The sequence below is a fragment of the Grus americana genome, chromosome 9, assembly GCF_028858705.1.
Source record: "Grus americana isolate bGruAme1 chromosome 9, bGruAme1.mat, whole genome shotgun sequence".
NCBI lineage: Eukaryota > Metazoa > Chordata > Aves > Gruiformes > Gruidae > Grus > Grus americana.
The window spans coordinates 21236846-21381024 of NC_072860.1; the positions used below are offsets into that span (position 1 = coordinate 21236846).

The 144179-nt window shown below is 40.5% G+C and overlaps 1 protein-coding gene across 9 annotated transcripts; it reads left to right on the plus strand.

Annotated features, from left to right (window-relative positions):
* The first annotated feature begins 1152 nt into the window (after positions 1-1152).
* On the plus strand, positions 1153-118845 carry TBL1XR1 (TBL1X/Y related 1). 9 transcript variants are annotated; one of them, XM_054834960.1, is made up of 17 exons: positions 1168-1770; positions 53124-53188; positions 79350-79417; positions 97874-97976; positions 99705-99850; positions 101302-101521; positions 103584-103716; positions 103917-104058; positions 104366-104429; positions 104534-104631; positions 106419-106479; positions 107697-107818; positions 108312-108386; positions 110859-110986; positions 111166-111331; positions 112190-112291; positions 113433-118844. In XM_054834960.1, the coding sequence occupies exons 4-17, from the start codon at positions 97919-97921 to the stop codon at positions 113457-113459; spliced, it is 1542 nt and encodes a 513-aa protein (XP_054690935.1). In that variant the 5' UTR covers positions 1168-1770; positions 53124-53188; positions 79350-79417; positions 97874-97918; the 3' UTR covers positions 113460-118844. The 9 variants fall into 9 exon arrangements, with proteins under 9 accessions (XP_054690936.1, XP_054690935.1, XP_054690941.1 ...); XM_054834961.1 differs by lacking the exon at positions 79350-79417 and having other exon boundaries at positions 1153-1770; XM_054834966.1 differs by lacking the exon at positions 99705-99850.
* The last annotated feature ends 25334 nt before the right edge of the window (positions 118846-144179 follow it).

Sequence of the window (144179 nt, forward strand, 5' to 3'; positions counted from 1 at the left end):
TTAGGACTAGCATAATTCTCCAGCAATGCCAAGCTCTGGTCACAAAAAAACCCCACAAAACAAACAAACCAACCAACCCCGCTACATTTGTGGCCCCTCTATTTTCCCATCTTGCCAGCCATGGTAAAAGCATGTTCTGCAAAAGCACAGCGACGTGGAGGCCCCATTCAGGCAGCATCAGGCCTGGGCTTACGCGCGTGGAGAGCCTTTGGCAGAAGCAGGAATGACATCTGATGTTGCCGTCAGATCTGTGCATGGTCTGTGGTCATCGGGACTCTGCATGAGTGCCAACGTACGGACACGAGGGTGCTGGATGAACGCCCAAGAGTGCAAATTGTGATTGCAAAAACATTTTAAGATGGAAAGGGCTGCCTAGTGATGAATGTGGTTTCAATTAACAAAGCTTGCTTTAAAAAATAAACAAACCTGCGATATAAACGATAAACAACACTTCAATTCTAAAAACGAACTGCAGCCACGTAGGAAGCAACATTGTTACTGCAGAGGATTATTTTCATTAAATAAAATTACAGGGTGGACGCAGTAACGGACGGAGGCATTAAGCATCAGACCGAACCCCGGCACCGGCCTGGATCCCCAATGCCAGGTACCCCTGCCAGCCGCGACGCGCTACCAAAAAGAAGTAAAACCACCACGTTAAATCCTGCATTTACATAAGCGCTTTTGGCAGCGGAGCGCAATTAATAGCTTTCCTAGAAAAACTTCCAGGGCCGCGCCACGCTGCCCGGGTGGCTGCAGGGCCCGCCGTGCCTTCCCCAGCCCCCCGCTCCCTCAGGAGCCGACCACCGGCGCCCCGAGGCGTGGGCGCAGGCCCCGGGCGGCTGCCCGGGCTCCGCACCCGCGGGCAGGCCCGGGCGGCCTCCTCTTCCTGTCAGGGCCCCGGGCGGCCTCCCCGCAGCCCGCCTCCCCTCACGCACGCCCGGCCGCCGCTGCGCCTGCCCGGAGAGCGCGGGGGGGGGTGAGGGGAGAGAGGGGGAGGAGGGGAGGGAGGGAAGGAAAGAGGGGGTCCCCCCGCCCCGGCCGCCGACCCCCGCGCTGCCAGGGCGGCGGGTTTGTTTAGCCGGGCGGCCGCAGCAGGCCGGCCCCGCTCCTCCTCGCCTGGCCTCGCCTCTCGGCTCCTTCCCTTCCCTTCCCTCCCTTCCCTTCCCTTCCCTCAGCGGCGGCGGCGCTTTCTCTGGCGCCCATTTCTGTGCGGCTGGCCACCCTCTCCCCGCGCGGAGTGTCTGAGGGCCGCTGGCTGCTCCGAGCCGCTTGGCTCCTTCCCTTAGTAACAGCTTTTACATTCTGCCTCAATTCCTCCTCAATCTAAATCACACACACACACACACACAGAGATATTACTTTTTTTTTTTTCCTCCTTCCTCGGGACTTAATCTCTAACCCCCCCCCTCTCTCCCCACCCTCCCCCTCCCCCCGGCCCCTGGCTCGGGATATAATTGAATATCACAGCACTACTCGCTGGTTATTTTTTTTCTTCCTCCTCCCGTGTGTGTGTGGTGGTGTGTGTTTTTTTTTTTTCTGTTTTTTTTTTTTTTCTCCTCCTCTTGGTGTGGACACCTCAGCTAAAAAAAAATAATAATATTACCGATACATATACGTGTGTACACACACACACACACACAGAGAGACACACAGATGTGTATATATATCTAAATGGCTGTATAAAAAAAAGAGGAGAGACAAGGGTGAATTTCTTGTGCTTCCATTCCCAAGGAAGGGGGGAGCAGCCGCTCCGCCGCCACTCGCAAGGTAAGGACCGGGGCGCTCCGCCACCGAGCCCCCGCGGGCCGAGTGCGGGGCGGGAAGGGGCCGCGGCCGGGCCGGGCCGGGGGGGGGGAGGGCGCCCTGTTTGTCTCTGTGGCGGTTGGAGGCGGGCGGGGGATGGGCGCCCGCCTAACGCCAGCCGCGGCCCCCCCCTCACCCCCTTTTTTTTAATTAATGCTTGTGGGGTGCGGGGGGGTGGGTGGGTGTGTGCTCCCGTGGGTGTGTGGGGTGTATGTTTTTGGTTTTTTTTTTTTTTGTTTTTATAAGCAAACGGTATCCCCCCCTTCCCCTCCCCCCTCTGCGCCGCTGGCCTCCCCTCCCCCCACCCGATTTCATTTTTTTAACAAGGATTTAAGGGTTTGGGGGGGGTGGGGGGGGCACCGGCTTCGGCAGCGAATGGCACACGGGAGCCATGGCGAGCAGCCTATTTTTAGCCCGATTTGTGTGGAGAAGCGCCCTCCCCTCCCCCTCCCCGCATATTTACTTATGGGGGGGAGGGGAAGGGGGGGAAAAGCGGGGTGGGGGTGGGGGGGGACCCGGCCGGGTGCGAACTCCGCCGGGCGGGGGAGGGGCGGACGCCCCTCCCCCGCCCGGCGGAGTTCGCCCCCGGCCCTTGTATTTTTGGGGGGACATGCCCAACGTGTGACCCCCCTCCCCCACCCCAGGACGAAGCCTCCAAGTTATTGATCAGTTTTCCTGGGAAAGTTTAGAGCGGAACGTGAAATACCCCGGGGTGGCAGGGAGCTGGGCCCGGTTTGAGGCGGGGGGCGGGGGAAGAAGCTTTTTTTTTTTTTTTTTTTTTTTTTTTTTTTTTAGGGTTCTCTCTTTCTGGGCTTGTCCCTGCCCGAAATCCTGGTGCAAATTGTGCATTGCATCTTTTAGATGGGCTTGCACGGTTGATGCAATGTTATCTGTTTTCTTGGTAGAGGATATAGGTCCTGCAATAGCAGGACATGTGGCTTGTTATTATTGTTGTACCCTCTCCCCCGAAAGGGTTAAATTTATCGTGTTGTTCCAGGTGAATTTAATCTTTCATCACCAAATTTCCTTTTAAGGCAGCTTGAGAGAATAAAAGTCTCCCCTCGGTAGTCTTTTGCTTTATCCCCCCGAACAGCAAACTTTATATGTGCTTTATGGCAGAGGCTTGTTGCTGCAGATGACACGTGAGTCTGGAGGAAAGTTTGGTTTGTAGGTCGCTGTGTAGGAAAGTGAAGTTTGCTGGTGAAGTTTTTACTACTCTCCAGTGTGCTCAACTTCCTCGTTTTCCTGTCTGTGTAAATCGAATTCCTAACTGATTTATGAAGGGGGGGATCACAAAACATATTCCTTCTTTATTATAAAAGCATGAGAGGCATGATAGGAGAACCAAGTCTTTGTCGTGTAAAAAAAAAATATATATATTTTGGGCTTGTCTGTTTCTCTTTCCTGTCCTGTGGTATTAAAATAAATGTCTGAGCATGGTAAATGCATGAACAAGGTCCTTTGGTGTTGGCGGTCTCTACCCTTTGGGGGTTCTCGGGGCTGTGGTTTGTGCCCTTTTGAGAGAGAGGGCACCATTTGCAAAACTGATGTTGGGTTTTGAGTTGTACCCCAGCTGTCAGGGGCACCGGGCAGTTTTGGTCGCTCGTCTTGCTCTGAGTGACCTCCAGGCTGGTCTGCATGAGGCTCATGCTGGATTTGGGGCCTCCCTTTGGACTCTCATATGTTCACTGTCTTTTCAGAATACATTTCAAATGAGGACTGATCCTGTAAACTCTCATGTATGTCTCTGAATTTAAGTAATTGGGTACATGTTTGTGGATGAGTGTCTGAAAGGGTTTTTTCCTCTTAGCCATAGCAAAAAAGGGCTGTGGTGTTGTGGTGATGGTGCTTTGGGCGCAGGTGGTGCCCTGTAAATGATCATAGCAAACTTTCGGAGGTTTCTTGTGATTTTTTTTTTTCATTGCTTTTGATTAAGATCTAATGGAATAGCAAGGTATTGTATTATTTACCTAAGATCACCTGAGCCTGTATGCTGTCCCTGTCTTAAGCTTTCTTAGGGGAAAGTGGATTTGTCTCTATGAGAACAGGGTTCATGTGGTACTGTGTCTTGGGAACTTGGTGGCGTGCCTCCCAAACTGTTATTGAGAACACCTGGAAAATACTTAGTTCTCACTCCATGAGGAAAGGGGAAGGAAATGTAATTTAAATGTATGAAAAGAGTTGGGGTTTGGCTTTCGAGCTTTTTAATTTTTTTTTAAGACTGTGCAAGAGTTTATGATTTTTGTTCATTTAAATGTGTAGAACCATAATGCATGTGCATAGCATAAAGAATGCAATAATTACATGAGATTTTGTTGCTTAAGCTTTTTTTCCTCTTCAAACAGGTAGTTAAGATTTTTTTCCTGTTGGGGTTTTTTTATATGAATACTTCTTTCAGTTTTACTCTATATATGGTAATTATTGATGTTTGTGTAATGCTTTGAAGTTGTAAGGCATGGTATAAGTGCTAAGTACCCAACAGCAGTACTTCATAGTCATTTTCCCATCATGAGAGAGTTTGATGCTAAAAAGTGGTACAGCCCTAAGCATAAAGAGGCTCTGGATGGATTAGGGGAAATGGTCAAAATTGCTTATAATGTTGTTTTCAGGTAATATTTTTTAGTTAGGAAGAACAGATCTGAATAATGTAAAGCAAACTGAGTTATTTTACCTAACTTGATTTTGGTTCTGGAATTTAATTTAACATGGACTTCACATTTGAGTCAGAATGTGTTTGCTCTTATAAATTTTGTAGAGGCAGTAAAGACCCGCATCCTACAAGGATGTAATCATGCAGAAGTCAGGAAGTCCCGTAAAGAAACACACACGACTTTGAACATCAGCAGTCTAGTTCGGTTGAATAAGCTCTGCAGATGTCTGAAGTTGTTCACAGAATTCGTGTGTTTTGTATTAGCGGTGGCCAATAGGATGTGAATCTTTCATGACACTGATACTTTTTTTGGTATCCCAGCACTATTAAGCATTTTGGGGAAAGCTGAGGCAGCGGCAGGCGTGACACTTTTCTTTCACTAATGCTGTTCCTCTGCTTATCTGGAGTCCCAAGAGTTAGCCACCCCCTGGTTTTTGCTTGCTTTGCCTGTCTCTTCCGTTCCCCCCCGGACCCGTAGCCGCTCAGGATGCGGTGCCCACGTGAATTCTGACACCTTGCTGGAGAGGATGCTACTGGCAAGCAGAGAGGAGACACACACAAACCTGCCACCAGCTCTTCCCCTTCTGAACCGAGATAGAGAGGTCGTAAAGTCGTCTGGCCTCTGCTTTTGGAGAGGGTGTACTGCAGGACTGGGTTGTGTCAATACTGCAATAGTGTGATACTGAAATGTATTGTACCAAAGTACAACTCATTTGAAATCTAATTCAGCTTTATACTGAGAATTGCGATACTGTTATGTGTGCTGACCATCCTTAGTGTGTGTGTGTTGGTTCACACATGCGCACACACGCAGAGCACAGGGTGTAATAATGACTATATTTAAAGCTCTAAACATCAGCTCATGCAAGTAGCTGCAGGTCAGGAGAGAAGTGAGAGTGTGTATGCACACTCTGTAATTATGCGTGTTTGGCTCCTACAAGTGACTACTGTGAAAATATACTCATTGCGTGCTCATTTTTAAATATAAATTTAAGTGTTTGTGTTAGGTGAAGAAGTGTCAGAAGTTTTCCATTAGGAACTATGACTGACAGCTCTTTTCAGTGTTTTTGAGCTGCATTGCAGCATTAATGTAAGACGTTTGAATTAACAGGTGATAATGAAACAGTTCCTGTGTTCCTGCTTTTGATTTAGCTGCCCTGTCCCAAATACATGCAGCTTTCTAGGCACTGCAGTATGAAGTTAGATGGTCTTAATTTCTGTGAAGTAGCTTAATGAAAAAAAGTGACTTCACTAGAAAAAGGCTCATCTGGTGATCCCAAGCAGAGTAGATGGAGACCGCTTTATTCAACTCATAATTGGTTTCCTCTGAGATAAAGTATGACAATGAACTGAGGCATAAGAAATATCTTTTCAGTTGAAATTGTAGGGGAATATATTGGCTTTCTTTTAATTTCACAAAATTGAATTAGCTAACTTGAGGTAAGAAGTAGTGAAGGCAAGGCAGCATAGCTGAGAGTTGATAGTTTGAGTGAAAAAGTACAGAAGTCTGGTCTAGAAATGGTTCTGCCACGTTGTGTGAAAACTGTGAACTTCTTGTTAGGGTTCTACCTTGTGGTATCTAATTCAAGCCAAGAAGGCCCTTTTTTTCCTTCTCGTAATGAAAACAAGGCTGAAATTGTTTATACAAAATGCCCTAGAGTCTTAATGGCCGCATTTGAGCTCAAGTTAGAGTTTTTCCTTGGTTCTGAAGGATCTGTAGAACTGTAACTCAGCTTACTCTCTGAAACATTGATTTTTAATACTTTACCACAAAGTTTTCTGTGCCATCCTTTAGACTCTCCTTTTTGTATCAGTAAGGAGCCTTAAAAAAATTCTTCCTTGATAAGACGTGGTCATTCCAAGCCGGAGAATGTGTAACCGGAGGGGAAAATGCATGCACCGGTCAGGTGCGTAGGATCTAGTTAGCTTGGCTAGCCAAGGAGTGAAATTGCTGGTGTTGCAGCTCACCCCTGCTCGCTTGCTTTCTTGGATGGACTGATTGCTAGAAAGACTTGGAAAATATTTTCTTACCTGTAGAAATAATAATAAAAAGGCTTGGTGAGTCAGTGTAGCTTTCTGAAAAACTTACTGAAAGAACCTCCAAAGTGATGAGGAGGAGTTTTACAGAATTGTCTCGGCCAGCGTATGCAGCATCTTTTGGAGTCCCCTCTCGGTCTTTGTAAGTGTATGCGGTGTAGTTCAGTCCTACGTAGAGATACTAAGGTCCTTCTAAACAAGTTAGTGACATACCTGGGTATGCTATCAGACTGCTACGTCTTTTTTGCGGATGAGTGGTGCAAGCAGGCTGGATGTCAACCTGGTGGTGCTTGGGCTGGTTCCGTGCCCGCACGTGGCCCTTTGTGGGGCTGCGTACACCCTGCACAGCAAGGGGTGGTGGGAGTGGATTTGTGCTGTAGTTCTGCTTGGTGCAAGCATGACTCTTAAGAGTATGAACTGGCATCTGTATCTGCAAAGTAAGATATTAATACAGTCATATTTTCAAAGATGCTGAGTCCCCACAGTTGCATGTGAAGTTGGCAGTCTCTGTGTGTGCTTAGCATTTCTAAAAATCAAGTCTTGTGTGTGGTTTTTCTGGCTTTTGCAAACTCCCGTTAGGGTGTAGTTTCTGTTTCTTTCTGGGAGCAGTATTAGTAAAATGCTATGTTGTGTACTCTGACTTCTGTTTATTGTTGTAATTCTTAAGTCTCCATGTTGCAAAGGAGCAATCTTGTTTATTAGTAATGTCTAGCAGTAAAAAATCAGAATCATCCAGAGAAAAAACAGTTGGGTTTTTTTTTTTATGATCTGTGATTCAGTTCAATCTCTCTTCAATGTAAGCGTGTATTAGAGAGACACTCTCGGCAACCATGTGCCACACGCAAACATACTGAGTGTTATTTCAAATTGCTGGAGGTGCGTTACTAGAAATTTTAGCTGGTGTGGTGTGAGTAGTAGGCCTTTCCTTCCCCCCCAGTGGGGCAATAGCTTTGCCAACCTGGCAAGGCAGGCAAGCAGCTGTCTCTGCAGAACTAATGCTCCTTTTAACCCGTTGGTGGGTTTGAGGAATGATGCGGTCACTTCCTCAGCTGCATGCAGAGCTCCCACTGAACCCCACTGACATCAGGTCAGCAGTAGACTTTTATGAATTAGGACTGTGAAAGTGACTCTGGAAACTTTCCTGTTCTGTACGCAGCTACGTGCCTGCTGGCAGTGACTATGGAGCATACAGAAAAGATCTCTACACAGCCTAATCGTGAAGCATTTTTCCAAGGTTATGAGTTAAGGGTCAAATATTTACTATTCATGAAAATGTAGTGCTAAATACTGTGCCCAGTGCCAAAACCACAGAAATTGTCAAGGTTTAGAGCCCTAAATATAACCTATCCTAAAAGTTGCACCCATTTGACATTAACAGTGTTAAAAGTTCAGGAGCTTCACATGGGTGACCTGTCGCCGGCAAACCCTGAGCTGGGAATTCGCCTGATTGCGAGCACACGCGAGGTGAATTTCAATCCCCCGATGGTTCCCTAAAAGTACCGGGCAAAGAAGAGACATTTTGATTTCCTGGAAGAAGTTGTCCAGGCTGGCCAAGGAGGGGAATAACAAGTTTTATAGCTCTTTTGTGTTTTTTGGACAGGCTGATTATTGCTTGAGTGTCAGCATGACTTCTGAAAATACATTTTTGCCTTGTAAAAATAGTAATTAAAAGATTTCATTATTTTTCACTTCTCATTGATATTGGACTAACTTAGTCCTGTTGGAACAAATGAGAATTTTTGCTGTTATTTTCAGGAGTTGGGAGAGTGTTAAGTGTGGCTGAAAAATTTACCTTAAAATACCAGTTGATCTTAACAAACATGAGTCTCTCTGACCCTCCCCCTCGCTTCCAGGTCTGTTTAGCTCCCAGAAACGATGAGAACTTTTCCTCTTTTAGGTTAATTCTAAATTTGTGGGGAAAAAATAGTTTTGATATTGCATACACCTATGGGGGAAATAACAAGAGATCTGGGTCAAAAAAGTAGGACGTGCAAGATTTAGAAGCTGTTGAAGTGTATTTATTTGTCCTATATTAGGTTAAAGGAAGTATTGGTGCTTTCAGTTTGGCAATATGTCCTTCAGTCTGCGGTGTTCTGTAAAGGGAAGACAACTGTTAAACAATGAATCATAGCTAATTTTTGTATGGATGTCAACATTCTTCTCTAGTGCAGAAATTTTTGCTTGGATATTAGCACAAATATGCATTCCTAAATACACACTCTCAGTGATAAATTTTAATTAGGAAGTGCTTTGTAAAAATATGGATTTTTGCCATGATGATATTTGTGAATCTGTAACATATTTACCTTGGGGTTACGTTTGTTCAGATTTAATACTTTTTAATGTACTTTTCAAGCAAAGTTAGCACGGATGTGGATGGAGGAAAATGAGGAACCATCTATTAATGTTGACATCAAATAACTTGTGCTAGAAACATAACTGGTGTAGCAGTGGATTAGCCATTTCCCATAACTAATGTGACAGATCTGGGGTTTTGAGAAGCAGGGTCCGTACTCTCTGTGTAACGTGAATGTTTTGCTGATGGTACCTGATTTTTCATTTTGAGAAATTTAATTGTGCATTTGAAATAATCTGACGTGTCTTGTTTAGAGTATAAATTTCTAGCACTGCCTAAGATGAAAGAAGTCAGGAATATGAAGCCTCAATATGTTGAATTGCGATAAAACTTAAACAAAAATACAGTGAAACAGCCTACTAAGCAGTTTTGGTGAGCTTAATCTGATAGCAACAACGGATATCTAAATGTAGCTGATTAATAGAAACCAACTTTTTTCAACAGCTTTTACCATTATAGTAAATATTTGTTAGAATTGTCTGACTTGTAAGAAAAATGCTTTATATTTCTGTGACTGTCTTCCAGGGCAGATTCTGAATGGCTGTTGATTGCATTAGAAATATCAGTGTGTTTATCTTACTGTTGGCAAAGTCCATGTTAGTTGGTTCCTCTACTGTCTACACTTGCAAGGTTATTTTGATATGGAGTATTTATTTCTAGTTCATCAAGGCCCTTTGTAAGATTCTTTCTTACAGTACATATAGTACACACTAAATACATGAGAAATGAAGTTCCAAGAGTCTGTTCCAGCAAAAACAAAGAAAAAACCTCCTTCACTGTTAAGGTGCCTGGGCACCAGAGCCCTCCCAGATACATTACTTTCTGGTAAAACTGATGGGTATTGCTTATGTCTTAAAAAATAACCCTCTGGTCTCTGTGTGGTTCTGAGGGCTGGTGGTGGAAGCACCAAACAGAGTATTCCTGTCAGTCTCCTGTTGCTGTCACCATACCTGGGCTCAGCACAGCCATGGCCCCCTGGTAGAGAGATACGGGTTGCTTGTTTGTACTAGGGAGCAAGACTGGACTTTTAAAGATCCTGTGTGTATTGATAGAAACTCTAAGAAGAATTTAAAAAAAATTATATGAAGGTTAAAGGGATGGAAATTTTCAGAGATAGCCGGGGAAAACACTTTTGATGCGTTGTGACTCGCTCTTTGACGCTGTGGATGACGTCATATGAGAGACTCGGAGGGTATGTGAAATGCAGTGTCAGACGCCAGCTAAGAGCACGTCCATTATGTAGACTGAGACTCTCTGTTGTTTTAAATTGCTGAGAGTGCCAGCAGCAAGGCTTGTGTATGTTGGACATTGCTGAAGAGCTCCAGAAAGCTGCATTGATGGTGTTAGAATATGTAAAATCTCATTTGCGTGCTTTATGTGCCTCCCACTTTACCAGCTGTGGTTTGTAACTACCCGCTTGTGGAACAGAGTTTTTTCAATATGAGAAGAAAGCAATGCACTGTTTTTAAAAACACATGTTCAGAGATCAGACTAGTCAGATTTCGTTTGCATTTAATGTTACTGTAAATGGTGAAAGTTTGGAACTGCGAGATACTTTCATGTGCCTACTTTTATTTGTTAGTCTGGTGCTGTTGGGCCGACTACTGTTCTGTGTGATTAAAGTAACCCCCCAAGCCCTCCCCTGTGTAATTGAAAAAGTGGTGGAAGATTCCGCTGCTTTTTTCTTTCCCAAATTAGCCCCTTCCAATGGTCAGTATGGTCATGCTCTCTCCTCTGCTTGGCTCTGCTTCCTTGTCCGTGCTGTAGCATGAATGTGGCATATTGGTGTAATATACTGGGGTGTTTTGTCTCAGTTCTGACAGTTGACTCATTTAATTATTATCCCTTCCTAAGGCTTTATTTGATTTTTCTAATCTCCCCCCTACCCGTTTTTTGCCTGGACTTTCTCTCTTCTTTCTGGACTTTCTTTCGCTTTCTCCCTATCTGTTCTTTTGTCAGTTCTTTAAACCGAATTGGTGCTTTTTTGTTTCTGTTCTCCAGGTTTGCTCTACATTCTTCCTGTTTCTCCTAACTTTAGTTGAGTTTACATACAGGACTTGATCCTATGTAGTAGCCCTCTTGAACCAGAGGGGTTAGATGTGTTTGGATGGTGCAGCCCTGGTCTGTGGTGGAGCAAAACCTGCCAGGTTGCTGAGGAAATCTCATTTTGCAGGCAGCGAGCAGGGCACCGAGCAGAGGTGAGCGAGGGGCCTGCCTGTGGGCAGAGGGGTAGCTGGGACAAGTATGCAGGGCAGGAGACAGACAGGAGAAATTTTGGCATTTGATAAAAATAATCTTGGCTTTAGGCATAAAACATTGATTGAACTCTTGATGAAGTCAGAGGGAGGCTTTGGGGGAAGTTGGTGTGTTCAGTGCAAATGCAAAAAGCCGAGGAAGTTTGAGTGAAAACCTCAGCGTGCTGTGAGGTTAACTTTGGGCTTTTTAAAATAAGGGATTTTATGCAATACGTTTTTATTGACATTGTGACTTAAAATTAGCAAAAACAACATCAGTCATCATGAAATCAGTGGCAGCCTTATCTTATTGTTTTTATTGTGGGTAGTGTTGACAAGTCACATGCCCCATTGTTCTGGGTGAACAAACACCGCTTTGAGACCGCAAGCTGGTACGTGCGCACAGGCGCCTTTGTCCTGTGCTGCACAGATGAGTGTGCGGAATTGCAACTACGGAGTTGAAAGATCGTCTTTAAAGAGTTCACATCTAGAAAATACTCTGTTGCTTGATAATTAAGCACCGTTTTTATTTGATGTCTCGTTGTCCAGAATCTAAGAGAATAAACAGAAGAGAATAATGCATCATAAACTCTCGTACCTTGTTGCCCAGTGAGACCTATGGATAGCAGGCTTGTATTTGGTCTCTGAAGTAGATGTGCTTGGGACAGAGAACGCAAGATGTGCTTTTTGAGAAAGTCAGCAAAAGATTTTTGCTTGAAAGTCTTTCAAATATAAGCCCTTTACCGCAAAACCGTTGACACCGAGATGATAATAGTGAACTTCATTTCCACTGAAGTCACAGTTTTGTGGAGCACCTCTAAATTACTCTTGCTGTTTATAAATTCCTGTAATCAGGATATGTTTAGTGTAACTAAGATGGGTGCAATACAGATTGGCTGCAGGAGCAAACTTGGCACCTGGTGGCTGTGGATGTGTCTATATCTGGGGGAGAATCCCACTGAAATTGCTGTGAATTTTGCCTAAGGAAGAAGGGAAGATTAGTCTTCCATGCCTACAGTGATTTTTATTAGGTTGTTGTGTTTAGCACATCTTAATAATGCCAATGTAGCTTGTTGTCTGGTTCAGTGTTTTTAATTCGTAGAATAAGTTTTTATCTTTTTGTCAGCTTGTAGTCTTGCTTTTTCCTCTTCAGAAACTGGTGCTTGCAGTGTATTTTATACCAATACAAGAGCATTAACCAAAATGGTCTTGAATTGTCAGAGCTCCGTAGTGGCTATTACCAGGATGCTTTAATATGAAATGGCACTAAAGCTGGTAGAAATTGTCAGAGCTCTCTTGACTGTGTGTTGACAATGTCAACTCTCTGTGTGTGTGTGTGTGTGTGTGTGTGTGTGTGTCTGCCCTCTAATATTAGAAGACTTCCCCAGTTTTGGTGGCTTAAAGGCAATCTGTAAAATACTGCTTTAACTTCAATGCAGAATGAATGGCAAACTTTTGGTATCCTAATGTGGGTACTATACAGTAATGGAATATATCCTGTGGGTTACGGTTCAAGGTTTTCAGACTTTTTTTTTTGTTTTTGAGCATGGCTGCAGTTTATCTACACAGTCCCTTCATAGGGACTGCTTGGATAGAGGGAATTACGGAATTACTTTCTGGTTACAAAGTCTCTCTAAATTTTCAGGGGCTTGTCTAGATCTGTGGTGGATCCCCAGAGACACACCTCCACTCCCCACACCCGCAATTTTGCTTTTCTGGGCTGACCTAATATACCTGTATGTAACAGATAACTGTATTTATTTTCAGTTTACATCACTGAAGATTTTCTGCCTGCATAATGATTAGGACAGAAAGCTGGTGTCAGGATTATCTGCTATTTCTGCCACTGTGTGACCTTAGCAAATGGATTAACAAATTTACCCATGCACCAGTGATTTAATACTTGCTAGGAGTTTTTTAGACCAGTTCAGTGCCCTGAGATCTGGTGAAAGGCTGCATAGCAGTGTAAAGTGGCTGTTATTTTTTTAGCCTCTGCTCACTTGGAGTTTTTAGTTGAGGCAAGAGCTCCTTTTGTGTTCATAGGTTTTGTGGTTGTCTTCTAGTTTTATGTTGGACAAAACGTGGTCTTTCACATTGGAAATATTTGCTGATCGTGCCCATACATGATAAAGAATCATGCTTAAATCAGGGTACTTGGTTCATAAAGTTAGGCATGTTTGTGCCCTTGGTAACGTGGAAATACAACCTTATATGAAGTTTTGAGATTCCTGCGCTTTTTCCAGACCCTGGCAGCTCTTTGAGGGGAGGGGAAAAAGCTGAATTGTTTCGGTGGAGCCACTTCAGGGATGGGTTTCAGACCACAGCTACGCAAGCAGCCACTTGTCCCTGTGGGGGTGGTGGGACTCCTGAGCTGACCCTGATCTCGGTGGAACGGGGACACAGAACAAAAGCTACAGGTGGAGCTCTGAACTTGTCTGGAGAGAAAGTCTCTGTCCTCAGCCACGGTTTATTGACTGTCCACCATGCTGATACAGTGGTTTATTGGCCCTACAAACATCATCTCTGGAAGGATTGTGTTAAAAATTACTGCTGTTTTGGGGGGGTATTAAAGTCTAAGTGGTTTTGCTGAACCAGTTTACAGCATGACTCCACCATGAAGGTGGCAGTAAACTATAGCTTATGCATAGGAATGAACCTATAATTGCTGAGGGTGGGCCATGAACTTATATCAGCTTTGCTATCAAACAAAATCTTCACAAACTGCAGTGGGCCAGCTAAGCCAATCTTACACCAACCTTTCTGTATGTGGTGATAGCATTCCTCATACTGTCTTGACTGCTTGGATTTGTCCATATATAAAATGGACATAAGTGATTACATGATCTTTGTCGTGTGCTTACAGTTCTACTTGGACAGGTCCTCCTTAATAACTTCCCAAATGATTCTTGTTTATAAATTTATAATTAAGCAGATTTACAAGCTTGTACAAAAATGGGTTTTTTTTCCCTTTCCTAAGAACCAGTGGTATTTTCCTTGCTTGTCAGAGCTGTGTGGCCCGGGCAGATTGAGCATTGCAAGGTCTTGTCAGGAGAAATGCTTGTGCAAGATGTGCAGTCCTAAGGTAGGACGTTGCTTTTTGGTGAGAGCTTTCCCTGGCAGCATAGGTGTCTCCTAAAGTACATTGCAGTCCTGGCCAGCACAGTTGTGCTAGTGATGCTGATAAGCACAAGCTTTCTGTTACGTTGTCTTGTTTTCATATGTTGTTTGGAAATTTTTCATCAGCCAGAAAATGAAACTTTAGGGGGTGTTTTAATTTTAGGAAATCTCTTCAGTTTGGGAATAGTACTTAAAATTGTATACATTTGGGTTTTGCTATTGTAAATCGTGCTGTTATATTGTGCCTTTTCTTCTTGTCACCATACTCTACAGTGAGAAGTATCGTCTGGTTAATTGAAAAAGAAAATCCTGCTAGCACTTTAATAAATCCCTTAAACTTTACAAGAATGTATTTACACTTGCTAGGTAGCATGGCTTGAAGTTAAAAGCGTGAATTTACAGTGCATTCACATTTTTTGGAATGACTCCAGAAAGCAAGTGTCTCATTCCTGTTTAGTGTAATACATATCTATATATCAGCAGTTATAGCTGTTGGTGTAGTCAAGCCCTAATTGTTTTAAAAAAACCCCCACTTTCAAGTGTGATCCTTGGGTATTTTTAAAAGAGCCGAGTTGAACCATTTTCTTGTATTCTGAGGCAATCTACATGTTCTTCGTAAGAAAATATATTATTGCTCCATTGAAGTCAATTCAGGTTCTCTGGAAATGATCCAACCTTCAGGAAAGAAAAATATTAGTGTGCATGTTGAGGGAAAGGGTTTCCCTTTATTTCGGAATTTGCTCGTCATGTTTAGCAAGTAAGCCATTTTCAGATGCATTAAGGCTCTGCAAAACTAATTTTCGGGGCTTACAGTTTTTTAGTCTTGGGTTAAGCAAAAAGATTTAAATGTAATGTTTCCGTTTTTTTTTTTTTTGTTAAATAGCTAGGGATATGTACATTTGTTCAGTTATGATTTGAGTGCCATGCTTGTTTCAGGAGAACAGGAAAATGAACCATTTAAAATGATGACGATGGGGTAGCATTCTTTAGCCACTCATTTGTTTCAGTGTCAGAAATGCTTTGTTGCCAGTTTAAATGTTGAAATTTATGGAAGTAGCCTTTGCTTGGAAGACTTAAATATTTGCAATATGTTGTTTATTTGGTTTATGAAGTTTTGTGCTGTTTGAACGCTGATTTTTATTTTAGTTATGAGTTTTGGCAAAACACATTCAGTATATGTAGTCAGTCATAAACAAGCTAGAGAGTACTAGTGTTTTAGGCCTGTGGCTATATCAAAGCATATAAGGTTAAAATTAAAATTGTCTGAATGTCTGTCTGTGTGTGTGCATCTTGGACCTGTGCTCCACTGAGATCTTCAGGACGTTCATGTAAAAATTCTGTGCCTTCTATCATTAAAGCAGTGACAATCTAAACTTGTCATGGGCAGTTTGCAGGTTTCTAGGCTTGGTTTATGGCTGAAGACCAGCACTGCACATACACACCTGGCTGAGTTGACTGCCTGTGCTCCAGAGCGAGTGGGGCTTTGGTGATTTTTTTCACTATTTAATGTGTTTCACTCAAGATGGCAGGGATTTGGCAGAAGGCTGCCCTTCAGTAGTTGTATGCTCTTCGAAGTTATGCAAGCCGGATCATTTAGCAATCAGCTTCTGAAGTCTGCAGACAAGCTACAGAAGAGTGGAGGCAAGGTGCAGTGAAGAAGAGCCCCAAGATCAAGGACTCTTCTTTCAAGGCTGCTGAAGGATGCAGGTGCTGGGTCAGACTGCTGGTGCTGCTGCTGCTTGAGCTGCCCCAAAGGAGTGTCACTGGGAGGACAGTGCAGACAGCCTCCGGCCCAGGTTAACAGGAGAAGAGGTTGGAGCCTTCCCCCAAACAGAGGGGTTAACTAGTATGTACTTGAGCATGGTGCTTCTCCCCGAAACTGTGTCTAGTTGAGACCTGCCCTTCATTTACTCCTCTCTGATTTAGCTACCAAACCAATGGTATTTTTCTTGCACCTGTCCAGAGCACTTTTTTCAGTGTTGGTTCTGAACCAAATGCTGTCTTTGCTCCGTCATTGCAATCATAGAGCTGCAGTTTAGAAATTATTATTGTTTTTTTAATATTGATACATACTTCAGATTATTTTCCTAAATATTTTGTTTAGACTTTTAACGTCTTAACTGAAAAACTGATAACTGGTTTTGTTTGGAACTAATTCTTCCTCAGGCAGCAATCAGACCTGAAATGTATTCCTATAAAGTTTGTTAAGAAAAGCTCTCTGGTAGCAATTCTGAGTTGTTGAGATTAGCTCTGAATTTCCAGATAATGTAATTTTCTTTTTTAAAACGGCTCCCCCCTGACTCCCCAGCAAGCCCTAAAGTATTCTTTGTGTGAATGTACTATATGATCTCTAATTATATGATCACATACCATTCCACAAATAGTGCAATACAATAGCATAGAATTATTTCTAGGATCTTGTAGAGGTCTATTCAGTAGACTACCTTAAACTCTGATCTTGCAAGTTGTTTTGTGTAAATCAACTCCTTTGCCTCCCAGAAGTGGTGTTTACTGTAGCTCTGCGTTAAAGCCCGGGTTCAGAGCTCGTTATAGAATCAGGGCTTGGGATGTCAGTTTTGAAAGTTGCCATTTAACTGCTCTTGTACAGCGTATGCATATTAAGTAGGATAGCAGAATAACAGTGAAATTGCTCACCTAGGTCTGCAGATGAATTACCATAATTAACTGCTTCTTCCCATGAATTGCACCTAACGAGGGCTGTGTTGTTGGCTGAAAATAAATTGCATAATGCATTAGTGTTGACTAAATTATTTACATACCTTAGAGAGGAGATGGTATAAAAGTCTGCAAAATAAGTGCTGGACCATTATGAAAATGAAATGGGGGGGGGAAATATGAATCACAGATAGAACGTGGTGTAGCCTGCCTTTTCCTGGGTCACTAAAGAGTACTGTATCCTCTTTGCAATATAGTGTGTGACTTCATGGTTACATATTTATCGCATTGCATAATGTATATGCGGGGAAAGCAGAGTTAGATCTGTGCGTACAGCCTTGGGCCTGCTCTTAAGAAGAGTGTATCTATGTGGTTATAAATTGCTAAAAATGTTGCTTTTTTTTTTCTCTGCATAACTGTGGTCCCAAAATATGCTAAGTCAAAAGCAAAATGTGGGTTAACAAAATCAATTGTAAACCAAACTGGACAATTTTTGAAATGCTTGCTGTTCTGTGTTTACCTGTGAAGCATCCTTTGTGTGACTGTTGCGTGGTGAGGTGGTTCAGAATTTCTAGGCTATATTCGTGACCTATTTTTCTTAACATCTTACTTAGCCAACAAGTATTTTAAAGCACAGTACTTAGATCTGGTATCATGTGGAATCCTGTAAGGCCCTATTTATTGATAATCATTACAAAAGATGGTCCCACTACATAGAGATTACTTACATACTAATTTACCAGAAGAATCATACGATAAATATGTGAGCCACTCCACGCGCGAGCATCGTCAACACCAAAATAGCTGCAAGTGACTGAAGATGGGCTCAACTGGAGGTGATGATTTGTGTTAGAATTTGCCAAAATAAGACTTGTCACAGCTTGTGTTCTCCATGGGTAAAAGCCAGCCTGGAGTTGTAGATCTTGATTCTTACTCTTTTTGGGTTTGCTTTTGTCTGGGACTCTGGTTTGGGCCTAATCTTGGAAGTGATTGACAAAACTTGAAACTACTCTTCTCTGATATTTTAAATGGCGAACGTCAGGGTCTTGTCTCCTGTGCGTAGGGTTGTCCATCCCTCTGCCCCATCTCAGGGCTTTCCTAAGGAGAGATGGGACTTGGCATGGGGCAGAGGAGGCTGCAAGTGGCATCATGGTCCTCACAGAAATTCACCTGTCTATGTGATTTCTTAGGGTTATGATCCCGATGGAAATGTGGTTGCAATGGGGAAAAGCCTTGTAAAAACAATTAAGCTTGGGAAATTGGATCACATTTATGTTTTTCTAAGTAGGCTGAAATATTTCATGATAAGGTTTGTATCAAAGACTCCCTTTCCTATCAGTTTAGCTGGAATAGGTCAGATGGTGTGATAACAACAACAGCAAGGAAAACTAGTAAGTTGGGTTTTTTACCTATTAAAAAGTTTTCTTGAAAAGCTTTATTTCCTGTTTGAGAATATGTGCTTGAAGTTTGGCAAAGATGTGACCTTTGTGTCAGGGATGGGAGTTTTTTGTTTTTCTTTTGTTTTGGGTTTGGGGTTTGTTTTTGTGTTGGGTGGGGCTATTCTGTAAAACATAAGGCTGACATAGGCAACCTTAATTTTTGCATTTTCAATACAGTAGACTGTTCAGGCTAGTGAGTCACTTACTGTAGAGGGGTTGTGTGTAATATTATTAAAAAGCTATAAATGACAAAATACCACTAATTGGTACACAAGCAAAAGTGTAAAGATAGCAGAATAAGCTTTGAAATAAAATATGTTAATGTTCATCTAACACTTATGATATACATAGCATAATTATGACATTATTATTTAATAAAGATGAAAGGATTGAGACTCTTAAACATTGGCTGGTATAATGAAAAATTCTAACTTAATATGTTGCTTACCTGGATGGACACTTCCCATTCATTTTTTTCCAAAATTTCAGAATGCTTTCAAACACTTTGTTGCACAATATACCTCATAGTGATGAGTGATTAACACTACTGCAGATACGTCCTGTGCAAAAAATACCACAGAGGAAAAGATTCATTGGTGTTTTTTTTTTTTTTTTAATTTTATTTTATTTTTAGTCTGCGCTGTTTACATTTTTAGGGAATGGTCCAAATGTAATTTACGGAAACAAATTAGAGATTTCCATGGCAAAGTTGTAGGATTGCAGTGAACAGAAAGGGAGTCTGATTATGGTTAGTATAGTCCTTCAGACGTATGGTGAATCCTGAAGGCACTGCTGAAGGACAGAGCCTTTTCTGCTGTCCTTCTGTTGTTGTTGTTTGTCACTGAACTTCTGAGCTGTTATTTAGGAGAGAGGGATGATCAGAAAGGACAGCAAAGACCTTGGAAACACTCTGCCAGAATCTGAAATCTGAACTGGGGTGTTGCGAATGCATATTTCCTTTTTGAGGATCGGGAGAGGAGACTGGGGACGAAAGAATATAGAGGAGGAAGGTGAGAAGTTGCATTAATTCTGTTTGTTTCTCTTCTCTTTCAAAGCCTGTCTCAGAGCTTATTAATCTCTGAATACTCTGAGCACTGATTACACAAATGCATTAAGTTTAGTGCCCTGCTTCAACATGGTAGGAACTTCACCAGCTTCCTATTTCTGTTTGTTAACAATCAACTGTTTTATGATTATGAGTGCGTTACAGAACACTGCCACCTGATGTGGCACTGCTCATTGCCTGTGGGACAGGGATCTGTCAGCGGTCTGGTCACGCGACATGGCTTAGTTGTGCTTGATTGTCTACGGTTTTTAACCTCAGTAAAAAAAAATGAGGCAGTAGGTGAATGGATACAGAGATGAAAGTGTGTATGGGAGTACTGATGTTATATTGTCTGGGAAGAGGAATGGTCATTTCGGTAACCTGTAGCATAACTGACTTCAAATTTATTTGGCTTGCTTGGTTGGAGTTTTTTCTATGTCACAGAAAAGTTTTAAGAGAAATGTTTCAAAGGGAAAAAATGAACAAATTTTGTGAAAAGCCTTGGGACAGTGAGAACCTATTATGAAGCATGAGTAGAAGGGGCAAGGCTTTACGTTTAGGTTATAATTATGGGTATGGAACAACTGTAAATTTGCAGGTGAGAAAATACTCTGCTTGGCATCATAGGTTAAGTCCCAGTTGAGCAAGGATGGAATTTGTCTTGGCTAACATCTGTTCCTTTCAGGAATAAGTGGCTTTAGAGGAAGGCATGAAATTTGAATATGATTTCTGTTTACCTCAATCTATCTCTTTGTATTTTCAAAACATATTTTATTTTATTAGTTTAAAAAATAGAGGCTACCTATGCAAGCTGCTGGCTCCTTGAATAAGTGGTCATATGATAAGTACAGTTAGATTGCACTTCAGCAATACTGGAATCACTTCCATAGGAAGCTGGCTGGCTGCCTGGACATCTGACGTCATCTAGGAACTACGCTCTCAGTCTTGGTCAAATGTCTTTGGCACAGCCCTGTGAAAGTCACTGTGGTTGGGATCTGGGTGGAAATAAGCTCTAAAGTCTGAGCGTTTACACCTAATGCCTTCCCGGGCATCTCCCTCCCCTCAGATACTTTTCTGCATACTTCTGAGTAGCCCTGCTGTCCACAGACGTGGGGAAAGTAACGCCAATCCTCAGCCATTAAGCAGTCCTTCATATGTAATGAGAATTTTCCATTCAGCCTTCCAGACTCTTGTTATGTGGTGTAATAATCTGGGATAAGGACTCAGTTGTGGCCAACGTAATTCTTGGTAAACAGAGACAAGGAATGATGTCTCATTAAAAAATGTAGTGTGGCAATACAAAAATCATGTTTATTACCAGTTCTAGAGTTGTATAAATATAGATGCTAGGCATCTGCTGAGTATTGCTTTAGTAGAAATACTGAAATCACTTTTAGTCGTGTTAATAAATCCTGGAGCTAGGAAGGAAAGTAGTGGAATGATGGGTAGAAGTAATGCAAACAAAATGAGTGGTGGAAGTCAGATGATGGGAGAGGGTTTTTTGCATATATTTTCACAAGGAGGTAGTTGCATAACAATATTCAATCTTTTAGGATTTTATCTACTTATGCTTGTTGAACAGGCATGGCAGAATAAACATGACTACTGAAATCCTTGCAGCAGGCCATTAATTGCGCTTTTCCTTTAGGTGGTGAGAGTATATTGGACTGGTGGTAGTAAGAGCTGCATCTGCAGAGCAAGTGTTGTCTGAACAGTGCGGAGCTCCCTGTACTGTTGGGTCAGTTGTGGGGGGATTCCCAAATTGCAGAAGGTTTTTATGTCTCCTTAAACATCTGCAGGATTTGGTCTTGAAAGACCATTAACGCTTCTCATACAATAAGTGTTGAGTTTGTTGGTTTGGAGTTTTTTTCTTTGTTTAGGTTTTTTGGGGGAGGTTTCTTTTTGTGTGTTTGTTTTTTAAACAGTAAATGCATCTCAATAAAATTTTTCAAAAAACCCCCACCGAACCCACACAAAAACAAACAAAAAACCCCCCGCTTTTTTTGTGTAGTCCAGTTCTAAGCTACTAAAGAACTGAGTTGTTGTCTAGATTTGAATCCAAAAATTAAAAGAGTAATTTATTACCTGATGCAGGGATTTCAAGCTGTCAAGCTGTTAAAACAAACATAACCAGGTAAAATCCCAATACATTGAAGAATGTTATGCGTCTGCTTTCATAGGAAAATATTCTCTCCTGTCAAAATCGGTCACTGGTGACATAAATGATGTATAGTGTCCCCTGTGTGACCAAGTATGTGTTCTTGCAGGATCAATGGTTTTACCAATTGCAGCAAGAGAAAAATAGAAGGTGCAAGTGTCGCATAGCATAGTTCCACAAATAGATGCCAGGATTTTTCTTTTTAATATAAAAATTGATTGAAATTAAGAGAAACTTAGAATTTACATCAGGTATACTTCAGACTGGTTTGATAGAGTTCTTATTCTTATCACCACTCTGTTTTATTTGAGTTTTTTTTTACCCTAACATTAAATCTAATGCTTTTTCTTTCATGCTTTCACATGTCTTGTCCTCAGTTTATACCGCTGGATCTGCTATATTTGTCGCTTGAAATTTGCAGGTTACTCTGTTGACCACCAACTATCTCTCGTCTCCTGAGTTTGTATTCAGGATTTTTTTTGCTTGTTTAGGAAAAAAACCTCATAAAATAATTTGTGCTATTTTCCATTCAAACTCCTCCTTACTGCCTGAGCAAAATTGGTTTCGATGGTAGTAATGTTAACTCAACACCCATCCCTTCCCCTTCTCGTGTTGGCTTTCCTCAATAAAACCACATTTCCAGTTTAACAACCAGCTCCCCCAACCCATTCAGCTTTAATACCAAACCAGATTCTCTGTGGGGCATCCATTAATTTCTGCGTTCTGATCCTACTGTTGGTAAGATTTTTTTTTTTTTAAGGTTATTTTTAGAAATTTTATAATAAAAATCGATTGTGACCAACTCAAGCAGGAGGAGCAGGGCAAGAATTTTTTTTGATCCCCCGAAACATTCTAGCTTGAACTTTTTTTTTTTTTTAAAGAAAGATACATTTTTACAGCATGTATTTTGAGGTGGAAAAATTGTAGCATTTTGAATGTTGTCCAAACATGCCACAAAACTCAGTGACTTTCTGACTGCAGGCTGGATGTCTGCTTTGATGTTCTGTGAACACAGATGCTGATTCATGTAAATGAATCATGTAAACGAAATAGTTGCATTATGTTTAATTTGAATGGTGAAAATTATTCTGGTATTTAGTGAACCAGTATGATTACTGGAATGGGGGTGGCATGGGAAGACTGAGGGACTTAATTATTTATGGGGTAATTTTTATTTTGTGGTTCATTATATTGACTTATAATTAATTCATTGCAAGGTCCCTATAAAATTGCTTTGTGTGAAATACTATTTATTTTACCTTTTAATAAAATGTCCCGTCCTGTGATAGGCATGCAAATAATTGAAATTTAAATAATTATTTGCATATAATTTATAAGTATGGAAATATAAGTGTGATGTAATTAAAATGCCTGGACTCTCGTCAGTGCTCCTAGGTGGAATCTTCGTAATGATGTTTTTCAGCTGCATTTGCCCATGTCCTGCTTTCACTCTGTTCAGCGTGAAGTTTAGCAGCAACTTGGGTCAACTAACCAGAGCGACCCTTTGCATTAGAAAGACAGTCTGGGTCACGTTTCTAGTAATGCCATCATGAGGATTTTAGAAATACCTAGGGAAGAGAACACTATTCTCCTTGCTGCCTAGATTTAAGGCCTCAGATGGTTTAAATCTGTAACTGCTGGGGTCAGAAAGCTGATTGACTCCTCTTTGGTGTTGGGCAGGGCTGCAGCTCTGAAGCCAAAATCAGAGCATCGAGATGGGCTTTGAGTTATACAGCCAACTCTTACTCGGATTTTGATACACAGAGGAGTAAGGAAGGCTCTTTAGGACCCTGCTCGTAGGCAAGACATTAAACTATAGCCGGATCTGTGCCTTTCCTGGGTATCTCCAGGTCCAGTTTCCTCACATCGTTGTTTTCTGACACTCAGAGTAATGTCTTGTCCTCAAATGATATTAATCATCTTACATGTATTGAAGTGTAGATCTGACTGTGACCCAGAACAATTGATCTTTTAAAATCCGACTTCACTTCTTATGAAAATAAGTGGCTCCCAGAGGAGAAAGGACTTCTGTTTTCATTTATCGTTCATGGTGATGAGACGTACTTCATAGCTTGAGAAGTCCCATCTTGTATTGACTTCCTCTGTGTCTGAGTTCGTGCTGACAATGCGATTGGCTTTGATCCCAGCCTTGACTGGGAGAAAATCTTGTCATGGTTTGGGTGGCTCGTGGACAGATCTGATAAGAGACAGTTTCTTATTTTTCGTGAGCATATCAGGCTGGAATTGACAGAAATACAAGTTGACGTAGATTTTAAGCACCGAGAGGGTAGGTATTGCTGAAGGAAAAACAGCTCATGCGAAGAATTGAACTGGCTTTGGGAACGGCCCTGGAGTGAGGAATTATTGGAGTAAAGGCTGTGAAGGTTGATCTTTTGGGGGTTATTGCTGGAGGATAAGTGAAACATTTTACTTTCATTAGACTAAACTGTGAGTGTTTTCTTACTCCTACCTTATCTCTACACCACAATGGAAGGAAATTACTTTTTGTCCTTTTGGATTGCAGTGGGTGTGTCTGTTTAATAGTCAGTTTCAGGTTTTTTTTTTTTTTAATTAAGAATGAATGGTCTGGGACTGAGGTAACACACAGTGCACAGGTTTCAGAGTAGGAAGGGGAAAGTAAGTTCTCAGCATGTGTTTGCCCACAGTGTACTTGGCTGAGAAGAACATTTAATGGTTTCATTGAAAACTGTTAAGAGGTGGGGGAATATTTGCTTAAATTCACCACGTTAATTTCTAGATGATGTTGGGTAACATGGGTATACAGGATACGTTGTAGTTTCACTGCTAGGTGTGGACTAGTGGGCTTTTAAAGAGTGGTCTTCCACATCTGCCCAATGCCAGAATTTTAGACAATCTGTAAGACAAAGTTGCTCTTGTAGAGTAGTCTGTTTCTGTTTTGGAGACAGTAAGTTGAGGTGGCAATTTTTATTTGATATTTCGGAGGCTTTCTCGTTGTCCTCATCCCTGTTGAACTGGACAAAATAGTCAAATTTTAAGGTGAAAAATGTAATCTCTTGTGGAAGCTAATGCATTGCATTATTCAACAGCAGCCTCCAACCAGTTAAACAGTGGTATTGATGGTTGCAATACCATGCTTCAATTTATTTGAGATTAAAATAAGTGTGTGTGAGAGAATTTCTGGTGCTTTGTATTTGATACGTATATTAATCATAGCATATTTTTCATTTATACATCTAGTTTCAGGCCTAATGCATTACAATTGTGATCCTTCATGGAACACGTGGTCAGAGTTGTATGTCTGTGCAAAGGCACATTGCTTTCTCTGGCCTTCCCCTAAAATGTGGGGAACAAGCTGCATGGAAATTGGTGCAGATTGAGAGCCTGCAACATGTTCTTGTGTTATCCTGGTTACCTGCCACGGCAGTTTGGGCTCCTGTTCATTACAGTGTTCCTTTTTTTTTTTTTTTTTTTTTTTTTAAATTTCATTTAGGTAATGCATTTTTTATCATGCTGATGAAAGCAAAATCTCAGGAGGCCATGCTGAATGGTTACAGTTATTTTGTGCAAAATTCAGAATGAAATTTGCCTTCCTTTCTCAACAAGCAAGAATACAAGAATTCAGTACTGACTGAGACCAGATTTCCTATATTGTTATCTTGTTAATGATAATTTTTAGTTACAGCTTGGGGAAGGAGAGATCAGTTTACCCAAAGAATTAAGAGTAGTGGGTGGAGGAGTGTGGTAACTGGAAGAGGCTCTGAATCTCTGAACTGTTCAGTCAGCACTGAAAGCATTGTGTTTGTGTGGAGGGGATTGAATTAGTTTTCCTTGCTTGTGACTTCTGGTTCTGGGCCGTCTTGTGCAGCAGTGTGTGGTTGGATAGGAGGCAGGACACGTTCTTGATCAGCAATGACTTTCTGTTGCATTTCATTGAGTTACATGTTCCTGGAAATGATAAACTTTTGAGTGGCAGTAGGAGATTTTGGTCTTTTCTAGTTATCCTGAGCAACAACTGTAGACAGCTGTACAGTTTCAGAGGGTAGCTATTGAAGAACCCTAAATCTCTATACCGCAGTTCAAGCTTCTTGCAGTAGATGCCCTTAGGACATAGCCGAATTGTAAATGACAATCCCATCTGTGTTCTCTTTAATCTGGCTGGTTTTAGTCTGATGTAGAGACTAGATAAGTTACCTAAACTACCTAAAAATGCAAACAAAACTGGACTTAGGCCAGGGCTCCATGTTCATGCTAATGGATGAGTCAGCAGTGTGCTTTTTGACTCTTATTTCCAGGAAATCAGCAATGCCATGACCGATACACTGCCTTTGGAGGAGATCAAACCGGGCATATGTCAGATCACAGCTGCTCCTTTGGGGTTTTTTTTTTGTGCAAATTCAATCTGGCAACATAATTTTGTACCAGCTCCTCACTTTGTCTTGTGTGGCAGTTTGCTGTGGTGTTTCACGTTCAGCTGAAAGAGCCCTTGACCTGGTTCAGCTGGAGTCCTCAGTGTGGTTGCAGAGAGAATGGGAAAAGGCTCATGTTTGTGGCAAAAACCCCCTTGCAATACAAGGAAAAGTATTTGTCGTCGTAAGAATTTCAAATTATTGCTGTGCAAAGTGTGAGGAGAAACCACCTCTGGTAGCCAGTTCTGGAATAAGACATCGTATTTTTCTGGTATCCTTCTCAAGCTGTTCAACATGCTTTTTCCTTTTGTATCTGAAGACTGAAGTTTCTCCTTGCAGTCCTTCTACGGTGGACCAATCTACCACTGTGGATTTGATGTATTATTCATGAGATTGCTGGATGAGATGTATTGTACAGCTACAACCATGGGACATGTCCACTAGATATCATTCCTTTGTCATCTTAGCATGGTGGTAGTCCGTGGTCCCAGGCTCCAAGACTCCAGGCTCCTGCGGATTTATCTAGTGTCCTCTTGAAAGTTCCCAACAGCTGAAACAACTTCCATTAAACTTGAGGATAAGTGAGAGAGAGTTTGCTTAATATAGAAACAAACTCCACAATGTTTTCTGGATGTGAACTTCTGACATAGGACTGTGCAGTTAAGGTAATTTTAAAGAAATGGAAGTTATTTTGTGTGAATGGTGGACTCTTACATCTCTGTATGATTTGCTTGTTGGATTCCCTGTTGGCAATTCCCGATCTGTCCTTCAGGCTTGCACTTAATGGGCGAGTTGTTCACTGCATATTCTCCTCCTAACTACCGCAGGTGCTTGTTTGCTCCTATATGGCCTGTGGCACTTACAGGTATGCCTCTGGAGTGAGGAAATGAGTAGTCATTAAACTAGAGGAAACTCAAAAATAGCTTGCTTCAGGCAGCTTGTTGCAAGGTTGTTTAATACTATTTTTTTTCTTAATAGCAGAACAAAGCCACAACAGTACAAACGTTTTAAAGGCTTTTTCCGCACTGCTGTTACTTGTTTTTTTCTTGTTTTTTTCTTTTTTTTTTTTATTTTTTATTTCCCCTCTCATGTTATATTATGCAATTTTCGGGCTGTTATCTTACCATGGGTACCGCTTTAGCGAAGATGAAAATAGTAACCTGAGTAATACGGTATGCAAGGATGGCAACAACACCGTCACTGGATCAGCGTACAAAGCTCTCACTCTCCTGTTTAGCAGTGGGATAGGTGATATGTCGACCTCTCGTCTGTGTTTTGGCACTAAATCCAAGCTAGACTTTCTCCCATGCCCAGGGTGTTCAATCGCTCTCTACAGGCACACGATGGGAAGCAATGGTGTTAACCGATGGCGTCTGCTGGGCTGTGCTTGCGGGCGATGGCACACCTGGGAAGCAAACTGTGTTCATTTAAACAGCAGGCAGAGCCAGGCACCGTGTGCTTGATGAGCAGCGCTTGGCTTTGCAGGAGCTCCAGCTACTGATTCTGACGTGGGGATGTTTGGGGACGTTAGAGGTGAAGAACAACCAGTTGTAAGGTGGAACCCAACTGCTTGGGGTTGCAAGGCTTGGCCTGGGAGGGAGAAGAAAGTGCCACCAGCCCAGGAGAAAAAGCAAGGGAGTATCAGGCATTTGGGGTGGCAAGATTTGAGAACAAAGGAGATGGCAGCAAAGGCCTGGGAGGAAAAATGGCTGGAAAGTGTCAAGGCAGTAGACAGAGGTGGCAGAGGGTGAGTAGCTGGCAGAGGAGAAGCTTGTTTCAAAATGACTGGGACCATTTGGTTTATGTTAACACATTCTACTTCACAGTTTGGGAGGAGTGCAAATAAACTAGGTCATCTCATGAAAGCCTTGTTAAGAGAAACATGAAAAAATGGCTAAGTGTAGTAAGAGAAACTATGGGAAACGTCAAAGATAAAATTGTTTGATTTTATAATTTTTGAAATTATTACTTAGTGAGGCAGCATGGGTTTTATTTTCCCTGATGCTATAGTTAATGATTGCCCTGCATCTTTTGAAGACCGAAAAATAACAGTGGCCGAGAGTGGCTAGGACTTCGGAAATAGCTGTGACTCAGCAGGCAGTAGTTCTTTAAACGGATGCAAGACATCCCAGAAAAGGATATAAAATTATTTAACCATAAAGCAGTGAAACCATAAAACCTTTCAGTGTGTTTACCAAAGTTCTTATAGGTTCACGCTCAAAGAAAAGAAAACCAGTAATAGAGAATCTCATTAATTTGTGTCTCAGTCAACTTTAAATTTGTACCAAAAGTGGATTTCCTGACTTAAAAATAGGAATTCATTAAGATGTTACTGCTGTGCTGTGGGTATCATGGGGAAGTTGCTCATCTAGTGAATTAATGGAGGCATACCTGATGAACTCCTTACACAGCCTTTCCCTTTTGCTGCCTATAGCAGGAACTTGATCACTTTTTTCCCTGCTGTTGCAGAATAAGGAATTGGACAAGGAGGCAGATTAGGCTCTAACAACAGTTGCATTAGAGCTGCTACCGAAGTGCACGAGAACCAGGTCTGTGGCTTCCCTGCAGGTTTCTGGTTCGTCACAGCTACCTCGTCATCCTCAGTAAAGTTCAACCCTTGAGAGAAAATCTAATTTTTTTTTTTCACGGTAGTAAGACAAGGTGTGGAGACTGAATAACCATGGCAGCTGGGGGAGGATCTGAGAGTCTTCAGTATCCCTCGCTGTCCTTTCCCTTCTGCTGCCATGGGGGATATGGAACACGTCTCTTTTCCTGGCAGCAGAAATTAGTAGTGCTGACACCTTTCTTTGTACACTGAACTCAGCATCTTATGTCCTTGAGGTAGAACAATCCCAGAAGCCTGTCCTGCTAACGAGAAAACAAGTTTATTTCTTTTGAAGTCTTCGCTAGAAACTTAGTGATGTGTCTGCTCAGGTTCACAGGTAAGGTCATCTCCACAGTCAAAATCAGCAGCGGGAGAGTTTCATTACACAGACAAGTAGTCTCTGGCTTGGGTGGCAGGAACCCAGCGACGGCTGAGTGAGGTGGTGGGAGAGGTTTGTAAGATCAGGAGCATTATGGTGAAGGTAATCAGGGAGTGATTGTTACTCTAATGCAAAGACTAAAGGCATCAAATGAAACTAGAAAGTGATGTCCGAAATAAACACAGTTAGATTTTTTTTTTCCTGGAGTATTCCTGCAGGATTCTTTGCCTCAGAACACAGTAATGCTAGTTGTTTATGTGAATTCAGAAAGCCATTATATATATTCATGGCAGAAAAATTCACCTGGGGCTACTGAACATGCAGTTTTTGTAGTTGACATGGAAAAGGAGACTTTTGAAAAGGGATTTGTCCTGGTTTTGGCTGGGATAGAGATAATTTTCTTTCTAGTAGCTGATATAGTACTGTGTTTTGGATTTAGTATGAGAATAATGTTGATAACACACTGCTGTTTTTAGCTGTTGCTGGGTAGTTGTAGAGTCTATGCTAAGTCAAGGACTTTCCAGCTTCCCACGCCCTGTCAGGTGCACAAGAAGCTGGGAGAGCACAGCCAGGACAGCTGACCCAGGCTGGCCCAAGGGATATTCCCAACCATAGAACGTCATGGCCCGGATATAACTGGGGAAGCTAGGTGGGAGGCAGGATGAGGCTTTGGGCAATGTGGTCTAGTGGAGGGTGTCCCTGCCCGCAGCAGGGGGGTTGGAACTAGATGATCTTTGAGGTCCCTTCCAACCCAAACCATTCCATGATTCTATGATCGCTGCTCGGAAACAGACTGGGCAATGAGTTTTTCCTTCCTCAGGTGGTGATCAATTGCATTTGTGCATCACTTGTTTTATTTATTTATTTATTACTATTCTTATTTTTTCCCTTTGTTTTCTTATTAAACTGTCTTTATCTCAACCCATGAGGTTTTTTCCATTCTCCTCCCCATCCCACTGTGGGGGAATGGGTGAGTGAGCAGCTGCGTGGTACTTAGCTGCCAGCTGGGGCTAAACCACGACAGGATTCAAAGGAGACTTGTGAATTTGGGAGCACCTCTCATAATGAGCGCTATGTAAGAAAGCATGCTGATGCTCATTAGAAAATATGTCAAGTGTATCATTAGCCATTTGGAGGTAGCTGAAGTTACCTCTTTGGTACCAAATCAGTGATAAGCAAAGTGCAGAGGTCCTTGTTGGCTATTAAAATAGAAGCCTGCTAGGTGTGTTATTTTTTGAGGTGTTACAAAGCGAAGCTGGTGAAGGAGTGCAAAGAGATGTGACAAGACAAAAGACAATGCTCTTTTCAGAGGGATGCTGAGTGGATTTGAGTGGGGCAAGCTTGCTTTTGCCAGGTCCAGTATAAATTCAGGTATGAGATAATGAAAGTCTGGATAAGAACTTCAGTTGTATGAATGGATGGATGAAATAGGCCATGTTCTAGAGGTGCTGTGCAGAGAGAATTGTAAAATTAGATATAACCTACTGAAATCTACAGTTTGTATAAAGATAGAGGTATATAGACTAGTAAAAAAAGTGGGTTTTTTGGTGAGTGGCACTGATGTTTTACATCTTGTATATGTATGTACTTGAGCGTTTTGAAGATGTACATTCACAGTGTCTAAGCCTACAAAAATGCTTTCAAAATAAGGATACCTTTGGTTTTTATTGCCATTTGCTTCAAGTATAAGGAACCCTGGAATGTACACTGAAGTGTACTTCAAGAAGTAAAATGGTCTCGCTTTTCTTTGAGATTATTTAAGGAGTAGATGTTCTAATTGTGCAGACTTAGTTAAGAGGATTTATATTGAAGAGCAATGGAAATTGAATGATGGTGTATGTCAGCCTTTCAACTAATATTCCAAGTATATGCTTTAATTAACCTTTTTTCTTCTAAAGTGATCATTATATGAGGGTATGTTGTGATCTACCAAGTACTGCTCAGGTACATGTCATAAGTTTTGGTTTTTTTTTTTTTTTTTTTTTGAAACCTTAATTTGTGAATGTTTATGGTATTTTTTCACTTTTTGTGTTAGGAGATTGAGTTTTACTGTGGGAAGAAATTTTACTCTAAGCAGATATGTAGCTAAAGAGAAAAGAGAGGAATTTTGCAGGTATTTCAAAATTCTAGGAACACTATAAACTTCACCTTGCCAAATTAAATCTACTTTAACCTCAGGTTGTGTTTTAAACCTTAGTTTTCAAGAGAATTCCTTTTAACAGCTCTGAACTAGATTTTTATCTATATAAATGTTAGAAGCTTTGTGCTTGTACAATTAAAATATGTCACTTAAGTCAGTATGCTTGTGCGATGACTGTTATATCTTGGAATATTAGCAAGATGAGATGGGTTGAAGGTAAGACTGCTGTTCAAGCTTGGGAAGACGTTCATGTTGAAGTTTCTTGCTTCCTCTTCTTCCCTCCGGATGCTCTTGGTTTAACCTCTAACTTTCTCTTTGTGCAGCTGCTGTTCTGTTTCCCGGCAGAAGATAACTTGGGCGGGGGGGCATTGGTTACAGCGTGGGCGCACGTGCTTAACTCGCCTTGCGTGTAGGGGAAATGAAGCAGGGCTCTTTATATCAAAGCAGGGCTTTGTTGTTCATGCTTTCAAAATGTGCTTCTATATAAAATATTTAGAAGTGTGTGTGTGTGCGCATATATACACATATATAAAATAATGTGTTTATATGAACATGTTTCTTGGATAGATTTGCTTTGTTTTGGGTTAGGAATAGCAATTACGTGTTCACAAATTGCCTATTACATATGCCTAGTATACAATTTTTCCAGTACATTTGTAACAGTTTGCTCAGTTCCAAGCGTGTGTGAGCATGCGCTGTCTCTCCAATGCATACATTGATTTTTTCAATGTGGAAATAAATTAATTTTCTTTTTGCGTGTTAAGTACTGTGTTAACGAAAATTCAAAGAGTGACTTATATTTATGGGACCTCACAATTGCTTGGTTTTTAACATGCTTGATAAGGAATCAGAGTTAAATACAAATTCAAGGAACTCCTTTGGCAAATGAGCATAGATGCTCATTGCAGTCACCATGTGGCACTTTCATGCACATAGTATTTACTTTTGCAGCATGCACTGTAGAATGTGCCCCTTAAAGTGCCAATCGTGGCTTAACTATAGACACAGGAATCACAATTTTCAGTTATTTTGCTGAAGGCTCTGCACTGACTCTCTCTGAAGCCAGATTGCACATTTTGGAAACAAAAAAATTCACAACTAGCAGTACCTGCTGGACATAGATGTGCTGGTGTCACGCTTTCTACCAGAGCTACTTTATTTTATAAAAGAACTGACAAAATAATGTTATTAAGGTTTCAAAGTCATCTACTGCAAAGGCAGTGAATAGACAGAATAAACCATTGTAAGATCAACAAGGGCAGCAAGTACAAAATGCCGCTGGCTGGCGCTCGGCTTGCTGCCTGCCAAGACCCGCAGGCTCCTGTCAGTAGAGCTGCTCTCTGGCCACAGGTCCCAGCCCGGGACGAAGCAAAGGCTCTTTGCTCCCTGGAGCAGCGGTCCGTGCTGAATCGCAGTGGGCTTCTGGTCCCTCTGGATGACAGCCCTGCCCACAAGCAGAGCTGCTAGTTGCCCCCAAACCTGTGTAATCTGGAAGCTTGATGAGAGTGTGTTCCCTGGCTTTCTCTTCAGTCATTGATAGAGATGTTGAATAGGCCAAGTCCCAGGATAGATGGCTCCAGTATCCCACCTATTACTGGCCTCCAGGTCAGTAACTGAAGAACTCATTAACTGCTGCCCGTGGAGCCCAGCCATCCAACCAGGTTTCTACCCATCTGGTGGTCTCTCATCCAGATGGCAACATCCCAGACTGGATATATGAATATTGTGGCAGGCAGTGTCAAGCCTTGCTAAAGTTGGGGTAATAGCCTCTACTGCTCTCCCTTTTTCTGAAGGTAGCACAAGATCTGCCTTTCTGCAATCATTGAGGACCCCCTCAATCTCCTTGAGCTTTCTAATGTGAGAGTTGCCTTGCGATGGCATGGGCTCTCTGCAGCCTTGGACACAGCCCATCTGGTCCCATGGGCCAGGTTGTATCAAATAATCCCTGATACGAGCCTCGGCCACATCTCCATCTGCTGTCGCTAAATCATCCACCTCCTTCAGCAACAGGCCCTGTTTAGCCTTTTACTATTATTTGCAGTGTTAAATGTCAAACTATTTGCTAAGCATTTTCATGAAACGTTGATTTGAATAGTTATGGTTTATCAGTGAAATGTAATGCAGTATGTGTGTTACACCACAATTATGTGTGCATTAAGTGTTCTCATAAAAAGTCTAAAATGAATTTTGCAAATTTTTATTTAATTATAGACTTACATTTCGGATGTATTAGGCCACCCACTAAGTGTGAGGGCGTTCTAGATTGCTCCCAAAGATCTACTGGTTGCTTTGGGAAAACTTAGTTCTCTGTGTCGTCAACCTGATGAAGTTTACAGGAAATTTTCCCACAAAAATGACAGCAGCTCTCCTTTGACTTCTCTATGTGATAATTTAATTTAAAAGACATAACATCAAATTTTTTTTAATAATGTCTTCCTAGAGAAAAGTATAAATATTTTTCATTTTTATTTAATATTTAAAGCAAGTGTGTGAATGTTTTAGTGTATGAATGTGTGCATTTGTACACCGCATAGAAAAATACTCAGCGTATATGTGTGCTTCATTCATTTTACAGTTATGAAAAAACCCCTTGTATGTCTAGCCAGAACAGAATTTTACTGTAAACCTAATGCAGCGTGTTCATTTGTATGGGTTGCTGCAACTGGAATTCTTCAAATGCATAATGTGGTGGTCATGATAATGTGTTTACAGAGTGTAAAATTTCAGCTTGAATTATGATTGCTAAAATAATTGATCATCAGCATTTGTGCTTTGCATAAGAAGAAGACTTCAAGAAGGCTGAATATTAAATAAACAGCATCTTGGATGAACAGCACTTCTCTTTCCTCACAACTCGTCAATGAAACAAAAACAAAGAGAAGAGCATGTATTCTTATTGCCAATTACTGTCCAAGGAGGATAATGATACAATCTTTATGACTTGCTAGAACTGTATGCTTAAAATAAATTTCCCATTACATTCTTCTCAGTGTTAAAATACAGTCTTTCTACCAACAGATATGTTGTGCTAAAAATAAAACTAGAAAGGTCTCTCAGACGTAGTTTCTGGTTATTAAGTAATGTGCGCGCTTTCCATCCCTGTCCAGTGGGCTCTTCCGGTTTTTCCAATGGCTGTGGGAGTTCCTGCGTGAACTCAAGGAGTTGGTGGATGCAAGGGGTGAATGAACAAAATTAAAGTCCTCTCCTTAGAACTTCTCACTGATGTTGATCATCTTGCAAATGAGTTGAAATGCATAAACTTCTGTTTAGTTTAAAGCAATGTTTACACTGTATCTCAGATACCTACAGTAGAGCATTCAGACATCAAACAGGATCCTCCTTCTAGGGGAATTTTAAGTTCTGTAAGTAAGATTGTTACAGAAACTGTTAGGTTTAAGCTAACAATTTAATTTGTAACCCGTTTAATTTGTGGCAGTCAAAAGCGCATTCAAAATGTTTGATCAACCCGTATTCTGGGAACATAACCCTTTAGAGAGGCAGCGAAAGTACTCTGTAGTGTGCCTGGGCAAGGGGGAAGGATGCAATAAACAGTGCTCGGCTCAGAGTGGAAAAGCACAGTGAAACCTGTGCTTTGGTTTGAAATGGTGCATTTTCTGCTCTGAATGAAGAAATAATGCTGTCTTGGGGCTGAAGCCATCAACAGTGCAATAGGTGGAAATCTTTTAGAAGATGATGCATTAGTGACTCAGAGATGTTTACACCCCGGTGTCTTTGTTTTCCTGGAGCAGTGTAGCTGTGAAGTGGTAGTGGTGCGGCTGCTGCAAAACCAACAGGTTGCGGGGGTTTGGTGCAGGACGGGGAATGTGCATCTAGCGTGGCATGGGCAAGATGAATACAGGACACCCACCCCCCCCTCCCTGCCTTTGGCAGTCTCTACCGTTTCTAGTGTATCTCTGTGTGCCAAAATGATCAAATCAGTAATGATCATTTTTATAGCTTTTCTTGTTTCTTTTCCATAAGGAGTCCTTCAGGGCTTCTAAAGATCTCATTTCTATTCTTGTGATAGCAGGTGCCTTTGATAATCTCCTTTTCTCCACTTTTGATTATTCTTTTTCTGTGTTGTTTGTTTCATCCTTTTGGCAATTACATCCTCAATTTTGAATTATCGTAAATTTCTATTGCTGAAATCAAAACATAGCTAGTAAAAGTCTTTCTGCATTTGCTGCTTTAGCTTTGTGGGGCAGCAAGCCCCCTGCCCTTTCGGCATACTAGTTGTCCACGTATGGTAATTTATATTGTCTCTTAACTGCGAGATATTTTTTGCTCAGTATATTATCAGTGTTTGTTTGCAGTCGATCATTTTTGTTTAATAGCATTTTCTATTACATGGCACAGCAGTATCCTAGGAGAAAAGGTTTTTCTCCTGGTGCTCTAATGAGTTGTTTTCTTAGCTTTCCGGAATGGTGTCCCACTCTTAGAAACAGTCCAGTATGTGTCCTTGTGGTGTGGATGTACATCAGGGTTTGGCAGATCCATTCTGCCTTGTTTGGAAATTTCTCAGGCACTGAACTGAATAAAAGTGAATGCGACAGCAAGTTGATGGAGCCAGAGTGGCAATTAGATGCCAATCTCATCTTGCGGGATCCTTTTATGCACATTCTGCTGAGGGACTCCAGTGTCTGAGCTCAGCTACTTCACAGAAGGAATGACGTGGCAGTCCTCAGTGTCTCCAAACCAGGCAAGTTCTGAAATGAGTCTTTGGTGATAAAATCTAAAGATATTTTACGTTACTATAAGTAAAATCCTTCCAAAACTAACGAAAGGGTTGTATCTGCTGATCAAAGGGTACTTCCCTCTTCCTTTGGCATCTCCAACTAGTGATACTCAATGCAAAGCGAATTTTCAAAAAGCTCTCTAAAAATTAAAAGGTTAGAGGGGGAACAACCCAGAGATAAATCCTTAGAGATCATTCCTCTAATGTAAGTTTTTACATGAAATGAGAAAAAAACCTGAATGCCCATTAGAAGACAATTTCTCTGGCATGCATTCTTTTCACCACATTCCAAATTTGAAGATGTGGGAAGTTTAGAAATGCTTGATTTGTAACCTATTTTCTCTTTTGTATGAAGATCCATTTGATTTATCTCAGTGTTTGCTACGGTACAATTTACCATATTTAAAAAATAAATAAATTACTGATTTCTGCACTGTAGCATCTTATGGGTTGTATTGATCTTCAGGGTCTTCCACATTTTTGAAGACAGACAGTAAAACCTAAATTCAGAAGGGGTTTTATGAGATTTTTTTAATAATGTATATATTTCATATTATTATTGATTCCTTACTTGCTGCCGTACAAATGGGAACGACTTTATTATTTTTCTGACATTATTTGTAGTTAAAATCAGTCCTCTTGGTCTAGTCATTGGTGTTTCTACTGATGTTCCAGAAGGGATACAGAGGAGAAACTGTAAAGAAAACTTCTGGATGAGATGTACAAGTTAATTGTCAGTGAGTTGAGATTTTTGGTATCTAAAGCAAACTTTTGGGGAATGTTTGCCTGCAGAAGTGAGAGCAAGCGTGGCACTGCTGCATATGAATTATAGAAGTGAAGTACAGAAAGATTAGTTTTGAACACATACTGAATACAAAAATAATTGTAGGTACGATTAAGATAGGTGACTTCTATGTGGCAATTGCCTGCTTATTCTCTCCTCCTTTCTCAGTGTAATTACTTGAAGATTACTATAGTCTGGATAGAATTTTGTGTTTTATTTAAATATTGAATGTTTACTGAATTAGAATTAAGTGATAAAGCTATACTTAAAGAACCAAAGTGAAAACTGAAGAAGATAAGCCTGCTTTTTCTAATTATTGCTAATGCCTATATATTAATCTCTGTATTTCTGATTTTGTGATCTGTCGTGTGTTAATATCAATCACTGGAAATAAGGCCACAAAATTGACTATTGCAAAATAGATCAGGCTTACAAATTGTGGATATTTGACAATCTGATATGCTAAAATTAATTTAGAAAACCATACTTTGTCAGGAGAGGAGAAGGAACAATTCCAACACCTGAGAACTCGAGAACACAGTTTGCAGGTACTGTTCACTGTTCAGTGCCTACTCTTTTTCTTCAAGTGCTGATTTGATTTCCCCAAGTGTAAAGATGAATGCATAGAGGATATTACAAATCTCTTTCTCAACGTGAATCCCAGTGGGAGCCCTGTGACTGCATATTCAGTAGACTTGTGGCGTGCAGCCTTGCCGTCCCCTCCCTGCGAAGACCCTCTCCTTTCCGTTCTGCGTAGCCTCTAGACCTGTCCGATGCACCGGGTGCTCAGAGGTTGGCTGCCCCCACGTCAGAGAGCTTAGGCCTGTGTGTGTCAGAAGTGCTCAGTGCAGGCAGGTTGGAGAGGTTCAGGCTAACCCGAGAAGCAGAAGCAGCCTTTGCTACACGTGCAATTTCTGGGAGTTCATCTGTGTGCAGTGTGGGGTGTCCATTGCCTCCCGTTACCCCTCTTGCTGCCCCGTTCACTTCACTGGGGCGGTTCCGTGCTCATTGTCTTACATCTCTCAGCAGAATTTGCCTTTATCCTGAAACTACAGGCATATTACCTCTTTGCATAGCACATGGGGCTTTTAGTCAGAGTTGCGACCCCAGTGCCATCGCAGTGCAAATGATTGTAATGGATGCTACCACTATATACAAGAGATTCTTTTGTTCAGCAGCGTAGTTTTCCAGAATACCAACATCTAAGAGCTCCTGATCTGTCACGTGGCTCTTAGGGTAGTTAAACTTTCTTAATCGTTTGCTTGGTGCTCGCTGTTTTACCTCTGAAGGAGCACCAACCACCTCAGGATGTGGGTATGTCCTGCTAGGGTTTTCCTTGGATCTGTTTTCAATGACTTGCATCCAGAAGCAGAGAGACTACCTCTTGCTGCATGCCTTTGCTACCCTATTTAAAACCTTTTTCTTTTGCAAAAGTATTGGACTGCTCTTTGAATAGCAAGGCTTATTATAGATGTTGCTTTAAGGAGGTCTTTCAAGCCTTAATTTACACCTTTGACTACTTAATACCAGAAGAAATGTCTGCTAGGCCCAGGGTGGATCAAAGTGAAAACAATTTAATCAACACGCAGAAGCCCTTGTTTGTAGTAATTGATTGTAATTTTGTTTTGGATTTAGAGAAATCAAACTTTGTCGAGAAAATAACTGTGCTGCAATCTATTGAAATGTTTGATTGGCTACTAGTATTGAGTTGTTGTAGTAAAACTGGTGTTTCTTTTGCTAATCAGGCTGATTTACTGCTTTGCTTGGCTTTTGTTAAAGCACATAACTTAGCCTTCATTTATACAGATTATTTAAGTTTTCCTGACTTTTTATGAAGTTGGCAGTTGATGAATAGCACGTTTCTTATTTACTGTGTCAAACTGCATTTAGATGAAAGCAGGTATCTAATGCACAAACATGTCACTTGTTTTTACTGGATAAAGAGGGACTATTTACAAAAACTTTTGCATTTAAAACTAGGAAGAAGTACTGTTTTGTAAGTAGTGAAATAAACTGATTTTATTCTTCAGTATTTCAGAATTAGTGGGGGTTTGTCATCTTATAATTGGCAGATAAACTTCTCATCCTTGAATGTACAGAGTGCATCCAAAGTACCGAAGCTAGTCGAATACAAACTAGTTGGAGTATTAAAAATATTTTCTATGCTACTCTAAAAGCTTACCACTTAAGACTTTTAATAAATGCTCTTTGTGAATGCTATGTCTGTGATTTCCAACAGTTCCATCAGTGGTTTGGCTTTCTTTAAAACTTAATGTATTGCTTGAATATTTCATTTATCTGAAATTATTATAGTGGCTTAAATCAGATTTTGGTATAGGTTGCCAAAATTTGAAATTGAATTTGAAATTAAAATTTAAACTGAGTCTTAACAGGCGGTAGGTGTATCTTTAGAAAAAACCCTGGGCCGAGTGGTGCTGGTTCTGCTGCCTGGGGCTCAGCTCTGCCAGCCTGCAGGGCAGCCCTGAGCTAGCGCTGGGGTCAGCCGTCCCAGTGTAAGGTGTAAGCACACGAACTAGTGCTTTCCCCAGCGCACTAGTGTGTGTGCAGTTTTCGTCAGTCTGAAATAACAGTTTTAACTTCTGAACCTGTAAAAAGTTTGATACTGGGTCATGCTCCGATCATCATTACTTTTTAAAGGTAGGAGAGAGAGGGTCATGAATTATTTTTGCTTGCTTGTCTCTAGCAATCCATAAGTTACTCTATGGAAAGGGAACATAGTGATGTGTGATTTTCTGTAAATTGGTGTTGTGTTCTTGAGTTTTGAAGGTTTTCTTATGCTTGAAGGATCTCTCATGTGACTCGATACAGCCTTTTCCCTCAAGGAGCTTTTACAATAAATGTGGTGTGTATCAGAGCACGTGCACCCTCTTCGTCTGACTCGGCCAGCTGTTTTAGGGCATTGGTGAGATTTCTGGATTTCTCTTTTTGTCTCAGATCTGGTTGATATCAACCAACGTCTTTTAATCTCAGCCTTAAAATTGTATGATCCAAGACAAATTGTATAATTGCAAAAGCTTTGTTTTCTTAAGAGAGTAATAGCGCATATACCAAATATGCTGCAGCGGGGTTCTGTTGTTGTCAAAACACAGCAAAGAATTTAAATTAAAGAGGAACAAAAGATTTTTTTTTATTATTTTTTTAAATAGAAATTTTTGGCAAAGATGGAAAAAAATGCTCTTTAAAAAAGAACAAACAGAAATGCTTCTGTGATGTTCCCTCTTCTTCTGCTTTTCTACTCCCGTCATGCCAGGATTCCCCGGTGAGGCAGTGGTACCACGCAGGAGCCGCAGCCTGGCTGCGGGGAGCCAGAGATACTGCGCTCTGGTTCTCTTTACGCACCGTTATTTATTTTTGGTTTTTTCTAGTTGGTTAAAACAATAAGCGGCAGGGTTTAAAATTTATTGTGTGGTATCTGTAGGGTTTGTATTTAAATATTTGTTAATTCTAAACAGAACTAATATATCATGAAAGTGTCTATGCTCTGTAACTTTACCAGAATTTTTAAGTTCACCACGCCTCAATTCTGGCTTTTTGGGTCTCTCTGGCTGTGGATAACTCAGCTGATTCTCTCAGGCAGTGCCCATACCTTTCCTTTGTGAGAGGTGTATTGGGAACGGTCCCACGCACCTCCAGGCTGTGAGTAGCCACAGCGAAGTCCATCTGAATCTTGGTAATTTTATTCAGCTGATAGCGCAATAGCAAGGGCAGTGCTGCAGCTATCTGTTGGGAGGCTTAGGAAATGTCTCTCCTTTAAATCTGATTTATATCATTATTAATTCATAGTTAGCAGTGAGAAATGGTTAATTTATAAAAGGAAGAAAAAAAAAAAAGTGGCCACAGGAGGGTTTGGGTGGAGTGCCTCAGATATGACTGCTGAAATGACCTCACCAGCTCAAGTCTTCTGGTAACTAGGGATGAGCAGACTATTTAGATGCTCAGTAGTATCTTTCTGGCTTGTTAACCAAAAGAAATGCAAATGTTGCCTTTAATATTTTGCAAATACATCTCTCTTTCTAAAATGTGTCACATGAGACATTTTTACATGGAGAGTTACATGTGAAATCAAATTGCCCTATTGGCAATTTTGTTATGTACTAACAAAAGCAAAAACCTGAATCCCTAAGTTGTAATTGCAAGCCGAGAAGTAAATCTCTCTCTGTTTACATTTCCCATCATGTACGTGCATATACTGCATTTCATGACACTCTGTTGCCAGAATTCATGTGTTTCCTTATCTTACTGTTTGTGTGTGTGCTGGGACAGTGTAATCGTGCGCAGTGATGGGAGGCTTTGTAGATCACTGTCATACATGTATTACTAATACATTATGCTATTGTTGCTTTCCTGGCGTGAAATATTTGCACTTCACTGTGGCTGCGCACCCTCATCCACGCTCTTCTTTGCCCTGTGAGGCTGCGGGTGGCCTGTGGCTGGTCCACGGAGCCAGTATCTTTAAAATTTGTTTGTCATTTTCAGGACTGGCAATTGTCCAAGTCACTTAAGAATTTTGTAGTGAAGTCTTTACACACCAAAGTAATAAATTACTCTTCATATGGAGGCTAAAAGAAGTGAATGTATTTTTGTATTTATTTTTACTACTTTACAGGAGGATATTATTAGGAACAAAAAGTTAGTAATGTTTTCTGAATTATTGCATTAACAAATTATTTGGTTTAAAATGTCACAAAGAAATTATCTTAGCTTGACAAAAGAACAAATAGTGCTAATTGCCATTAAACTTAGCTCATTTAGTCTACAAATGTCACCAGCAAAACAGCATCCTTCTCGTTTTTGTGGGAAGGGGATGCTCTGTGTCTCTGTGGTGTGCACGCAACCTGCTACTCGTGCAGTCCAAGAGGGTCAAATGAGACTTCTCTGAAAAGGTGTCAAAATCAGTCTAGTAGCAGTATTCCTGTGAGAATATGGCAAGTGGATTTATTTCTGGATAAAGTTGGTGTAAAAAAAATTGCTATGTGTTAAGTGGGTCAGAAGTGCTAGTGTTGGAGACATTTTTGTGATTCTAAGATTTTGCTTGTTCCTTAGGCAGTGATAAGAATGATAAGACGCAAGAAAAAAGTCTGATAAATGATTGCAGCTGTACAATGTCATGCAACAAAAAATATATATATTGAACCTTGTTTTTATCTGATCTGGTAAACAGTCTCTTCTGAAGTGCAGCAGCTTGTAAACCCAGGTTGTTATTACTTGTGGGCTGTTGGAAGATACATCATTATTGGGCTCTCAAGTTCTATGCATTTATTATAGTGCTACATAGGTTCTGCATATCTGTTAGTGCTAAATACATCATATTGTTCCAGTTTAAAATTGTGCCTCTGACTTTGAAAAGCATGGCAAAAAAGCATGCTGGAAAAAAAAGGGGAAGAAAAACCCTTGACTAGGTGTGACTGAAATAATATCTATAGTGTTCTGTTTGGAGATGAACCAGACCCCAATATTTGACATGTCTGACATTGAAGGGAAATACTTTTGCTAGGTGGAGTGTTTTTGACAAATGTGTGTGTGTGATACTCCTCATCCGAGCATTTGTCCATTGTTTCCTTGGTTAACTAACCAGTGTGTTAGCACAATCACAAAAGAAAGTAGCAAAACGTACAGGCCTCTAATTTGTTCTTCATCAATAAAAAGAAGTAAATATCTGTGTGTTCAAACTGAAAATAGAGGCATAGCTTTTTTTGTTTCAATTTTTAAAAATGTATAGACATTCATCACGCTTCTTTTTTAAAAATGAAAATGGGGCTACTCTGTAGATGCTTTACTAAATTCATATCAGAGCAGCAAAAAACATGCAAGGAGCAAGTAATTTCAGTGATGGGTAGCTATCTAGCATATCTTAAAATTAAGGTGTGAATAAATTTTCTATCTTTCACAAGTTGGAAGATAAAAATTTTTTTTCCCCCCAAAGAGCAAGACCAGAGCACTTGAGTCTTTGTGACTTTCTCTAATCAGTCTAGTAGATCTCATTGATAAATGTAAAACCAAAACAAACAATCCCCAAACCCACCCTTTTCATGAAGTCCTGACAACAGTTGTGGAGAATTCTGCAGGCAACTGCAGAGACAGAATTCTGTAAATGAAATTCCCAAATGGTGAAATCCTTTATTCAGCCTATTCTTGTTTGAAGAGCAAGATTTGCAGGATGTGCAGCTCAGCCAGTTTCAAATTCCTGGTGTGAAACCATCAAGATAACAATCAAAAAGTAAAGAAAGGGAAAAGCTCTGTTAGATCAAACGCTATACAGTAGATGTCTCCTTAGGCAGAATTACTCCTTCCAGAGTCGCTACTCTTGCTTAAAACAACCGGAGCTCCATAACACAGGCTGCTTCTCGTAACTATTCTTCAGCTGGATGATTTTGTTTTCGGGAAGTTTTTCATGGTTATTTAAAATGTGTTTCCATCTACATCATCTTCAGTAGATTTATCTAAAACTGAGATCTTTTCTTGCCCTTGACTGTTGCTCTGGTTAAATTGTTGTCTCTCTTCTCCTGGTCAGAGATCTTACTTACCTGTACCTGGGACCTGATCATGAACAACTTTCCAAGTTAGCAGGTAGACTTTTACTGAGACTAAAAAGACATTTAATGCAGAGGGTAGTAACTAGTTCCATTTTTTTATTGATTTTGAAAACGATAAATAGCATGCTTGACAACCAATTTTTTTTCTGAGATGCTTTCGAAGACAGCGAATTTAGTGTCAGTTCTTCAGAAAAGCTTAAGTAAGCTTAAATTCAAGTCATTCTTGATAGCATTGACACATCTTTTATGGTTACTATTAGGGCATAACCATTACAGAGAAACAAGATGCTATTAACCCCGTTTACAGGGAGCTCTACTGAAGAACAGAAGAGAAAATAAGAGTTGAAAGGTGAGACATTGAGAAGAGTATTAGTCAGATTACTGTGGAGATAAGATTTAGAAGTTAATACTTCCTGAATTAAAAACTAATACGTAAGAAACTGAGTCCTTTAGTGGGTGTGAGCTTATGCTGATGATCACACATTGGCCCATGTTCTTTCAGAAATAGTCTTGAAATTTAGTGGCATTGTAACATTTACCATGTTAGAACTCAATTCCCAATTTCACATTCCTAGAGAAACACTTACAGATGAACACCTTCAATAACAATGTGTTAAGTGCTGCTTTTTTTTTTTTTTTTTTGGTGACATATGAGTGGTCCATAAGGTGGTCAGTAATACACATCCACTTCTGTCAACATGGTAACACTAGAAAGATCAGAAAGAGCAGGAGGGTTGGAAATGCCGTAGGAGACTTCAGTTAATCCCATGCAAAGTGTGCAGTTGTCATATCAAAATCTCATGTAGAGACCAGGTAGACCTGCAGCAACTGGTTAAGGAGAAGTTACAGCATGGGAGCGGGATATACGGAGGTCTGTGGAGAGGGTGAATAGGGGTCAGAGGTTTCCTTTCTCTTACAGGAGTGTCAATTTAAGCTAATAAGAGGCAGATAGATAAAATTGTAAAGACAGACACAAGCTATTCTGGTTCTGAGCAGGGAGCAGACCAGTAAAACTGCTTACCAGAAGAGGTAGATGCTAAATGTTCATGGGATTGAAAATGTTAATGGCAGATAATTCCATTGAGGTTACTAAATACACAGAAACCAAACAAATTGTGCTCTGAAAAGTCATCTGAGTTGAAAATAGCTGGAGACTAGGAGATTATTTAGGGGACTGGATCATGTTGGAGCTGTTTGCTCTTCCTATGGGCATCAGCCTTTGGGTTGCTGCTGGAGAGAGGGTAATGGGCTGGGGAGCCTGTTGGCCTGATCCCATATGGCCATTCCTCCGGTCTCGTTCAGGTCTCTTGTATTTTGTTTGGATTAAATCTTTTATCTTGTATAAAGGAAAATGTAAGGTGCTGGGGAACTAACATCAGCAAGTTTTTTTACTTTTTAAACTGTTTGCAAAGTGGCATAATAGATAAACAAGTGGAAGTGTAATTAGGTTGTAGGATAAACACCTGCTATGTGTTGTTCTGTACATGTAATAGATTTGTTCAAAGGGGCTATGAATTGAGCTGTACAGCTGCAATGACCGTAGGAAATTCAACAGAAAATATTTCCAATGAAACAAAAATACTGACTTCATTTTGGCAACAATTTAAGTTTGCTTAGGTTGTTTTGCACCCATTTGCAATAAAGGAAAACATTTTCCTACAGTAGGAAAGCCTAACATAATTGAAATGTTAATCAACATAATGAACAACATTTTTAGGAAAAGCTTTTTTTATTTCAGAATAGATCACCTAGGGCGGGAGGTACATAGTTTAATAGTTTAACTGTCTACATGTAGATAAGCCCCACTTTACTACTTATGACAGACTTGAATAAGGACACTTAGGTTGTTATCAATTAATCATAGCCTAGTGATGGTCTTGATGTGAGGCCTCTCTACTGTGGCTTCATTTCCTGATGCTCATCAAATCCTTTGAATATGCTGTCATTGATGAATCAAATACATTTGTTTTCCTTGATCGTGCTTAGGTCCTGTTGTTTAAAAAAAAAAAAAAAGGTGAAGAACAAGTGGCATGATTAGATTAGTCTAATGCTGCTGTTGATTAATGACTTTAATCCATTTATTTAATAAATGCTATTCTCCTTGACCATACTGCTAAAGTAAATATTTTGCTATGTTTATCTGTGCTGTAGGCTGCTTATTCTTTGGAACAAGTTTCAGTGTCTCTTACTCCATGTATAAGTCTGGTATCGAGGCAAGTATTTCCCTATTCAATCAATGTGACAGACAAACATAGTTTCTCAGCTCTGGTATCTAAATGGTTTGCAAAGACAACAGAATATTTTTTAATACAGTTAGTGTCTGTATTATTTCTGGTATGACTCACATTACCTAGTACATCATTCCGTTTTTGCTGTGAGATTTCTGTGCTGGGATCCCCATCGTCGTCCAAAGCACCAGGCATCCTTTGGAGACAGAGGTGTATTTTGACGACGGACCTATAGGTCAGTGCTGTTCCCGCATTTCTTCCCTTTCAGGGCTGTGTTCCCTCTTCCTCTCTTGAGCCAGTTCTGTCCTCTTCTGACCCTGCAGTGTGACGCTTCAGGAGCTGAGTGGTAGAAAACAAGTAATTCCCATTTTTTAGGGGAAAGGAAGTGGTGAGAGCATTCAACTGGGAGTGGGTAGAGGGGGGTACTGAGGGCTCCCCACTCAGTGGCATGTAGGTTTTGGCTAGGACGTGACTTGAGAATAAAACTAAACCTTTAAGTGAGCTACACCCTCGGAGCTGTTATGGACAAGAGGCAGCTTATTTGGGAAGGAGTGTGATGTCCCTCTGCCCTCGAAGTTTTGTAGCCACCGCTGCAGGGATGGCTTACCTGCTTGTGAAGCAGGCAAGCTTGCCATGGTAATGAGGCACAGTCTTTTTTTCTATGCTCTAGTCTGCAATTTGTCACAGTTCAGTAGCTTCTGTGTTAGAATAAGTTGTCCTTTTAGCAGGGATGGCTGGACAACCAGTGCATGAACAACGGCAACCCTCTCCGGGTAGGTTTTAACTCCTTGTGAGTCAGAGCCCTCCTACAATGCCACATAATTACCCTATTAGAGAAATGATGGGAGTACGGGAAGGGCAGAGGCAGGAGGGTTTGTAGAGAATAAGATATTGTCTACTGGTGGTAGGGTGCGGAGATTTGAAAAAGGGAAAAATTCCTTGTGTGTTGCTTTGGCTTGGGTAACTTGAACTGCTGCTTAATCACAGGGTTTACCTGTATAAAAAGAGCTTAATATGTAGGTTATTCATGTGAAAATACAACCACGACACAGAATTTTTATAGAAAGGTCGTGCTACTGCATGAGTACATTATGCACCAACTGTCACTCAGTTTTGAAAAATTCCTGGGGAAATGAGAGGGGACTCTAAGCAGAAGTGCAGCAGCTTTTGATGAGTAGTATTTTTTGAAAAAATACTTAATTATTCCTTGATATGTTTACTGGATGATTTCAGGGCAGTCAGTGTTACCTTTTTTGGCAGCATGAGAGGCTTACGCTTTTCTCTGGCTTTGCACAAAATAATAATAGTAATAATAATTTTAGGAAGAATCTGGAATGCATTATAAACACCCTATTTTAGGGGCGCTGCATCCCAGGAACAGCTGGAGTAGGTGAGCCCAGACTCCACCACAAGCTTTACTTTTGACCTCTGGTATGACTTTAAGTTTTCAGAAAAATGTTTTCATACCTATGGATTTTTAAGTGCTTTTGAGTATTAAAAGTAACTCATAATTTTGAGGGCTATATTAAAAGAATTCTTGGATCCCAGTTCTTCAGATGGTGCTATTATTTTATATGCCCAATATCACAAGTAATGGGGATTTTTAGAACATTTTGGTACACGTCTGTTTTCAAACCCGATACTGTGCTGCGAGGGCAAATATCCTGCAAGGCACTCCTGCAGACGGAAGGCAACCGGCCTTCCTAACGTGTGTTCTCAGACAGAAAGACGCACGCAACTTCAACAGCACTGGGCGTATGCGATGTTCAGGGTCAGTGGCCGCAGCGGGAATTCTTGAGCCTGTTGACGTCAAACTGTCTGCAAACACTGTGTCTTCAGCAGAACCCAAGTCCCGCTGCATCATGTAAGTGTCCTCTGCAGCTCATTAGCTTGACTCGACAAAAATGTAGATCGAGTTTTTACTCTGAAAGAATGCTCCGTTTGACTTCTGGTTGCCCAAAAAAGTAAAGGTGAGAGTGGTACCCGTATTGAGGGAAACACAGACAGGGCTCGAATGGTGAATACATTCATTAGGGTTGAAAATAACACAATGTGTCATGTCCTCTTGTTATTTGTGGAGATTTTCGTATTCAAATGTTTTGAACCCAGTTCCGAATGTGATGTCTGCTTAAAACATGTATTCCACCTCCCAAAGCATGGCAAATTTGAGACAGAATTTTAATGAATTCAATAAATTAATCTCTTTAAGAAACGTACAGTTGTGCTTTTCCCCCACTAACAATTTCCGATGCTTGCCATTATCTAGATTGGTTCTTCTGTAAGGCCACCATTAATCCCAAAGCAGAGACAGGCGCTGTTGGCAGAAGCACGGAAAATGAAGAAGGTATTTTTCCCAGGGAAGCAATTGAGCTTTGTTCCATATCCCCAAAGTGGAGACCAATTTAAAAGTCCTGGTAACCTTACAACTCTGTTCCCTACAAACTCGTTGCCATGTAGCAAAAGCAGGTGCCTGCCTCCGATCAGGCTCCTCCGAGTTAAGGGGCTCTGCGTGCTAAGGGAACGGTTGTTACTGAGAGGAGCGGCTGAGTCGATTTGGCAAGCTGGAGCAGGCTGAATGACTATCACGGGAAATATGACTCTTCCTACCTTGAGGAAAGGGAATGGAAAAAAATATTCTGATTTTTTTTTTAAGTCATATATTTTGTGTCTTGGTTCAGTTTTTAGGTATGTATTTGAGTTCTATAATAAACTTACTGAGAATAACAAAGTGACCCCTAAATGCTGCACATCAGATTTATTTTTTTTTAAACAAGGAAATTTTTTTTTCTCGTTCCAATTTGAAGTGAGTCTGCTGAGAGCACCCTGTTTGACAGGCTGTTACTCTCAGTCTTTTCTCTCATTATTCTTGCAGTGATGAATTTAAATTTCAAACTCAGTGCTAGAATAAAACCACAAAAAATTATTTATCAATAAGCTACTATTATCAGCATGTCACTAGTCATCATGTCCGCTATTTTCAGAAAACACGCAAATAAGAAAACACCTTGAATTTACATAGGTGAGATCCCGTCCTAGATGTAGCAGTCTGTGAAGGTGGGATTTTTTGACTTCTCTAGATGCCATAGTCCCTTCATGTAACACTCAGCGCTTTGAGTAATAACTGTTTATACTCTTTCCCAGTCTAGACTGCACTTAACTTCATTTTCTAGGATCCTTTAACTTTCAGTTTATGTGAATTGGGTTACTTACTAATGAATTTCATTTAAATGCCTTGCAAGTGAAATCATGCTGCAGCACGGCTCGCCCTTCCTCCTTCCCCGACGGTACCAACTGATGAGTATTGACAAGATTACTCTTTTGTGTTATGTGGTTTTAATAAACCTGGCTAAGATGGTTTTCTCTCCAGCAGTTTAGCTTCCTTTCCTTTCAGTGGGCTGTAAGCCATCTTCTCTGATTGCTTCAACTTTTGACTTTTATAGAAATTGGTGTTTAAACTTGCATATAGCTGCTACAATATTCTTTTGCTCTGGTCTGACTTTTCCTGTTTTGTAATAAAGGCCTAAAGATAGAACAAAGATCAGGAAATAAAGATTTCTCAATTGACAGAGAAAAGCCATTTCAGATAGAGTTTAGGAATATAGATGGATATGTCTCTGGGCAGGTTTCGGATTCTTTGAGAGCTCCCTCCCTGTCGAGGGTCTTGTAAAACACCCTTGGTGACCCCCCTCCATCTGAGCACACTCCGGTGCTGTGCCGCCGCTGTGCTCCTTGAGTGGAGTGTTGGCGCAGTTTGCGTGTGTTATTTTGTCACTAGGAACACTGTTGCTACCAAGTAGTTGCAGGTGATGACAGTTTTTAATGCTGTCTTGTCTGTGGTCCTGATTTTTTTTTTTTTCACCACTCATACATATTTGTTTCTCTTGTATTTTTTTGAGTTGGTATTTATCTCAATTCATCTTCTCTGTTAGATCTAAAAAGCAGATGTTATTGTAGAAGTGCTGAATTGTTTCAAAACAAAATTGCCGTACATCGCTGTGGAATTACGATTAAAATAAATAACTGATTTGCTCTGTTTATGTTCCAAGCACGGAACTAGATTCACCGCTACTTTTGTGTGTGTGTATTAACCAAATGAAAGGAAGGATTCAATGGAGTGATTAGTTTTCAATTTAGGCTTTTAAAAACTATTGTCTAATGCTTTTTGCAGCCTAGTTACTGAAGGGAATATCCAGGATTTAGTTATTTTTAATTCTGTTTTGATTGGGGGACACTTTCCAGATACTGAATCCAGATAAAAGCAGGATACTCAAGGAGAATTTAGAAGAAAAGATACTGTGTCCTTAGAAGGCTTTTGTAATTCACAAAGCACAACATCTAATGACTAAATTTGTTGTTAAAGCTCAAATAGTACCAAAATCTCAGAAAGCAGTATAAACAGTGTGATCTAAGAGGATTAGAAGAAAAACATGAGTGCACAAGCTCACATGAGGAACCGAAGCAATTCAAAGCTCACGCAGAAAACATTGTTTTAGCTGTAGCACAAACCTGGTGTAACTCTTTGTGTAATGGATGGGTAGGAGGAAATAGCATAAATGATGGTGTTTCTAGAAGAAACTGCTTAAACATTTTTGTAAATAGCTTCTAGAGAAAGTCTTGTTTTGAACTGATTATGTTTGTAAACAGGTAAGGAATAATGTTAGTGTACATCTGGGCTGCGTGTTTATAACCGTGTTTGTCACCGTGCAGTGCCACGGTTGTTTTTCTGTGGTTTCGTCTTTGGTACCACATGATTATTACTTGCTTGGTAACAGCAGCCCAACCTGTGCTAGCAGCATGGATGGGTCTTTGCTGTTTTGGTGGCTGGTTTGGTGTGTTAGTTTTGGCCCTGCAGATGGGAAATGCCTGTCTCTGGCAACCTGTTTGCCTGGACCTTTTTGCCACCTCTGCATGCAAGCAGGTCTCGAGTTTATGGCTTCAGGTGTTTCTGCTGCTCTGTGCACCGCAGCAGGATGCTCTTTCCGAGGAAATAATGTTGTAACAAGCGTTTGGGCACGGTGTCATGGGGGGCCACAGGCACCAGGTGTGTCATTCTTGTGTGGGCAAAGCTGGTGAGCACTAGCTGGGAACAGGTTGGTACGCACGCAGCAAAATCTTAATTCTTTTCAAGTTCAGGGGAGCACTATTCTGAAGGCATTGGTCATCAGTCAGTGGTGAACCCCAGCGCCTCCGAGACAGATCCAAACTTGTAAGCTACTGTGCGTTCCCCAGGTGTGCTTTATCAACTTCAAGGGCATCTGGTGGATTATTTGAAGTGTCGCATAGTGTAGCTGTTACTACACCTGGTCACCTCTTTAAATCACTGTAACAGGTTGGTATATAAAGGCAAGAGATAGTCTAAAATCAATATATTATAGCTGTCATCTGCATTGTTTCAAGGTACCTGCCAAAATGGCAAAATCCAATAGGATAAATGTGGAAAGAAAAAAGCCGCTGATGAGGCATTCGTATTGAGTACTTGATTGTGAAGAAGGACATCACAGAGTTTTCTAAATCTTTGTGTCATTTCAAGCGCTCTTATTTAAAACTGGAGCCTACAACCAATTAACATGAGCGAGGAATGAAGCAGAGTCAGTGAACCCTTTCTCTTCACATTCTCTGCTCTCTTGGGTCTTTGCTTCCAGCTAGTTTCCGTGTCACTGCCCTGTTTAGATACAAAGCAAAGGACAAGAAGCCTCTTCCACAGATCAGACGGAAAGGTTTCCCTCTCTGGCTTCGATGATAAGTACAGCACTCAAAAGATTGTACAAGGGCAGAGGGGTGTTGGAAAGAGACAGTTTGGGCAGTGTGTACTGAAGAAAGCCTTTTTTCATTGAAGAAAATGGTTTATGTTTGTGCAATCATCCTTTTATTTATGTTTGCCATGTTCCTTCCCAAATGAAATAACCCAAACCAAGCGTCACGCTCAGAACGGGGCAGCAGAGCTCTCCTCTGCCTTTCCCTACACACAGCTTTTATAATGATTTAGTCTGTTCTCAAAAGAAGAGCGCAGATATTGGTTGGTTGGTGTGTTGATCTGTTTTTAAGGAAAACTCTCCTTATAAGCAAGTAATGTTTGTTTATGGGGTTCTGCCGAGCAAGGTGATAAAGCTTTCTCTTCTCTGCTGGTCTGCAACTCTGGCTGTGGAAAAAGAAAAACTTTCTGAGTAGCTCTACATAGGAAACCGTGCCACTTGAGGAGTGGAGTTTTTCTCAGCCTTATTTACATAATTTCTGTGGCTTCAGTACAACTAAGCAAGGGAACAAGAGCATGTTTGCAAATTCTTTCAATTCCCAGCATTCCTGCATTCTTCAGCATCCTCTGCAGCGCCTCTGGCTTGCACTGTGAAGGTTGTGCACTGTGAAGGTTGTGCACTGTGAAGGTTGTGCACTGTGAAGGTTGTGCACTGTGAAGGTTACATTTCTGTCTGCCTTAGTGGTGCGGTGAAATCTCTAATAAAATAAGCCCTACTGCTGCAGCTCTTTTTTTGGCTGGGTCCAAAAATGGCTTTATAATAAGCCATGTCCTACTGGTTGAGCTTGAAAATTGCATGCGAGAACTTTGTGTTGATCATGAGCCCCGAAAACTGTAGTTATTCTTTACTCATAGTAAAAGTTTTTGAACAGAGTTTACAGATGCTTTGTAAATAGTTTAATCTAAAAATAGTTGGATAATTCCTTATTAGTCACCCATGTCCATCTGTCCCCGTTCCTGCTCTTTGAGTGGGCGATTAGATTATTTCCTAACAAGAAGAGTAGTCTGGCAAGTATTTGTATGGTGAGCAACCACTCAGAAATATTAGCATGAATAAAAATTGCTTGTCATTAATGAATAAAAATGGATATTACTGTGCATGAAGCTAGCGTATACTTGGACGTCAACAAATGTTTGCTTATACTTAACTAGATGCATAATATTATTGCTATGTAAAGAAAATCACTAAAATGTAGGAGAGGATGGGGGTTTTTTGTTATGTTTTTGTTTGGTTTTTGAAGATGGGAAATATTTCTCTTGAATATTACACTAGGAAGGTTTCTGTTATGTACACATTATCATATATAGTCAGCAACTAGTATGAGCTGGTTTTTTTAATTACTGAGGTCACTGCAGGAGTTGGTAACTGGATGCATGGGCACACCTGGGTACATAAACAGAGTTATTTAGTGCAGTATGTGTTAGGAAAACAGATCTCTCTCATTTTCCTGCTTTTCAGTGGATGCAACCATTTTGGAAGTCAAACCACTGGAATGTTGATTTTTGTTTGGGGCTTTTCAGAGTGTTTAGAAATCAGTAGCTGAGGTTTATTTCCAGAAGAAATTTGGCATGGGCAGAAGATACTGTAAGCTGCCTATTTTGCCTAGTTAACTTCCCGAAGCTTTTTTGGAGAGCTAAGGCAAAATCCAGACATCAGGATTTTCATACACAGGTCGTTTTGTTTGTGTGTGCTCCCGCTGAATGGGTGCGACTGTCTAGAGGTCTGATGGTGTAAGTATTCATTCAACAGGCTTATTTGTTCAAAGGTCTGTGTTTCAGGCTCCCCGCAGGAGCAGTTCGTGTGATGTGGGTAGCGACAGGATATATGCAAAACCCCAGCTCTGCGTGCTCTTCTGTGCCTGATTGCTGCTGCTTTGGGCTGTATACAAATTCGGTGGTAATCACTCAGCTCCTTGAACAGAGTAGGCTGCAAGAGCCCTGAAGGCCCATACTTGATAACGTCCTATCGTGTTAACACCACCGTTTTCAAAAAAATAAATTATTTATGTTTCCTATTTTGTCTCCTTATTTCCTTGTCAGCATCACCCTTCTGTGGCAAGAGGCACCTGAAAGGAAAACTTCCGCATATCAATGCACTGCCAATGGTAAGTACCTTTTTAACTGACTAAAGGTGGTGTGGTTCCTTCCTGCAGATGTACCGTGAACCGTCTTGTATTGCAAATAGTACTTTTAGAATAACTACTTTTTAGTACACAAGTGGATTATTTTAATTTTTTTTCAGAAACATCTAGACCTTATTCTGTTTGATAAATATATTAAAATTGTATCTGGATTTTATCCCGTAGAAAGTAGGGCAGCATGTTAATTTTGAAGCAAGAAGTGTGACTTGACAATAACACAGCTCATCCTGTTGGTAACTGGTTTTGCTTCCTCTTTTGGCCAAAAGCCTGTTTGGGGCAAGCTGTAGCCAAGCTGAGTGCTCTGTTGCCCCCACTTGGTGCTCTCTGCAGTTTGTTTCAGTATGAACAGCTTCTCCTGTTAAAAAAAAAAAAAAAAATAAAAATCAATGCAGTGTCAGGTGTGTTTTGCTTCAGCACATTTGACAATATTAGACTAGTGAAATTAAAATCTTAGGCCCTATAGAAAGGGGCTTGGTTGATGCGATCTTCTTACTCCATCTTGGGAATATTACTTGATGTTACAGACTATTAGAAGTTCGTAGTTGCAGACTGTCTTTGTGGTTTACTTCTGCTTTCTGATAGTTGTGCAAATGGAAGGCAGAGGTGAGGTCTGAAGAGAGGGACGGGAACTTACTGCTTCAGCTTTGATCAAATAATCTTTTTTTCAACAGTTTTGGTGCCTTGTGTTGTCACAGTTGAGGTGTAGTACAAGAATGGTAGTTGCAGCATTAGCCTTAAGAAATAAATGCATAAAGTGCCAGCCTGAGTTTTGTATTTCAAGCATCTTTAGATCATTGTACTCAGTACAGAAGTTAAAGGGATAATATTTTTAACCACTAGCTTTGAAAACTCAATTTGGGATCTAAGAGCTGAGCTGGGTTCCACTGCTTTGCGCGTGGGCATGGATCTAAAGAATATGTAAATAAATTATAGCTTCATTTATACCGTTGCCTCTCCACTGTCTTTGTCCTGTGAGCAAAATGACACTTCGAGAGAGTTTGCTTGAATACAACTGCATTACTTTGAAACATAGTAAGTAATTCTGTTGACTCTCAAAGACATTGTGGAGTGAAATGTAGTGCAACATATATTTGGCACTAAGTAAAGCAAATACAACACTGAAATCAGAAGATATACACCAAGTGTGTTTGTCATGTAATAGCCTGATGTTTAGGCTCAGAGTTGATATATGTAAAGTTTATATTGATTTGGGATGAATTTCAGCTGGTGGGAACACATTTGTTGAGTGAGAAGGCAGCAATTTTACCTGGTCACTTAGCCTGGAATTTTAACTTTCCAAACCAGGAAAAGCTGAGAGCACTGCTAGTTTCAATTATTGCTAAATTTTCATTGTTGTTGTTGACCTTTTTCCAACAAAAAGCTGCTCTGATTTCTTTTTATTTTGTATTAGTTGAACTTGGTTTTAGTTATGATTTAAAATACAGGTCTGTGTTACTGCTTCTCTGAAAAACATGACTCATTCCATATTAACCTAGTCCTTATACTTCATAAAATTTTAAAATACTGAGAGACTGTACTTGAAGTGTTACTGCATTTTGTCCTAATTTTCCCCCTACAAATTATATTAGAAATTCAGAATTGCACAGTCTCAAGGGCGTGCTAGTTGTTACAGTGATCATAAAACATACTCAACTGTTACTTGTAGTGAAGTGAAATACTCCCCACTCTTTTCTTTAAGGGCTGCTTTTGTGCTATAAGTTGTTATATTTTATTATTCTAGAGATTTCTAAACAATTACTCATCTCTTAATTAACTTTGAAACCATTTGAATGTAGATTTAAGAGACAAGCTAGACACATTCTTCATCATCCCAAAAGTAATCATAACTTAATCTGGTTTATAGTAAAAAAAAAAAAAAAAGACTTTTATTATGATGTTTTTCTCTCTGATATTTGTAGACAAAGTATGGGCCAGAGGTTGACCTGGAAAAAGCAGTTTGTGTTCTTCTCCCACACAGAACTTGGTGTAACTTGACTACCCATGGTCACTACATATATTTCAATCAGAAATTCATTTCTGATTCCCTTGAGAAATTATACTAGTATTTTTGATCAGTTTTTAAATCATGATTGTCAGTTCTGTTTCTTAGTACTAAAAAAACGCAACAACACAGCAGTTACACATCCTTTTTTCCCCTTTGCTTTTCTATTTTAAAGGTATGGAAAAGATGCTTATTTTTTGCATCATATATGATATGTTAACTGATAACTAAATAGGGTAAAATATCAGTTACTCCTTAAAAACATATTGTAATTGTTGGCAATTTTTTTTTTAATAAAATATTTGTACTGTGATATAGCCTGCTAAAAGAGAGTATGGCTGTGTTAAATTGGTCTAAGTTCTCCTTTGCATTTTCCAGTCAACTGTAACATTCCTCAGAGTCTCAAAGGAAAGATGCAAAGGAGTAACAAAAAAGGCCTGTTAAGTGAAGGAAAATTAATGTATGATGCTACTTCTTGTAGGATTTCAACAGTTCATTTAGAGGCTGAAAACTGGGTATTTAATCCACGGCCACAAGGATTAATGAATGTGTTGGAAATAAAAATCAAAAGTCCTGGACCTCTGGCCTAAGCAGAAGATTCCATCAGGTTTTCCACAAAGGCTTCAGCAAATTAATTTTTTTGTTATGTGATGGATCAAGTAGCTTACCTGAGAGACATTTTCCATTGTACCTTGCAAGGCTGCTCTTGCTAGTTTTAGAAGCAAAACAGGTTGCTTTTCTGTCTTCTACAAGTTATTGAAGCAGGCCTGCGTTTGTGTGTGTGTATGTATACATAGGTATGTGTGGCCATATATGGGTGTGCTTCTGCGTGCACGTATCGATATGCATATCTACATACATAAAAAGGAGCGCACAAAACCCAGGAACTTGGAGAAAGCTGGGAAGTATCTGTTTGTGACTATCGTGCAACAGCTTGCTGGGATGGGTTTAATTTCGTAGAAAGTAACTGACAAGGGCTATAAAAGCAAGAGCAAGAAAGTCAACGCGGTGGCCTTGTGAGAGGCATCCTGAGCAGCGCTGTGCCTGGGCTCTTGGCAGCTCTTCCTGCATGGTTAGTTTGACAAAGATCAGCACACTGATCAGTTAAAATGTCTCGGGCAGAAGAGGATAGAGGATGTTATCATTTGTTATAAGCTGACACAGGCAACGTCTGAGGATAGGCAGTGAGCGCAAAGTTACTTAGTCTCCAGGAAAGTGGGGTTGTCGACAGCTATGCCATGTCCTCATAGTCTCTTGAGGGGAATACAAAGTAGGTGTGTTAAATCCATTCTCTTCAATGCCATCTACTTTTAGGTGAATATATCATACTGTGTTTTGAAGGTGTAACGCACCCATTATGTGTTACCTCGGCTGCTCTTACATGTAAGAGACTTGTTACAGGTGAACAACTCTGCAGGCGCTAAGTCTCTTGCGCCAGGAAATTTTCACTGGTGCAACACTTCAAGGTGATTATCTACCCAGCAGATATAGCCCAGAAATGGCAGGAGTGGTTGGAGGAGCTGGGGAGGATGAAGTCACTCAAAAGAAAAAGGCATTCAGTGAAGGGATTGGAAGGCGTCTGCAGAAACTTCCCCAAGACTCTGCAGCAAGACTTGTTCTTTGAACCCCTTTGTGGTGCCTTCTGTAGTGTTGTCCTGTGACCTTACCACTCCTTAGAAGACAGCTGGAGAAATAAATGAATATAACTATTAGCCTGTGGTTTCACAACACCTACACACATCTAAATGCTGATCTATCTGCCAGGTTAATCTTCTGCCAGTCCACTATGTTAAGAAGGTTTCATGCAGAGGAAGACAAGCAAGGGAGAGGGCAGGAGCCTGCACTCGGAACTGGAGGAGTTGGGTTTGGTGTGGAAGCCCTGCCTCTGCCGGCACCTGCCAAGGACCGCAGGAGGTCCATGCCACTAGCTCGAGAGTTTGCACTGGAGTTGCAAAATTGACTTTGTTTCACCAAGAGCTGAATGTCATCTCACAACTATAAATATATACAAAAGAATATCTGCAGGTGGGCAGACCTTTGAAAGATGGTAAATCTGAAGTTTGGTTTTCATTATACTGAGAACAGGGACCTCTGCTTTCAAGAGTTTGTGAAACTTGACAGTACTTAAGATGTTGGCTGCAAGAGACATGAATAGTTGCTTCAGAATAAATAACCCTGCAAGACTAAGGTCCTTATTCTTCAAATACATACATATGTGTGTACCTGTATTTTCAAGTGTAGGAATAGTTCTTTTGAGATATAAATAAGGAGTACTTGTGTGCATAAAACTAACCAAGCTTGAAAGCACTTTCAGTAGTAGGGCCTAAAACTGCTCATGAAATTTATTGTTGAGGCTGTTGGTTGTACAGTTTGTGGACTACAGCTTTAAAAGGAAAAAAAATTTATTTCTAGCACTTTCTGAAATAGTCTAAACTAAGTGACTACATGAAATTTTTGGACTATTCCGCTTCTTCTGAAATCAGTGGATGCTATTATCAATGAAGGAAGGTGAAGTCCAATGTATTTTGTCTGATAATTGGTTATGGCTAAACAATTACATTTCAGAGTGTTCATCCATAAGTTCTATTTATTGGATCAGCATGAATTAACTGATCTAGTGGTATACGTGTTGAAGAGGAAGTGCTAATAATGCAATATAGAAGAAAAATTGTGTGATGTGGTAGGGTGTGCATTGTGATAAGCATTAAAAATTTGATGTTCTACTGCATTCTGATCCATTTTTGGAAGAGTTTTTTAATTTTCTTTTTTTTTACAGAAAGCAAGTTAAACACATTAGTAAGATCCCTTTCTGATTCAGAGGAAAACCACCCCTTGTCTCCTTTTTCTACCATTAAAGTTCACTACTGAATGAATCAACTGAAAGGGAAACTACTGTCCTTAAAAAATTTAAGGAATGATGGCTCTTTTTTGAAGTAGCATTTGTCAGAGAACTGCTGATTCTCTAAGCATTTTACAGTTCAGAAATAAGCTTTGACTAAGAATTCTCGGCAGAATCATAAATATGTAATTATCTAAGCAGCCAGGCTATTTAGCCCCTGGCAGGTGCCCAGTGCAGTGCAATCACAAGAGCAAAGGGAACTGGGCCAGTATCTCAAACTAGGGGAATGTCCTCTAAAACAGGGTGAGGGCCATTGCTGTTCCTTGCCTATTGCCATTCCTAGGTTTTAAATCTTAACTGTACCTGAAAAGAGGCTGTTTCTGTTGCAGTAGGTTGTCTTATGTTACAGAGTTTTTACTCTGTTTTCTTTTCCTTGTCATCTTCTTCCTCCTTTACCTCCCCTGCCTTGGGTTTTTCTGTCTTTAGCACTTTATACTGGTTTTAGTTCAATAGTTAATAGCAGCAGTAGCAGTGCAGCTAGCGTTAGATTATATCTTACTTGATCAGCATGCCATCTGCTTTAGAGAAGAGGGAGATTTTATGTTTCTGCTGTGGGTTCACTGCCATATGCCCATGGTGAAGTTGTGTAACCTGAAATGACCCTTTTCCCACTCTACTATATGAAAGAATTAGAAATACAGTGTTAAATGTTCCTGACAGTGACTAAGTTTGTTGCATATTTAAAAAATTAAACTGGATAATAGGTGCACATGAAGTAGGATGTTGCAGAGAAGACCTCAGGACAGGCTCTTTTGTGTCTGAGCACGTGAGTGTTACCTTCTGGAGAAGAGCGGGGCTTATTTCACAGCAGACCATGTAAATGTGTCACTTCCACGATCGGGTCTTGATCCTGGTTTTCTCATTGTCAACTGAAAGTTGATATTGGTTCAAGTCAACAAAAGTAAAAGCTGCCCTTATTTTCAGTGGTGTTGATGCTGGGAGATAATGAATATTGCTGCAGAACAACAGGAGGTCTGTAGGCTGAGGGCAATGACGTTGAGTATACTGACTTTTTATTTGCTCGGGAGAAACTGAGACCTGCTGGCCATCAAAGGCTAGGGACCTTGTGTCTGCATGGCCGTCACCAGGGATGCCAGATCTAGAAGCCTGTACTTATGTGCCAGTTCTCTAGTTCGCCATATGAATGGAAATAAAGATTGCAGCCATTGGCTTAGTGCACCCGTATTTGGAAATGACGGTCACGTGTGGTGTTCTTACTGTGATTTAATGAGCATATGTAAAAAACCTATTCAAGGCAAGGGATCTGAATCCTTCTGGGGTTGATATTTGGCATATGTATGTAGGATTGACATCCATGAATTTAGTATTTGCACAAATGGAGGGTATTGACGTCAAACGTGAGCCATAGTTTGAATACTTGTCCTCATTAATGATACTCATGAAATTTTCCCTTTTAATTTAATTTCTTTTGGCTGTAGATGAACCGTATTTTATTATGGTCTATGTGTGGTTTAAAAATGTTTTATCATGCGTTCAGGTGTTTGTCATCTGTTTAAAAAAAAAATAGATAAACCCAGTAGCACAAATTAAGTTCAAGTCCATCATAACAATATGAAGAGGACTTTAATAAAAGTAATAAACTGGCAACTGAGCTTTTATAAAATCAGCCATTTCTCTCTTTTGTAAGCTTCTTTATTAGCATAGTCACCACTTTTTGTGAAGAGCCACGCACTGCTGGTAAAGAGACTACAGTAAGTCAAAAACCATGTATGTATGATGAACTATGAAGAAGGGGTTTTAAGTGTGTGCTTATTAATGAGAATCTAGAATAAAGTCAGCAATGGTTAAATGAATAGAGGGCAGATCAGCTGTCAGAGCAGATTCTTTTTTCATGAATAAAAGAAACAAATTTAAAACTATCAGGTACATAACACACAAATTAAGGGGAAAAATAGATGGTCAAAGGTTAAAGAGGGAATGAAAACACAGGGTTTATGGTCACAAGATCAAATGAGGCATTAGTTAATTTTCCTTTTTTTTTGGTGCAGTTCACCAGGAGTTCAAGTAATTCAACTGAGAGATTGAACTGGAACAGAAAAGAGTGCCAGAAAAACTGATTACTAATAACATAAACTGAAAAAATAATCAAATGAACTTAAGACTTGATGTCAGCATTTCACATTAAAATGCATTTGAAAAGGCTGGAATTCCATCCTAGTTGCATGGAACCTGATTTACATAGAAAACAAATTTATAACAGCTATTCTTGCAACAGTTGATAAATTATTCTACTAATGAGCCGTCAAAATGGATTTAACCAAGAAGTGGCTGAAGCGCAGATGATGTTTGCTGGAGACTGACCATCTGGGAAATGGGAAGTAACCTGAGGAGTAGGTAAGGGAATTTGATCCCAAGGAAACGCTGTGAGGAGCTGACTGTTAATTACATACTTCGCAAATGGAAACAGTGTTAGAGATGCTGGGGTTTTGCTCTAAATAGAAGATACCATACAAGTTGTTATTTCCTACCACAGGCACCCCTGAGGTGATGTGCTGCTCTCTAGGCAAGGTCATTACTGCCTTTTCTCCTGCAGATTTCATGCTTTTTATGATAAGCAAGTAACTAGTTTGCTTATGAGTTTGTAAATGTGAATGCAGCTTGGAAAAGATTGTTGGCATACCTTTCCACTAGCCTAATTCCCAGTTTCTTTTATATTTAACTTTTTCTGAAAACAAAATCCTTTTGTGCTGAATCGTTCCATTTCGGTTATTACTTAGATGTTACCTATGCTGTTGTAGTTTACTAGATACCTGGTAGAAAGTCCACCCCAGGCAGCGGGCAGACTCTTGCGTGTCCTGTTTTTTGACTGAAGCTGAAAGCCGTGGCGAATAGGGTGTTGTGGAGCAAAGTTGCTTTCATTGACCCATCCGGTTTTGTTCCACTGTTCTCTTTGCCAAAACTGATTGAAGTTTCTCAGTAGGTCTACCTCCTCGTAGCCTACAGAACAAGCACTGCCTCTTTTTTGGTTTTTAATCACACATGCTGTGGTTCTCTCTATGGTGGTCCATGTCTTTCAACTGAATTTTTTTTTCTCCTAACCCAAACTAAATAAACTTCTGATTTTTGTCTTGCATTATGACCGTGTCATGGCAGTTGCAGGGATTAACCCACTGAGGTTGGTAATGCTTGTTGGAGTGCTACTGCTTCTTATTTTCATCAGACTGCTTTTTGTGCCTCTGCGGTCGGACATGTATTGTAGCAGGTTTGGAAGAAGAATGGATGTTCCAAGGCTTAACGTAACTGCAATCTGTTCAAATATCATGGTGCTAACATCCCAGTGTCTGGAGTTCATGGGAACTCTGGCTTTGTGTTGGGAGGCAACTCAGGAAAGGTTGCTACTCTGCATTTGTTGTGTGTGTGTGTGTGTGTATATATATGTGTTTATAATCAAAATAGGTAAGACTTAAGCACATGGGCTTCATGATCACGTATAGTGGGATCTGTGTGGTTTTCATGGAGTTGTTAATTTTGGTTTTAGACAAAAGAATAGGCTAGAGCTGATCTGTCTAGACTGTGGTATTATACTTGGTCCAGCAATACGTAGGAAATTATTAGTTAAAATACTGATGAGATGTTACAGAATTGTGAGGTGAATAAGAAGGGTGTTAAAGGGAGGTCATGTCATTTTGTGCTCACGGGGGATGTGGTGGGCCTAAAGGAAGTTTATTGTCTTCAGAATTGGTCTTGGGCCGACTTCAGTGTATTCACTAATGAACTTGGCACCGAAAGTAGGAGTGTGCTATAAAATTTGCCAGTGACATAAAGTTGGGAGGTGCTGTCAATATAGATGAGGAACAGAGTATCCTACAGGAAGAGCTGGATGACCTTTAGGACTTGAGTGGAAAAAGTGGACTGAAATTTCATAGCACAAGATGCATAGTTGTGCACTTCTGGATAGATGTGAATTTTGCTAACCTGGGTGCTTGTTTCTTGAAAATGACAGAGGAATAGAAAAACTTGGGTATATTAGCCAGTAAAATCAAAAGATACCTCTTCACTAGTACCCTGCAGCTCTGGAAAATGTAGTCCTAAAATCTGTGAGGTGAAGAGGTAGTTAGGGTAGAAATAGGGAAGTGTTAATGCTGCTCATGTGCAAGGCAGCACTGCTCAATCCCTGTGTGTAACACTGGACTACTCTGGTAGACCATGTTCAGGAAGGATGAATGTAAAGTGGAGCGGAAGAAATGCTTGTATCTTGGCAAGGAGTATATTCAGGCTAGAAATTAGAAAACCTCATCCATCAGGGGAGTAAGATTTTGGGATAATCTGGATAATCTTCCCATAATATAATGGGAGGCAAAATAGGCTTTCTAGTTTTGAGATGGACACTTGTTAGTACAGACTGAGCTCAAGGGGGGAGCCCGGTGGTCTTCCTAACAAGCACAGTTTGTTTGTGGAATACTAGGTTCTGTCTTTGAAAGGTGAGAGCTTAATTTTGTGTAACTGGGAGAGAACATGATTGATCTTTCAGCTGTGTTTTGTTTTGCTAGATTAGCAAATTTGACCCATATAGAAGTAAATCACGTCCTTCTGTTAGGAACACGGGACAGAAACTGCTGCCTAGGAGAAAACAATATAACGAATGTGAACATTATAGTTCAGGAATTTCAGAAGCATGTAACAGGTCTTGGACTCATTTTCGTCTGACTTGGAAAACAGTTTAATCTGTTATGTAAATGTCTTTAAATTTATGCTTTACATATGTAAATTCTAAAGCCTTCACGAGAGAACTTGTGGCATCTATATGTAGCAAACCTATGGAAAAAACATTCGTTTCTGGGGTTGCTAAGGTTTAGTTGTTACCCCAAGATTGATCTGGGACTTGCACGATGCATGAGTGGAGAAACATCGCTAAAGGCAAAGCTTGAGTGGAGAGTTGCTAGAAGTGCCAAGCTACAGCTGGGATGGGTGACATGTACTTAAAAGGATCTCAACTATGCAAGACTCATAAGTTAGGAACCCCAGTGCTTGCTTTTGAAGAAAAAACATTGCAGCTTAAGTGAAGTTAATTGTTCCACATATTTTTGTGACTTGTAATTCATCCGGTGGAAAATCCACAGTGATTTGTAGTGGTTTTAGGCTCTGGGTAGGGAAAGGAGCTTGGAGATCCCGGGAGGAGATCCGGGTCACTGCATACTGCACTTGCTTCCCTCTTCTCTTGCCCTGGCAGCATCTCATTTGTGTTTTGAACAGTACTGCCTCCTCGCGAATATTCCATTGGAAAATGAATGCAATGTTTTATGTTTAAAAAAAAAAAGCCAAAACACAGGACTATCTAGCCCTGTCTCACGTATCTCTTCTGGCTACACCTGTGAAAATTGCCTAGAAGTCAACTCAAAGGGCCTGTTGGGGATCAGAAGTGGGTGAAACAAGACTGCTCGGTGAGAGGTGTTCGTAGCCCTTCCTTGGCTGCCTTACGGGGGCTGAGTATCGCTTACGATGATTTGGAAGATAATGCTGTGGCTCGTTTACACAAGCAACTTGCTACACACTGTGTCAGGGTTGAGAAACAATAGTACACCATTAATACACACGTGGTTTTAGTATATTTGAAGAGCAATTTTGTGGCTATCTCGGCTTTAAATTCCCAGTGTGCTCTACAGCGCCTCTGCTATCATATGTTGAAATCCTGTGATAAGAGTGCTATAATTAGGAAAGCTAGTTGAAGAATTGGGTGGGGGGAACACTTATATTTCTTAAGTATAGTGGATTTGTCAATAGGTAAAGTGTTCCCTGACTTGCTGTGTATTCCTAGAAGATTTTCATGATAGACATCTAGTGTTAAATGAGAAGAACAATGCTGTCAAAAAGCAGGAATATAATGAAAGGGAGATGGGGATGATTGTTTCTGTAGTAATAGGTGAATGCCAAAAATCCTCCAAAATGGAGCATTTTAGGAGGGCTTTTTTTTTTTTTTTGCTTCCTTTCTCCTGTACTAAGTTGCAATGAGAAAAGCGACTGTAGGATCTGTAAAGCGTGGACTTCACTGTAGGAAATGCATCTATTTATCACTTCTAACCAAATCTAGGCGAGCTGTATGGATTTTTTAGTAACACCTAGAAAAATAATTTGTTTTGGGAACCTTAAATCTACTAAATATTTGCTGAATGAAGAAAGAATCCTAGACAGGCAGAAGTGTATGTGTAACATTTTGCCTCACACTAGGCTAACGGCTGCAAATTTCTAGAGCGTCAGCTGTTTAATAAGGCATTCCCTAACTCAGCCCAACAGCCAGAGCCAAGAACAGAAAAAGTGCCTGTTCCCGTGATGCTTTTTTCCTTTCCTTTCCTTTCTCAGTCTGTTCCCTCAGAACACTTTGCTGCTCGCTGGGCTCTAATCTAGCTCAGTGCCCGTATTTCTGCTGCGTTCGCTGGGGCCGAGCAAGGACCCGTCTGTAGGAGGCTGTTTGCCGTGATGTGGTTAGAAAAGAAGAGAAATCGCATTCTCTCACTACTAGCTGTGTACAGATTGTTTTTTCCAAACACAGCATAGACTTGGTGTATAGCTCTTTATCTAGCTTTTTTGCACATAAACCAAGGGCTAGTATTTAATCCTCCTTCAGTGCTACAGATACTTCATTTCACTGACCAGAGAAGTTGTTACTGAATTTAGTCAAAGATCACAATATTCAACGTTGTATTTATCCTAACTCAGAAACAGCTAGCACTTTCAGGAATGACTAGAAAAGCTATGTTACATCTCAGCACTTTCATTATCTTTGAAGACTCTTGAGTGGTTTTTGCCTCCCACAGAAGAGGAATCTTTCTTTATTTATTTATTATTGGGCTGTGCTAGGAGGACAGAATCAGCAGCAGCAGCAGTGATGCAGGCTATCTGGAGGACCTTGGTTGGTAAGAAAGAGTAGCAGATGGTCTGAGGAAAATACATTAAAAGAAAGCAACAAAAGTCCTGCGCAGTTTTTTTGTTGTTGTTGTTGTTACTGTTGACATTTTACTTTTATGTTGTTTATCGACCTTGTCTGGTTAGATTCCAATCTCTCAGCACGGGACCGAAGTCTTACATGTTTATGCAGCGTTACAACAATGGGGCCCTCATCTTGAAAAAGGGTCTTTTGGATGCTGTTGTTTATTCAAATAAATAGTGGTAATAATAATGTTTATAATGTCTAGTTTTAATTGTTCTGAGGGTTCCTTGAACAAAAAGAGAGGTGCCTGAAATAGAACAGAAATTTAAGTGAAATGGGTAAAATCCCTGTGATATGTTGCATGTGTTGCCTTTCAATTGTGTGTTTTGTAGATCTTTTTGTACAGCTCCATTTTATCCAAGTGCGTATAACCACATCAGAGTCTTTACAAGGGTTTGTATCAATGCACATTGTGATTTATACTTGGATAGTAAAGATGATGACTACCAGAGGTTTTTAGGTTTTATATAATCCTGCCCTTGCAGCCTTGTAATTCACTTACTATCTGTTTTGCAGTGCAGATAAGTGATATAAACTCTGTGCATAGACACGTTTGGCTTTTCCTTCTCTACAAGTCATCGAAGCAGCCCTGCGTTGCTTGCTACCCACTCCCCTGCGTTCATCCCTACTTGTTTTCCTTTGAGGCACTGATTTGGAGCAGCCTTGCTTTTTTCCCTCAGGTTTCAGTGTTACAAATGGAATTGAGGGGCAGGGTAAATAGGGATGAACTTGGTTATGTATCGCTATGCTGTGAAAAACGCAGCTCGTTTGTATCTAGAAATTGGGTCATATTTTAATTGCATTGTCAGGGGTAGTTAGCACTTAAATAGTTTGCTTCTCAATATAAAAGGGAACAAAAATGGATCTGCTATTATCTTTTTCTAGCACTTATAAAAAAGATAGTATGTATGTATAAATGTAAAGTATGATAGGTCTAGAAAGCCCTACAAACCTTTAACTACTTGGAAGTGCTCTCAGTTTTCTTCTTGACAAAATGAGGTTTTTTTCCCCGAATAATATATGTTGTGGCATATCTGCAGTGAACCTCTTTCTCATCTGAGTGTTGCTGTTCTGAATAGACGGTCAAGTTTGCTTCACCTGAGGCAGAAAATAACATTTTTTTTTATACATTTTGAATAACATTTGTAAGAGTCTAGCAGATTTAGGAGCCAAAGCTAAAGTCCGTGATCACTTGACAGTACCATCTCATTCATTCTCTGACTGCCTTCCATAGCCTGAATCACGCTTTTGCCCTCATCTTCATCCAGAGAGGTTGTATGACTTAATAACCATGTCTGCTTTCTTGCTGTACTGCATGGGGTCATTGGATTTGGCTCTTCATAAATGCAGTTCAGGTGAAGGATACAATGGCATAGGATTTATTGTTTCTGTGGTTATATAATAGAATATTCAGTTATAATAATTTCAATTCAGTTTAATATATTAAAGTCAGTGGAAAGGCAGCTTCCCTGGCATCTCTGAGGGGGGATACTCTTACCAGGAGATGCACCCAGCCTGACCGAGAAGTCTGTGGTTTGCGCGGTGGAAAGCAGCCCTTGGTAGTGACAGGGAACCTGTTGGATGTGGAACAATCCTCTGGAGACAGAGTACTTAGAAATGGACGTTCATCTACCAGCAGCGAGGGTTAAGTGTCCATTATTGGCTTGTTCTTTTTCTGTGGTTTGAAGAAGCTTTTGTTGTGGATTTTTTGTGTGGTCCGTATGAGCTAGGATTTCCCAGAAATCCACTTGCCTTCATCTCCATAACATACCCAAACCTCTAAGTTCTATCTCTATTTCTATTAAGATTAATTAAAACAGAAAAATCCTGTCAAATGCCCTTCCCTCTGTAATGCCGTTTTTTGCCTAGGATAAGTGTAACTAGAAAATAATATTTTCCTTCTGCTGGTAGTGTTTACATGCTTTAAGATAAGCTGTTGCAGTAAACTGATTCAGAATTGGAGAAAAATCAAAAGGTACGAATGAAGGCCTTGGCTGGGTGCTGGTTTGATATAAAGCAGGCAGTGTGAGATTGATTGCAGCGTTACAGCTGCAGAGGCTAATTTGCTTATCGATAGCTGGGCTCCAGTTTTTATTCATAGCTATAAGACATGCTGATCCCCCCACAGCCATTGCTTAAATGAAATTCCCTGACAGTGGAGACTTTCACTTAGCTGGTCAAGCCCACCCTAATCCTGAAATTTTTTAAATGATCTGCTTAGGGTTTAAATATTTTCAGCATGTATAAAGGAAAAGCCCAGCAAGGGATGGATGGGACTGCATTCATCTTTTCTTTCCTATCTCCTTTTAAAGTACCTCGCAGCTTTCCTGCTTGCATGTGGGACAGTTATTAGAAAAAATGTACAATGGATGTAAAAATATCCCATGCGATGAAAGTGGCTTTGGATCCCAGCTGGCTTCGTATTTTGTTTCTTCTTGCAGCTCTTGTTTCCTTTTCTCAATTTTGACTTCTCTAGTTTTTAATAGTTACAGTCCTAAAGTGAATTTTAAGATAAAAGGAAAATTTAGGAAATGGAGAAATATAGACAATCTTGTTCCCAGATAGCACATAATGATCTTAATAATTCAGGATTCTCTTTACTGCCCATGGATTTAAAAGGGAATCGGCAACGTGCAAAATTAGTTGCAGCTACAATTGATTTCCTTGTACAAATACTTTGGTATGCGTAAATACATGAGAAATTAAATGGTTGGCACAGGGCCCCTGGTTCCGTGCAAATCTTAAGGTTAGGAGGTTCCCCCCCCCCCCAAGAATAAGAGCTAGCTGTAGAAGGAAGTTCTGTAAAAGGCATTATTAGGAGGAGTGTGCTCCTGCAAGCTGATGGAAAGTGATGTGATTTTTATACCAAGAGAAAAGATGATTACTGTGTTTTTCTTCAAGTCTATCCTTCAGACATTTCTGAGTATTCCAAATTAATCTGCTGTAAAACTGTAAATAGACTATTATCCACCAAAATGTGAGCACAGCTCACCTCTTGTTGAAGAGATGGCGTTCCTTAGTCACAAGTTTGTTTAGAGAACCTGTTTCTATGTAATTCTTCCTCTATTTCTGTTTCCTCTCTGGGGCAGACGTACCCGAAACAATGAGTCCTGCTTCTTTCAGCAGAAGGCTTGAGGCAATTTAGCATCTATTGCCGGGACTTCTCCTGCCAGCTCTCCCTCTTCAGCAAACCTCTATAGGATGCTCTTTTTTTCCACTTTTTCTGCGGATAGTGTCAGGTATCTGGAGAGAGAAAGGGAGGAGAACTGTTTTCAAGGCAGATCACAAACACAAACCAGAAGAAAACTCGGTGGAATAGGCCATATTCTTTTAAAATGTAATTCAACACAGTGACTCTTGACCTCCTCTGAAATCCCCAACGTGATCTAGTTTTGCCAGAGAGGTCATGAATTAAACCATTTTTCAAAAGCTGCAGAGAAGAGGTGTCCCATACTGGTTGTACTTGTTTTTTCCATGATAGAAGAGAGGCGGTAGAGGAGCCTCTGCGTTTCCGTAGGTAGCCACGTGTAAAGTGCATCTTCCATCCCGGTGAGGTGGCAGTCACCAGGGCACTTGGTCTGGACCCAGTGTGGTTTTGTGCAGTGTCTCTTACGTAGGTACATACCCCTTCCCCCATCAACTGCCAAGATGTATTGTTAGGGAGGTGGTTTCTCCTTTGTTGGTGACTCTTCCATATGAATACAGTCTGAAGATCGAGTACTACGTTTTAGTGCATTTCATGGTGCGTTGCTTGTAGTACTAGCAATCCAAGCTTGTTTCTGGATGGGAAATAATAAAATAAGATCCAAGAATTTCTTATTACCATCTCTTGGACACACTTCTCCCAGCATCACTGCTGCACAGGACCTTTTAAGATACGGCCATACCAGTGTCCGACCCAGCTTCATAACAATAAATCACTTAACGCTGCTTTTTTTTCTTTTTTCTTCCTCTCTGCGTCAACTTCTATATGGAAGAATGTTTGCACTGGCTCATGTGATGTATTAAAGACTATTAAGATCTAGTATGACTTTTGTACGTATAGTTGCCTATAATGAAAGTTAGGTGTTAATTTAGAAAGGCACACAATAGGGGTATTGTAATTTAGCAGTGGCTGACATGTCTCTCAAAACTCAAAGTACGTTGTACTATAAATATAATCTCTTGTTTTGCAATTGACATTTTGCTAGTGGGTGGCTAATTGCTAATTTGAAGGGAAATAGACTAGAGATCTAATATTAATACCTAATTAATAGTTATGTGGATATTTTAAGTCTATTTTTCTGCTTATTTATAGGCATGTATTATTCATCTATGCTGTGTATCCTTCTTTGCATATATGTTTAATTCTGAAACTTTTGCTTCAGTAGCATTCATGCTTATGTGCCTTTGCAATCCAAAGCTTGAAAGCAAAGTTCATTGCATGTCTCAAAACCACTTTCTGTGGATGGTGATTTCAAAGTCATGACACTTAAACTATTTTCAGAAAAAGCCTCCCTCTTGAACCAAGGCCCAGGACGAAACCCAATGGTGCGGTGCCTACATATCACCTTAATTTGGGAGTCCTAAATCAGCATCAGTACTGTATGTTTTCCTGTGTATACAGGGCAGTTTTTAGGCCTCCCTTGGAAGTGGAGGGTGAACAGGAATAAAATAAGAAGGGGCATCACACAAGAAGCTTGGTCCTTTGGGATCAGAGTAAAACATGTATTCAAGTGCATGTTGCTTCGCACAGCACACATGTTACTGTACCAAAGAGATGTTATGTTCTGGTTTAATCTGATGGGGGAAAAATTTCTCTTCCACCTATTCACCTTGCCTCCTGCCTTCTCTCTCCCACTTACACTTCTCTGTAAATTAATAAGCGTGTGTGATACTTGTCCTTTTAATGAATTCTTACATGAATTTATGGTAAGGTGGGAATATTATGTGAGAGATTATACTTTGCATGTGCCTGATATTTCTAGATCTGTTTTGTCACATTGCCAAACAATTTTAAATGCATTCTACTAAACTTGATCGAGCAGTGCTGCGACACCCCAGTCTGTGACTGTTGTCTGTGGAATTTGTGTTCGTCGTCTTTTGCATCGTAACTTCATGAGCGCTCAACTCATGGGGAACAAAAATTGTTTCCCCACTATCTCTAGAGTTTACATTATTCATTTAGCTAGCTGTCCTACGAGGTTTAAGCTGTGTCCTAGAAAGCGTTTGCTGTTGTTGGATTAAAACCCTGCTGCCTGTTATCTGGAAACTCACCTGTTAGTGGAAGTATCAACAACCACATGCTGCATCTTCTGTATTAAGATTTTCTCAGCATTTGTTGCAAGTGTGAGGAAAACCCCATAGTAGTGCCAAATGTCTAACAAGCAGGTGTACTTTTCTGCCTTTTAATATCCTGGGTAGGGTAGGATACTACTGGAGGGTAGGGTGCTACAGCTGTTTGCTTGTTGGAGGGCATGGTTGGGACGCTAGAGGAAGCGTAGTGTGGGGCTTTGAGCTTTCACAGCCTTCCTGGTAACTGCCAGTGTCCTCTGAAAGGTGATGAGCTCCTGGTGTTTTTCCTTTGCTGTCCGTCTCCCGAAAGCTGTGTCTCTGTGCGCGTTTCAGTGTAGTTCAGAGCATCATAGTTGTGAAAGAAACAATTAAGGACAGACAGACGCTGCAGCAAGCTTTTTGCTTCCATTTTCTTGCAGATATCCAAAGGTTTCAATTTTAAGGTGGTGGTGGTTTTTTTTTTTTTTTTTGGGGGGGTGGGATGGAGTGATGGTGGGGATGTGTTGGGTTTGGGGTTTTTTTTTTTTTTTTCTGGCTCTTAGGTACTTTCCTGTGCATAGTACAGCTCTGGGCAGAGAACCAACCCAAAACAACTTGTGTTACTAATGCAGCGAGCTTAGCTGGAGAGATTGGCGTTTCAGGCATCGCTTGGGGGATCCAGGCCATTTCAAGAAGTGCTTAAGGTTCATTTATTCTCCATTGGTAACATGCAGCTGGTCACATTTGTCCACAGTGGTCCGAGGAAGAACCGACACCACTAAGCACTCTCCTGCTCTGGTGATGAGAGTTGTATAAGGCGGCAGATAACGAGGCCCGCGTTTAAACTCTGCAGGACACTTGAAGCATAATTTCTCTCATTTCACAGTCAGTTTGAGGCGTATTGGGAGTGACTGTCAGTGGTTTGTTTTGCAGTTTTTGTCCCTGTATATTTTTCTGACTCTTTTTGTGTGCCAGTACTTGTTATTATTTTCAGTTCCAGACCCCGGGGAATATTGTATCTGTGCATGTGCTTATTACATATAGTCCTGTGTGTAACGTAGTCCTGTTGATTTCACTGTAATCATGAGACTCCGTCACAAGGTGCACACTTAATCTGCCAAGGTTTATAGACAAATTTTAAGATTCTGTAGTAGTTAAAAAATCTGTAATACATTAAAAATTTACAAAAATTCTCCTGTGTTTCAAGCTGCAACTCCAGTGTTTTCTCCTCTGGCAAGAAACTTATCTTCATTTGGGCAATCCTGCTTGTCCTTGTAATATTTATTTGCTAATATTTTCTATCAAAAATAGTAAACCATAGTTGTCCATGTACTAATATAGCAGGCCGCAACACTTCAAGCATCTTAAAAATTACCTGTATGCCAGTCCTGGTACCGTAATGAAAGCGTCTGTCCAGTACCCTGCTCTGGGAGTACTAAGCAACAATTCCTCTGCAAAGTTCTCGTGTCTTGAACCGGTGCCGATCTACCAACAAATTCAAGGAACTTCAAATGCCCGGTGAAGGATTGCAGGCAAGGGCAATACAGTTGCGTGTATTGGAAGTAAACAAGTTCATGAGTAACGGTCACACCTTCTTAAGTTTTGAGGTACGAGGCTTTTTAATGGCTGGGTTTCTTGTTTAGTTTTGATGTATAGACTTGGAATTTATTCTTCGGTCTGAATGAATTTTTGACCTTTTTTCCTCTCACCTTTGTCTCATGTTCCGTAAGTATCTCAATATGTGCTTCTTTGGTGTTTACGTGTCTCGAGGTGGTATTTTCCTACACAAACGTGTAAAATTCTGAATAGCACCAAAAATTAGTGTCCTTTTGCAAACAATTTTTAATCTCAAATTATTAAAGGCCCATTGAGTATGAAAATTAAGTGATGTAACTTTCCGCAAACATGCATATTTTTCAGTGTAATTGGAAGATGTTTTGGATTACTGTCTTTAGGCCTATAGAGCCAAGAAACCAATTATAGGCATGGTTAGAAAGTGATAGCTTGCATTAGTCAGATTATAACAAGATTCCAATAATGTAAAATTGCTGCACGACAAATTAGTTTGTATAGATTTTGACAGTTGTTGCCTTTAATAAACTAAATTATTAAGCAATACACAGCTGCAATGCTTCCAAAATTGGAGAAAAATAGACTCTTATTTCCTTGTCAAAAATCTTTTCCATAGAGCAGGACCGCGGGCGTTGGTAAACCTGGCTTAAATTGTTTGCTTGACTTTGTGAATCCGTCTGTCCCAAGATAATTTTATCTCCGCAAGTAGATGACACACAGATTACAAGAGCTTCTTTTAAGACTTTGTCAGGCACCTTCTTTTTGCTGTTACTCCTGACAGATGCATTCACGATCTTTTGGGCTGCCACTTAGTTTACTAAGGTTTGGGGTTTTTTAACATGATTTATGAATAAATGGTGACTAGATTAATGCTGCCTGTTTATTTTCACTACAGGCCTGAGCCAAGAATTTAACTCGAGCCTCCCGAGAGAGTGCAAGAGCTATGTTGTAACTCCACATGACTACTCTATTGCAGCTCTGAAATCCAAGAACCTGTCTTTCCCTCTAGTAAAGTGTTACTACAATGCTATAAAATAAAGCAATATCTACCTAAATTCTAGAAATCAGGCTATTCAATCGGTAGCTTTGTTATGCTTTCATGTCCCGAGATAAGTTCCAGAGCAGGTTTGAGAACCGCTGCAGCTGCCAAATGATGTTTGTGTCTGCCTTGGCAAGTCTCTATTCTAGTAATACGGACTTCAGTTAGATATGACATAATTATGATCTAACCTGCTTTTGGTCCAGTTTAGGACCAAGTCCCACTATTTTTACGTGCATACCCAAGCACATTAAACCCCAGTTTGAGGTGTGTACTCCTTCCCAGAAGTGCCACTTGATGTTTATCAAGGAACCAAGGCTCCTGCAAGACATGGCTGCTGCTCAGCAGTTTGCCTCTTCCCTTCTCTCAGTCCACGAGCGGCAAGGGCAGACCTTACTTCTGAGTGTCCTTGTCTGCTGTCGCTTGGAGAGTTTCAGCTCTCGCACTTTTCGCCTGGGAGAACGTGGTGGCACCGACTTAGTGGGGGTAAATGGAAAAATGGAGGCTGCTTATTTTCTGTATTTGCAGGCGTGAAGCATGTAGCAGCCTTCTGCTCTGCGGTGGTGATTGCGGTGAGAGTTGCTGCCGTAAGATAAATTGCTAGAGATTATGTGCAGAATGGTGAGGGGGGGAAAAAAGAGGTGTGTGTGTTTTTTTTTTTTTACTAAATTTTAAAATGGCAAAATTGAGGATTTTCAGGAACGAGTAAGAAGACCAGCTTTACAATGCTTTTGATCGGCTTATGTTTTGAAAGCTGCTTTTTCAGGAAAAAGAGATGCAAGCTCCAGAGATCAATTTTAATGAGTATGCGAAGTAGTGTCTGTAGCCTTTGCAAGACCAGTAATGAAACAATACAAGTGGAGGCAACCTTTAAAAAATGAAATGATTCTGCCCTACAGTTTGGTAAAAATCATTCCTGTGTTTGATTTTTCACTGAGAATATACATATAAAACTTGAAGACTTTAAGCCAAATAGTTTTGAATTGTGATCAGGCTAAAGAATTGGAATAACTCTCAGATAGAAAGAATGAGAATTTCAGTGTCTTGTTTCCAAAATAGTCTGACCAATTAACTTTATAGAACTATATAAAAGTAGTGTCTGTGACAGTACATAAGCAATCTGTGGGGGGAAAAGAAAAAATAGCAATACGCATCAGCACCTTGGAGATACACTACAAAAAAGGAGGCGGGAGGGGGGAAGAAGGAAAAAAGCCTGTCTTCCATGTATGAAGAATATTGGGCAATAAAAAATGCAAGTCCCTTTGCTCTAGTTCTTTAATTCTTGGGTTGTTTTCATTTAGTGTTTGAAAGCCATATTTCATTTGAAGAAAACACAACACAATATAAAGCTCAGAAACCTGCCTGGTCAGTATACGCACCAGACCAAGCTCAGACAGATGGACACACGGCTTCCTTGGTGTGCCGTCAGCAGCTAGTCAAGTATAAGACTTCTTGAACACCATCAGTGGACTGTGAAAACATCCACTGTGCTGGTAATGTGTAAGTTCTTAAATCGTTAAAAGGATGAATTATGGAAATGACAGCAGATAAGGGAGAGAATAATGGATGTGCGTTCACTTGGGACGTTGCCTTGAGGGTAGTCAAAGCAGAACATTAATGTTTTACAGATAAAGATCTTAAACTTCATAGTTTCATTTTCAGACCCGGGAATAACTGTTTTGCTAACAAGAACTGTTTAACAGTCCGGTTACACTTGAAGATGCAATATTGCTGGAGCTTTGCTTGTCTGTAGCGTTTTAATCCATGTCTGGTTGTCATCTGCCTGGGGAGCTTTATGGAAAATATTAGTTTCCTGGGGGTTTTTCACTTGAGTATAGTTATGACCCAAAGACTTTTAAACTTTGGTAATGCTCAAACTTGCCTGCATACGTTTTTCAGTATCTGAGTAATCTCACTCGCAGTCCCTTTCGGCAGGATTAGGGCTGTTAGCAGTTTTGGAGTCTTCCTCTGCGATGAGTGTTCCTGTTTTCTGCTGAAATTACTATGTCTGCTGTTATCAAGGAAATACCGCTTTTATCATGTTCACTTTGTGATCATAAATATTATTCAGTGAATTGTGATCTTAAACTTTGCATGTGATAAATGCTTCATTGTCGGTTTAATTTCTGATGCTGTGTTTGCTTGTGCTGTGTGTAAGCTTCTGAATTACAACAAAATATTTAGCAATCGGTGCAATCCTACTTGAAAATTAAACAGATCTGCTTATGTTTCGTAGAGCGATTCTAAGAGGCCGTCGTGAATTTTCCAACCCAAGGCTTTGGTTTTCTCTAAGCTGCCTCTCCTGTTAGTTGTGTTTTTCTCTCAGGTGTGGCAAAAAATGGTGCTGTTTACAGAATCAAAATGGAAAAGCAAATCTTGTTTTTGTAGATGAACCAACCCTTATTTTGTTAACGTATTACTTGGATTTCAGTTTCTCTGCTGGTGACATTTGTTGGTTGGATGGTCTTTGAAATAGAGGGATTAGAGGGAATAAGTGGTAGCGAGCAGATCAAATATCTCAGCGGTAACATTTGGGTTTATGTAAATGGAGGGAGAAGCAGACCAGAAATTCTGCTCGCTCATAGGACAGACTAAAAATAAGACCTTATTCATGCATTGAGCTCTCTGAAGATCCAAAAGCATGCGTTAAGCATGTGTTATAACATAAAGTTCAAGAGAGAGACTTAAATTTTTATTTAAAGTGAGTTTATACTGAATTCTTTTTCTGTATGCGTGCGTTTCATTGCCTTAGTAGCAGTCTTTGCTGTAGTCATAGCAAAAGTCATCATACAGAAAGAAAACAACATCAAATACTATTAACAGGTGGTCCAGTGGGAAAGACAGCAGTAAACAATACTTCCTAAAAGTGGATCATTTCTCTCTCCCTGATGGGCCACATTCAATTTATAAAATGCACGTCAGTACTTTTTATGAGGACATAATTTACTTTTTTGTCTCTTTTTCCTAACTATACATGATTTAATATCAAAGCAAGCAAACCCTCTAGGCAGTCATTCAGAAAAGATATGTTACTTGTTTGTTAAAAAATCCATTTTTGATTATTTTAAAAAAAAACATTACATTGACTTCAGAAGTCCCCATCTAATAGTAGTAAGGATTTCAGCTATGAGTCATGGAAAAAAAGAACCTATAATGAAAATTGCTGCCCAAAAGCTTGGGAGGGTTGCAAACAAAGCTGTCATTTTAAGAGATTAAGTCAGTCTGGTTTGGATAGCTATGTTCCTTTAATTTAGAGAAATACAAGACACACTTTTCCCTGGATTTCTTTCAGGGAAAGGCAATGGATGAAGTGGGTACGTAGGAGTTGGTGCTGATCGAGGAGCATGCCCTCGTGGCAGGTGAATCCAGCGTGGCCTTCTCTGGTACCCCGTCCTCCAACTTCACTAACTACTTCGAGAGGGACGTTTTCACAGGGTCTTCTTTAACTGACCATTTCTGTTGCTGCCCTGTGCCGAAAGAAGTGCAATATGTTTACATGTGGCATCGTCATGTGTATTGGTGGTAGTGTGATAAAATTCTTGCTCTGCAATTAATTTTGAAATTAGGTAGGGAATTAGGGAAGTTAAGTATGTTTTTGTATATGGTTTTTAAATGCATAGATATTTTAAGCTGCAGAGGGAAAGATTTCATGCTCGTGATACACAAATTCTTGCATGTGACTGTGAAGCAATCCACAGCGTTACCACAGAATGAAAGTTAGAAGAGTGGATGGATATAGGAAGGGAAATTCTGCCCTGAGATTATAGGTGAGCCACCCTTTGATGTGCTTCATTTCATCACATCGCTTGGTAGGAATATAATTAAATGTGAAATTTTTATCCTGCGTGCTACAAATTCTGTTCATGTCACTAACTTATATTAAAAAAAAAAAAGTACACGTATTCTATATAATGTGTAAGTCTTTGCAGCACACAATAAATTTTACTCTTATTTATTAATTTGAAACAGGATTAAAGTGTTTCCAGGAGAAATATAATTTAGGGGATTCTCTGATGGTCGCATTATGTGATGCAAGTGACTGCAGAAGTAGCTGGCTGTTAGGCTCCATCTGAAAAACTACTTTTGTTTCCTAGTTATTCTTAAAAGACTTGTTAAGTTGGGCCGTGCATTGAATTCTTGCTGTGCCCCCTTCAGCCCTCTCCATCCCATGGCAAATTAGTTAACTGTGAACAGCTTTCCTGTTGTTGGTGTAGGGGAGGTTAATGCAATGAGGAATGTCTAGTGCTCTGTGCACATTGTGTTTTTGTGTGTGCTCTGTGGGCAGTTGTGGAGAGGAAAGGAATTCCTCTTAAAGCGGCTTCTGTTGAGAGTGCGGTGGTACGCCGCTCTGCTGCGGAGCCTCCTGGGTCTTTCTCCTGTTTGACATTATTTTTGGGGTGATGTCAATTAGCTACTTGAAACAGAATTTACTGTGAATGAATGAAAAACACTTAATGCAAATGGAAAATGCACAAATTTCAAAGCACGTAAATGTTGAAACTTATTGCCCCCTCTTGTTTGTTCAGCCAGCAGGATTAGCATCCCCTTTTAATGACCTTTTGCACCGTAGTTCATCTTGGAGTTAAAATTTTGTAAGTGTTTTAGACTTTGCTTTTGGTTTGTTGGTTTTTTTTTTGTTTTAGTTTGGTTTTTTTTTTTAAATTCAGTTTTAGCAATACAGTTGATGTATACAGTTAGGTTCACAGAAATGATCAAGGCAGTACATTAATAGCCTAGCAGAGAATTAAAATTACATTAATATTGGGTCAGGACCTTTTCACTGCTCTTGTGAGGCACTGTCAGTAAGTGTTGTTACAGAGAAGGACCAGGACACTTTTCAAGTCCAAGGTGGTGGTACTGAAGTGTTTTTCTTAGAAATGTAGTAATGAGTAAACAGACTTTTATTATGAGGAAGCTGGTGATCTCCAAGTGATGCTTTGTAGCATTTATTTCTCACGCCTCTAGGTCATAGTGTTTCTATCTTCTAATTCTGAAAAGGAGAACCATTAATATGTAAATATTAACTAAATATTAATTAAACAAATGCCGCAGTTTCCATGTATGTGGAGGAGTGTAGTACCATTGCCGTTCGGGGCATTCCCCCTTCTCTCACCTTGGGCTCTTCCCATGGATTTGAAGACCATGTCCACCCAGCTGTCAGGAAGGAGGGAAGGAGCAAATACTGGTTCACTAGAATCTCTTGGGAATTTAAATAAGGAAAATGATTGCTGAGCAAAATATTCTGTAGTTGCTCAATCAAAGCAAGGAAAAAACATTTTGAAGTCTTATTCGGCTCAGTAAGAGATTCAATAACGGAGGGTTTCTTAGAGGTCAATGATTATTTTTTAAGATGATGGAAAGGTAAATGCTAGGTGCTGCTTAAGGCATGTGTTGCCTTCCTTGGTTTTAGTCCTTGTTTTAAGGAGGTCTTTGGAAGTTTCAGTGTTATTTGTAACACATTTTATGAGCATTTGTGGATGGAGTTCAGTATTTAGAAAACAGTTTGCTGTTTTCCTGATCCTCTTCCATTTGGGGCAAGGTTATCTGATTTACTGTCAAGTATGTCCTGCTTCAAACAGCTTTTTTTGTTTGTTTTTGGATATGTGGATTTATTTTTTGTGGTGCCCAGGCAGTGTTCTCATGCTTTTACCTTCAAACCTTTCCCCTTAATCCCTTAGTTTATGTAAGATTATTCTCTAATGATTTCATCTGTAATGAATATTGGTAGTAGGAACCACTATGTTATACAAATGTAGGATCAGGAATTGTTCTGATCACAGATGCATATTATACTTAACTCCTAGGGAGTGTTTAACTTTTGAAGTCACTTATGGAAATTAACTCCATGAGGGTATTTTAAGGATTTTTTGATATAACACGTTCTTTTAAATTTGTTGGTGTTAAATTCAGATCCAAAGTGGTCAATTTTGAAAACACTGGGTGGTTTGATTATGGCCTTGTGTTTCCTATTTTTTTATCTTGCTATTGAGTCTTTTTAGTTGTATGCCCTAGCTAAAACTAAAGTAAGCTACCGCATCAGTACTTAGCCATTTGTAAACTTTAATCTGGATTCTCATGAAGTTCCCCTTTGTCAATATGCGCAGCCAAAAAACCCAGAAATTCCATTAAAAGTAATGCTCTATTCTGTGATAGGGGTTTCTCTTTGATTAAAAGAGTAAGAGGATAGATTTGAAACTGTGCCTATATTTTTTGAATAAATTTCATGTAAGTAATCAAAAGATGGTCTTTAAGTTTTGTTGGTTTCTTATCGAAGCATATATTGTAATCAGTAGGAAACTGAATGTTGTTTTAATGCTTTCAGTAAAAAGACTGGTAGAAAAATAGCTGTTACCCTTTTTTCATCCTTTAAAATAAATATTGATAGAAAGTATCATAATATGGTTTGTGTTACAGGTGGTGTAATACCAAGTGCTGTACTGCTGCCACATCACAATTTTGTGGGGTTTCAGAGAGTAGTTCTGGTAAGGACACTCAATGATTTATCTATTTATTTGTCATAAAAGTGGACTGATAAGTTTGGTACATTTACGGTATTTGCTAGGTATCAGTTTCTGCAGTCCGCTGAATCTTTACATTAAGTGTTCTTTTATTCAATGGTCTTTAACAGCTCCTTTTGGAACTGTTACTGTCTCGTGTTAAATCCATATTCATTTTGTTGAGAGTTGTTATGATATAACACATCAATTCACAGCATGGAACTACTAATAAACAGACCTTTTGACAAAACACCTTGTAAAAACTGTATTGTCTACTTGAAGCCTGATGAAGCTATTGCCTTAGTGTGTATCAATTTTTAAAAAAGGGTGAAAAGTTACTGTGTTTTTGATTATAGTGTGGTTTTGGGTGTTTTGGGTTTTTTTCCAAGTACTAAAGTCTTGGCTTCCTAAAGGAAAATATGAATATGTGGTTCAGAGGGCAAACATACAGACCGTGTGCTGTTACTAGTCTCTTCTTAAATTTAATGTACACTCACGATTTTGCAATTGTTTTCTTTAAATGTATGTAACTGCAATCCTGCTATCGTTTCTTTTGACTTTGCGTACTTTCCTTAAACGTATTTTCTTATCTCTTCTCCATGGCTAGAGTTACAAGGGAGATGAGATTACCTTACTTTTTCTAATAAAGGGAAAATTAGTTCTGAACCAGTCTGCCAACAGCAGTGCTTACGTATTGTGCAAGAGCACAATTGAGTATTTGTTCTTTCAGCAGTAGATAACTGATACCACATTTGTATCTGTAGAATTTTTAATATATGCTGTAATTTAACAAATGTCTTGTGGGTGTAGCAGATGTCTTGTCTTTTCGTTTTTCTCCCCCCCCCCTTTTTTTTTTTGAGTCACAATCCCTTAAAGTTTTTAGCAGGCTCCATTTGTGTACTATCTTAGGTCTATAGAGGGCACTCAAAGACAGAAGGAGTTTGTTTTACCAAACCTCATCTTGCAAGTAGACCACCACAAAGTAAAGAAGGATATTGCTGACTGTTCTTTATGGCCTTGCTCTTGCAGGGAACTATCGTACTGGCTCTGCTCCAACAAATCACTTAGGCAGTTGAAGTCAACGGGACTAGAATATGTTTAAATATTCTTCTGGATTGATCCGTATCTATGTATACTTTCACAAGCTGTTTTTTTTGTTTTCTAAAACCAAGATAGGGTACACAGGAACTTCTTAATGGGTTTCTCTAGTCAACCAAAGAAACTAGTAGTAGCTCTTTCAATGTTGAAGATATCAGTGGGGAGAGGCTTGCTTGAGAAGGATCTGGAGGCCAATAAATTAGGGAAGCAAAAGGATGCCATTTGAAAATGCAAGTGAGTTAGTGTAAAGATTGAAGCCATTTTCCCTGCTGTTGTTGCATTAGATGGGTCTATCTAAAATATTTGGGCGTGGTATTTGTCCTGGTTTCAGCTGAGATAATTTTTTTTTTTTTCTAGTAGCTGGTATAGTGCTGTGATTTGGATTTAGTATGAGAACAATGTTGATAACACACTGCTGTTTTTAGCTGTTGCTGGGTAGTTGTAGTGTCTATGCTAAGTCAAGGACTTTCCAGCTTCCCACGCCCTGCCAGTGCACAAGAAGCTGGGAGAGCACAGCCAGGACAGCTGACCCAGGCTGGCCCAAGGGATATTCCCAACCATAGAACGTCATGGCCCGGATATAACTGGGGAAGCTAGCTGGGAGGTGGGATCGCTGCTCAGAAACAGACTGGGCATCAGGGGTTTTTTTTCTGTGTGTGGTGAGCAATTGAATTTGTGCATCACTTGGGTTTTTATTATCACTATTATCAACATCATCATCTCCCTTTGTTATCCTATTAAACTGACTTTATCTCAATACCTTGAGCAGGTACAAATAATGCTTGTAGACTTACATTAGAGTTTCTAAATATTGGAGTGGAAGAAAATAGGCTTTCAGATTTGTATGAGAGAAATGGCATTGTGAAGTTTTGAGTAGCATTACTCAAGAATGTTAAACAGCAATTCTGCAAAGTAAAGGCATCACAGCTTTATAAATATTGTAAGAAAAGAAAGATGATGAGAGCTCTTTGGAGTCTGAGAAATACTGAAAATTTTTCAAAATGTTGTGAGCAATTTGTGCAGCACTTATTAAAGTATAATGTCATCTGGAGAAATCATGGACTTCTTCCTCTCTATCATCTCTTTATTTTCAAATAATGCTCCTATTACTGGAAATGGGTGAGCAGAATTTTTCATACGTGGAACCTGTTATTCCAGTGTTTGAGGTAAGGTAAAAATAACCTAACATGGTCGCTTTTTCTTTTTTTGAAAAGCCGTCCTATCTAATTTGTTTAAATCTGAACCAGCAGAAGTAGTTACTGTGATTGCTTAATTCTGCAAAAGATAGAGTAGAGGTCATTTGTGGGACAATTTGAAGACCATTTCAGTGCAGCTGCCTATGTAATAGTAGCCTGCAGTTATAAGCCATGGTGTATTTCCATCTCTGCTGATGTTTTAACTTGACTAAGCAAAACTGTTTTCTCTATGCGAAGTTGTGATCGTGTTTCCAGCTGCACCAGTAGAGGAGACTGTTTAATTCAAAATAGCACCTTCTAATGGAGGTGAGGGATTCTTATTGGACAGATGATGTGTCTTCACGTTTTAGATAGTTTGCTTCAAAGGAGATTAATTCAAAAATTAGTGAGAACGGATGTCTGATGTTGGCCTAAGCAGTCAGAAAGAAGAGGAAATGTCCTGAGTTTGAACTTTTTATCTTAATTGGATCCTTTGTGACTTTCAGCCCATTTGATAAGAATTTCTTCAGTAGACTTTCCTGCCTCTACTGTACTAAGCCAACAGTTTTAAATTCTAAGGTTTTTATGTGTGTGTATAGGCATTCATGCAAGCAGTTGCATACAGCTGTGAAGGATGCTCCCCTCAGTAAACAAAAACTTCATATACAACAGGCTACTTTAGCATAGCTTTTTATATCCCATGTGCTGTACAGACAAGCAAAAATAGTGTTCTTTTAAACCATCTTTTAATACATTTTTGGAACTCACTGCCTATCCCTCTACAGGTGTGTTCAGGTTCCTTTCACTAGTCAGACCCACTGTACAGTGCCAAATTAGAAAGAAGAACATTTGGTACGCTTCTTTAATCTTCTAAGATCAACAATGCAATTGCTTCTACAGATACAGGTGACTTTACAATGTGTAGGAGCCATCTGGGGCTGTGTTATGGCAGGCATGTTCATCGGATCTCTGGGAATTTTTCCTTCACAGTAGTATAAATACGCCTCTAGACTTAAACACTGATGAAGTATCAGAACTTGGCATTCATTCAAAGTTGCCCTTAGTCTAGGATAATTTGAGTTAGGTAAAATACTCCATTTTAACAGACAAGGAAAGAAGCTTGTTTTTATTTTTCAGGGCACTTTATAGAAGAAAAGACTGCTCTTTGATGATTCAGATATTGGAACGGCTCCCAGTTAAAAAAAAAAAGGATATATTGCAGGGTATGGAAAATCTGGTCGATGATGATGACTGTATTGCCTGTCTTTTCTATGTATTATAGACATATCACCTCAGCATATATGCTGTTCTTCATATGCTGCCAAAAGACCCTTGATACAGCTTTATTTAGAGAAAAAAAATAAGCAGATGCTGAAGGCAGGAAGGGAGACCAACTCAATGTCTAGACAACCTTTGGAGGCATGAGTGAGTTTTTCATTAAATGTATGTATTTGAAGGGAAAAATCAATACTGTTTCTTATGGAAATGTGGGTATAGCTGATATGGATGGAGACATTCTCTGCCAAAATACATAGCATTAAGACCTAGACAGTATCGTTTTTACTCATGACAACTTAGTCAAACTTTGAGATGTGGTACAGAGTAGGATGTAGAGATGTAGGGATTGCGTGTCTGCAATGAAGGTGGTTATTGTTGCAGAATCTGAAAGTTACATAAATTAAGGAGATACTTGCAGGCTTGGAAAACAATGTGGCCCTTGTTGCAGAGTTACTGGAGCCGAGGAGTTTTTGTCGGAGTTTCCTATGTCCCGGCAAGGGTCTTGTGTCTGCAGCTCAACTCCTTGTGTAGTTGAGTGTCCAGTGCCCTAGTGGAAGCTGGGACCATGCGAGTCATTTCATTGCCTCTCTCGTTCTTTGGTTGTTGCCTTGCTGCCTTCTAGACCGTGTGTCAGAGGAGGCAATGACAGCCGTGAGAGACCAACGGTGACAGAGTGGTGGCCGAAGAATGCCCAGTCTTTTATTTCAGTAAAAGTAAAGCAGTACTCTGCCCCCATGACCTGTGCCAACAGCCCTTAAAACGTGCCTCTGGACTGCCGTTCCAGCGCTGTCTCAGGCACACGTGCCTCCTTGCCCAGCAGCTGTGGCTGGTGCAGCATCTCTCAGATGTTGCTTGGGTTTGCTGTTGCTTTATTTCTCTATTACTTCTTAATAGATCGCATCTGTATTGCAGATTGGCATACAGTGCAGTGAAAGAAGAGATGAGAACTTTACGTTCGTCTCACATTTTTGTTATTTTAGGAAAAATAGGATAAGTATGTTGATCGTGCTGTGTCACAGCCTAAGACAAATGAATCATTGTGTTCTGTCTGTCGTGCTCATGAGTGGCCGTGCCCAGCCTCCTTAGGAGGGCTATGGTCATGGATATTAAACTCTGACTGTAATACTTGATTTAAGTTTGACAGATAAAAAGAGCTTTGACACTCTGAATATCAAAAATAATGTTTGTCAGACAGTGTTTGTATCTTAATTTATTTCATGGATTTTGAGAGGCACATCAGCTTGGTCTTAGGAAGTACCCAGAAAAGGCAAATACTTCACATCCTGTTCTTCATTAGAAGCCTTATTGGAACTGACTTCTAAGTGTTTTAGGTGCTTCTGGAAAAATTAGGTACTGAATTTCAAAGTCCACCTGAAGTTAAATATTGAGGTGCTAAAGTAAATATGGTTGGTTTCTGATCCACGTACAAATTCATTTTAGAAAAAGGACTGTTGAAGTGTTAAATTCATTTTAATTAGTACATCTCTTTCTGAGGAATACCCTTCATCATTTCTTCCTGCTAATTAATCTTTAATTAGAAAAGAGAAAAAAGTGTAGATGAAGATGGTTTCATACTGCCCTTTTGCACTTGATCTTGTTTGCATTGGTAACTGATGTGTCATTTAAGCTTAGACATTGCAATTTGATTATTCTTGAACAAAAACATGATACAGTTCTAGGACAGTTTTTAAAGACTCAGAGCTGAGGTTTGCACTTTTAAATACTGTTGTTGCATTTGATTTTATTTGGGAATAAAAGAAAATGGTGGTGTAGGTGATACTGGAGTGGTTATGAGGAAAGGATGTCTTGCAGATTAGCAATCTGATAAGGCAGAGATAGTGGAGGAGCGTGGAACTAGACATACCTAATGTAGAGTCGCACGTTGTTCTTTTTTATGTTCATATGACCAACTGCAGAAGCATGTTATCTATTATTTTTGGTTTTACGAAAGGTGGTTGGGGTTTTTTTTTTGTTTGGTTGTTTTTTTTCATTTTTTAAGGTCCTGAACTCATAATGGTTATTTACCTGCAGATTCCCACAGGCTCATTTCAGGCTGCCTTAGTAAACAGGGCTGGATGTGAAAATGCTTGAGTAAAGGAAAGAGTTGAGTTTTTAATCTGAGGGTAAACTTTCTTAAGCCTTCCTTAAAACTCTCCATTCATGCATAATGCTGCAGTCAATCATGAGTTACACATTTTTAAATCTTTTAGGTGAACATCTTGGGGCTAGAAAGAACTTGTCAGTTTACATTTAATTTATTCCAGGCTTTAGGATATGTTTCATGGCTGTAGAGAACTTTGAACACTAAATATGATGAATGTTGGCACATATTTTCAGTACCAAATTCTGCTGTCCAACTGCAGTTAGATTCTCAGCGTGTTTAATATCTGGGTTAATAGAGAAAAACATGTCTAAAGCACAGTGTATTTCTACTGTTAACACTTGTAAGTACCAATCTACCTGTTTGCCATCAGTCTGCAACTCATGAGTAATACTGGCCTTGTCCCAAGTAGTCAGAAGCCATTATAAAAACCAAACCAAACCCCTTGCATTCTTAGGATCATTAATTCATTGTTTTCCCTATCTCTAGGGCACTGTTTGCTTTATCATCTCAATTAAAAACAAAATAATAAAAAATATCTGGCCTCCTCTTCAGTAAGTAGCAGGTTCTGATGTAGTTGCTCTTGATTAATGGCCACTAAAGCTGGAGATGATATCTTTCCTTGTTAACAGTTTATATTTTCCTGACTTGTAATTGTTATAAATTGTAACTGAAGGATCTTCTCTGCGCCCTGTGAGGCTGTTAGGGTGTTTTTCCTTTTTTTTCACCCCATTATGATATGTTCTCATGGGGGTTTTACATTTCACCCTTCATTTCTCAGAAACAGTGGACTTGGAGCTGTTAGTATTCAACAAAACATCTGCCTCAGGAAAAAATTGGCAGCTTCCATGCATTCACAAAGGAATTTCAGAAAAATTATTTGTTATCCCCAAACTAGATGCTGCCAGAGTATATAATTCCAAAACTACTTTTCTCATAGGAAAGGTGTTTAAGACTAGCCTTAACAATGGGAAAACAAGCCAGGTTTATTTGCGTTTAGATAGATCAAACCCTCTTCACCTGCTCTGTGAACAGAGCACCTTGTTACTGTCTCTTTTTTTTTTTTTCTCCCCCCTAATCAAATTGCATGTTTATATCCCCAATGCTGCAGAGTTGTGCTATATCTGATAATTCAAGATCTTTTCTAAAGTAATGTAGGAGTTGGGGAAGATGCTCAGCATTGTAAATTCTTTACTCCAGTGGGGTTCATAGAGCACCCCTTCTCCTGGGTCTTCCACTGCAGAAAATGCTTCTCTTGTTCCATTTATGTGGTTAGTATTATTTATAGGGTCGTCCTGTCAACTTCTATGCTGAAAATAAAACCTGCTGTTGGTATTAGCTTCATAGGTGCTAAAAAAGCTGAGGTGAGAGTGCTCAGGCTCGTACACCAAGGGCAGGGCAAACAAGGAGTTCCTTTGTTGGAAAAGGTCATGTTCGTGTAGCTGTCTGTGTCCAGACTGATGTGTGTTTGGCTTTACTTTGTCTTTCGTCGTTCACCGGGAAATACTAACCAGGCCTCAAAGACCTGCGGGAATGTAGGATAATTACCTGAGTAATGATAGCAACCTTAATAAAACATAAAAACCTAGCATTTCACAAAACAGACTCAATCCAATTCCATGAGGCAGTAGTGGCCTCTAATGGGTGTTTCAAAACATAGACTCTAGCACAAGTCATTGCTGCAGAGCTGGTGATTTTGGATCCCCTCGGCAAGGGCTGCTGGGGTCCCGACAGCCTCAGCCTCACAAGTACCAGGGCTCACCACAGAGGAAGATTTGGGGTCTTTTTGGTTTACTTTTGGATATGGAGAAATTATAGATGTGCAGTATGGAATGGACTTCAGCAAGGAGTTGCCCAACCTTGTGCTAACGTGAGTTGTAGATGTCCACATGGTGCAGAGGGGTGCTGTGAGAAGATGCTGGTCGGCTCTGGCAGGCATGCTGTCGTCCTGGTTTCTGCACTTGTTTGGATGCTGCTAGCTCCGATCTCTGCTGCGCTTTGTTACTCTGCGTAGGTATAACTCCAAATTGCCTCAATTTGTTGTTGTTATGGTAGCATTAAAAAAAAAAAACCAAACCAACCAACCCTTCTTAATCAAGAATGAGGGAACCCACTGCAGTAAATACACTGAAGTGAGTCAGACAAAGGCCTTTCTCCTGCAGGCACTTCAGGACGTGACTCAGGGCACAAGGCTAAACAAACAAGGACAAATAAAATGAACAGGGCTTAGTTGGAATAGAAATCACTGTTATTGAAGATGAATTGAATTTTTTTCAACCACCAGAGTTTATTTGTGCAAAACGTTAGCAACTCGCGTGTTGTAATGGAAAAGTAGTGAAAGAAGAACGTAGAAAAAGAAATGACTGAAGGAAGTACAGATAAAGTCAGCGCTCTTGAAAGCGGTTGGAGAGATGAATTCAGGAGTGCAGAGTACGTGTAGGCAGTGCATGGTGAGGAGGTGAAAACCAGGGCAAATGCGTGATCACAGGCTCAAGATCGTATGTCAGATCAAGAGATGAAAGCTGGAAGATGGATCACCAGCTTGGAAAGATAGCAAGTATAGCGGATAGAAACTGTAAAAGGGTGATGGCCCTGGGAAATAGAAGAGGAGTCCATACACCCATATGGAAAAAATCGCCAGTCAGGATAGGGATGCTGTTGCACGAGTGCAGCGATATTTTTCCAGAGATGCTTTTAAGAACTGCATATGCTGTTTTATTACCATCAGGTAGCAATATAAATATATTAATTATAACAAACAGAATCCGTGCCAGGCTACACGGTCACTAATCACCGTTCCACAATAAGGTTTCCAGAAAAAAAACAACAAACAAACCAAACCAAACCCCAAATAAAACCACAGACAGTTGAAAACCAACTAATTACGACAGTCTGCTCAAACTTCAGTAGTTTTTCATTGACAAATGAGTCGCATTAGTCCAAGCTCAGATTTAATCTTTTTTGTAAGCCATCAGTATGCAGGTCAGCAGCAGCAGCATAGTGAAAAACTGTGTCACTGTTAGTGCACCAATATCCATCAGCTCCAGCGACTGATGTAGATGTAATCACTGTCTCTAATAGAAATAGAGTCAGGGTAATGGAACGTTGTCACAGGATCAATGTCTCCTGTTTTGAAAATAAACCCCCTTAGCTTTGCCTTTGCATTTATGTACCAGCAGGCGACCACATCATTCAATTCAATTGACACAGTCCCTTAGAGCCCTGAATGATCTATTGTGGGAACATCAGGAACAATGTATTGGAAAAAATGGAATGTTCTTGATCAGACTCACAGGCCACGTTATTTGGTGGGTTTTCCAGCAGCGAAAATGACAATAAATCAGCTGAGAGCAGAAATGTAGCACAGTGTGGAGATCTTTAACTCCATTTAACTGTTCAATTTCTACATGTTCTTGATCAAAAAGCTTGAACCGTAGTACTTGTGCTTATTTTCAGTGATGCACGGTCACAAATAGAAGACATTTTTTGGACATCGTTCCTCCCCTCAGTCTCAGCAGAAGCTCTTGATAGGCCTTGTTTTGCCTGACTCAAGAGCTCTTATCAATCAGTTATTTTCTCTGAAATTTTTACACAGTTTGATCCAAGCGAGGATTAATGGGTGTGCTCCCACATTAATCCATAATTAATTTTTTGCTAGGCTTTAATGCAGCACAGGAGATTAGCAGTCATATAGTTGCACGCTTAAAACTGGGCGGTAGAGGTATATTGCACGGGATTTTAAAGAACGTAGCGGGTAATGCTTCTTCCAGTTTTCATCTTTCTAGCACTTGATTCTCTGTCTCTGGATCCAGAGAATATTAGTAGGCCGTTACTTTAGCGCTTAGTAAAGCCATTTAACAGTTTTACAAAGCCTTCTAGAGACAAGGTCTATATGTTTGATTGCAAAATCCTTAGTTTATTTAAATTAGGTATTCCTGAAGGATTGTAGCTCTGTCTAAAGGGACATCCTTCTAATGGCCTAGGAATGGAAGCTCCCCAGCTTGCTTGATGGTACCACTGTTCCCGTGATGGCCCCTCTAATAAGAAGATTTCCCCCTTTTGAGGACAGATGTCTCTCCCTGGAGTCATGAGAAGCGTTTGTCTGGTACTTCCCTCTCCGTTACAGAGTAGATACAGGTTGGCATACGGAGCCTGGAAGGTGCACTTTGCAGGTCATCTTCTGAAGCAATCCATACTGGCCAAGCCTGTACTACTGATTCCCCAGGTAAATGTGCTAATTCTGGTGATCAATCAGAAGTTAACCGTTTCTAATCAATTTTAGAAATGCTGCATTTCCAGTTTTGCTGCCATAGGCATCTGCCCAGCTTGTGCGCAGATAGAGCAGTCTAACCCTGAAGGTCATCCCATCAAGCCACTGGTTCCTCTTCTCTGAAAAATGCCTTTGGTCTGGATTAGGTGTTTGATCAAGGAGAATTTCATAATGTTTGGTTATATTTCCTAGAGTGCTCTGAAAATTATTTAGGTATTGACAGAGGGCAGTGATTTAGCTTTTTAATGATTACTTCTGGACAGTTGTCGTTTAATCCTAGTTTGAGCTGTGTGATTAAAACCCCCTCTCCTTGAATGCCTTCAGGGGAGTGAGGTGGGATGTTTGGGGCTGGGATCTTGGAGGGAGTCAGGGAGGGATGGCTTTCACAAAGTAGTCAAAATTGAGGCAGGACTTTCTACTGGTGGTTTTACTGATGTATGGATGCGTGTTCTGAGCAGCTGGGTTTGGCTTTTAAGTTTTGAAGGAATAACGTATTTGATCCTGAAGACAGATGTATCGGAACTACCTCCATTTCAGCAGGATTGTAATTATCATGCAGAAGAGTTGTGCCTGGAAAGAGATGTTTGTTTTCATTGTTCCCCAAACAGCTGAAAAGTCTTTAAAATAGTGATATACAATACCTTTTTGCTATTCTGATACAGGAAATAAGGAGAAAAGTCTACCCCAAACGCATAATTTCTTCTTGTGTTGCACTGTAACAAGGAAAAAAGAGATTTGAGAATCTAAAGGGCATTGAATAAAGTGTCAGTACCAGAGATATCCATGTTTCTTTAGTCAGTCTAGGGATTTACAAAATATGGCTGCCAAGAATCACTGCAAGATGCCCTATAGCTGTCCAGGAAGATGTATTTTTAACTCTAGAAAGCATAGAAGTTTGCAGCTTTGTAGCCATAGCCCTGGAAATATGATACTGAATATACTGTCGCTCCTGTCTCTGCTGTAACATCCGGAATCCCAGTCTCCTGGGTCACGCAGCATATGACTTTGGGGAGGAGATTCATAGTTCAGTAATTAAATACTACTTTGCTCTAGGCAAAACCAACAAATGGGCTTCATCTGGAGCTTATTTTGTAATAGTACTCAGGACTGCGCTTGGCGTTTCTGGGGACTGAGTACTCAGATAAGTAGACAGTAACTGTTATTTTTAGCTAAGGTTTTGGGTGGTTTTGTTTTGTTTTTGTTTTTTCCCTTTCAGGGTTGTAATTCTTTTTCTTCAGAAAATTTCAAACTGGCTTTGTCATCTTGTATGCTTCGTACTCTCAAATTGGCACGGAAAGACAGAGACTGTTGCCATAAATTAGGTCACTAAAGCTGAAGTACAGAACACAAGTATTTATCGCCTGAGCTGAGGAAAACAATTCAGATGAGGGAAGGAAAAATTATTTTTTTAGTATTCGGAAATGAAGCTATATTCTTGAGAGTAAAAGCAAAGCAGTACAGTTAAAAGATGAACATGAGAAGCATCTCTTGTTTTAAATCGCTAGAAGGAAAACTAGTAAAGCTTGATCATATGGGAAATCAGTAAGAAGGTTCATTAGGTAGAATTACAGATAATTTTTTTTATGCAAGTTCACATTTGGCATAGATTATTGAATCTTAAAATTTAAAAAAGGGCACATTTAAATAATAGCAATTTAGAGACACAGGTAAAAATGCAGAAAATGAGATAACTTTCATTTTGAAAAATATTACACTAAAGCTTATGCTTTTAATTTAAAAACATTTTCCTTTAAATTCAGAAGGTTAGAAAGAATTCCTAATTGCAGATTGTCAGATAGTAGGAGAACTTTAATAAGGGCTCATTTGCATCGTGCCCAATATAATATTGGACCTGGTCTCTCAAATGAAGATGTGTAAGAGCAAAAAGGAATGTTTAGAGCAATTAGTTGATAGAGTTAAAGAAGACTTAATTTTTTTTTCTTCTTTTTAAAGTATAAGAAAATGTTCATTTTGAATGAAATTAATGCCCAATAAATTCTTATGCAGAAAGACGTACAACATCGGTCATACACTGCATGCTTGGCGTGCAGGAACCACTAATTTATTTTACGAGTTTTCCTTTATAAACTGTTTCTAAAGGGCTGTACAGAACTCTTCTTTGGCTGTAGTCTTACTGAGTGCAGCAGCCATTTGGGGTAGACCCACCATGTCTTGGGGAAGAGCCTTTGGAGAACAGCAGCCACCAGCGTTTTGTGGAGCCCCGGGTTAAAACTCCAGTTCTGCAAGCCTCTCACATGGTGAGAAGTTCTGAATCCTGGAGTTTGCCTGGTCCAAGTGGCTGGATTTAAGTAGCACCCTCTTCGCTTTCTTCAGCACCTGATAAGTCAAAGCGGACTTGGTGGCATTGGTGCCTCGCTGTCATCACCGACCTGGATGCAGTTGGGCAAGTGGAGGAGTTTAGTGTGAGGGCGCTTTGCTGGGCTGCGGGGTATTGTCTGTCCCTGAGCCACCGGCACAGCAATCGCGCAGCTGAGTTCAGCAGGTGTGTTTGCCAGCCTGAGGGATTCCCAGTGTTACCTGCAAAGCATAATGAAGAAAAATTGTGTATTGCACGCAGGACTTCATTTTGAGAGAGGTGATACAGATGTAAAGCAGAATTGTAAGAAAACTTTCCATAGGACTTGTATCCACCTCCAGGTTTTTTGGGTGGAATTATAACTACATGTTCCCAGGTTGGTTCATATAATTTGTTGGGGGTTTTTTAACCATCATGGCCATTAAAAAAAAAAAAAAAGGAAGATTCTTAAGCAGCAATTAAAAAAAATTGTATTATTGTATGTGTGCACACATGCTAGCAAAATATTTGTCAGGATTTCTTGTGAAAGAGGAGAAAATAAAAGGACTGGTGACAATATTCCTGTTGTAGGAGATTTATTGTTTCTGTAGCCAGACTTCTGTTTCTGTGGATAAATGTAGCAGTCTGTTTATATCTGAACATTAAACATTTTTCAGAGCTACCCAGAGCATTAGCTGTTCCCTTTAACATAGCATAGTTGGTACCAAACTAATGATTGGTATGTTTTGGGGAATTATCATTCACAGCAGCTTGCCAGGTTTTTCTGTTATCCTACCTAATTAGGATGTGTTAGAGCCCACCTAAACCTGCAGAAATGTTGCTTTCTTAGGCTGTTGTTTGATGATACAATAAATCTAACTCTATTAAATCTACCATGTGTTATAAAACTGTGATTAAGAGATACAAAGTGCTAATCTGATGTATAAACTTTCTCTGCCAGTTCAGGTTTGCTTAAGAAAACAAAACAAAAAACCCCAACAAAACACAACGGAAAGAAACTATTAGGCCAGGAGCCATATCAGGCGGCATCTGTTCTTTAGCGTTTGGCATGAACCTAGAAGAAGAGTACAAAGCTAGCATAAACATGTAGAGTAGAATAATAATTTGTCAGAAACGCAATCAGGTTTGTACTGTTGGGCACCCATTAGCCTGCAGATCTGATGTCCGTGATAGTGGAACTTGATCTCATTACAATGGATTTTACTTGTAAATTTTACCCCAAGTGTGAAAGCGTGTGAATGGTCCTCGAGGGGCAGAGAAGCCCACGTGAGCCCCCGCATGCGGGTGTTTCGGTAAGCGTGTTACAGAAATACAGGCATGTTTTTGCTAAGTGGGAGCTAAGTCAGAGTCGGCGTGCTGGCTCTGGGACAAGAAACCTCATTTCCTTTGAAAAAAGTAGTTTTTTGAATGACTTTTTGTTTGATTTCTGCTATGGATTCAGAGTTGGAGTGGGTGGGTCAGTTTGTCTAAAGCACAGATGTGTGTCTTGTCTGTTCTGACCTGTGGCACATCTAGTTCTTGAGCACATCTTGAGGCCAGCATGAGTACAGACAGTTGACTTTTATGGCTGATACGTTTTACACCTGATCAATTTTGGGAGTTCAGGGACTTTCTCTAGTGACATTACAAATTACCTGGGATATCTTGCTCCTGTGCTGATTCTAATTGAACAGTGGTGTTACAAAACACAAACTCATCCTCTGGTGGTTTGAGATGATCAGGGGGGAACCGGGTGACCCACACTGTAATACAGTTTCCTTGGCACTATGGCACTGCCGAGCGTTTGCAGGGATGTGTGTGGGTTAAGAGAGCTTGAGAAGAGGCGTGCTGAAGTGGACTTGGTTTTAAGCAGTGGATGTCAATTCTGGTGTGGTCCTAGGGACTAGAAGCCCATGAGCACTTGGAGCATATTAGTAAGACCTCATACACATCTTTATTTTTACCTGTTTTTGTTTTTAATCCTAGTTCTACCTGTAAGACTTCTTCCCGTACACTGGGACTGCTCCAAAGTGCAAAACAAACGTAGAGGCAAGTGGAGAGATTTCCTTTAAAAGCGCACTTGGAGCTAAAACAGTAGTGTGGGTGCACCGTGCAGTGCCATATTTCCTGTAAATCCACTGAATGTTTTGAGAAAGACATGGAATTTTTATAAGGGCCAGAAAAAAGACCACAAGTATCTTGTTACATTTTCAGAATGGATTTGGGACATACAAGTGTAAATATCTTCAAATATTTTTAATGGGCCCTTTGCAACTTAGGCTAGAAATCTACAACTGGTAGGAATTATGTGTGATTTCTCTTTTTGGATCATTTTTCTGTGTCTTTTCTGTTATTTAATTGCTTTATCTAACATAAAGAGCAATAATAATATCTTAAGTGCCCAAAATAAGTAGTTGATTGTGTATGGAAATAACAGATCTGGGGGGAATAAACCAGCATTAATGAAGTAGATCTGCTAGTATGTGGGGTATGTATGTGTACATGTATGGGTGCGTACATAAAGATAAATTTCTTTTTACGCCTCTAATTTTCTTCTTTTCAGTCTTTCCCCCTCTATTTCTGTTTCCATTTATATGATGCCACTTTTAAGAAACCTTCCTGTCACCTCCCAAACAAACCCTGGGGCATTAGGGACAATGGAGTTCATGTGGTTCGTCGGCTAGCAGGTTTATTTTCTTTCCCGTTAGTTTTTCTTTGTCAGACATCCATGGCAAGTTGTAACTTCAGCATGAAGCGAGGGGCTGGCCATGTGTGTTGAGCACCGAGAGCAGCATGGGTGGTGGCTTTGGGTCGGTGGGTCCCCCCTCCATCCCACCTCTGCTCCTTCACCCTCATCCCCTCGCTGCTGCTCTCTGGTCATTCCTCACCGGTTGCTTCCCGGGAAGCCAGGAATGGGAAGGCGGGAGGCAGCGCAGTTCCTGGGGCTGGAAACGGCAGCAGCTTCCCCGTTGCGTGCGATGGGGTTCACGCAGCTCTGAGCTGCTGCTTCAGCCGGGGGCCGGCTGGCTTTGCCCCTGCTTGCGAGGGTGGGCAGCCTAAACCCGGCAGCTGGAATCAAGCCTGGCATCGGTTAAAAATTTGCCAAAGGGAAAGAATTATTGTAGCCCCTCTTAGCTGTGCTTCTGCTCTGTTTTCTCTTTAATGTGTTAGTTTGCTTTTGGGATGGGAAGGAGGGTGGCTTGGTGTTGCTGGCTCTTCTCGCCGCTCCTTGTGCCCCTTGCCGTGCGGTAGCCGGACGATGGTTGTCTATGGGTGCTGGCTGCACCACTGGGCCCGTGATGGGGTAAATACAGAAACGAGTTTTCAGAACATTTAAATAAGCACCGACAAACTGAATAAAGCAGTATCTAGTTAAAAAGTGGAAACTTTTGCACCTTTTTCGGTTTCATGTCCTCATCAGGCAAGCAGTATTTTTATTGAACACATTTCTGTTTTTCCAGTTGTTTCGGTACAAAAGGCGGTGTTGCACTGCCACCTCCTGATGGCCGGGCAGGATGGCATGTGGCGGGACTCAGCTTGGCCTCACCACAGCATCTTGGGGAAAAAGCACTTTCAACCAGCCTTGAAAAATGATACTCCTTTGACTTGGGCAGGGTGAATAACACTTTTTTGACAGACAAGCAAAATGTTAGCTTCTTTTCTTTAGCTATCCAGCTACGTAACAGGTAATCTCCACAACTCTGCTTTGAGTGGGGGAGTCCTCTTTATATTAATAATGCCGGTCTTCTCTAGGTGGCAAATGGCACCTTCATCTGATTTCTGCATTTTCATCTGTCTTTTTGCATGATGCAGCAAGATTTTAAAAAGACTTTAAAATTTTAAAAAACAGACCCGTGAAACAGTGCTACGTTTGTGTGTGTATGTAATGTAAAAAGGTTTCTTTATGACTCTCTTTAATTACCTTTTTTTTTCTGAAGGAGAATATTGTTCCTCTTACTACAGAACTTCTCTGTAACAAGCAGCCTTAAATAAAGGTGATTTGCGCCAGGTATGACAACAAAACATAGCTGAATAAAATTGGTGTTTGGTCCTGCACATGGTACAATTGGTTGCTGATGCATGAAATGGCTAAAAATGACGTTCACTTCACCCACTGCTCAATAAACGAGCCCTCAAAGTATATTTTAATTTAGCAGATATACCTTGTGCATCGGGCATCGCTGGGGGTTGTGTGTGGAGTGGGGTAGGGTTCGTATCAGCGCACCTTTACAAGTTGCAGTGCACTAGCTAGATGTTATCGTACTGGAGATATTCTTTTTTCCTTTAGAAATGAGAAGGATTTAAGTAGCTCTGCATTTTTTTTTATTTCCTTAAGACAGTAAAACCATCTTCCCTGCCCTTGGCAGCGCAGTATGCTTGAGCTGCTCTATAAGCATGAGATCTGGGTTTCTGTGGACACGTCCAGCATCATGTAGGACCCCTCATTTCCCACGCAGGATAACCCCAGCTCTCCCACTCGGGTCTGGCCCCAGCTGGGTCTGAGCCCTCCCTGCACAGCTCTCGGACTGTGACATTTCTCCTGCGCCTTCTCCAACCCAAGCGAGCAGTGCGTGCTGCCCTCCATCCTGCCCACCGCCATTAGCTGGGTGAGTGGCTGCATGGCTGGGGCGGGTTTGGGGGGTCCACGTGCTCCTCGACTTGCCAGGGTTCATGTGCGGTTTTGAGTGAACACATTCCTGTTGATGTCAGAGTTCATCCTGTAGCCTCTCCTCTCTTCGAGGACCTTAGTTGGGTCTTTCCTCTACAACATTATGGGACTTATAGGAAAGTCACATCTTGGAGAGCTCTTCTTACTGTCAAATTTGATTGTAATTGGTAAAATTCAAAAGTTAGATGATAAGAACAAGAGTGTGGCCATTTTGTCATATTTCCTTGGGAAATCATGCTAGGAAAAGATGCCTAGAAAGAATATGCCTGGCAGCCTTATAATGCCGATCATAATCTTTATTTGTTGCTCACTGTTGTGTTCACTGCTTTCCCACTTTGAGCAAGAGTGGCGAATGGCCTGACCATGCAGCCATGTAGTGAGAACTTTTTACTTTGAATAATACAAGAAAATCTGTTGTTCAGTCCTTTTTTTTTTTTTTTTTTTTTAAATCAGATCCAGGTCAAACTTTGTCAAATAACAGTAGGAAAGTCTCTTACCTTCTCTGACTCCAGTTCCATAGAAGAAAATGATGGTGGCAGCTGGGTAAAGAGGTTGAAGGTCTCTTGATGGAAAGTGCTGGGTGGATACTGGGAATAGGAGATGGACCTTATTTCATACGATGTTCTGGAAGCTGATGCTTTGACTTGTTTACTAGATGCTATGGAAAGATCAGGATTTTAATATTCAAACATTTAGAAGTCATGAGAATGCACTCAAAAATGAGGCATAAATTTAGAAAAAATACTGTGTTCTCTCTCTTCATCTTCATGTTATATAGACTCTTGTTTCTTCATATTTTCAAAATTTATCCTTTAAAGTATATATGGCCTGGTGTGTTATTTGTCTTGCTACCATTAATAAAATCAAGGGAAGATTGTGTGTATATGTATCCGTCAATATTTTTTAAAGCATTGATTGAAAGCATAGAGAAATGTTACTAAAAATGCTCCATTTAAAGCTTGCAAAAGGAATTCTTGAACTTAGAGACAAAGCCTAAGTGTATGGCTGAGATATTTTCTGATTTTTAGTGGAAATAGTTGGCCTTTCTTTGAACAGATACAGTGTTGTAGCCCATAATGCATCTTTTCACTAGAGCAGGAGTACATGAAAACTGAAGTAGATTAGAAATTAAAAATGAGAACTTCCCTGGGTACCAACGTGAAGGAAGCCAAGTTCTCTGTTAGCCAGACAGAGAGAAATCCAAATTTTTGAAAAATGTGTTCCGTACTGATGATGCTTATTTGATGAAACTCAATTATTTTTTAAAAACCTGTGAAATGAGGCCTTTTTAATACTGATATTAAGCGGCATAGTTCCCCAGTCCATACCAATTTGCATCATTTGAGAATCCGGCCCTTCAATATTTAATTTACTGACCTTTTTGTTGTGGTGAGACAAATGACTTTTTAATGACTATGGTAGACTTATTTGCATTATAAAATAAAACCATTGTCTGTGCTGCCAGGGAGCTACTTACATTATAAATATAGCATTTGCTGAGAAATACGTATTAGGTACTAAAAATATTTAATCGACCTACTTTTTTATTTTCAGGGTTGTGTCCTTTGTTGTGACCTCATGGTTTAACTGGGAATAAAGATGAGTATAAGCAGTGATGAGGTTAACTTCTTGGTATATAGATACTTGCAAGAGTCAGGTGAGTTCTTTTTCAATTCTGGTTCTTAAACAATGCATAATTTATTTGGTATTCATCCGCGACTGACTTTAGAAAATGCAGACTCATTTAATTATTTTGCCAGTAGGCATGTGCTTCTGTCTGAACTGTTTCTTGGTGTTTCTTCTCAACAAGAGAATGAATTCCTGCCAAGTTACCTTCTGTAGCTTAATCAGATTTAGTCATTTGGAGTCTTCAGATGGCAGTCAACCAACTAAGGACTCGCTTGATTGCTAGAAATGCATTTTCCTGGAGGTGGCTTTTATCTACACGGTGGTGATGACACTTTGCACCATTTTCTTTGGGGCTACTTGAAGAAGAAAAAAGGATGACCACCAAAGTGATGGTGCTCCTGTGAGCTGGTCTTGCGTGGCCGAATTCCTTGCGTGGCCGAATTCCTTGCGTGGCCGAATTCCTTGCGTGGCCGAATTCCTTGCGTGGCCGAATTCCTTGCCTGAATGTGACTGCGGGAGGGCAGATGTTGCTGTGTTTCAAAGGAGGAAGGGGTAGCTGTGACCATATGACTCGTATCATTTGAATCTAAGTACAGATGGAACAGATTTTTTTTTTACAGGAATGACTCTTGGGTTCTCAAAAGCCTCCCTCCCTGCAGGATACTTTCTTGGAGGATTTTGTCCTTTGGGGTCAGGCTAGCTAAAGCCTGCTGCTTCTTAGGAGGAAGAGCAAAAGACAGATGAACATTGTCAAACTTGAAAACACACTTCAGGCTTCTTGAAAATGCATATAACTGATGCAACGACTGTCTACTGCTCATGGACTTCCAAAATTGAGGCAAAGAAGCACCAGAAGCAATGGTGGATGGCAGAGTTTTTCAGTGTCTGCTTGTCAGAAGAAAGCAGAAACTCATTGTTCTGCCTGAATTTACTGAAAACTATTATACATTCTTACTCCAGTTGCAGATTGCTTTTGTCATGGAAGCCAAACTTACAAAATTGCTTCATCTGAAAGTTTGCAGGCAGCTTCCTAGTTACCTGACAGAGAAAGGGGTGTGTGTGGGGGGGAAGTTTAAGAAAAAATTCTGTGACAGTAAAGTTAATTTGCCAAAACAACTATTGTTCTCTAGGTTAAATTCGCCTTTTCAGGGCGATCAAATAGATCGCAAGCAACTGCCAGTGCTGCACCGTAACATGCTGGCCACTTCTTAATCAGTGCACAATATCGATGTAGTTCTAAGTGCCAAAACACACACAATTATGACAGCACTGTACCATGAAGTGAATTCTGTTCTATGTACAGGTCCATTTTACTTTCATGGGTAACAAATCAGTGAGCAAAAATAACAACTGAGTCTTGGTGGTTTGGAGATATATAATTTATTAAATACTATGTATGGTATAATACACACACATATAGATGTTTTAGAATATAAAAATATATCTAAATGCTATTGTAAACTGTGTATTTTCTATTTTTGTATTTACTCATGGACAAATGTTTTGCCAACAGTACCAAGATTAAGAACTGTTGTGTTTATATATAAACTTCATTTTTGCCTTTTTGTACATTTAAACTAGAAACGTATGAGGGAAACAACAGAGATGTTTTGATGAGGGTTTTTTTTGAAGTTCGTAAACATGCTATAACTTTGTATAATATGCTTAGGTTTGTAAACAGAAGATCCTACAGTAGTTGGGCAAATGGGCATTGTCTGTCCATAAATCAATTCTGATATTTTTGCCTTGTCTTTAGGGTTTTCTCATTCAGCATTTACCTTTGGTATAGAGAGCCATATCAGCCAGTCTAACATAAATGGTGCTCTGGTGCCACCAGCTGCTTTGATTTCCATCATCCAGAAAGGTCTTCAGTATGTAGAGGCAGAAGTCAGTATTAATGAGGTAAGGAGGCTTTGCCTGCAGGAGCGTTATGTCCTTGCTTGCAGTAAGTTCGAATGTTAGTATTTTTTCTTAACTTTCTTGTATCCTATTTATTTACTTTTACTTCAGATTCCTTACTGCTGGTGTTCACCATGACTCCAGTGGTGGAACCAGAATGGAGTGACATAACTGGGTAGGGGTTCTGCCCAGTGCAGCCACACAACACCAGGCATGGTGTTCTGGCTCATTGCTTAAAGGTCCGTTGTCTGTAGAGTTTTTACCCTAATATAATGTTGTAGTAAATCCAGACAAGTGCAATAAAATAATCAGTGAGACCAGTAACCTCTTAATTTTTGTTTTTGTAGACTTCCACTAAGGAGGTGGGAGAGCACTATGTGGCTCTCGTTTGGGTGATGTGTCGTTATAATGAAGTAATGAGAGCCCAAGGCAAGGTTTCCAAATAGAGAGAGGGTTTCAGTTTGTGGCAGGAAGGATGACGGTATATGCAGGTTTGCTTTTAGCCCCTGCTGGCTAATTCATCTTCAGCAGGATCTATTAAATGGTTATTCCAGCAGTACAGAAATCTATGTATCTTCCTGCCTGATGCTGCAGATAGCCTTGATTTCCATTCTCATTTATGCCTGGAAGGTTAGCAGCCTTTGTATGTGCCAGTTACATTGCAGAAGGAAACAATTTTTTTCATTACTTCTGCTCTCTTTCCAGTCTCCCTTATGTCTTCTGTTCATCTGTAGTTTTCATAGTCCCAGTGAAGCAAATCCTTTCCCTTAGGAAGCCTCAGAAAAATAAAGCAAATGATTGGAATAGAAGAAGGAGACTCTATATTTATCTCAAAGAATCCTTCTAGCCCCTAAAAATAGATCCTTACAAAGCCCTAGCGTATGTATACGGGTATTTTTAACTGGGTCTTGTCCATTTCAGGATAAAATTCTTCCTTGTTGTTTGAAAGCATGCCAGCACTGTTTAAAAAAAGGAAGAAAACTAGTCAACTCTCCAGATAATATGTTTATGGAAAGTATTAGTCTAATAAGATAGAATAACTTCACAAGCCAGTGACCCAACTTGCAATGTTTGCAGCTCTTCAAACAAACCATTAGATTTTGTTGCAGCCACTCATGTCTGAAATCACATTCTGAGATAGCTTAGAGAATTTTTTGCTTTAGCAGACTATTTAGCAAACTTGAAGCGTAAAAGTTTTGATTCCAGAAGCTCTGCCAGAGGCCTGCAGTGGCTTTTTTTGCATATTTATGGTGAGCACTTAACTTTAGAATAAAATTCTAATCTTAACCACAACAACGATGAGATATCACTTCCAGCACTAAGTGTAGACTCTTTTATTATATTAAATCAAAATTTTTGCTTTAATTTTCCTTGGAATTTTTGCCAATAATGTTAATTTGTACTTGGTATTGTCTTTTTTTTTTTTGTTGTTTTCTCCCTCCGCTGTAATTTAGGATGGTACCTTGTTTGATGGTAGGCCGATAGAGTCTCTCTCACTGATAGATGCAGTAATGCCTGATGTGGTACAGACAAGACAACAGGCCTACAGAGATAAACTTGCACAACAGCAGGCAGCAGCTGCTGCAGCTGCAGCCGCAACTAACCAACAGGGATCAGCGAAAAATGGAGAAAATACTGCAAATGGAGAAGAGAACGGAGCACATACTATAGCAAGTAAGTTGAGACAGAAATGATCTTAGCCTATGTTATGTCATTTCCTTGTCATTTATCATATTGCTGGTTAATGGGCTGTAGTATGAGCTAGCAGACAATGAGATCCATGTGTAGCAGTACTAGTAACCCTTCAGCTTGCAGAGGATACCGTCGGCATAGGAGATACCTTAACAGATGGTGTCTCGCCTTTGACTGTCCCAGGTTTGATACTTGGAATTGCAGGAGGAGTTGCGAACTCCTGAGTTCATTAATTCCCAGTACTCCATTGACCAGGGTCGCTCCTTTCCTGTCATCTGAAGGTTTTTCACAGGACCCTCTGAGATCTCCTACCTGAAGAGAAAAAATCAGAGACAACTCTTTAAATATTGCACCTGCTCAGCTTTGGCCCCTGTACAAGGATCAAGGAGAGGAGTCTGCTAGTTGGTAGCTGGTTAAATCTGAGCATTGCTTGTGATGCTCCGCAAACTACTTTTGATGAGTCCTGCTGACCCCATGAATCAGAGAGCTGTAACTGGCTCTGTGGGACAGACTTTTCTGTTGGGAAGATTGTGGTTGCCAAAACAAATGCTGTGTTGTTTATCTCCTTTTTCCATATCGGTTTTCATTTGCTATTCAGAATTATTTGATGCAACTTCTTACAGGTTTGCTTTATTCATTGGTTCCATTTTTGTTGTGGTTGGTGAAACAGGTGGGTTTTATTTGTCATTCACTGGTCAAAGAAACATAATGGACAATCAGGCTCAGTCTAGGAAAGTTAGGCCAGACATCAAAATGTGATTTTGAAAATACTGTTCTGGAAGTCTGAATTACACATTTGAAAGCAGGAGTTACAGTTCCTGCAAGAAAAAACACTTTTGAGAGAATATTCATATCAAGCCCTGCACATGTTTTGCATTTTACAGCTGGATTTTACTGATTTTTTTCATTATTATATGATAAATAAACTTGGAAATATAATCTCTGTCTTAAGCAAATAAGCTCTCTACTTTAAAAATCTCAAAAGAGTACTTAGTTGTTAACTATGAACTGGATAGAGTAAGCGTAAACTTTCTATCTCAGCCGCTGTTAAATGTGATATACCAGCAACCCCTACTGGCTGGTACACCAAATGATACTGGCATTGATTCTCTTTAATTGAAGCCATGTTTTATATGGTGCTCTTTCTTAAAAATATGCATGTTTTAATAGACTTTTCTGTTTTCTCACACACACAAACAGCAACAGAAGCCCTTAATGTTAAATTAAGCAATCGATGTGAAACGGTTTGTTTAACCACAGTGAATAAATACGGAACAGGTGAACTGTTCAGCATTTTTTATATTCTGCATTTACACTCAGTGTGAATTTATTTTTAATAATAGAAAATGATTGATGGTAGCTGGCAAGAAATCGGTTTTGTCAGTTGAATTACCCCCCAGTATGTTTTACAGAACAATATGGATTCAACATCACTTCCATGCAAAAGGCTATGTATTGCGACAATTCCACGGTAATTGCTGATGCAGTTTAAAAAGCTCCATTATCAGTTTACTGTATCACCAAATGTTATTATATTAATTAAAAACATTTTGTAAGTGAAGTGTCTGAGACGTAGATTTAAACCTGTTTGACTGCAGTTGGTGAAAAGAGAGCTTTTTGAAAATGAATGTGTCATAGAGGTATTTTTAAAGCACAAGATAGACTAGCAGCATATTGTACTGTGCATTATTGTGCCTGAAAAACTGTGACTACTTTTAACATCAGTGTTTATTTTTTAACATAGCAAAAAAATAACTTTTGGCCTCAATTTTGAAGTTTCAAAATTAAGACCATTTGGATGCTGAGGTTTAGAAGGGCTAAGAGCATTCTCACATTTTTGAAGCTCCCCATCTGTTTATAGTACTGCATAAATTGGAACTGGAAAAATAAAGGAACACTATGGCTGTGTCAAATCTTGATCCATGTAAATCGTGAATTAATTGTTATGCTCATTCCAGAGGAGTATTAACCATACAGTAGTTACAACATACTGTCCCAAAATATTAAAATCCAGCTCTCTCTACTGTTGTTTCCCATAATGCAGATAATCACACAGATATGATGGAAGTAGATGGAGATGTTGAAATCCCTCCCAACAAGGCAGTGGTGCTGCGTGGCCATGAATCTGAAGTATTCATCTGTGCCTGGAATCCCATTAGTGACCTTTTGGCCTCAGGGTATGTGCGTTAACCGTGTACGTACGTAATATTAACGCTCGTAGGCATCCTTCTGTATGTTGATGGTAACAAGTTAAAATAATACCTGCCTCAACGCTCTATACATCAAATGTCACAATGTTTGTTCTTTCAAAAGGAATACTTTTCTAAAATGCAATTAATTGGGAGAAGGAGTTATGTTCTCATTTACTATTTTGTAGATCTGGAGATTCGACAGCACGGATATGGAACCTCAGTGAAAACAGCACGAGCGGCTCTACGCAGCTGGTACTTCGACACTGTATACGAGAAGGAGGGCAGGATGTACCCAGCAACAAAGATGTGACATCGCTGGATTGGAATGTAAGTGGAAGTGGCTGTGCTGAAAATACTCCGAGAAAATTGTACCTATAATTTTGCATAGTCAAATTTTAAGTGACAGCAACTGCACATCCTCTGCTATGGCTCCTGAAATTCACATTTCTATTTTTGAGTTGCGTTGTAATTTTTTGTATTGTACTTCAGGGACTTCTTTTTAAAAAAGTTTTAGTCAATGGAATAAATACCATAAATCTTACGCAGATGTATTCTACCTGAAATTTGCTTTGTGCTCTTTAGCTTTGAGTTATACAGTAAAGATAAATAAATAAAATAACTTTTTTGCTGGCAGAGTGAAGGTACACTTCTAGCAACTGGGTCTTACGATGGCTTTGCAAGGATATGGACTAAAGATGGTAAGCGAAATACTTTTACTTTCCAGTACATTTTCCTGTATTGTGGCTCACAGCATAGTTTTTTTTTATTTTTTTAATGTATTCATATCAATATAAATTTTCAGGTAATCTTGCCAGCACCTTAGGGCAACATAAAGGTCCTATATTTGCGTTAAAATGGAACAAGAAAGGAAACTTCATTTTAAGTGCAGGAGTGGACAAGGTGAGATAATCTTTGGTAAAATTAAAATTCTTTCCTTCACCGTTATAATCTAATTGTAAGCATAATAGCAAAGCTATAGAAAGTAAGTAAATTAAACTAAAGGCATGGGACGTAAATATGTACTTAGAAAGAACTTGTTACCTTAGCTATGTTTCCTTGTGTTTTATAGTAGTTTATTGAGATATTTTAATTTATTAGATATCAGTGTCCCCGGATCTCTTCCCAATTAGGTTAGCATAAACTGGAAAGTAAGTGTCTTGAACGCAGGAAAATTAAACCTTTGTAAAACCAAATCATCTAAAATTTAGTGAAGCACTTTATGCAAAGCCTCAGAAAAAAAATTGTACTGGAGGAATAGGTTCAGGCTGATTTGGATATCAGTCAAACCTGAGAATGATTAAAAAGGTTAGAACTAAAACATAAGAAAAGTCAATATATCTGACTGGGGAGGTGCCAGTAGTATAATACCATGAAGCTCATTGTTTAACTGTGTTTTATTTCACTTCTCTAAACAAACTAAAAAACTCACAAGATCTTTAAATTCATAGCTGCTGTTAGTGTGAGCGATTTTATGAACGGTAGGAAGGGCACACACGATGAAGAGTAGGCTGGAGACGAATTCAAAGAACAGAATAGAATAGACTGTTGAAAGAGTAAGAAGAGTTTAGCTTTTCCTCTGTAACTGATTGAAGGTGCAGAAGTAAACACAGGCTTTCTCTTAGTGAGACTGGCAAACTACAGGCTCAGTAAGGCCACAGGCCCGCAATACGTAAAACTGGCAGCATCACTGAAAAGTAGTAGATTTTCTCCTTTATTTATTATATGTTTCCTGCACGCATTTAACCTGCTTTGCTTTAGTGCCCAGCTTTATAAATGCTTGTGCTGGCACAAAAGAACAAGAAGTAAATGTCTCAAAGCATGGAAAGGATGGGTTTCTTCTTTTGGCAGCTGGCAACTGTGCCAGTTTTTAAATCTCTGTGGAGGTACAGCTTTAATTTGCAGAAAAATATTCTGGAAGAGAGAGGCACCTTATTTCAGTCAATAGAACTCCTTGGACAAAGCAACTGAGATTATGCTTTGAAAAATACTCTGTGTTAGCAGAAAGATTGACCCAACCTTATGCTGCTTTTCCATAAATAATTTGTGGTCAGTTTGTGCTTCCACTGAATTCAGTGTCAAAATTTTCATTGATTGTTGAGGTATGTCAGGAACATTGACATATAATACAGTGATTATAAAATACTAATTTTGTCATGTGAGATTTCTCTCATCAGAACGATATCAGAAGTATTGGCAAAGAACAACTCAGAACAAAATTACACCCTAAAATAAAATCTTTCAGATTCTTAAGTATGAGACTAATTGTTTATATAGAGATGTTCTTAGGGACAGATGGATATTTGAAATGACAGTCTGAATATACAAGTATTTGAAATTAAAATAGGTGCGTGGGGTGGATTAGAACAATATAAATAGGGCTAAAGAGATAAATCTACTTAATTTCTGTTTATTTAAAAAAAAAAAAAGCCCCCAACCCCCTTCTTCCCTCCAGACCTCAGATTAAACATCTTTCAAATATTACAACATAGTAAGTTTTTCTACTGTTGTCTGTACATCTACTACCATTTCCTTTTAGTACAGGTAAAACACTAGAAATATATAATCGGGAGCAGGTTTGGGCAGTGGGGAGTAGGCTAGGTAGTCCGATACTTGGGAATGGTGGTAGTTGTGGAGATATTAGCAATTTGTACAAGTTTGTTTATTGTTTATTTATCTGTTTAATACAGACCACAATTATTTGGGATGCCCACACTGGCGAAGCGAAGCAGCAGTTTCCTTTTCATTCTGGTAAGTCTAGATTTTTGATCATTCAGGAATGTCATCTGAAGAGACAAAAAGAAGTTTTATTTATTTAAAAAAAATAAATCTGAAGTTTATGGAGCTTATTTACACCATTTTAAAGTCTTACAGGCCGTTGTTGGGTATTGACTCCCATATTCGTAGTCTTATGAATTTTGAGAAAATAAACAGAGATAGAATGGTTCCGATTTTATAACTTTATAACTCACAATTTTATTGCAGTTCTTCGAAAGTTGTAAGAGATAACCCAAATATTACTGACTTTCTGTAGTACAGTGGCAGACAAATCAAGTGGGCGGGCCATGAAGGATTTGTATTTATCAGCTAAGGACTGCATTTGTCATCTTCCTGCTACAGTAATCCCAGCTCCGCATCCCATTGTTCCGCACTGCCTGCTGTGCTATCCCCAATTTGTTTGGCCACAAACCAGCTGAAAGGCTGTTCGCTGGCCAGCTGGGATGAGAGTGCAGCCTCTCAGGAGGTCAGACAAATTGCTTTGTGGGCTGCATGCTGCGCAAGCCTGCCAGAATCAGCTGGAAAATAGAATAGAGAGGATGATGAACGTGCCATTGAAGGGCCTTTAAGAAATGCCTCTCATTTCCACTTTTTATTCCACTTGCGCTACATTTTCAGTGGCATGACAACAATCAAAACCATCAATTCTTTATTTACTCCAACTAATTCTGTGTGCTGTCTGCCATAAATATCTTGGCTTGACCAAATGGAATATGTCGCCCATGATTAAGCTTCAAGTTACCACACCTTATTAAAGGAAGGAAATAAATCATTACCTTTCACTGGCTGCCATCTATGAGCACAAGCATGGACTGTTATTGGAGATGAGCCCATGTATGATGACGTGTTAAGTCGTGGGAACCTGTTCCTCGTGCTGACTCTTAACATTTATTTTTCGATGACTTAACTACAGCTCGTTGTTCTGCTGCACTGTCTTCTGTATAACTGTTTCATTTCAGATATGTTCCATGTTTTAATGACTTCTATTAAATTTTGTTTCATTTCTTTGTGTAAGACTGGTTTCGGCTGCATTTCTCACTGTTCATAGTGTTCGATTATCTTTAGAACTGCTGTAAGATTAATGATTGCTTCCTGTTGCAATTTGTTCTAAGGTGGTGCATGCTAAATTTGCAAATCAAACTCCTGCAGAATACATACCATAGTTTTAACTGTCCGTCTTTTTCTTTTAGCACCAGCATTAGATGTTGATTGGCAGAGTAACAACACGTTTGCCTCTTGCAGTACAGACATGTGTATTCACGTCTGTAAACTAGGACAAGATAGGCCCATCAAAACCTTCCAGGGTCACACAGTAAGTACTGGAAAATTGGGGGTTGCTATATGATATTTTTATTAATGAGAGCTTGGGGGGCCCAGTATACTTGCCAGTATACAGCATTGTGTCATGGTTGGTCTTTGGCAACAGATATGTATAGGCAGGTAGTTGTAGTTAAGGTCATATAGTAACCATAGTCTCTGTCATTATGAGAACAATTCTCGCTCCTGTGTGCAGCATTTTTTACCAGTGCCAGGATGGCATAGCAGAAGTGAGCTTTCGAAGAAGAAACATGGTAACTTTAAGACTTTGCTATACAGAGCTTATGTTGTGTAAGAGCATGCGTGGGGAAATGTGATGAACAGGTAGCAAAAAGTAGTTACTGAAGGCAAAGCTAGTAATGAAAATTAAATGTTAAAATACTGACAATTGTACAAATACTCATAACTGCTGTCCAACTTTATCTTTTGTAAGCTGTCATTTGTAATGGAAGTGAAGACTCCAACTTACTCTCACTGTTCAATTTTAGAATGAAGTAAACGCAATCAAATGGGATCCAACTGGTAATCTTCTGGCATCCTGCTCTGATGATATGACTCTAAAGGTAATGGGAGTTCTGGTGATGGCTGTTGTCTTTGTAGGATTCCGGAATGCGCACCATTAGTTCGGGCAATCCAGCAGTATCACTGCACTGGCCATGTCGTCTAATATTTGTTCTTTTTTAATGTAACAAGATTAGGCAATCCTAGCAAATTCTTGTTAATCAGAGCCAAGCTTCGGTCCAGAGAACTTGTTACAGGCTGCCACCCTGAGACTTGGAGCATGATTTATTAGGTGTTTTTAGCTGTTTACAGAATCAGGTCATTAATCATTAAGCTGTCACGCTTGATGGTTGCTTTTGGTTAAAAGGAAGAGTTGGAATGCTTGTCGCGTAACACATACAAGAATGGGTGACTAGCTCCTTTCCTGGTTTTCTTCTGTTTTCCCCTCATTTCTACTTAAAATCTTTGGCATATTGTTTCTTAAGAGACTCTGTATTCCTTAGTTTTTCCAATTCTTCAGCAATCATTCTACAGTTTTCAATTGTGCCTACACTTTTCCTCCAAATAATTCATAGCAACATACTTTCTTGTACAACTGGGACAAACTTGTGAATGCAGAGGATACTGTAACTTACACATAGGACTTCTAGGTGCTCTAGAGATCCACGCAAAAATACCACCAGGTTAGATGCAGTAGATGTGAAGTTGTTCATGGCTGACAGGCCTGTCCTGTTACAGATGCTTTTCCGTTAGTCCCATACTGTGTTGTATTTAGTGGATGTTTTAGCACTGTGTTTGGTAGAGTTTCAGGATAATGGGTTTTTATGTTGACAGCGCTGTCCTACTACTAGTAGCCCATGGGCCAGTTATTTCCATCTAGTTCACTGTTGTTTAATCAGAGACAAGGAATGGCTGAATGAGTAGCCAGATATCCCCTCCTGTGCTGGCACAGAGTCAGGCACTTGCAATGGAAATCACCTTATCTAAATATAAACATGTAAGCATTAAGCCTCCAGTTGGAAGCTAGATGTCTAGACTTCTTTAGTCAACAGTGTCTAGCACGACTGAAGAGCAATTCATCCTTTCCTAAGTTAAGTGTCTAAGTCAAGTGTGATGAGTAAATCCCTGAGAGCATCAGTCATTCTCCATTGGTAATGGATGGAGTCAAAACAGTCAGCTTGAGCTAGATATTTAATACTTAACAGCTGAAACTCAGGTGAGATGAATTCCAGTCTAGAGCTCAAGCTGAAGCTGCTGCCTCTGAGTGAGTAGAGAGGTGACAACTGGGAACATGTCACTGTTTGTGGGCTCAGGCAGTTCAGGCAATTAACTTCTTGGTTGCTGTTTTGAATTCAGCCCAGCCTGGAAAGAATTTTGTCATTTTGTTCAGGGTTAACTGGAAGACCAATTGCTTGTAGATAAGTCCATGCATCACTGATCACTTGTGCATCACTTACTTTTCAATGGCAGTAGGAATGAATGTCAGCTTTTAAAGCATATGGAAGATGCCTAGTGGGTATTTTTGTTTGTTTGGGGTTTTTTTAATTTATTTTTCTCTCTTGTGATGCCAATTGATGTTCTCTGGGGCAGCTGATATGGACTCTTTTCATCTATACTGGTTTTGGGAAGAGAAGCTAGATTTTGAGCCCATCAATTTGAACTGGAAATAGAATTTTAATTATGTCTGCACATTGAAAATCAATTTTCTGTTCAGTGAGGCACCACTTCTGAAAAGCATCATTCATTTAAACATACACCCCAATTACTTAAATGCAGTTGGGCTTAAACATGTTCCTGCTAGCTTTTTCTAACAAAAAGTGAGCTGAAAGCACTGCTGAACCAAATGTCATTAAAAAAAAAAAAAGCATTCAGATGATTAGCTACCATATTAAGTTTCAGATTTAGGAAAAGGTATAAAACCCTTCCAAATCTGTAGTGGCAATGCAAACTCTTAATAGAATAAAGTTATTTTGTTTGTTGAAGGTCATCATGCAGGAGTTGGAGTCCTAAGGACCTGTGTGCAGAACTGAACAAATACCTGGCAATGCAAATCCTAATAAGCCACAGAAATGCCATAATGGTTTTTGCAGTATGCATCTATGGCTTTGTATGAAAACAGAAATTTTCTCTACTATCCCTTTACTTCACTCAGACTGTGTAGCAAGACGTTCATTTAAAAATAGGACTGTGATACTTTGTCAACTCAGACATGAACATATACATAATTGCTCTTCTCGGTTTAGCATCTGTTCTCATCTCTGCACTTTTCAAGGGTCTTGCAGTTAGATGTGTGGACTGGTTTCTACGGACAGCACCTTTTGTTGCTCATTAACACCATCGGGTACTTCTAACTGAAAGAATGGAGGGTGCTGGGATAATACTTGTCATAGTTACTGTAGAAACTCAGCAGTCACAGCAAATGTTTTGAGTGGCCTAAAAGGTAGCAGTCAGGCTGCAAACGATAAAGATGTAACATGTATTTGAGTGCAATGTTGTGCTAAATGTCTTTGTGTTTTCTTCTGTTTTTATCATAGATCTGGAGTATGAAACAAGACAGTTGTGTCCATGACTTACAAGCACACAACAAAGAAATTTATACTATCAAATGGAGTCCTACCGGACCAGGAACAAATAATCCAAATGCCAATCTTATGTTAGCAAGGTACTACTTAATCCTGGTTTTAAGTGCCTGTTAAGCATTATTTTTACTTCATTCTTTATATATGTAGGTTCACAGAATGTCTTGAAGCATGTAGGATACTTTATCATATTGTGTTTGTATTAGAAACAAAAATATGTGAAATTGAGATGTAATTTATCTGTGTTTTTTTCCCTTGACAGTGCATCCTTTGATTCTACCGTTAGGTTATGGGATGTAGACAGAGGAATTTGTATTCATACTCTGACAAAACATCAAGAACCTGTGTACAGTGTAGCTTTCAGTCCTGACGGCAGGTACCTGGCCAGCGGCTCCTTTGATAAATGTGTACACATCTGGAATACGCAGGTATAGCTCTTCTGGCTGTTGAAGTTTGTGGTTTGGTCTGTTCCATCAGCACCCTTCCAACCTTTGTGCTCCATTGTGTTTTGGCCACAAAGAGCTTTGACATGCCTCACGTGCTGATGTGCTTTCTTTTTATTCTAAGGTTACTTCTGTTAATGGATGTGCATTTAATTTCTCTCTTTGAGTGCTTGCTTATTGTGAAGTAATAATTGTCTTTACATTGCCTTTACTTAGTAAAAAAAGCCCAACTGAAAAACCACCACCAACACAACACATTCAACAAAGTGTCTCCAATAACGTGTTGCATCCAAAAATTGTCTTTTAACTCTGAACTTTAAACTCCTGGTAAAACAGGTTTGCTGTTGAAAAATGCTGACTGGATGTAGACATACAAATCTGATACCTATTTCATTGAATTTCACTGAAAAACAAGAGAATGTAAAGTGAGAAAATACAATGATGACCAAATGTTTCTGTGTAGCTTTCTGAGAGGACACTATTACTTGTTTCGTTTTTTCTGGCAAAAAAAGGCTGCGACTGAAAGTCTAAGGACCTTGCTGTTAGGCAAGATGTGATCTCTGGCTACTGGAAATTGGATATTCATTTTGAAAGGCTCATTTTAGTAATTGGAAGTAGTTGTGACCATCCCCAGTTTTGCCTGTTCAAACACAAGAAATCAAGATGCGATAATTGTCTGTCATGTCCTTTAACACAGTGCTGAGGTCGTCTACGAGTCTCATCTGGACCATTTCCTCTGAGAATTTCAGCTTTTAAAAGCAGTGGGGAAGTTTTACATGTTGTACAAATTTTACTTGTTCGCTTGGATTTGCCATGCTAATTACATGTTTTGTCCCTTTTTAGACAGGTGCCCTAGTTCACAGTTATCGGGGAACAGGAGGGATTTTTGAGGTTTGCTGGAATGCAGCAGGAGACAAAGTTGGAGCAAGTGCTTCAGATGGTTCAGTAAGTGCAGCTGGACTTGTTTGACACTCTAACAGCAAGCATCTCTCCGAAATCTTTTGACTAACAATGGAGACAAAACTTCCTTCTGTAGCTGAATTTTAATACAGCCAGCTCACATGTAGATTTTCACATATAAGGGTGCTGTAATGTTGAAAGGATTTATGCAAATGTCTTTATTCTGGCTTAATGCGTTACTGTTCTAAACCCTCCAAAAAGCTCCGAAAGTGAAGATGCCTCTAATTTAAATTTTCTGTCCCTACTGGGGCTGACCATGGAAATGTGTTCATCGTGGCTGGGCTTTCCATTACAGTCTGGAAACAAATTCATTTTTGCCTCTTTGCCCTTTCTGAGGGCAAATGTTCAGTGTAGGTGATGTTATTGTGCTGCATGACAGGAATGAAATATCTTCTGCATTGCATTTCACAGAGCAGCAAAACAAAGTTCTGGATTTTAAGTAGACTAAATTCTGGAGAATTAGTTTTGATTGGCCTTTCATATCATTTTAGTCTAATAAGTATAGACAGTATCATAAAAGGAACAAAAGCTCAAAGGCATGTCCTGCGTAGAAATTAATCATCGTTCCACTTTAGATGACCCTTGTATATACATGCTGTGTAACCTTTCCAGTCTTTTCCAGTTAATTTGACCCGAGGCTGATTGTACTTGCAACAGATTGCTTTTCATTTAGTTTTTGCTCTTTTTAAAAATGTTGGGTTTATTTTGTTTTATATTGTTTGCTAGCGAAAGCCCTCCTCATCCCCTCTGTTTTAAATATGCTTATAGCTCATAATAACTAAGCAAATAGAGGCACATTTGAACTGTTTGATGACTAAAAGCATAGCTTTTATATGATTATATTTTACTAGTAGATTTCTATATCTGACAGAACTAGAACACTGACTAGTCAATGTTCTGATAGTAATTCCTGAGGCAGCAGTACCCTTAGCAGGTCTGGCTGGGTGCTCATAACCAAAGTGCTCACCTGGTGATGTTTCCCCCCACAATCTATTGGTAAAAGCCACAAGATGAAACTCGCACAATCTGTTTTGTAGGTGTTGCTTGGATATTTCACACAGAATTGTATAATTGTGGAATATTGTGCAATGTACATTTTCTATATGTGTATTTCATTTTCTTACAGGTTTGTGTATTAGACCTACGGAAATAGCGCTACTAGTTGGAAGCCATGGACCGACTATGAATGTGTACATAGCCAAAATGACTGTCCCTGACCCATGTACTGCTATAGTCCCAATTGAACCATGGCCAGTCCACTACAGCCAAACGTAAAAGAAATATATACATATACTGTATATAAAAAAAAAAAAAGAGAAGAAAAGAAAAAAAATTACACCCTGAAGAGGATGACAGAGTTTTGTCACAGCTTGTGAATCCTGTTCACCAAGTGCTGGAATCTGCTGTGCCCCAAAATAATGTTTAAAGGTTTTGGATATGGAAAACAGAAGAGAGAGCGAGCGAGAGAGAGAAATATACCGTATACAAGAGCAGACCCATATACTTACCAAATTCAGAAGATACTAATGGCAGCCTTCATTACCCCTTCCCCCTTTAAATCCATTATGACAACGGATTGTGGGGTATTTTTGTTTTCCTTCTCAGTAGTTGAGCAGTTTGTGTGTACAGAGAAAATGGACTTCCAGAAATCTGCAGCAGTAGTTTTTTCTTTGCTTTTAAACATTGGGTTTTCTGTTTTGTTTTGGTTAAGTTTACGGATGCATGAAGTAAGGGAGTGAATTAGTTTCTTGTTTATATTTTTTTTCACCTCGGAAAAAAATGTTTCTTTGAAACATATTTTAATACATTCTTTGAACAGGTAGATTGAACCTGATAATGTTTGGTACATTTTGTGGCTCCCAGAGCACAATTTTGTGAACAGAGGGAGGGTGGAAAAGGGATTATGGAGAGAGAAGAAAGAAAAAAAAAAAATAATCCTTCTTTGAGGCGTGATATTTCACGTCCTGCTCACCTACGAAGGGTGACAGTAATGGGTATAATGCTATGTTTTATTTTCTGGTGACATGGCTGAAATGCAGTAGTTTCTTATTTGGGACATAATTCTGCCAAACTTAAGAATAGAAGGGCACAAAAATACAGAAAAGAAAAATACAGGGATGCAAAAAAAAGAAAAAGAAAAAAAAAGGACAAAAAAAAAAGAGGAAAAATGCATCTTCTGTTGCTTTAAGACCATAGCTAACATATGGTTAAATTGTGCACTATTGTGAAAAGGAGCAAAGTATAGCTGGGGGATCATTTTTAAGAGGTTAAGATCTTTCTGGACAAGGGTTCATGCCACAGCTTCTCTGAGAGTTGCCCATCATTATTTGTAGGAGCTTAGATGTATAATTGTAACCAAACTCCAGTATTAAAAGTATCTCATGTAATTTTTCTTTATTAAAATAAAATCTTTGGCATATATTTGATAACACTGCCATTAAGAGGCAAAATGTTTACTACCTTAGATTTAAAAAAAAAAAACCAAACCTTAAACAGAGGACTTGCTTCAAGTTTATTTTAATAGCAGTGATTCAGCTTATTTAAAAGATGAATACTTGCACTAATTCCCCTGCTGCTCCAGTCCTGCAGTTTATTGTATCTTGTGACTACATTTTTTTCCAAATATAGGGTAGATGTAAGCTGCTATTTTTTTAATAATCACTACTATATAGTGTCTTTTACTCTGTTTACAATATCAAGTATTTTTCTTACAATGACAGATGTATACGGCAAACCTTTTTCTGCTCATGTGATTAAAAGTATACTGATAGTGATTTTATTTGTAAATGAAAGCATGAGGTTGTGTTTACGCGTATGTGTAGTTGAAAAGGTTGCATCATGTCTTGCATAAGATTCCAAAAGTGTAAATTTATAAAAAGAGAGGTTGTCAAATTTATGTCACAGGCATTTTACTTAAGGAATGGTTTATATTACAGAGCTTTGCAGAGTTATCCATTTTATAACACTATTGCAATCACAAATAATTTTGTGGCTTATGATTGCTAGTCTCTAATTTTTTTTTTGTTTGTTTGTTTTGGGTTTTTTTGTCCCCCTAAGGCATAAGTTGATTATAATTGAGATAATGCAGCTTTGACATTTTAACCATTGTTCTTTAGGCATTGATTTCTGCTATTTCCATGGAATAAACATGACTTGAAGCAAGTCTGAGTTTGGCTAAGGTAGGGTAGCAATTTGCCAGTGATAAAGAGAAGTCAACAATACATTCTTTATATATACCCCAGGATTATAATACTATCATACACAGCGTTTAAAACCAACAAAAAGTCATATCCATAAAGACAGTTATCCGCGGTGGTTCGGTGCCAGCTATTTTTAGGGTTTTGGAACATATTACAAATGTTTAGAGCAATTACCCTGTGAGTTACAATATGTAGGAAACCTAATATATTCAGTGTCTGGCACTTGAAATATTGCTTTTATTGCTGGAGGTCCATGACTGTGGCTGACCTCTGTCATTTAATGAAAAAAAAAAAATAAAAATAAAAAAAAATTCTGTGCAATAATTTTAAACTGTGCTCCCAGGAATAGACACAAATGTTTTGAGTATGTTTAAGCTGCATTTTTCGTTTAGCAATGCATTTGTCAATTGCACTGAATTTAAATCTGAAAGTCAGAAGTGATTCTTGATAGTACTTTTGTATTTTAATATGGACAGTTTATTCATTTTCATAAAAGTTATTGGATGATTCTTTCAGCCAATCTAAACAATTGTGGTGGAATTCTGTGACATAGCTGCGAAATCACACAGCCATGTTTTAGGGTATTGCCATTTTCCTCTTTCTCAATCATCAGCTGTTTTGGTTGTAATCCTAGTTGCTTAAGCATAGTATCACATATTCAGAAATAGATAAAACAGAGCTTCAGTATCACAGGTCCAGGGTTTTCAGGTGCTTGAAGCACAGTCCTGCAGGAACGTCGGATCCCTGGACGCGCAGGCTGAGACCCCCGACCTGGCGTTAACCAGCGGTGCCCACTGGAGTGGAATGGGGCCGGTTTCCGCTAGCCAAGGATCCGGCCAATAGATATTTTATTGTTGTCCTTTACTAGCATGCCACAGTGCTGCTCCTGCTCACACCTCTTCTCACCTCTTGTTTTATACACTGTTAAATGCATGCATGCAAGGTGTGCTAGGTTCTGTGATTATGTGAAGCAAAAAGAAAGAGAACCATGACATGAATTATTATCTTTTATAGCACAAAGACCTCGTATTCAATAGTGAGGTAGATTATCCAAATTGTTCCTTGAAATTGAGTATGCCAAATGTCAGTAAGACCCTAACTTTGTACAAATGTGTGCACATGCTTAGTCTTACGTACTGAGTAATTCCAATGCACCCGTTTTCCAAGTGTAAAGGTAAACGTGTGCATAAGCCTTTGCATACATTACAGTTCCTATTTTTTCCAGTTCAACATGTTAATGGGCAAATATCCAAACAGAGGATAAAAGGAAGGGGAAAAACTGGGCTCAGAATTAATGATGGGATAAGAAATGAACTGCTCTTGAGTTCGCTGTCTTTCTATGCATCTATCTCAGAATCCCGTTTCTCATTTCCGCATAATTAGGTCCAGGTTTCTGTAGAGTTCCTCTTTTTCTATTTTTACTTTACCTTTTTCTGCATTTTTAAATTGATGTAAAGATTCCCAACCAGTGGACTTTTTAGTGTAGTTAAGAGAATATCTAGGTCCTCATAAAAGCTTTTTTAGACTCTTTGTAATGTTGATAAACTCAGTTTATTCTGGGGCTACAATTGTGCAGGGTTATTTAGCGTGTCTACTAGATGATTGGAAATCTTATATGAAACACTAAAAGTGCCTCTTTTTCTGGGTTGGGTGGAGGGAGGTAATAGTTACCAGAGTCAGAATGACATGGCATTTTGAAGCATGTTTCTTGATTTCGTGACACTTTAATGCATCTTGAGAGAAAGGCCAAAGATTTCTACCAATTTTAATTAATTTTCATTTAAAAAAAGCACTCCTTTTCCTTACACTGCTTACCTCATGCTAGGGTATTTAATGGGACGTTGTACCTTCGAAATGTTCTTTGTGTTTAGGAAGAATAGTAGGTGGCATAGGGCGGTTGTGCCAGTTTGCCTATGGAGCAATCTTAGCAGCCGATGCATTTAGTTCTGCTGAATTGAAGGAATTCCATTAAAATTGCAAACTGAGTTCTTCAGCTTGTAAATAAAAGGTTGTATGTTTTTGTCTGTTTAGCAAAGAGGAGCCTTGGGACCCGATTTTTCCAATCTTTACTTAACCAGAAATCCCATTGTCTTTCACTTCATGAGAAAACCTTGCCAGAACAAGCATTGGAGGCGTTGGGTCTGTGTAATACCATACAGCGTGCCGCGTAGGTAAAAATGAGCCGCATCTCACTCGTGCCGAGCCTCCCCTCAGCCTCGGTGGGGGTTTTGCCAGAGCAGGGCCTGCCGGATTTAGCCCAGTGTTCCTTTTTCATTGACAAGCGCGATAGCTTCTCCCTTCACAAAGTCCTGTAGAGCCGTTCCCCGGTGGGATCAGTTTCACACTCTCCGGAAGTCCGAAGAAAGCAGAAGCAACATTGTGGCATGTTAGAAGCAAATATGGCTTCGGGAGACAGCAGTAAATCTCCATCAAGATCCCTCACATTTTCCATAGGGAGAGAGCTGTGGAGCAGTCTTCACCTCTCCCTCCAGAGAAAGCTCTGAAATACCACGTTCTGTGAAAGTGTGGCTGTCTTCACTGTCAGTCCTGATGGAAGGCAGACGAACCAGGAAAATCTGCCATTTCTTGCGGATTGCAGATTTAGTGTTAATAGTGCTTCAGATCAGTAGTTTTGAGTACATAATTCGCTTTCTCTGCCTTTAAGTTTGAAGCTTGACAATAACTTGAGGCATGTTTTTGTTTTGTTTTTTCTTTTTTAAATAATCATTCATTTTTACTTCCTAATGTTTTTTGACATTTGTGGGTAAATACAAGAAAACAGTCTGCATGTTGTTGCTAGTCCAGTGTACTTTGCAATCTTGTCCTCAACAGACTGCAGTGTGCAGAACAGTAATTCTAGAATACAGAAGTAATTTTCTCTCTCTCCTGACATTGACATTGTAGTTGTAATGGTTTCATTTGGAGTTACAAATCCTTTGGGTCTAATTCTGTGAGCCTACCTATAGCACTGGATTAAAATGTCTGCATCATTTCTTCAGTTATCCAGTTAAATTACAACTGTTGTAAAAGTGTAAACCAGCCCATGACAGTTTTTTGTACTTGTTTAAAGGACTTTTATTGTTCAGTTTTCATGATTATTGTCTAAAGAAGACTGATATAGATGTTCTATACTGTCCTGGACCATGTTAATTACACTTTATGATGTATTTTGGTTCTACATCACAATGATTTGTCCCCAAGGCCCTTATACCCCTTCTAGGCACATTTTCTGTTGCAGTTTCCCTTTGCATTGTATTGCTTTGACAACTGTAATTTGAATCAGATCTGAAAGAGGTCCAGAATAAAATATATTTTGATATTACTTTGCCTGAATGTTATATACCAGTAATTTTAAATGCTCGGTGCAGCAGATTTACAGGTGATTAAGTTGGGGAAGTGATAGACCAAAACACTAATTTTAATATTCCTTTTGGTATATTTCCACATAAGACAATGTGTAAGAAGTAGTGGGAGGTAATACATCATACTACATACTCTTGATGAACACACTGTAGATCCTCTGAAACAGTGAAGCTATCCTCTGCCACCGGTTACCGCTACGTGTTTGATTTAGACGAACCGCTTTCTCAGGTGTGCGTTTTATGTGCTTCATCTCTTCCTTGCCTGTACGCTTGTGGAAGAGCAGCTGAATCTAGCAACGCTCACAGCTACACCCCAGCTGTTGAGAAGACTTTGGAGGCATGGGAGCGGGTTCCTGTATGGTAGGTAATGCGATCTCATGTCCGAGAGATCCATTCGTACAGAGTGATTCAATTTGATTATGCAGAGGAACGTTATTTGTGTTACTGTATTTCAGGTATTTGAAACCACTTAGATTTACACATGAAGTAACATGCATCTATCTGTACATAATGATGTTTTAATTCCTTTAGACTTGTGGTTCTTGTCATAATCCAAGTGAGGGAACCTGGACAGTTTATTCTCAATGTTGCTTGAACTTTATGGTGAAATTACAGCTTTTTCATGTAGACTATTTGCTATAATATGTTCAAAAGTAATAGCTTTCTTATTTCAGTAATGTTATCAAAATCAATTTATTTTAATATGTTGAAACTTGCTGTTGAAAAGCATACATAATGGCTTGAAAACAGAGGAGGGGACTGTATTTTACAAGTGTAAAACCAGTCTTGGATTCCCTTCGCCTGGAATCTGAGTGCACTTCAATATTTCTCTGTCATTGTTTGAATTTCGAGAGTGCAATATTGAAGCAATTTCATGGTTTTGAGACATCGTTAGTACTAACTAATACCATGATACAGAAAGTTTTTGTGCCTTGAAATTTCATTAGCACAAATGCTCCCCTCTAGAGTATGGCTGCCCTGAGATGCAGGAACCACAGCGAGGTGCTGCAGTACGTAGAAGTTACACTTTCGTGGTAGTGGTGCCCACCTCTGTTCCGTGAGGACAACTATTGCAGGTAGGTGCATCACACCATTACTGCCTGAATCTTCCCTTTGAAGTTTAGTTATCCTCATGCTGTAATAATCTGGGTTTTGTAATTCTGTAAGAAATCACGATCTCAGGTATTCCTGAAATTTGTGTTCCCTACCTCATAGGGAAATGATTTAACCAGAGTCTAAGCGACGTCTTTGGTTCCCTGATGTCAGCGCAGGGCAGCTGTAACAGAAAAGTAATTTAGAAGGAATTTATTGAGGATTTTGTAGAGAATGATGATGCCCAAGTTAGTACAATTTGTCCTTAAGGAACGGAGAGGACCCAGGAGACCTGCAGTGCAGAGGCTTTCTTATCCATCTGACTAACTGAAAATTGGTGCCATAAAGGACAGTTGATTAAAAAAAGACACAGGTTTTCTTAATGTACTTAATGTGAAAATGTTCAGCTCCTAGATTCATTCTTCAGATACCAAGTCAAGATTTTACTCTCACACAGATGTCAAGAAGTCTCAATAGAGGTCAAGTACTTTCAGCAGACTGTTTCCTTGTTTCCACAGAGATTTTCTGACTTGTTCTAGATGCCGAGAACCCTGATTTGTTACCTTGAGAGTGCTGCATTTTAAGCTTTCTGAATTACATGTTCCTGAATGTTTCAAGACTTCTTCACTGGACTGATGACAGCTTGGATTGAGTGTTCTCCCTTCGCAATTGGAGAATGAAAGGTCCCTGCTCCTAGCAACGCTGAGGGGAAATTTCCACTTCAGTGCAAGCAGACCTAGGGCAGCACTTCTGAAAAGAAATGTTGGTGGATGAAGGGTTTTTTTCCCTAACATATTAAAAATCCATCTATTAAAGATCATGTTTCCCATTCCACTGTACTGAAGTGCACATACAACAAATTTGAGGCACCATTTGCTCTTCTTGCATGTTGTCTCAGCCTTGATAGAAAATACTAAGTCGGCAGGCTCCGTGTAGTTAAATTTCTACATCTGTCCCTGCTTCAAATGTCTTCTGTTGACAAGAATATCTGCAGGCCTGTAATAAATGACAGGCACAGGTAGGGTGTAAGTCATCTGAATACGGCTCTTGGTTCTTCAAAGCTGCATTGGGTCTTTACAATCTCTTTCTTGCTCACAGAGTTGCGGTGCTGCAGCGTTTGCTATTAGAAAAGCTACTAGGAGCATAATGTCTGCTAGCTGTTATGCTTGAACTGCATTGTGGCTTTACACTTTATAAATATGGAAAAAGACTTTTTTATGATAATATAACCATGAATTCCTAATGCTTAAATTGGGAGCCACAGTAGATTCTGACATATATCCCGTAATTTCTTGTAAGTGAATCATTTTGTAAGGTAGGAAATTCCCACCTCAGGAAAATAGTGAAGAATTGCAATTACTGATGCTTAGTTTACTTTTAAAGTTGTTACTTGAAAGTTTTGCAGTTCTTTCACTTTCTGTTGCCACTTCTCATCTATCTCCAGTTTGCTTGAATACTGCAGCAAAGTCAGATGCCGATTAGGTGGATGGGAACAAACTGCTTTCTAGCAGTAAGTAATTTGAAGCCAGAAGCCAATTCCCAAGGCAAAGAAGTAGGAGTGCGTGTAGTTTGTTGCAATTGCATTGTTTACCATCTCATGCTCAAACCAGTAAATCTTGCTGTGTGCGCTGAATTAAATATTCTATTATTTTATTCTATTAAATACTCTATTTCAGTTCCTGCAGCTAATTTTACAGGAAATCATTCAATATAGCCTTTATGGAGAACAAATGATAACTTTGCACTGTGTGTTTTTAAAGGCATGACATTTCCTATTCAGTACCCGTTCAAAATGTCAATTAAATAGAGGTGTAGTTTGTTGCTGTTGCCTGGGCAGTGAGTATGCCTCTGAGTTTGGGTTTTACGTACATGATTTCTTATCCGTAGCGTTCAAGTGCGAAATACTTGTTGACCCATTTATTTATTTATCTCCTGACTTATTACTGTTTGCTTGGCTGGGTAGACAAATCAACTCAGTGTTTCTGTCGGGTGCTTTTCTTGTTGCAGGTAAGTTATGCCTCTGAATTGGACAAGAAATGAGAAAGAATAAGAAATCTGTGCCCATAGTGCTCTGTTAGTTTGAACATCAGCCCATTATGTGGATTTCTGTGTTGTTCACAGCTGGATCAAATTTTACATGCATGGATACAGGAATTGAGAGAGTTCTGTCTCCCCAGCTTTTCAGCCATTTTATTCCACTTTATTTAGGAGGACTTTTAAATAAGCAGGATCAAACAATACTTCAGCTTTTGGAGGTTTTGTTTGAAAATAATGGCATCATCAAATAATTCGGAAGGCAAGGGGAAATGACTGCGTTGTAGGTCTCAAAGGGAGCTCGGCAGCCCGGCAGGCTGCACGCGCCCGTTTCTGACAGCTGCTAATCTGGTCTCAAAGGCTTTCCTGAGCAATCTGTTCCAATACTGTGACAGCCTCAATGTTAAAGCACTTTTCTGTCTAACCTGAATCTTCTTTGTTGCAATTAAAAACTTACTATTTTGTCCACCCTGAAGGGGGGGGGGGGGGGGGGGGGGCAGGCAGAAGGGATAGAAAAAGCTGGTTTGTTATTGTTCACAGCAGCCTTCTATATATTTGAAATCTGTTGTTGTGTCTTTTCTTCTTTAGGCTGAACCGTCCTCAGCGCATCTTAATCAATTCATCAACACCAGCTGCTCTTCTTGACAAACAATCTAATGAATACTGAAATAAGAATCTTGTTTATAAGAAATACGGTCTCTGGCACGAGTAAGGAAGGGGGGGGAAACTGTGAAAATGAAATACAACTCCCAGTTTTGCAGTTCTCCTATAATAAATGCAAACAATGGCTCAATAATATATGGGTTTGTATTACTAATGTCCCAGCAAAGATGGGACCCCACTGTTCTTGGAATTTTTATGTAAACAACTCTTTTCTACAGTCTTCGTTTGTGCTGTTCCCCCTTCCTGGTTTTCAGCTAGTGACAGGTTTAGTCCAGAGTTGCCCAGCAGGTCTATGGCAAAGTAGGAATAAAATTCCCTACTCTGAAGGCATTTCCTCCCTGATAGGACAGAGGACCAGGCTGAGGGTTGTATCTGCTCACGGTTTCCACCTGGGACCACCCTCCCAAACCAATACTGCCACAGAAATGTCCCAGAAACAGTGAGAATGGAGAAGGGCACCATGGGAACTGGGGATGTATGTGATGCCTGCATTGAAACAAAACAGAAAAGTGAATTCATAAAATGCTCCAGTGACATGCTAAAACACTTGGTAAGAGTACTTGGTAAGAAAGAAAGAACTTTTGCTCCTCTATATAAACATGCTTTCAGGCAGTAAATGTTTTTTTAATGTGATAAAAATATATTTCAGTCAAGGCTGCTTCTATCTCATGGAGACCTACATATTCCTGATTTCTGACAAGACAGCTATTTTGCCTCCCCAAAAGCTTATTTTATATAGACCAATGTCACAAGGATTCGAAACCAACCAAATCTATTGCAAATAAAAAGCTTTAAACACATACCGCTTTTTAGAACTGGAGAACCCCAAAAACCCCAAACACTTGCAAACCGCCCGAGATGTCATTTCTCAGTTGAGACCGCGTATAAATAACTTCAATTCAAATGGGGACTTTGAGGGAAAAACTGTAAGTTGTAAAAATCAAATATCTGAAACTTCTCTGAAGCACTCCACTTATGGCTGCAGCCAGCTGCAAGCGCTCACCAGTGTGCAACAGCCCTTGAAAGGCCACCAGAGCAGCCAGCTCCAGGCACGTTATTTACACAGCATCTACCCATCCTAGGTAAGACAGCCTCCAGCACGTGTTGCTGGGTACAGGAATGCTTAAAAGCTCCCAAAAAGAGAGATCGGGTTCCTCTCTGTAAGCTGTTTCAGCTCACTGACTTAGCAGAAAAACACTGGCTGGTTTTATTTTATACTTTTCCCTTTCCAGGGCGGAGCAGCAGAGGTGGAGGCAGCCCAGCAGCAGGGTGGGCTGATAGACCAGTGCAGCTGCCACATCTACCCGCACTTATAGCGAAAACCTGATACGTGCTGAGATTTCTGGATGTATTCTCCAGCAAATGGGCACCTTAGGGTGCTCTTGTGTCTATAGGTATGTGGGGAATGACTGGAAAGGGGTGAAGAGGTATAAACTGTACTTTCAGTATGCAGATCACTTCTAGTTTTGGGTTATTGCTCGCTCTGCTCTTGCCTGCATTGGGAGAGCAACCTGAACCCTTCCTCTTAGGCACCTGAGTGTGACTGCTGCTGTGGGGAGTAAGTCAGAAGAAAAGGCATCTCCTTTGTCAGCCCAAATTGAGAGAGAGATTCTAAGTCTCAGTGGTGGTGGAGGGAGTAGGTATTCTCAGTACTGTATTCTCAGCTGCTTTCATATCCCCAAGGAGAAGTACAAACTAGAAGAGGAGGTTTTATCAGCATTATTTTATCACTGCCACTGAGCAAGAAGGATGTGTTATTTTCCCATTAGATTTCTGCGTCTCCACTGTTTTCCAAAACTTGCTACTAAAGCTGGGCTTGCTGCAGCAATGCTATACTTAGTTCATGATAAGCTGCAAGATTGTTTTTTTCCTTTTCCCAGTGTTAGGGCAGTAATTGTGCTTTGTACAGGCTTCTAAGCACTCGCAGTCCTGGGGCAAGAGCAAGAACAGCCGGGACAGTGGTGCAAGCCGGGCACCACAGCAAGCCCTGCAGCTCAGCAGCTGCTGCCAGCGTCCCAGCAAGACTTGTCTTGTATTGAAGACCAGGTCCAGAAATTCAAAAAACAACTTGGTCTGGATTAATAAGGCTGGGTTTTAAGTTTCAGGGTGCAGGTGTGTGACTCTCATTAAGGTTTCCTAACACCCCTTCTCAGCTGGAGCGTTACTGCTTGCACGCAACTACCCAGTGTCCAGTTTGTGTAAGTGCAGAGACAGGCTAAAAGTGCAATGTGGTGTTGCAATGATTGGTGTTATCTGAACTAAACTACAAACAGGAAACAGAAAAGTGTCTTAGAATGGGAGCAAATGTAGTCAGTAAGATTCAGAACATAAGTAGAGTTATTATTTTCCATTTCCTGTAAGCCAATTTACTGTACTTCCAGCCTTCCTTCTCCTCTATACAAAACAGCAGCCGGAGGAGTCATTAAAACAAAGATTGGATCCCAAGATTGCCTATCATTCAGATACTTCAGTGATAGAAAAATGTATAGTTTCAAGAGAAAGCATGTGCGAGTACCAAATCTCACCAAATTGCAGAGCCGTTTGTTCAAACCAACCCCTCTGTGCTTTGGAGGAAACAATTTACTACTTTAGTAAATAAACACAGCTGTTAAGAAGTTAAGATTAGACTGTCAGATTCATCGTCCGCTGAGTAAATGATAGTGTACAGGCCTTCGCTATCTGCAGAAGTGAAGATGCCAGAGTATGCCATGAGTATGGAAAAAAGGAGATTAAAAGGCAGATACAACAGATGATGTGTTGGGACCACAGTCCTTTCAACTGATGGGTGGATGGAGTGCTCTTCTGAAGCAGTCTGCTGTTACAGCAGGCGCATGTATGTGTGTGTGGATGTACGGGGGGAAGGAAAGAAAAGTTAGGACTTCATGAAGAGTACCAGGCTGTCACCTTCACAGACAACAGGGAAACTTCCACAGGCACAGCTGTCATTGGAGATTGGGGTCAGCTACTGTGCACTTAAAGACCACCTTCTTGTTTCCTTGCATTAGTTTATCTTGCAGAAGTGCTGCCTGTTCCCTCTGCTCTGGCTCCCTGGGGCACCGTCCATGGCTGTTAGCATTAAATACAGGATTTAAAGGGGTGTCTATATATTAATATCAAAGGCAGTCTCCTAACGTACAACAGGGAAGGGTATTTGAGCAATGCCACGTTTTGCCTTTCTCGTTCATAAATGTCGTATCCCAGGAGAGTGGAAGGAGTTTTCCCTCTTAGCGTAATAGATATTTCTAGGGGGGCTGACTGCTGGCCAAAAGTAGCCAAATCTCTAGGAACTTCAGTACAACAAAATTTTCATCCCTGTCTCAGTAACTTGGGCTTTGAAAATTCATTATAGACATTTGGTGTGACCTGTGCCTCCTACAGCAGTTGCAATTCTTCATTCAAATCCACTGCTTTCCTGTCATTTTTCGGTGGTATCCTGCTACGCTGTGCTGCACCTTTCAACCAAATGCCATGGTTTAAGTTCTGTTTCATCTATTTTTCATCAGCCCAAGAGACTCTTTACAGGTGCCAGGAACTGCCTGAGAGCCCAGTTCCTTCCTCCTTGACTCCTGCCTTCCCCATCAGAGGCTGTGGCAAAAACTCTGTTGATTTTTCTGTTTGTTGCCTGTCTCTGCACCCTCCAGCAATAATATTCTTCACTGGCCTGTTTCTCTGATGGGCCCATTTATGTTCCTGCATCTCTTGCTGGTTTTGGACAGCTGCTGAGTCAGTGATTGTCTTTTCTAGCTGCTTTAAAAGATGACATTTCCATTCAGTACTTGATCTCTAAGACTATCTGAATTCTTAATCTGATGCCTGAAAACACCAACATGCTGCTACCATGGAGGTGGTTGAAGCCTTCAAATGGGCATCGTTGTAACATCATTAGCAACTCTCTGCAGCACCCTTGTGGCTCTCTGGCAGTCCGATGGATGAGAGGTGCTGTTTCAGAAAGCAGCAGCAGTTCAGCCCTATATATTCTGCTCCTGGGAGAGCTTTCACCTTGGTCTGTTTGCTGTCCCTCAAAGCTGGTGGTGGAGGTTGAGGGAAGAAGGTGGCTTTGCTTTCAGCAAACCCTGACAGCGAGCTGCTGCTGGGGGTCACTGCCATCTTCTAGGACATGCTGCAAACACCTGGCTTTGCATGTTTTAGAGATGGGAAGCAGGTGCCGAGAGGATTTGCAGGCATTAATCAAATTGGCTGAGCGCTGGGTAACATGTCCAGTGATACGCCTGTGTTTCTGTGCAACAGTAAAACTGGTGACAGGCCTTTGCTTCTGTTGGAAGTGCGATTTTTTTCTAAGACACCCATCACAGCATCCCTACTTCACTGTAAATTATTAATGGAACCAAGCCCTATCTTTTTTAATCCCCCTGCTACTGAATGAGTTAGACCTCTGTCTGAAAGAGGAATTGTATAGCAAGGCAGTTACTTTAGTGAAAACTAAAGGATTAACAATTTTTTTGCATTGAAATAAACAATAGCTTAGAAGTTGAGTGACACATTTTGCTTCATAATCATTCCTTGCCTTTTCTCTTTGAATGAGGATTTTTTTTTTTTTGGGGGGGGGGGGGAGGTTGAGGTCTTGGGGGGTATGAAGTGCTATCTACTTAATCATTCCTAGTTGCTCATTTTTGAATAATAAATATCTATATAAAAGTGCATAGGATGAACATCCATAATTAATAGCAATTTTAAAACCAAACTCATCAGGTGATGTATCTAAGTGACACATGTTGGATTTTTCTTTTTGAGATACAAGTTGACTATTTGAGAAAACGAAGTTGTTCTATTTCACTAGAAAATGTTATAGTTACTTATTGGGCTTAACTATTCCATATGTTAATGCATTGTTGCTCTTGCAGCTGCTGGCAGAGAAGGACTCCTTTCAGGCAATGGCATGCATGCTAACAAACCTCAAGGTTTGTTTTTCTGGCTTTTACACTTGTGCTGCCACTCCAGCTGTTTGTGGCCCTGGATAACTACAGCAGAGAATCCCATATTTAGTGGGAAGAAAATCTATTGATGATAAACAAGTTCCCTGTTAGGTCATAAGGACTGAGGTGAATTCAGTGTGTGACGTGAAGGCAACCATGGAGGCTTGTTAAAGAAATCAGACATGCCTTGAAAAGCACAGGAGAAATAATCCTGAGAGTCAATTTAATTTTTTAGTTATTGCCATTCAAAATGTCTGCAGGAGATAAAGCTCTGCTCTTCTTTCACCCAAGAGCCTTACAGCTCCAGAAACTTGGACACCAGTTATCGCTATGGGATCTCTCGTGAGTCCATACTGATGTTTACGAAGTGCTCATATCTCATAAGCCATGTCTTTCTCTTGCAAGCTTTGACTGTAACGCTTGTTCAGTTCTCAGTTTCTATTGCATTTATGCCCCTATCATTGTATTTAATATCCGCTTAAGAGACTATTTCTGCTTTATTTCCATGCTTTTGTGCTATTTGAAGTAGAGCTGCCAGTACATTTATTGCACTAAATATCAGCACAGTGTATTTAATACATGTCACTTTCCCAGCCTGCACTGAAACCTGTGGCTCCATGGTTCTGCACATCTACCAGGAACCCAGGTTTGTGTGATGTCCTTATGTACACACTAGCTCATCTATTCTGGATAGGGCATCTGGGTCATACTGCCTCATTTCATGGATGCTGGCCTTTAAAAGCAAAGTACAAAACAAATATAAAAAAAGGAGGAAAACAAAAGAGAGAGAGAAAAAAAACCAAGCCAGGCTCTGCTCCTGCTTCTTTCCAAGCCATGTTCAGACCTCATGCATCTTATACAGCTCTTCAAAGGTATGTAATTATCTGGCAAAGCCATGTACTTTACTATCCTTTCTCTGTGCTGAAAGATAGCTGCTGAGCCTATGTTCTTTTTGAAAATAACAGTAATAAAAAAAGACTTTAAAGGAAAAGATGCTGTTCCCATGCAGTGTGCTTGTTTGGGCAGTTTGATGTCCTATTTTCATTATAAATATAATTGAATTTCCAATAGTTACACGCAAACAACTGTCGTGTGGGAATAAAAAGAAGTAGACGTATGCTAATCAAAAGCTCTGATAATTACACAATCTTCCAATTAATTAATGAACCAAAGGCAGCCAAACATTAGCATTTAGAAAGTGCTTTGCTGCATTAACTGCTAATGAGTTCATTTAAATCTATCATGCAACCCATTTTGGAAAGCATGAGCCATATTTAATCATATTCAATCAGATTTAATAATGAAATCCTGAACACCGGGCATTGTTGATTGTGAAATTACCATAGAATTTTATTTGCTAAATACAGGGGATAAGATATTGGTATTTATTATTAGCTGAATTGTACCTTAAGAGAAATGTGAAAATAAGATGCACATATCCATGTAAGAATATTCTTAAAATGAGTAAGAAGTGGCAAAGGATTTTGTGTGGTTTTTTTCATTTGTTGTTTTACTTCTCATTAAATGAGAAGAATTTATGTTACTTTTGAGAAATGAATCAGTAAATTCTCAAAAACACTTGGGAATTCCATGATAAAAGAAAATATTTTTTGCTTAAACTATTTGCTATTTCCAGCCTAAGCAATTGCGGTGCTGCTGTACATTGGCACAGCTCTGCTCTCCATTCCGTTCCTTTAGAGCTGAAATAATACAAAAGAAGTCACCAGGGCTTCTCTGCATTTAAATCAGAGTAACTGAGGTGGAACCTCTGTCCATTGCCTTTTCGCAGGCAGTCTAATTTCCGGTCCCATTGAAAGCACTGTGCACTTTGTCATTGGGCTTAATAGAGCAGATAAACCACCATCAGCTCAGAAAGGAGACTTCTTCCACCAAAGTTAGTGGAGTTACTAAACTCAAGACATTCTTTTGGATAAAATATCTTTCTCTACACAGTGTTTTGTTGAACATTTCAGCCAGATAGAGATGTTTCAATGGAAAAGTTCAACCCAACAGTTTATTGCTTTTGAGACTACACTGGCACATGCAGGAGCCAAAGGTTAGGTTTCCCACCTGGCATCTGTCAGACTGCAGTGAGGGCACCAGCAGAATCCCCCTGGCATGGGATTCTTTCCATTTTTCATGAAAGATTTTGACAGGGCTCGGATTTGTTTCCATATCTTGAATTTTCATAGTGGTTATTTGGTCCCCAGGACAAGCTAGGACACTGGAGATCAGCACTGGCCCCCCCAAGACTGTACTAGTACAGAACAGTCCTGGTACAGTCCCACTGGTGATGAACTTCTCATAAGAGTAACAAGCAAGGCTTATAAAGCTAAAAAATTTAGGAGACTTGTCCCTGTGGACAAGTTTATTAGAAAGAGAAGAAGAAGAAGAGGCTGAGATCAGAATAATATCTGGCATGAGTTGTCTGCCCAGCTCTCTGCAGGTATGGGAGAGGAAACCTGATGTTCCCTCCAGCTCCCTCTAAGCTACCCTTTGGGATTTCTGCAAGACGTCTGAAGTGGTGTCCACCTGAGATCTCTGACTGCTGCGTGATGTTTCTTTAGGTGATCGCTGGTGCTTCTCTGCCCTGTCTGTTCATCAAGTGCTGGAAATGAAGGCTCTAGGACCATGTACGTAGAAGGTCAGGTTTTCTTTCTTTCTTTTTTTTTTTTAATTGAAAAAACAAAGCTGGAAGATTTTATTAGAAATGGAGAGGTTTTCAATCTATGGGTCTCGGCGTGGAGGTGGTTTCATTTTCTTTCTAAAAAGTTGGGTAGTTCCAGAAAAATGCAATCCTCTCCAAATAAAAAGGGTTTATTGGAAAAGACTTCTAGTAACACCTTAATTTCTCTTTAATTTCCTTGTAAAGGTCTCTGTTCTAACTCTTATCCTGTGTTGGTTCAAATTCAGCTTCCCATTTTTGTGACTCAGGTCAGAGAGAAAGGGATTAATTCATTAACCACCTGTAAACACCAATAAAAGTACTCTTAACAGTGCATTTCACCTGAGAATCTCAAAGAACCTTAACAGCACTAAAATGCCCTAGAGTGAGCATGCAGGTGAGGGGATTAAATGTCAAAAATGTCACCCTTTTATTGAACATGCCTTGTTTCAATTTCTTATCAACATTATTGTGCATTCAGTGGAGAAGTGAATCAAAGTGACTCACTTTGGGCACAGCACATTATGTCTGTCCCACAGCTCAGAAGAAACCCAGGAATCCTAATTCCCAATCTCTTGGAATTACAATACCTTCCTTAGTGAAATGGTAGCTGTAGGAGTTGCTCCTCTGCATCCTGATGCATAAATATTCACCAGTTAATAGCAGCATAATGGAATAAATTTGCCAGGTCTCATGAAAATATACTGACTAAAACATTTGATTAGAACTAGTTTAAGACTTCAGAGGATGACTTTAGCTGCTAGTAAAGATAAAAGCAATCATAAAAACTAAGTGTCTCTCAGTTTGAAGCTGTATTCTTAAGCTTTTAAATGCTTTAAAATGAGATTTCTATATTCACATCAGCACATTCTCTCTAATTATCAAGTACTTTTTGGTACAGCACATTTTACAAGTAACAGGGCAAAGTTTCAGGGCATTGTGTTTTTGCAAGTTGAAAGACATTAACATTTTAGAGCTTCTTCACAATGGGAGAATTGTACTGGTAGAAAGTGATTTTCTGTGAGCATACTTAAACCTGTGCCAGCCAATCTGTGGGTGTTCATTTTTCATTTAAGAACTGTTTATTTTCCCTTAATTTAAATCAATTGAGAATGCATTCAAGCTGAACTAAATGCAGTCCCTTGAATCCAGAATGCATACATCCCTATAGGTGTTTGTACTGCCTAAACTTTATTGTTTCTGAGGCTGAAGTAAACCAGATTGATGCTGCCACCTGAGGCAGAAAAAGTCTTATTCAGAAATGCCACGCTTGACTCTGATTACCCGAATACCAGTGGCTTTCCCAGGCTGATCTTGTAACGTGTTCCTTAAACCAGGCCGTGAACATGGGGCATCCCTGATGGGAAAGGTGTGGGGTCCCACCCCAGGCTCCCTCTTTTCACTCGTTCTGGATGTTGAGCCACACTACGGCACGTGTGCAGCCAGCCCAAGATATGTGCAATGTACACAAAGGAAAAAGCACCACATATTTAATTATATGGCACTCCAAGGAATGGTCTCATATTTTGAAGGAGGTTTATTTTAAGTGATGTGTGAGACAACCTCACAAGATGCTCATATAGCAGGCAGTGTGTGTCGAACTGTGCTCTGGAAACATCCTACTCACTTGAAATCACATTTAAGAGTAGGACTACCAAATTAGCCCATTAAACATTTGTTCCTTTTGCAAGATTTCTCTCTCACTTTTGCCTCTGAAGGGATGATGAGAAAATCACAGGCCTGCTAAGCTGAAGCAGGGAGACCTAACCTTCCTTTATTTCTAAATCAAGGCAGTTTTCCCCTATTGAAACATAAATGACAGAACAAGAGGATGTGGCCAGTGACACCTGATTATTCATGGCTCTGCTTATGATCTTAATTCCCTTTTTAACCTGACCCCATAAAATAAATTAGACCTCAAAATGTCAACAGATGTGACTAGAACAAAAGCTCTGTGAGGTTATGCTGAAAGATCCCTTTATATTTACTTTTCCAAGTGTTTTCTAATCTACTGTTATCTGACAAACCTGGTTATCCAATTCTTGCAGGTAACTGTCATAAATACTCGCTAAGCTGCTACCTGCACCCACTGCAAGGTTGTGCTGTTATTAAACTTTGTACTTGCATGTGGAAAATAAGCAAAAACAATCCTCAAACCATTCCAGCCTAGCAAAATCCCAGACCTCCATCCTCCTTTCTGCAGGATTAGCCAGAGTGGCATGGTGCTGCTGGGCATGGGGCTCCCATCTCTGCAGGAGCATTGTGCCACGTGCTGCTGACCCACACTTAGCACTCAGCAGTCAGGGCTTCTCTTTGCAGGCTGCCCCTGTGGCTTTGGCCAGCCTTGCGAGAGCTGCAGGAATGTGCTTGAACGTGCCCTTGCTGACCATGTTACACTTCCCTTCCACGGTTGTGACAACGTAACTGGGGACCAGTGTCGGCAACTGTGTCAAGCACCAGACATTATGTGGGTTGAGCAGGTTTCTGGTATGCTGGGTCACTACGATGAGGGCCACAGAGAGAAACCAATAAACTCCTGAGCCTGCATAAGGGCACTGGTGACGAGACTGGGAAAGCCGGAGATTTCCCTCACATCTTGCTACCTGACTGGGGTGAATAGTATACAGTAAATCTTCATCTGACTCCAACGTTTACCCAGATCTACAAAATACGTTTCTGCACCCACCTGTTTGAGTGATGTTCTGTAGCTAAGCGTCTAACTTGGTCCTCAGGGTGGTTCATTAAGACAGGATCCATAGTGCATCACATCCTCTTCCCATTTGAGACACGCTTAACATTCAGGCTGCTCTCACGTCCTGAGCAAGGCTTACAGATTGAGCTGAGGGTGATCGGTGCTTTGGTTACATCCACAATGTGTTACACCAACCTTGGCAAACTTGGTTGTATCCAGCAACGTGGGGCCAAAATTCAGTACAGCCCTACTGCAAGAGTCAAAGCATCAGAGAAATGGTACTGTGGTATTGTTGTCTTGCAGTAAAGGAGTGCTCCAATACGTGGCCACGTGTGAAACAGGAGAGTTGAAGCGTCTTGCTCTGATGTGAAAAAACCCATGTGTCTTCAAATGCCAAAACTTTAGAGGTGTTTGAAATCTAAATCGGGAGTTTGGTAGCTTAAGCCTCATCCCTAATTGAAATAAGTGAGAGCGCGTATATTCTTTACTAGTGTTGGTGTCATAAATATCTCCATTAAGTAGCAATTAAGCTGCTGGGATTTGGGCTGTATGCCATTATAAGAGGTAATTATAAAAGAATTGGATTAATTAGTTACTGAATTATTTATGTAGACATAAATATTGCACATGAGATCAGTGTTAAACAGGATACTGGCATGAAGAGAGGAAGGAAATGATACCTTGATTTATGCTATTTCTTTAGTTCTTCCTCACCAAAATACTAGAAAAGTTGAAGTTTTTAAAAAACTGACTATTCCCACTGTTAATGCACATACATCACCTAATCAGCTTTTATAGAAATATACTCCCCTGATAAAGCCATTCTGTTTGCTTTTGTAATCTCTCCAAGTCACCACAAATAAGCATTGAGAGTTCTCTCTTGTCAATACAATGAAGTCAATCTTCTGTCTGTTGTGGTATAATTTAGAGCTAGGGGAAATGACTGATTTCACAGATATTAACTTTATCGAATATACAAAAAACAGATGTATTATAGGGGAAAGAAATTTTGTGCGAGCAGCACAAAGAACTCCAGCAATCAGCAAATTCAATCTGCTTTTGACACTACAGTGTTCCCATAGTCTAACGGTGCTTGTCAGCTGTAAAAATAATATAATACAAAGATGTGGCAAAGTGAAAACAAGACAGGCTATTTAGTATGCAAACAGCCAAGAACCTTAAACAGGAGACATTTATGAAAACAAAAAATATGGTTTGAAATAAAATTGTCATCTCCTAAATTTATCTATTTTCATGTTTCAGGGCACAACTTGATGGGGTCAGGAAGAAATTTCCTGAAATATAAAATACAGTGTTGAAGTGGGAAAAGGCCACTGCTCCGCACGTGGCAGAATGAGCAATGGGGAAAATGTGCTGGGACCTTTCTGGTCCTTCCTACGACTACCCTAGGGTGACCAGACTGGCTGGCGGGAGTAGTTACCTGGTATATTAACCACATGTTTTATGGATCTCTCTTTTGATGTCTTTCTGTAAGATAGATGGAGAAACCTTCTAATACCACCACAGTGAGTTCAGGCAGGGGAGGTGGTGCATGCAATGGCTGGCACCCTGGGGAAACTTGCAGCTGTGGGAGATGGAAAGCAAAGTGTCAAAGAGATGATGTTTTCCTTGTCAAAATGGTTTGTGGTGGCAGGTGGGGAACTCATGTTATGTGTGCAGGGAGCCAGGCTGCCTGCAGACAGATTGGCAAGTAGTTTTGTGGAAATTAAAATTTCCTCTCATTTTTCTGAGGCCATGTTGCATTGTAGCTGGGTTGCCCTTGCTGCTTTGGGGAGCTGTAACCAGCTTGTCTCTGAGTGTATTTGAAGGTTTGCACATTTCTTAAATGTGGGACATGAACTGTGGTAGAAGGGCATAGGTTGTTTTTTTTTTTTTTGTTCTCTGGAGGAAAAGGGGGCTATCTTTTGGGCCACAATCTGCAGCATCAAACCCCAGATTTTTCAGCCCTTTCAGGAGCCAAAATACTTGAAAATGACATATGAAATAAAGTTGGAACCTGGAATAGCATAGTCTAAAGTTTCTTCGGTAGCAGTACACATACAAAGAAATGGAAATGCTAACAGACAGCTTCTGACAGGCCCAGTTTTTCAGGTTGATTTACAAGGCTCTCAGTGTGCAATAAATCACCCACTCGTAATTACAAATTAGCAGAGTCTGAGTGGTTTTGTACAGCTCTAGAAGTCGAGGTTGAAGTGACCGGTCTCAGCCATGTATGCACTTGGTGATTCCACAGAGATGATAATGATTATTTTCGAGACTCTTACTCCTGATGGCTACAATTTTCTTTTGAGCTGTCACCTGGGTGCCTGTTTCTTTAGTTTGAGCTGCTCGGTCCCTGGGACCAGCAGAAGACAAAGCAAAGGCAGCCCCAAGGGAACAGCACAGGTGTTGTACACACCCTAACTGTGGTCAGCTCTGTTGCCACAGGCTTCGTCTCCCTTCCAAGAGCTCCAGAAGAGCAGGATTTGGACCACATACCAGCAAAGCAATGGGTACTGCTGGAACTGAAGTCAGTCAGGCTGTTATGTGAAGAGCTTGTCTAAAACACAGGCTGGAAGAGTTACCTTGTAGGAAAGGCAGTATTGTTAGTGTTGAAATCTCAGGTTTCTGGCAATTCGATAGTTTTTAAAGGAGAAAGTCAAAACAAATCATCCTGACTTGCTTGTGTAAATTAATTTCATTTTGGCTTATTAAAATGGTCAATCTGTTTACCATTTTGCATAAGACTATTTCAGGATGTTTTGACATTTTCAAAATGAAATGGTTCAATATTATGGAAACAGAAAAATTTTATGACTTTGTCTCTGGAAGAGCTTGCTTTTCTCTTAATAGTGAATAAAAATAATTTTTGAGATGCCGCTATTTCCCCTGAAATTCAGATTTCTGGAAAGCTTTCATTTTATATCAGATGAAAACTTTCCTGTACCAGGAAAACACTTTGTCACTCACCTTTGGTCAGATTTCAACCTTTAAGTCACCTTCCCTGGCAGAAAGCAGCTAGAATAAAAGCCAGATATAGAGCCTGGAAACTTCTGGGTGTAACTGCTGGTGTGGAGCTTGCTGGTGGGATATGTGGGGAGTTATCTGAGCAAGCGAGTCCTTTTATCTGTGTCTCACCCACCTGCTAAACGGGAACAGCGCTGGTTATTCAGAGCATCCTCAGGAGGCACTGAGGGTGGGCTAACGCTCTCCAAAAAGCAATTCTGAGGTAAGACACTCTTCAAGTGTGCAGCTTGACCTTTACATAGTGTTGAATCCTGTTGGCTTCATGCTCATTTTAGTCCCTGGTGATGCTGAATACCCCATCCCCACACTAGCTGTGATCCTCCTTTGGGTTGTGAGCTTGGGGCATTAATGATGCCTGACGATGTGGTCTTCCCTCCCAACTGGCTACAACAGAAAGGCTTAAATACACAGACAAATACAAATGGGGTCCACAGAGAAATGTAAATGTTTGTACAACACATCTGTGAAAGCCAGTTGATAGCTTCCCAACTGCAAGCCAGCTTGTGCTAATATGGGGAGCAGGCTGCTCCTGGGCGTATTCTGTTTCTTCTCTCTGCTCTCCCGAGCTGGCAGTGAGGCGCTGTGGTAACATGTTTGTTCCCTGAGATGGGTGAGAAATGGAAAGGAAAAGTTTGTGACTGGCTTAATCCATGTATCAGAATCTCGCACAAGCCTCTGCAGCAGTCATCTGTCTTCCCACACCATACTGAAACTGAGCCACAGGGCAACTCACCCCAAATCGCAAATACTCCAGACCCTGTGGATCAGCTCATTTATATGTCCAGGTTGTGGTGCTGGGGACAGTCTCTGAGATCAGCCATGGGAGCCTCAGGGAATGGCTGGGAATTAAATATAATCTTCCATTTTTACATTCTAGCTCTTCTCACCTCAAAAGCCAAATATACTGCATAGTCAACAGACTTCAGCTGAGGACCTAACATATTCTTAAGGCCCTTAGCTTGTGCAAATGGAAGACACAGTTGTACGTGAGTGGCTTAAACCACTGTCTTTCCTACTGTCTTTACTGCTATGATTTAAACACTGATACAGTTCAGTGTGTCTCAGATGGCAGGCTGTGATTGCTCAAGCAATGCAAAATGTTTGGTTTACTTTTTTTTTAAAAAAAAAGTGGCAAAGTGGAGTGGTGGAGGGGTATCAGATGGCAGCAGTCATTCAGCAGATCAGATGGGGAAGTGGTATCTGTAATTACTGGTTGCAAATGTTTACACTATCCAGGATACTGCTGACTCCCTTTAATTGCTGGAAGAGCTTAGTTCCTGCAGAGCAGGAATTGAACATAAATGCCTGTAACAGTCATTTCTGCCAGCTATTATTCTTGTGCTTTGTGGATGAGACAAGTCCATTGGGAACTAGGAATGGCCATTGCTCAGCTCACTTCCACTTATCACCTTGGCTTGCAGCTGGTTCTCCAGAGGACATGTTGATCCCCCGATGCTCAAACTCATCTCTGTCTGGCCTACCTGCCCATGGCCAACGGGGCTGAAGGAGCCAGTCCCAGCCCACCACCGTGGCTTGGTTGCACAGCCCTGTGTCAGGAGAGCTGCTCAGCCACCGGGCAAAGTGTCTTATAAATATAACGCAAGTGGTCTTGGCCTTTCCAGGTGTCAAGGCGTCCATCTCAGGAGTGAACTCCTGCTTGCCGAAGCCGATGCTGAAATTGGTCTCGCTTGTGAGGGCACTTTGGGTGCCCTCGGATGTCCCCAGCCTGCGCAGCTCTGAAAGGCAAGAAGCTCCATTGGAGAGATTGGTAACTTAATATTATTTATAATAATATAAATTATTACACGGGGTGGTGGGCAGGTGACTGCTGGCCTCCCTGGTGCTGTGAGGAGACCGCAGACTGAATACAGCCATGGTGCTGCGGGAACCGCGGCCGTAAAAATGTGGTTTTAGGGTTTTCGGCCTTTTTTTGTGAAGTGGAGCTGGTGGCAGAGGAGGGCCCAAGCGGGACGCTGGCCGTTCCCGAGCTTACCAGCGGCGGCGGGCACCAATTTCGGCTTCATTTTCCCCCTCCGAGCCGGGGAGCTGGCGGCGGGCGCTGCTGAGGGGGCTGAACGCCCGCCGGGCCACGCGCTGCACCCGCCGCCCGCCGCCGCCAGGTGGCGCCCGCGCCCCGCTGACGGGTCGCGCGCCCCTCCGCGCTGCTCCGGGGTGGCGGAGCCCCTGAATCATCCCCCAAAATCATCCCGCAGGTGCGGAGCGGGGTCCCCGCTGGCCTTCGGGGAGACGTCGAGCACTTCAACGTTTACCAGGGACCCTGTTCCCTGGGGTTTCGGGCAGAATTGTTCTCCGGCCGCAGCTCCGCGATTGAGACTTTATGCGTGACGCGAGGCGCGGGAGTGGGTGCACGGAGTTTTCAGCCGCGTCCCTGATGGATGCCCGTTGTCACCGCTGAGGTTGTTTGAAGGTGCGGGCGGCGTCTGCCGAACAAGCGGCTCACACTTATTTCTCACTTGTTAATACATTACCGCCGCACGTTGCCGAGAATCGTATTTGTCTTCCTGCCAGTGCTACTGCTGAATCGCAGGGAAGAATATAAAAAAGCTTGGAAAACCTTTTATTGTATCGTTAAGAAGCTCTTCGGAAATTAGTATTCATGAGGGAGACTTGGTTTGTTTTTTGTCGTTCGTTTTTTTCTTCCCCCACTCCCCCTCCCCGCAATCTGCTGAATATCTGCCTGGCTTGAAAGCCCCAAACGGGGTACACCGAAGCAGTCGCTTGTGTTAAGCTGTATTTAACTCGGGGCGAGGGAGTGCAGGTTCCCTAACAGCAGCTGGGCTCTTGTAACAGAGTGGCTTTATCTCTCAAGCATTATCCCTAGCAAAGCAGCAATGCTTCCTGCTAAATTTAGTTAGTACGTAACTTCTGATACTCTGCTGTCGTGGGAGTAAGGAACTGGACCGGTGGTAAGGGTTTCCTCTCTGCATCTCAGTTTTGGCCCTGGACCACCATGTGTCCTCCCCTGCACTGAGGATATCTTAGAGGAGTCAGGAGGTATGGTAATGATTTTAAGTGAAATACCAATCTTTTGGTGACAGGAGCAGCTAGGAAATGCCTACGGCAAAAAATACAGTGTTGCCTTAGTGAGCAAAGATGACATGCATCAGCTCACTGGGAAGAAAAGGTGGAAAGGGGAAACTTTTCCCATTAGGAGAAGCGATAGATCTGCCAAGGTGTGGGATAGCTTTATGGTTCTTTGCCTGAAATGCAGTGCTTTCTGGTGTAAGCCATACTTCTGTACTGCTCGTCTGCTGGGTGATCCCGGGGGACAGAGTCAGAACAAGGTATTATATGGAAGACTGGCTTAGACGTGGGGCAGTGCCACCCCTGAGAGCCATCCCTGAGCAAGAGGCTCCTCATCCGAACTACCAGGGGCCATGGCTATGCCTGCCTTGCAAGCCCGTTGTCCCAGGATTGTGTGGTGGTACCTTGTGCTCCAGCTGCAGTTGGGCAAGGCACGGGTGAGCTGGCTATGCTGGCGTCTCTGCCCCTGCAGTTCTCACTCATCCGAGTATACAAGGGGAAAAGGAGCACAAAGCCATATAACACATAACAGTTCAGTGCAAGAGCTAAGTGTAAATCTCAGGAGCTCAAACTCTCAGTCCCAGCCTGTGACCTTTAGGAAACCTTTCCAAGTGCTGCTTCACAATGAAAGACTCTTTCCGCAGTATTTTTAGCTTGACTGGAAGAAGCAGGCTTTACCTAGAAATTTTCTGAAAGAGAGGAAAAAAGATCCCTGGCCTGTTTGTGTGGTATTTCTGAGCCCATCTCTAACACTCTGCAGGAGGCAGGGTTAAACAGGTGAAATGGGATGCTGTGCATTAAAATTGTGGCTGAAACCTCCTATCAGTCATTACAGTCATATTATTCTGCACCGCTCCTGACAATTGAGGGCTAAGGAGAAGGTGCACGGAAAATTGTAGAACAGCCATCTGAAACACTTAATGGGGCAGCCGTGATAAAAAGGAATTGCAAACCCCCGCTTTTCCCCCTTTCTGGCAGTTGTGAATGACCATCACAAGCAGCGGCTGAGGGACTCTAGCATCAAGCTCAGTGTCCCGGTGCAGGACCTGCCATCCTGACTGGAGCATGGGTCTGTGCATCTAACCAACAGCCCTCTGTAGCGTGCCTTTGTTTCTGTCTCAGCTCACTGCCCTGTGGAGAAAAGATTAATACTGTTTAGCACTTCCAAAATAAACCCAAAATTCGCTAGATCATGTAAAAGTGGGAACCCAGCTCTGTTTTCCAAAAGCCTCAGAGAAAAGACATGCCTTGCTGCCTCTAAATTAGATCACAAATTTTCTGGCTGATGGCAGTTCACCCTGAAGGCAGAGATCTGAACAAATTACGTTTTACTATCACAGGTTCATGTACCTGTGTTGCATTCCCACTAAAGGCAGAGGAACATACAGACATGAAATGCGGTGGCTTTGGAGAGCCCGGAGGAATCGCTGTTCTTGGGAAGATGCAGCGGTGAGCAGCGAGGGAACCTTTGCTCTGTGTGGGTGGTCGACAGTCTGTAGCAGTTAACACGTGTCACCGATTTGGTGAAATATAATACTCTGGGGGAGAAAAGGCATGTGATGGATATGTGTGCTGCAATCTGGAATCACTCATGTAGTTTATTGCCAAGCCCTTTATTCAATCAAATTCTTCATAAACATGGGAAGCGCTGATGTTGACATATGCTATCTACTGCATCTATGGATGTGCTTCTGCATCTCTTCCCTTGTCAAAAGCATTGTCATCAGCCTGAGATGCGCTCCAGCACTGCTGAGTGATTTTGCTTATGGGGACTCACTCTGTCCTTGCTATGTGCATGCAGCTCTCGCCGATGCTCATGCATCAAAAGCAGGATCAGACCCTCAGGAAGCACAAGGTGACACTCGTGACAAAAGAGGAACAGATGCAGATGCATTTCTAGTCCTGGCTTCAAACTCTTCCTTTGTTCTACTAATTGATTGTTTGCTACCGATGTTTTCCGTAATGAGGATGTTTTCTGAGCAGGAGGCAGTGACACTCATGCCCTTGGCCATTCTCAGCTCAATAAGCTGCTCGAGCTGTGCACAGGTATCAGAGTGGGCCTGGGACTCCCACAGATCCAGACCGTGGGGCACATTGCCTTCAGCTCCCGGTGCTGCAGATGGCTGCAGAATTCAGGTATGTTTGATTTTACAGGCATTTGATGCTCCTGACAGTAGAATGCTAAAAGTTAAGGAGATGGATGCACCCAAACTGGGCAAAAAACGCAGCAGCCCTCACCAGAGAATATCAAACGTAATTAGATGTACCACAGTCCTGGAAAATAACTCCTGCCTGCTCCAGCACCCCCTCCTGTGAGGCATAATCCTCAAAATGCCCTTTCTGCAGAGCTCTGCCCCTCTCTGTTGCTCATCCCATGTGGCACACAAGACCTTGTCTTTATTTGCACAAACATGATCTCAAGCTGATGCAAGAGGAAACCTTTAATCAGGGACAGGGCGGAGCAGGGATTTCACAAGAACCTGTAGAGAGCTGTGAATGCTCAGCTCTCTCCCAGGCGTGAATTTGGCCACATGAATACAATAAAAACCTCAGAGGAATGGTTCAACTCTATCTTTAAAATAGGAAGGGTACAGAGTAACTGTGCTTCTCTGCCCTGCCCCTGTGCAGATGTGTGTGTGCGCGCGCGTAGGAAGGGTGTGTCTTGTTTTTTTACAGGGAGGCAAACTATTTTTGCAGTGCTTTGAGAGAGGCAAAGATAATACCATCTCAAACATCCCTGAGTAATCCCAAATAGTACTGCTTTCTGAGTTTTTCTGTTTGTTTTATATGGATGGGCTGGGGAATTTCACAACCAAACTTCAAAGGTTAAAACTAGTGAAGTCAGTAGGAACATATGTGAATTTAACCTTTGGCTGTAGCTATGTAAACCACTTAATTTCATAAAGTTTGCACTGGAACGACAAAGGTTTGTATTTTCTGATTGTCAGAAGGACATAAACTTTGTGTGTAGGGAGGAAGAGAAAAACAGAGCTCAGGAAAGTGCTCTTTAGAATTTGCTTGCAAGTGCACTTTTTTTTTTTCATGGCAATGTATATATAAATAACTCAACCTTCTCCAGGACTCCCCTGTTGCATAGGATCCTGCTCTCCCTTATCTGTGCATTGATGAGAAACACAATGTAGGGGCTGGTTGTGCTGGGGTGAGGACCTCACCAGTCACAGTTGTGCCAGAACCTCTCCAGGACAGCTCCAGAGAAGAACATCCTGGAAATATTTGTTTTTCTATCCTGCAGATTTCCTTTCAATGAAAGAGGCCTCTGAAGATCAGAGCAAGATACTTCCAATTAGAAGAGGAATCACGCTCGGAGTGCAACACGTGGACTCAGCGGTCACTGTCCGGCAGGTTGCACACATGCAGCATGGCCCTGGGAACAACGGACGCAGAGACACAGCAACACTCACTTGAGAAGCTGGACAAGATATTCCCACAGTAACACTGAAACACATTTTGCTGGCAATCGTTTGTGTGCCCAGCCCTTCCATGTGCAGAGCTTGGCCAGCACCTAGCCGAGAGGAGTGTGCTGAGGGATCTCCCTGGCATTGCAGCTTTGCTCCTGTGTATTCCAGCAGCACTGACAGTTTGTCTGGCAGGCGTCCCTGCTCCTCATTGAGCATAGTCTTGGGTGGGCTGATGCAAGGCAACGCTGCCCAAACTCTGATCTGCCTAGCTGGGAGCCAGCTCGGACCTGGACACGATGCTGGGCTTAAGCAAACACTGTGGCTGTGGCTGGAGAGTTAACCTGAGTCTGGTCACTGAGCATAAGCACAGTGTGTTTAATAGAAAAGCTCTATAATGACACACTGTATATTTTTTCCTGTGCCTCATTTTCCCAGAAATAAAGAGGGAATAAAATGTCTCTCCTCCATCTTCCCATTATGTTGCATTACTGCTGCTGTGTCCCTATGGGACAGAGACTCAGCTGCCACAATGTCCGGGTACGGCAGAAGAGGGACCTGACATCAGCCATGGGTCGCTGGGGTTGCTTTAGAGCAAACAGGCAGTAACGCAGTTGTTGACTGTATCACAACAATGTAAACCGAACGGGTGCCATCAAAGTGGTTCTCCTGTAGTCATATCACCCGGTCTAGCAACTAAAAATAGCCCAACAATAAAAACTAATCTGGTTGCTGTAATCACGTTATTTTAGGCAAATCTCAGCTTTCGTTAAAAAAAGAAAAGAAAAGGTTAGGCTCTCATCTTCCTGAGCCAGAGAAAAGTTTAAAATGTTAAGCAAATATGACCCTGCATTTCAAAGATCAGAAGTCAGTTCCTACCCAGAAAAGCAAACACCATCCACAAATGATTGATAAATGCTGTTATTATTTATTGATTTTATTGTTTTTTAAAAAGTCATGATTTTAAGGACAGTGCTGTGATGCTGGGGCAACTGCAGTCAAGACTTTGATCATTGAAAATTGGCAGTGCTTTGTAAATGGTTACACAGTCAATGAAGGTACTTCACAGCAGTTGGAAAGATCAAGATAGATCTTGGATTAACCTTGCTAATTAGTACTAAATACAGAAAGCATGGGCACTGACTGCCTTGCTGAGTTTCCATAACAAGATCAGGAGAAACTGCACTGGTATTTTTACTTTTTTTCTGTTCTGCTTGCTACCTCTATGCTACTGAATTATCAAAAATATCCATTGAGTTTGCACTGATTATACAGTTTCTTATGGTGTATATTTGTTATGAAATTTATTATATTTCCTAATGCTTGCTGTCTGAACTCATATTTATAGGAAAGAAAGGTCCTTTTGTGCCTCTACCAAGTTTAAGTTCGTAAAAAGGCTCTTCTGGGGATGTGAGAAAGAACATGACAACATAGGTGTGCCTGGGACCGTACTTCAGCATTAGAGTTTATACATTTGATGTCCTATCCGGAGATTACTTAACCATGCGAATGCAATTGTTGTATTCGTTGAGTAGCAAATGGGTGAAACATGATGCGAGCCATCTTGCTGTGTCATCTGCTGCCCCGTGAAAATGAGCAGCAGGGACAGAAAATGCGTATTGTTTTGGCGGGCGAGATGTAGGACTGCTGGCAGGGGCAGAGCCCTTCAGCGGGCAGGTAGCTGGGAGCAGGAGCAGACCTGGCTCCCGTTCAGTCCTGGCACGGCCACTTGGCTGAGCTCGG

Coding starts and splice junctions, on each gene's coding strand:
- TBL1XR1 (XM_054834961.1), top strand. CDS start 97,919: ATGAGTATAAGCAGTGATGAGGTTAACTTCTTGGTATATAGATACTTG. Junction 103,717..103,916: donor AGTGACCTTTTGGCCTCAGG/GTATGTGCGTTA, acceptor ACTATTTTGTAG/ATCTGGAGATTCGACAGCAC. Junction 110,987..111,165: donor GCCAATCTTATGTTAGCAAG/GTACTACTTAAT, acceptor TTCCCTTGACAG/TGCATCCTTTGATTCTACCG.